Source organism: Bombyx mori, chromosome 2 (genome assembly GCF_030269925.1).
Source record: "Bombyx mori chromosome 2, ASM3026992v2".
In the NCBI taxonomy this organism is placed as follows: Eukaryota; Metazoa; Arthropoda; class Insecta; order Lepidoptera; family Bombycidae; genus Bombyx; species Bombyx mori.
This window is the reverse complement of record NC_085108.1, coordinates 7463954-7608132: the sequence shown is the minus strand read 5'-3', so window position 1 is coordinate 7608132 and position 144179 is coordinate 7463954. Positions and strand designations below refer to the sequence as shown.

The following is a 144179-nucleotide window of genomic DNA, read 5'->3' as shown; positions in this document are numbered from 1 at the left end:
GATCGATTCATGATTCGGGGCTGTTTTACTGCAAGTTTTGCTATCATTGTTCGCAATTCGGCACAGTAGATATCTGCCGTTATTGCTTGACCAGATCGGAGAAAGCTATAGTGAATAACACCATGCTGAGACTACCAAACAGTTACCGTTACCTTTTTATTTGTAAGCTTTGCTTTAGGACACTGTTGCGGCGTTTGACCCGGGGTCAGCCATTGCATTTTCGCTTACGGTTATCGTAAAGAATCCACTTTTCATCACATGTCACAATTCGATCTAATATTCCTTCATTTCTGTATCGATTCAACAAAGCAACACATGTTTCAACACGCGTTTCTTTCTGCAGATCAGTCAAATCATGAGGCACCCATTTTTCATATTTGTTTTTATTTTATTGATTTGACGCGAATGAGTCAATATTGTTGGTAAGGTAACGTTGAACCATGCCGCTAATTCCTGGGTAGTTTGGCTCGGATCGGCTTCCACCATCTCTTTCAATTCATTTTGTTATTCACATGTGTGGGCGGTCTTCCACGTGGTTCGTTCTTCAAATCAAAATTTCCATCACGAAAGTGTTTAAACCAAAATCGCACGGTGCGTTCATTAGCAGTCCCCTCTCCAAGCGCAACATTGATATCGCGAGCAGATTCTGCAGCGTTAGTTCCGCGTCGTATTCAAAAATCACCCGAATTTTCCAAGTATCCATCTTTCTTGTCTAAGCTGAATAAAAAAACAACTGAAAGTCTATAATCGAATGTTGCACATTTTTTAAAAGAAGAACCTTATAGAAACAATTTGAAAAAAGTTTCGCTCAAAAATCTCAAATCATGAAGGTCCTATGTCAATTCGAAGCATCTATTACAATAAAACGGTAGGTAATTTCATACTTTAACCCCTATTATTTCGATAAATTGACATATGTTTTCAAGTACGAGGGCGGCACTGAAAATTTCGGGAATTAACGAAGTGACACAACATTACTATTTAAAAATGTACTTATTTCTTTTCGAAGTATTCTCCGCGAAATTTGACACATTTTTCCATACGATGGAACCAATCATTGAAGCAACCATTCCATTCGGAAGTTGGGGTCTCCAAAATGGCCGTTTTGTAGGCGTCCACAGCTTCTTCAGGTGATGAAAATCTCTGTCCACGCAATTTATTCTTTATTTTAGGGAAAGTATAGAAATCATTAGGGCTTAGGTCGGGGCTGTACGGCGGATGGTCTAATAATTCTATGTTTTCTTGCTCTAAAAACTCTTTTGTTCTGTGCGCGGTGTGAGAACTCGCATTGTCGTGATGGAGGATGATGCGGCGGTTGCAGTTCTCTTTACGGAGTTCAGAAACGACCTGTGGCAAACAAATGCTAGCATACCATTCTGCATTAACCGTTCTTTGTCCCTCAAGAGGAATAGTCGTAGCATGGCCGGTTTTGGAGACAAACGTGGCCACCATTTTTTTTGCAACACTCCGTGAACGAACAATTTTTGTTGGCTTTAACTCATTTTCGAACACCCAAACTTGTGACTGGTTTTTTGTTTCGGGTTCGTACGCGTATATCCAGGATTCGTCACCTGATACAATGTTGTATACAGCATTTGAGGATCCTGCGTGGAATCTTTCGAGAGTTCTGACGCACCAAGTAACGCGAGCCGCTTTTTGCTCTTCACAGAGCGAATGCGGTATCCATCGGGAAAACAACTTTTTTACACCTAATTGTTCATGCAAGATTATTTGTATTTGACTCATGCCAATGTTTAAAGTTGCCTGAATTTCGCGATATGTCACATGTCGATCTTCCTCAATCAGCTTACGCACAGCATCAACGTTTTCTTGGGTGACTGCAGTTTTTGGACGACCTTGACGGGGATCATCACTGAGCTTGACACGTCCACGTTGAAACTCAGCAAACCAGCGATAAATTGTGGTTTTGGATGGGGCTTCATCACCAAATGCAGAAATCATCCGGTCAACACACTGTTTTTGTGTTAAACCACTTCGAAAGTCATAATAAATCATCGCTCTTGAATTTTCTCGAGTCAATTCCATTTTCTCAACGACTAAACAAGTTTGACAAAACCTCGTGACAAGACCGAGAATCTTTTTTTAAATAAATAAATGGTATTCGATTTTTAAAACCAAGGAGTTTTCAATTAAAAAGATTTTAATATGACAGGAACAGTGGAAATATTCCATTCCCGATACTTTTAGTGCAGCCTAGTAACAAAAGAGCACGAAAAATCTACATTGTTTAAGATACCTAAATAAGCCAGATATCGTGATAGGACTGCAGGTCGTAGTGTTTGTTAGTTGATATCATCGTTTCTCGTGACGAGAAACCCATAGATGCAGAAAATGATAAAGCATTTAATTTTAGACTACCGCCTTGTGGCGTGTGGATTCAATTATCATTGTTCCAATACTTAATAAATAATAAATAAATAATAAGTCCAATAAATAAAAATAGTTGTATCGGTTTGATGGTGAAAAGTTTCGACCAACAGCTTATTAAGCTTATGAAAGCTTTTAAGGTGCGTTTAGGCCTCTCAAGTAACGGTCTATGTCCTCGTCGACTACGACAAAGAGTTCGACGAGCCAACTAACCCATAGACACAGCCCGCTGAGTTTCGCGCCGAATCTTCTCAGTGGGTCGCGATTCCGATCCGGTGGTAGAATCTGCGAAGCACTGCTCTTGCTAGGGCTAGTGTTGGCAAATTCTCTCAAGTCGAGCCCGTGAGCTCACCTACGCGTTCGGAAGGTAGGAAGTTGGAATAGCCTTTTAGGCCACCAGCGAATAGGTAGGGATTTTTTTTTTTTTTTGCTTCAATGGGTTTGTTGGGCCTGACGCAGGAAATATTCATTCTTAACACGTCACCTATCGGGAGGCCTCTTACTCAAGAACCCTAACCACTAACAATCTATTTAAATTACTTTTGAATAAGTAAACAATAGTTTTATTTACTGGTGGTAGGACCTCTTGTGAGTCCGCATGGGTAGGTACCACCACCCCTGCCTATTTCTGCCGTGAAGCAGTAATGCGTTTCGGTTTGAAGAGTGGGGCAGCCGTGTTAACTATACTTGAGACCTTAGAACTAATATCTCAAGGTGGGTGGCGCATTTACGTTGTGGATGTCTATGGGCTCCAGTAACCATTTAAGACCGGGTGGGCTGTGAGCTCGTCCACCCGTCAAAACAATTAAAAAAAAACCTAGATTTTTTCAAGACAAGGTAACGACCGCTAGCAAAATAATATAAACAAGCTAAATTTCAACATATTTAAAAATGTAGTTTGGAAGTAGTGTAAGGCCCATTGTATTCATATTATGTTCAATATTATCAATATTGACGGTCCTATATACATAAATTTAAATGTCTATTTACGTCGTTATTAAACTCGAATATTTATTTAATCAAAATATCTACCATTATTATCTATATATTGCTGCCATCTAATAGTAAGGTCATTTATGCCCAATGGCGGATCCGGGGGGCGGTCATGGGGGTCATGACCACCCCCTGAGCTGGTTCCAGGACTTAGGTGGACCACTAATTGAATATAATGATTTTATTTATATATTTTGTCACCATACAGATTTTATGTAACTACATACCTTCAATATTTAATTCATTTAATATAATATATTAACTTTGTATAATGGCAAACGTTTGGGAACGAACGCATCTAAATTTGACTATGTGACCCCCTCCTGGCGCCAAAGCTGGATCCGCCCTTGTTTATGCCTTTGCGATAGAACTCTGGTGATCTAGATTCTACAAACTGTGTGAAAGCATTTTGTACTGCCTCCTGGGAAGAAAGCTTTTTATTACGTAGAAAATTGTCCAAATTCACGATAAAAATGGTAGTCCGTTGGAGCAAGGTCTCGCGAATACGGAGGGAGACGAATGGTTTCTAATTGCAGTTCCTGTAGAGTTAAAACGGTTTCTCGTGCTGTATGAGGTCTCGCGTTATCATGGAACAATAATGGTGAAGATCGATTCATGATTCGGGGCTGTTTTACTGCAAGTTTTGCTATCATTGTTCGCAATTCGGCACAGTAGATATCTGCCGTTATTGCTTGACCAGATCGGAGAAAGCTATAGTGAATAACACCATGCTGAGACTACCAAACAGTTACCGTTACCTTTTTATTTGTAAGCTTTGCTTTAGGACACTGTTGCGGCGTTTGACCCGGGGTCAGCCATTGCATTTTCGCTTACGGTTATCGTAAAGAATCCACTTTTCATCACATGTCACAATTCGATCTAATATTCCTTCATTTCTGTATCGATTCAACAAAGCAACACATGTTTCAACACGCGTTTCTTTCTGCAGATCAGTCAAATCATGAGGCACCCATTTTTCATATTTGTTTTTATTTTATTGATTTGACGCGAATGAGTCAATATTGTTGGTAAGGTAACGTTGAACCATGCCGCTAATTCCTGGGTAGTTTGGCTCGGATCGGCTTCCACCATCTCTTTCAATTCATTTTGTTATTCACATGTGTGGGCGGTCTTCCACGTGGTTCGTTCTTCAAATCAAAATTTCCATCACGAAAGTGTTTAAACCAAAATCGCACGGTGCGTTCATTAGCAGTCCCCTCTCCAAGCGCAACATTGATATCGCGAGCAGATTCTGCAGCGTTAGTTCCGCGTCGTATTCAAAAATCACCCGAATTTTCCAAGTATCCATCTTTCTTGTCTAAGCTGAATAAAAAAACAACTGAAAGTCTATAATCGAATGTTGCACATTTTTTAAAAGAAGAACCTTATAGAAACAATTTGAAAAAAGTTTCGCTCAAAAATCTCAAATCATGAAGGTCCTATGTCAATTCGAAGCATCTATTACAATAAAACGGTAGGTAATTTCATACTTTAACCCCTATTATTTCGATAAATTGACATATGTTTTCAAGTACGAGGGCGGCACTGAAAATTTCGGGAATTAACGAAGTGACACAACATTACTATTTAAAAATGTACTTATTTCTTTTCGAAGTATTCTCCGCGAAATTTGACACATTTTTCCATACGATGGAACCAATCATTGAAGCAACCATTCCATTCGGAAGTTGGGGTCTCCAAAATGGCCGTTTTGTAGGCGTCCACAGCTTCTTCAGGTGATGAAAATCTCTGTCCACGCAATTTATTCTTTATTTTAGGGAAAGTATAGAAATCATTAGGGCTTAGGTCGGGGCTGTACGGCGGATGGTCTAATAATTCTATGTTTTCTTGCTCTAAAAACTCTTTTGTTCTGTGCGCGGTGTGAGAACTCGCATTGTCGTGATGGAGGATGATGCGGCGGTTGCAGTTCTCTTTACGGAGTTCAGAAACGACCTGTGGCAAACAAATGCTAGCATACCATTCTGCATTAACCGTTCTTTGTCCCTCAAGAGGAATAGTCGTAGCATGGCCGGTTTTGGAGACAAACGTGGCCACCATTTTTTTTGCAACACTCCGTGAACGAACAATTTTTGTTGGCTTTAACTCATTTTCGAACACCCAAACTTGTGACTGGTTTTTTGTTTCGGGTTCGTACGCGTATATCCAGGATTCGTCACCTGATACAATGTTGTATACAGCATTTGAGGATCCTGCGTGGAATCTTTCGAGAGTTCTGACGCACCAAGTAACGCGAGCCGCTTTTTGCTCTTCACAGAGCGAATGCGGTATCCATCGGGAAAACAACTTTTTTACACCTAATTGTTCATGCAAGATTATTTGTATTTGACTCATGCCAATGTTTAAAGTTGCCTGAATTTCGCGATATGTCACATGTCGATCTTCCTCAATCAGCTTACGCACAGCATCAACGTTTTCTTGGGTGACTGCAGTTTTTGGACGACCTTGACGGGGATCATCACTGAGCTTGACACGTCCACGTTGAAACTCAGCAAACCAGCGATAAATTGTGGTTTTGGATGGGGCTTCATCACCAAATGCAGAAATCATCCGGTCAACACACTGTTTTTGTGTTAAACCACTTCGAAAGTCATAATAAATCATCGCTCTTGAATTTTCTCGAGTCAATTCCATTTTCTCAACGACTAAACAAGTTTGACAAAACCTCGTGACAAGACCGAGAATCTTTTTTTAAATAAATAAATGGTATTCGATTTTTAAAACCAAGGAGTTTTCAATTAAAAAGATTTTAATATGACAGGAACAGTGGAAATATTCCATTCCCGATACTTTTAGTGCAGCCTAGTAACAAAAGAGCACGAAAAATCTACATTGTTTAAGATACCTAAATAAGCCAGATATCGTGATAGGACTGCAGGTCGTAGTGTTTGTTAGTTGATATCATCGTTTCTCGTGACGAGAAACCCATAGATGCAGAAAATGATAAAGCATTTAATTTTAGACTACCGCCTTGTGGCGTGTGGATTCAATTATCATTGTTCCAATACTTAATAAATAATAAATAAATAATAAGTCCAATAAATAAAAATAGTTGTATCGGTTTGATGGTGAAAAGTTTCGACCAACAGCTTATTAAGCTTATGAAAGCTTTTAAGGTGCGTTTAGGCCTCTCAAGTAACGGTCTATGTCCTCGTCGACTACGACAAAGAGTTCGACGAGCCAACTAACCCATAGACACAGCCCGCTGAGTTTCGCGCCGAATCTTCTCAGTGGGTCGCGATTCCGATCCGGTGGTAGAATCTGCGAAGCACTGCTCTTGCTAGGGCTAGTGTTGGCAAATTCTCTCAAGTCGAGCCCGTGAGCTCACCTACGCGTTCGGAAGGTAGGAAGTTGGAATAGCCTTTTAGGCCACCAGCGAATAGGTAGGGATTTTTTTTTTTTTTTGCTTCAATGGGTTTGTTGGGCCTGACGCAGGAAATATTCATTCTTAACACGTCACCTATCGGGAGGCCTCTTACTCAAGAACCCTAACCACTAACAATCTATTTAAATTACTTTTGAATAAGTAAACAATAGTTTTATTTACTGGTGGTAGGACCTCTTGTGAGTCCGCATGGGTAGGTACCACCACCCCTGCCTATTTCTGCCGTGAAGCAGTAATGCGTTTCGGTTTGAAGAGTGGGGCAGCCGTGTTAACTATACTTGAGACCTTAGAACTAATATCTCAAGGTGGGTGGCGCATTTACGTTGTGGATGTCTATGGGCTCCAGTAACCATTTAAGACCGGGTGGGCTGTGAGCTCGTCCACCCGTCAAAACAATTAAAAAAAAACCTAGATTTTTTCAAGACAAGGTAACGACCGCTAGCAAAATAATATAAACAAGCTAAATTTCAACATATTTAAAAATGTAGTTTGGAAGTAGTGTAAGGCCCATTGTATTCATATTATGTTCAATATTATCAATATTGACGGTCCTATATACATAAATTTAAATGTCTATTTACGTCGTTATTAAACTCGAATATTTATTTAATCAAAATATCTACCATTATTATCTATATATTGCTGCCATCTAATAGTAAGGTCATTTATGCCCAATGGCGGATCCGGGGGGCGGTCATGGGGGTCATGACCACCCCCTGAGCTGGTTCCAGGACTTAGGTGGACCACTAATTGAATATAATGATTTTATTTATATATTTTGTCACCATACAGATTTTATGTAACTACATACCTTCAATATTTAATTCATTTAATATAATATATTAACTTTGTATAATGGCAAACGTTTGGGAACGAACGCATCTAAATTTGACTATGTGACCCCCTCCTGGCGCCAAAGCTGGATCCGCCCTTGTTTATGCCTTTGCGATAGAACTCTGGTGATCTAGATTCTACAAACTGTGTGAAAGCATTTTGTACTGCCTCCTGGGAAGAAAGCTTTTTATTACGTAGAAAATTGTCCAAATTCACGATAAAAATGGTAGTCCGTTGGAGCAAGGTCTCGCGAATACGGAGGGAGACGAATGGTTTCTAATTGCAGTTCCTGTAGAGTTAAAACGGTTTCTCGTGCTGTATGAGGTCTCGCGTTATCATGGAACAATAATGGTGAAGATCGATTCATGATTCGGGGCTGTTTTACTGCAAGTTTTGCTATCATTGTTCGCAATTCGGCACAGTAGATATCTGCCGTTATTGCTTGACCAGATCGGAGAAAGCTATAGTGAATAACACCATGCTGAGACTACCAAACAGTTACCGTTACCTTTTTATTTGTAAGCTTTGCTTTAGGACACTGTTGCGGCGTTTGACCCGGGGTCAGCCATTGCATTTTCGCTTACGGTTATCGTAAAGAATCCACTTTTCATCACATGTCACAATTCGATCTAATATTCCTTCATTTCTGTATCGATTCAACAAAGCAACACATGTTTCAACACGCGTTTCTTTCTGCAGATCAGTCAAATCATGAGGCACCCATTTTTCATATTTGTTTTTATTTTATTGATTTGACGCGAATGAGTCAATATTGTTGGTAAGGTAACGTTGAACCATGCCGCTAATTCCTGGGTAGTTTGGCTCGGATCGGCTTCCACCATCTCTTTCAATTCATTTTGTTATTCACATGTGTGGGCGGTCTTCCACGTGGTTCGTTCTTCAAATCAAAATTTCCATCACGAAAGTGTTTAAACCAAAATCGCACGGTGCGTTCATTAGCAGTCCCCTCTCCAAGCGCAACATTGATATCGCGAGCAGATTCTGCAGCGTTAGTTCCGCGTCGTATTCAAAAATCACCCGAATTTTCCAAGTATCCATCTTTCTTGTCTAAGCTGAATAAAAAAACAACTGAAAGTCTATAATCGAATGTTGCACATTTTTTAAAAGAAGAACCTTATAGAAACAATTTGAAAAAAGTTTCGCTCAAAAATCTCAAATCATGAAGGTCCTATGTCAATTCGAAGCATCTATTACAATAAAACGGTAGGTAATTTCATACTTTAACCCCTATTATTTCGATAAATTGACATATGTTTTCAAGTACGAGGGCGGCACTGAAAATTTCGGGAATTAACGAAGTGACACAACATTACTATTTAAAAATGTACTTATTTCTTTTCGAAGTATTCTCCGCGAAATTTGACACATTTTTCCATACGATGGAACCAATCATTGAAGCAACCATTCCATTCGGAAGTTGGGGTCTCCAAAATGGCCGTTTTGTAGGCGTCCACAGCTTCTTCAGGTGATGAAAATCTCTGTCCACGCAATTTATTCTTTATTTTAGGGAAAGTATAGAAATCATTAGGGCTTAGGTCGGGGCTGTACGGCGGATGGTCTAATAATTCTATGTTTTCTTGCTCTAAAAACTCTTTTGTTCTGTGCGCGGTGTGAGAACTCGCATTGTCGTGATGGAGGATGATGCGGCGGTTGCAGTTCTCTTTACGGAGTTCAGAAACGACCTGTGGCAAACAAATGCTAGCATACCATTCTGCATTAACCGTTCTTTGTCCCTCAAGAGGAATAGTCGTAGCATGGCCGGTTTTGGAGACAAACGTGGCCACCATTTTTTTTGCAACACTCCGTGAACGAACAATTTTTGTTGGCTTTAACTCATTTTCGAACACCCAAACTTGTGACTGGTTTTTTGTTTCGGGTTCGTACGCGTATATCCAGGATTCGTCACCTGATACAATGTTGTATACAGCATTTGAGGATCCTGCGTGGAATCTTTCGAGAGTTCTGACGCACCAAGTAACGCGAGCCGCTTTTTGCTCTTCACAGAGCGAATGCGGTATCCATCGGGAAAACAACTTTTTTACACCTAATTGTTCATGCAAGATTATTTGTATTTGACTCATGCCAATGTTTAAAGTTGCCTGAATTTCGCGATATGTCACATGTCGATCTTCCTCAATCAGCTTACGCACAGCATCAACGTTTTCTTGGGTGACTGCAGTTTTTGGACGACCTTGACGGGGATCATCACTGAGCTTGACACGTCCACGTTGAAACTCAGCAAACCAGCGATAAATTGTGGTTTTGGATGGGGCTTCATCACCAAATGCAGAAATCATCCGGTCAACACACTGTTTTTGTGTTAAACCACTTCGAAAGTCATAATAAATCATCGCTCTTGAATTTTCTCGAGTCAATTCCATTTTCTCAACGACTAAACAAGTTTGACAAAACCTCGTGACAAGACCGAGAATCTTTTTTTAAATAAATAAATGGTATTCGATTTTTAAAACCAAGGAGTTTTCAATTAAAAAGATTTTAATATGACAGGAACAGTGGAAATATTCCATTCCCGATACTTTTAGTGCAGCCTAGTAACAAAAGAGCACGAAAAATCTACATTGTTTAAGATACCTAAATAAGCCAGATATCGTGATAGGACTGCAGGTCGTAGTGTTTGTTAGTTGATATCATCGTTTCTCGTGACGAGAAACCCATAGATGCAGAAAATGATAAAGCATTTAATTTTAGACTACCGCCTTGTGGCGTGTGGATTCAATTATCATTGTTCCAATACTTAATAAATAATAAATAAATAATAAGTCCAATAAATAAAAATAGTTGTATCGGTTTGATGGTGAAAAGTTTCGACCAACAGCTTATTAAGCTTATGAAAGCTTTTAAGGTGCGTTTAGGCCTCTCAAGTAACGGTCTATGTCCTCGTCGACTACGACAAAGAGTTCGACGAGCCAACTAACCCATAGACACAGCCCGCTGAGTTTCGCGCCGAATCTTCTCAGTGGGTCGCGATTCCGATCCGGTGGTAGAATCTGCGAAGCACTGCTCTTGCTAGGGCTAGTGTTGGCAAATTCTCTCAAGTCGAGCCCGTGAGCTCACCTACGCGTTCGGAAGGTAGGAAGTTGGAATAGCCTTTTAGGCCACCAGCGAATAGGTAGGGATTTTTTTTTTTTTTTGCTTCAATGGGTTTGTTGGGCCTGACGCAGGAAATATTCATTCTTAACACGTCACCTATCGGGAGGCCTCTTACTCAAGAACCCTAACCACTAACAATCTATTTAAATTACTTTTGAATAAGTAAACAATAGTTTTATTTACTGGTGGTAGGACCTCTTGTGAGTCCGCATGGGTAGGTACCACCACCCCGCCTATTTCTGCCGTGAAGCAGTAATGCGTTTCGGTTTGAAGGGCGGGGCAGCCGTTGTAACTATACTGAGACCTTAGAACTTATATTTCAAGGTGGGTGGCGCATTTACCTACGTTGTAGATGTCTATGGGCTCCAGTAACCACTTAACACCAGGTGGACGGTGAGCTCGTCCAGCAATCTAAGCAAGAAAAAAAAAATTACAATTTCTTGTTTACATTACAACTACTGCTCATGAGTTTAAAGTATGGTTTAAGTATTTAAATAATTGGGTTTCTTTCATGTAAATTACGGAATCCATTTTTTATTGCTCTTATAGGCATACGGCCCAGCTGATGGTGAGTGGTTACCGTCGCCCATGGACTTCAGCAATGCCAGGGGCAGAGCCAAACCGCTGCCTACTTTCTTAGCTAAAGGCCTCCATCATCTTCCTCTGTAGCTCCTTGTCCTAGTCGAAGTCAATTGAGTGGATTCCCGTCACCATCAACCACTGTCTTATTGGTCTACCCACATTCTTTAGTCGCCTCAGTCCTCCCCAGCGTTAGGGCTCTGTGGTTCGAACAATAAAACAATTTGGGGGGTAATTAGAAATTATTAAACTAAATTGAATAGGACTTTTTAGCGAGAACGCGAGGAGTGAAGTGTGATTTGTTTTATTTTGTCTATTTAGTGTTTCTTCGGGTTTAAATGTGTAATAATGGTGGTTTATTAACTGTTTAATATCTGTGAAAGTGCACAAAAGTGGAAATTTGAAACAAAGCCGCTGGACGTAACTTCTCAGGATCCTCCAAAAAGTCCACTGAAAAAATCTGAGTAAATGACCACCATTTTACTGAGATTATATTTCATCCCATTTCATTTCATTTCATTTTATCCCAGTTGATTAATGTCTCAAATTAATCATCTTCATTTCATTTCACTCCATAATATCATATTTCATAAAAATAAATATTATAAAAATTAAAATAAGACATGACTTAAAGGTCTCAGTTACCAGGTCATAAAATCCCTTAAAAAAAATTGAATAGAAACAAGAGAAAGTGCTATGGATTTTTAAGTGATTTTAGGACCTGGTACCTAAGACCTTTAGGTCAAGTCTTATTTTAATTTTAATGTTACGTAACTTTTTTATATGAAAATGATATTATGAAATGAAATGAAGTTGATTATTATGAAACATGGCATGAAGTGAAATGAAAACGAAATGAAATGACATGAGATGAAATGATATGGGATGAAGTATAATCGCAGTAAAATGGTGGTCATTTACTGAGACTTTTTTAATGGACTTTTTGGAAGATCCCCAGAAGTTACGTTCAGTGGCTTTGTTTCATTTTCCCACATTTGTGCACTTTCACAGATACTAAATAGTTAATAAACCACCGTTATTACATATTTAAGCCCGAAGAAACACTAAATAGACAAAATAAAACAAATCACACAACTTCACTCCTCGCGTTCCCGCCAAAAAGTGAATACTATGGAAGTATCCAAGATAACCTGCCTGTTAAACCATGATATGAGAAATTGAAAATTAGCGAAAGTCGAGATTTCATAACAACCTTAAACTGAGATTGAGATTTGGCCATAATACTGCGCCGTCACACCTAGCAGGACATGGCATTGTTTCAAACAACCAATGTATACACTCTCAAGCAGAAGAAGGGACGATCCATCACATTATTTTCTATTGTCAAAGTTTTTTAATTCAAAGACTTGTGTGCTGGCTAGTGAACTTAGTGATACTCAATCCCGATCCTGCGGACAGAATGGAAAGCAGTCGACGTTGCCCAAAACACGTCATCTCAGATCCTCCCGATCCACTAACGGTGCTTCTAGATACTTCAAGCACCGGTCACCGTTCTCGTCGAACCCGTCGCTTGCGACGAAGGGCTCGACGAGTAAATTAACTCTCAGACACAGCCCACTGAGTTTCTCGCCGGATCTTCTCAGTGGGTCGCGCTTCCGATCCGGTGGTGGATTCTGCGAAGCACGACTCTTGCTAGGGTTCGTGTTAGCATCGTCGTCAGGTTTGAGCCCCGTGAGCTCACCTACTAGTTAAGGTTCCGCTGGAATAGCCTCTCTAGGCTACCAGCTTAGGTAGGAAAAAAAAAAGTGATACCTATGCACTTAAGTGTGTTTCTTCCTACAGCCCTCCACTACTTACTAAAAGATCCAACATCCTATAAACCTATTTATAATTACTAGTGGTCCCACATAGTCGAATTTCGACTATAACTAATTGAAAATTTATTTATAAACATTATTATGTTTCTATTGTCAGACACTATTAGACTTCTTTAGTAAACGCAGAGTATATGTGTGCCTATATGTGTGTGCGTCAAATACATGATAGTGTGTGTAATGTTTTCTTTATTGATTTAAAGATTTTTTTATGCAAAATTAAAAAAAAATTTACATTCTACACTCCTCTATAAGTGTGGGAAATTTGATACTCCTCCGTCCGCGCTATTTTCGTAAAAAAGGGATACAAAGTTTTCGCTTCACGTATTAATATATAGATATAAAAAATACAATTCAAACAATTTAAATGACAAAATTAAGTGAAGTGTAGTGACGCCAAAGTAATGAACATTATCCAAATAAGATATGACCTAAAGGTCTCTGTTACCATAGGGCATAATAATAAAATAAAAAAAATTCAAAGTCATATTTTATTATCAATCATTCATCGTCATCATCATCATCATCATCGTCATCGCTGAGTCGCTTCTTCAGTTTGGCTTCCAGTTCCTTGGCAGGGTTGAACACGCCGCCGGTCTGCGCGTTGCAAATGAAACAACGGGTCGATTTCTTGTATTGCTCCAGAGCGCATTTCTCGCAGAAGTAGTGTTTGCACCTGCAGAGGAACTTGGCACGTGAGGGTACTGCACCCTGACTGTGAACCTAGCGACGATCGCATTAAAGTCTAATGTTCTTCAGCACGTAATGTAATCGCAACTAAAATCCATTGCGTCGTCCAAAGTCTCGTCTGTTGCAAGATACCTTGCTTTTTATGTTGTATTGTGTCACGTGGTTATGGAAGTCCACGGACATCAACAACATGCTTACCACCACCCACATTCAGACTTGAAATTAATGTCTTAATTGTGTGGGTTTGAATGTCATTCGTGAACATGAGTTAAGTACGTATTTCATTAGAAAAATTCGAACCCGTCAGCGGGATTCGAACACCGGCATTGTCGCATCGTATCCTTAAGGCCACCACAACTTAAAACTTTAATAAAACGATTCCTTTATCCTTGTAGAATAGTTGCTCTACACAAAAATCCGACCTACATCCAGCCTCTAGTCCTATACTGCACCACTATAGACCTAGTCCTCACGTCCTTACGGATCCATCAGATCCAATAACCTTTGCATTAGACGCCTTCAGCTCTAACACTAGGAGCAGGCTTAGGGACCCCGGTAACCGTACTCGTCGAACTCGGCAAAGAGTTCGCCGTGCAACCTAACCCCGCTGAGTTTCTCGCCGGATCTTCTCAGCGGGTCGCGATTCCGATCCGGTAGTAGATTCATTCGCGAAGCAGCTGCTCTTGAGCTGTTAGGTCTCCTTCGGAGGCGCTCGGGCAGCTGTTAGCAAATCCCACCCCTCCTGGCTGAGCCTTTGCTCGCCCACCTGTCCTGGTGAAACTGGAAAGGCATCCGGGCCACCAGTAATCCTTCAATCATAAAAAAAAAAACCTAGTCCTCTACAACTCTATTTTACCTCATCACCTCTACAGTTCCAACTTACACTTACTTGGTAACAACAGGATTTGTGAATCCCTCTCTGCATACAAAACATTTGAACGGTAGTTCCTCGTCGCTGTGGATCTCGTAATCTGAATCTCCATCTTGTCCCGGTGTCTCCAGCTCCTCGCGTTCCAGTTGCCAGCCATGTTTGTAGTCAGAGCGGTCGTGAAGGAATTTACATGAATCTGAAATATTTAGAAACTTCGAGGACAACGTGTTTATTAAACAACTTTACAATTGAATATGCAATTTAGAAAAGGGCACATCTCTGAAAATGTAAAATGTTCAGAAAATAAAAATAAAAAAAGGGTGCGTGTACTTATGTACGCGCGTAAGAAGTTATACTTTATTTTTATTAAATTTATTTCCTTCTTTTATTTAAATATTAAATAATTAATAATAAATATTTAACGTTAATAATTTAATAATATTTAGTATGAATTATATTAAATAATAATTTTGTCATTTATATTACTAAAAAATGAATGCTAATAACATTTTTTTTTACGAGTGTACATGCGCGAAAGTTCACCTGCGGCTATATTCAGACTCGTCAAGTTACGTCGGTCGTATTGTAATGAGCGATTTAGTGGGCAACTTCATTTCTGTTAATTTTGTGTCACGGTGCGCGCGCATCGAAAAATTTCACTCTCATCAATTTTTCAAAACGCGCCTAAAGAAGTAAGAAAATGAAAGAAAAGAAGGATAAAAGGCGATTGCATGCAGCAGAGATGCGAATGTTGCGATGGATGTGTGGAGTAACGAGAATGGATAGAATACGGAATGAATATGTTAGAGGAAGTCTGAAAGTGGCACCTGTGACAGATAAGCTGAGGAGTGCACGTTTGGGATGATATGGACGTGTGATGAGACGAAACGAAAATGAGGTTGGTAAGAGAGTGTTAATTATGAATATGGAAGGATATAGAGGAAGAGGTACACCTAAAAAGAAATGGATAGATTGTGTGAAAGACGATATGTGTAAGAGGGGAGTGAGCGAAGAAATGGTATATGATAGAAGAGTATGGAAGGAGAAAAAATGTTGCGCTGACCCCAGGTGACTGGGAGAAGGGCAGGATAATGAATGATGATGCCTAAAGAAATATAACTTCAAAAACTGATTATTTTCTAAAGCAGTATTTAAAATATTAACTTTTGAGCTATATTTTAGTGTTAATTAGTAATTGAAAATTACTGGAATTATTATAAAATGGGTATATGAAAAAGCGTATTTGACAAAATATGCGACATGTGCCCTTTTCGAAATTGCATATTCAATTGTACTAGCCGTACTCGCCCGCTTCGCTGCGCATTTAAAATGAACATTATTATTTATTGTCATTATTATTAGGGAGTCCAACACTCATATAAATATTAGCCTATCCATTAAGTACATGTATTTTCTACATGGATACCAAGTTTCAAGTCAATCGAATGCATGGTTCAGGAGTTATATCAATAAAAACCACTGTAGATTTATATATTGGTATAGATATAGATTTTATTTTTATTACCTGTCTCGAGACATGAGTTTAAAGTCTTAGTTTACTGCATTAAGCCTGTCCCATCATTCAAACCGAAAAGCATGTGTGTGATCCTCAGCATTGACATCTTGTCACATACACATATCCAGCATCAATCAATTTATCATTAGTGACCTCCACAGCCCACTGAGTTTCTCGCCGGATCTTCTCAGTGTGGTAGATTCTGCAAAGCACTGCTCTTGCTAGGGCCAGTGTTAGCAACACTCCCGGTTTGAGCCACGTGAGCTCACCTATACGTCAAGGAGAAGCTGAAATAGCCTCTCAAGGCAAGGCCAAAGTGAATAAATAAATCTTACCACCAAATCCACAAAAGCCAGTCTCCTTATAATCTTTGCATATATCAGGCTGATAATCCCATCTAATTGTAAGAAAAAAAGCATTTTATTATTCAATGAAAGCAATAATTCAATGTATACAAAGCCTAGTTCACTTTGTTATAATGTTGAATAAAGAAAAGGGTAGAAATATTTATTCTTGATGTGTTCTAGTAAGTACCTATTCAGAAACAATACATATTGTGGTTCTCGATAAAACACCTTTGGCTAATGATGGTTGCCATCGACGAAAGCGCCATCTACAAATTCAATAAACGTCATACGTCAAACCACATTGACAGCAAAAACGTCATTCTATGTATTTTGTGTCACTTATGTGCACATGCATATTATTCATAACTTTCGAACGTAACGAACTAACAGCCTTTTTTGTAAAATCGAAAATATACGAAATTATACAGTAAATCGAATTTCTCTTTTGGATATCCTCCGTTCCTGCGTCTACAGTACCAATGAGTAGATACCAGCTGCCGTCTTGCCTATTCCTGTATTGAAGCCAAACAGTGTTCTTATTTAAATGTTGAAAAAGCAAAATGAAGACTTTAAGCCTTATCGAACCAACGGTATTGAGTCAATGGTAGTGGCGTTCACATTTCCATGGGCTTCTGTGAAGCACTAATTACCGGCTGGGATGTGAGTCCCTTTATCTTTCTACACAATTCAAACTTGTTTCGAATTTAATGGTGGTAGGACCTCTTGTGAGTCCACACGGGTAGGTACCACCGCCCTTCCTATTTCTGCCGTGAAGTAGTAACGCGTTTCGGTTTGAAGGGTAGGGCAGCCGTTGTAACTATACTTGAGACCTTAGAATTTATATCTCAAGGTGGGTGGCGCATTTACGTTGTAGATGTCTATGGGCTCCAGTAAGCACTTAACACCAGGTAGGCTGTGAGCTCGTCCACCCATCTAAGACATAAAAAAAATATGGCTTATTAAACAATGCCATCATAAGAACCAAGTATTTTATGATGATTTCAAAATTGTTTTTTTCAGACCTGACTGTGGCCCTCAAGTTTGCTGGAGCTCTGATGGGCCCTTTCCTGACTAGACCAGAGCTGGCATTACCAGCTGCAGTGTCTTTCTTTTTATAATATTGGGCATAGTTGTTTATCCCACGATATATCTGGAATTTTATAATAAATATTAATGGACCTTCTACACTTTATTGTGTATGAGATAAGAAGTGAGTCTTAAGTTAATGATACTCTGACATATGCCTTCCTTAGGTTTTTTTATATACTAGATTTGCATACATCTACGAAACAGGACCAATAATTTATAACTTTATTAGTATTACTAAGTTCCAGTGTAGCATTACAGACATTTACACTTTGTTGACTAGCCAGGTTTGAGGAGGCACTCAATAAGAACCAACTTAATTACACACATATTTTATTATAATTTATTAAGATATGCAGAAGTTGGTATGGAAGTTAGTACGGTATGGTTGATAAGTATTAACCATATAAAAAATTATAAGCTAACTGTCACTAAAGTAACCACGAAGTGTGCGATTTCAATACTGTTAAATGGATACCTGTAGTTCTCACATTTGCGCGTGGAGCCTTTTTTATGGAGAGGAATTAACATTGATTCCGTCCAGTCTTCAGGCCACTGGCCAGTACGCCATATTTTCTGGCAAATGGAGTGTAAAATCTTGGTACCATCCGAGCCTAGGCTCTTTAACATTAGAGCGGTTACGCTGTCCCTCCCGCATTCTCCCTCAGGCAACATTGGAGGAAGCTGGTGCAAAAACTGGACCAAGGTGGTCACGATCCTCAGTAATGAGGAAACGACAAAGAAGAAGAAGAAGAAGAAGAAATGGATACCTTATCATCTGCTTGTCCGTGCAACTCTTCATTGATCTTCTGAGCCTTCTCAAAGATGGCTTGGGCATCTCTATCCTTTTCTGTGTCTAATTCATAGGTAGCTGTTGCATTCTCTCTCTGTTGTTGAACCGATAGTGTTGTCCTTTGAGAAGTCTGAAAGAATTGTAAGCTTATGTTGATCTAAATGGATCTTAAAACGGTTTTTTTTTATGTTCAATACAGAAGACAAGACTTCAACATAAAGATGACGTGTAAAAAGATTAAAGAGATAAAAAGATGTGTGCCAGATTTAAGTAAAGATAAACTGCTCTAATTGTTGATAATATTGATTTCAGTGGAGATATAACTGAGACACTAACAAATATCTCAAGATGCATGGCGGCATTTACTTTGTAGATGTCTATGGGCTCCTGTAACCACTTAAGAACTTAAGGAATAAAAAAAGACAACCCGAAAGGCTGAAATGGCAGCAAGCAGGCTGTTGGAACCAAAAGTTCTCAAGTGGCTATTATATATCTAAATATGTATGAAGTATGTGAAGATTTGAAGTGTGGGTAGGCCTTCTACAAGATGGACCAACAGCCTGTTTATGATATCTTATATCTGGTGCTTCAAAGGTGCAGATCTCATTATAGATCAGATTATCAAATCTGATGATATCCAAGTGAGTTGATGATGATGATGAGCTGTTAATGTTACTATACCTTTTCTTCATCATTACTATCATCATTATCTTCAATTACATCAATTTTGGATTTCTTCGGACCTCCTGTAGACTGTATGTTTGGATTTGGTTTGTTCACCCTTTTCGTTGGTAGAACTACTTGTTGCTCATCAGAGTCCGAGCTGTTTTTCTCTGAAACGTTACTATATTAAATTATATATTAAGCAGCCGTCTGGTGTAGTGGTAAGTGACATGGTCACTACACAAGGGGGTCGCAGGTTCGAATCCCGCCAAGGGAAGATATTTGTATGATAAATATAAATGTCTTTCCAGGGTTATGGGTGTATATTAAATATATATATATATATATATATATATGTGTATAATAAAAATATTATATTTATTTCCGTTATCTGGTACTTGTAACACAAGTTCTTTACGAACTTAGCACGGGACCAGTTAACGTGGAGTGATTGTTAGTAAATATTTATATTTATAAAAAAAAAAAATATCAAGTATATATGAGGCTGTCAGCGCAAAAGTGGCCTAACCCACAATTTTTCATGCTTATAATCATGTATATTGCAATTTATTTAATATATAATAAATTTTTATGCAAAACCGGCCTATCCATAGTTTCACCCATAGAAAGCAGATGGCTTTGTAATCATTATTTTAGCGCATATTGTTTTTTTTGCCAACTCAAATTCAAATTCATGAAAACTAAAGCCTCATTGCTCCATAATAACTATAGTACGCTTAGGCTGCTTTTGCGCTGACGGCCTCATATGATAAAATATATATCGACACTTGAAAGGCAAACGTGACTAAGCGACAATGCGTGAACTTTACGGTAGACTAATTTAAAGTTGAAATACATGAAAACAAAATTTATTTTAACGAATCCAGTTGTAGTAGAAACTAGCTAGTAGCTGTAGGATTGAAATAATTTTAATAGACCTAGAAATATATATTTTTTGCGGATCGAATATGGTTATTGCCTATCATTTATGTGCAAAGCAGTTATTGTCGCTTAGTCACTTTTGCCTTTCAAGCGTCGATATATTTTTTTTATAATGGTAATCTGCCGATAGTTTCTGCCAGCAATTTCTGCCAGTGTCGTGTTATGGCTACATATGGAACATTGTCGAGCTATTTAAACACACTTTATATTATAAAAAGTATCCAATTTTGGCTATATTAATGGTGCCTGGGACTAACACAAAATTAATGTTACTACAAACTTACATATTATAATAAAGATTATGTACAGAGAATAATGCGCTACATATAATTATAATTTTATAGTTAGTAGTTATACACTTAATAAAAGCACTTATAATACGGGGGTCTGGGAACAGTGAGAAAGAGGATATGAAGAAGCGATGAGATAGTTTTAATGTACTATTCTTAGATGTCTTTCGTTTGGAGAATAATTTAATAACTTAACGATCAATATTACCTTCTGAACTGGAAGTTTTACGTTTTCTGCCACCCCTATTCTTAATATTACGTTTTTTAAAAGTACTGAGTACTTCCACTTCGGCGTCTGACATTTTGAACGATTGTTTATTCAACCTAGTGTGTGCTTACTACGATATTAGAGTAATATCTACATAATCATTAATGAGGACACAATAATACTAAATAAAAGTACTGTATTTCACTTTAGGACCTTCAAGTATTGTCGGTATTTATAGGGTTTTTAATTAATTTTTGCATTTCACAACATGATAATATTGGCAATGATCAAAATAATGCTCATTTTTAACATTGACATGTGATTGATTTTGACGGATAGTTGTTTTTTTAAACTATGATTTGTCTATTGAATGGAGGGAATACTGCCCATACAACATAGCTTAAACATTTATAGCAATGCCTGAAGTTAAATCAAAACTTAAATTAGCATATGGAATAATAAGGTTAAATAAGAGAAAGCCGTACATGTTGTATAAGATGAAATAAAATAGCCTGTCAGTAAATTAGCGGAGACTTATTGAGGCTTCTAGGCAATTTGGAAGGGACCCGAGCAGCCACACAGCCACATTGAGGAATTCTTTTTTTTTTCACACTTAAGCCCTTTCTACTACTACTGTTAAAAGTTGAAACCAGAGTTAAAACTCAAACATTGTAATGGACATAATAAACACTATTCTTATCACGATGTTCATGTCTCTTTTATAGTAATAATAAATAGATAAATTAATAAAGTCATTAGCTGCCTTGAAATAAAGTGGAAGTGGAATCATAATTTACCATACAAACTGGAAATATTGAATGCTAAAAGGTTTAGGGTGTAATTTTTTTTTTATTGCTTAGATGGATGGACGAGCTCACAGCGCACCTGATGTTCAGTGGTTACTGGAGCCCATAGACATCTACAACGTAAATGCGCCACCCATCTTGAGATATAAGTTCTAAGGTCTCAGTATAGTTACAACGGCTACCCCACGCTTCGAACCGAAACGCATTACTGCTTCACGGCGGAAATAGGCAGGGTGGTGGTATCTGCCCTTGCGGACTCACGAGAGGTTCTACCACCAGTGATTACGCAAATTATAATTTTGTGGGTTTGATTTTTAATACACGATGTTATTCCTTCCCCGTGGAAGACAATCGTGAACATTTGTTGAGTACGTATTTCATTAGAAAAATTGGTACCCGCCTGCGGGATTCGAACACCGGTGCATCGCTCAACACGAATGCACCGGACGATTTATCCTTTAGGGCACGACGACTTGATATTTTAAGGAATGCACAAAAAACTCAGTCTAGTTTTATCGATCCTTGTATTAAAACGTCACAGGTTACAGCGCTCACTGATTGCTTGTCACTTGTCAGGCTTAATATTGCCGTATTCTGCAACGCGGCCCCGTTTTGTATTTCTTAGATGACCGTTATGAGAAGTGCACATTTATGAAACACAATAAAAGAATGACATCGTGTAATAAAATGCAAACTGTAAAAATAATAATTGTGTATAGGTATTGTGTGCTCGCATAGATAAATTATTTTGTATACACCATTAATGGCTGCCACAAAAAACATTTAAGAATGATCACTAATTATGTAGTATGATAAGAGATAATTTTTCTGAAGAGCCCAGAATACTTTTCATACTCGCCTTTCGTGATTTGTAAAAATGTGATTAATTTTGATGAGTAGGTAGTATTGTCCAAAATTTGTATGTATGTCTGTATGTAGTGAAGTCTCTGAACGTCATTTTCGCCGACTTCAAGACTTTTAATCAACTCGAAAATTTCAACACGCATCAAGGACCGACACCGATGCCATAATTTTATAAATAAGCTAGCTCTAATATTCTGAAAACTATCAACAGGATAAAAAAATAAATGAAATTAATTGTCAGTTAGGTTTGAACATATTTTGTTAAATTTAGCTTGTTTCTTTGTAAAAAATTCAAGTACAGAATATATTTTAAATACCTGGTAATTAAATACCTTTTTACTGGTGGTAGGACTTCTTGTGAGTCCGCACGGATAGGTGCCACCACCCTGCCTATTTCTGCCGTGAAGCAGTAATGCGTTTCGGTTTGAAGGGTGGGGCAGCCGTTGTAACTAAACTTGAGACCTTAGAACTTATATCTTAAGGTGGGTGGCGCATTTACGTTGTAGATGTCTATTGTCTCCAGTAACCACTTAACACCAGGTGGGCTGTCAGCTCGTCCATCCATCTAAGCAATAAAAAAATAAAAAAATCCTAAATACAACAATTTGACGTAAACATTCGTTGCAGTGGTAAAACCCGGTGACTTCATAATTGCGCTGCATTGCGATAAATTATTCATATTTTGGGGCATTCTTAAATAACACACTTATTTGGCCTTAGATTTTAATATAAGCCTGCAAAAAGTAATGTACGTCTAAGCCATGATGAACCAGATTAACCTAAAAGAACTACGCGACTACTGCTTGATGTTAAGCTATCTATAGGTAGGCTATATTACCAATATTGTTGGTGGCATTATTTCCAGACCGCATTGAAACGAATCTCGAAGACGTACCTACCCATTTTCTGTGTCGAACGAATTAATTCCAACGTACTTATGATCAACAACAGCTGTTTTAATCTCATAAACACAAAACAGCCACTCATAACTTATGGTGTTAACGTAAATGTAACGTTAACCCGTATTGGAATACAAGATTTGAATATTAAATAGCGTTTCGTTCTGAAACACACCGACGAAACATCTCATAGTATGTTCTAGCTGTTTGGTCATACAACCTTTTGCTTTTCGTTTAAAAAAAATAGTATACCACTTTTGCGAATTTGATATTTGAAACTAAAACGGCTTAACTTACATGCGTATTCTGCTGTTGTTAATGCTTTCTGTAGAATCATCGATATCTTGAACTGGTTCGAAAAAAATCGAAAATGGTATACCACTTTTACGAAGTGCTCATAGATTTATTTAAAAAGGTATTAAGTCCACGCCAGACCCTCAGAAAATACGTTGTTTTAAAAAGGAGAAAGATAAAAAAATCGACATTTTTGCTGGAAAGTGTGTGTGTAAGAATTTCGCGGTAACTGACGCGAATAATAAAATTAATGCCTTATTTTTTTTTTATTGTTTAAAACTATTTTGTATTCTTGTTTTTTTGGGACGCTAGAGCATTGAAAGCTATACGAATGCGGGATGTATCATTCATAATCAACACATTTCTTTCTACGACAAGTTGTACATACTTTTAGTTACAGAAAAAACATCCCTTCGGATTTAATCGCGGATTTTTTCGCTTAATACGCCTTATTATTGTAATTAAACGTGCGTTTTATTTGGTATTATCATCAACCGCTCGACATTTTTAATTGAACTTCAATTATGTTTACTCCATTCAAATATCTAAATAAGTTTTTTGTTAAGATATTTTTTCAAAATTTTAAACTAAATGGCTCTCCTGTGAAGCTGCAGAAATGTCGCTTATACCAAATGGCTGTTCAACCCTCGATATCCTTCCACTCATGATGACTGATAACATAATGCAGTCAAATTTTTTTTTTTCCTACCTAAGCTGGTAGCCTAGAGAGGCTACTCCAGCGGAACCTTAACTAGTAGGTGAGCTCACGGGGCTCAAACCTGACGACGTTGCTAACACGAACCCTGGCAAGAGTCATGCTTCGCAGAATCTACCACCGGATCGGAAACGCGACCCACTGAGAAGATCCGGCGAGAAACTCAGTGGGCTATGTCTGAGAGTTAATTTACTCGTCGAGCCCTTCGTCGCAAGCGACGGGTTCGACGAGAACGGTGACCGGTGCTTGAAGTACCTAGAAGCACCGTTAGTGGATCGGTTTCCATTCTGTCCGCAGGATCGGGAATGTAGTTACCGGCGGTCACGATGAGAGGGTTCTCGTGTCGTGCCGCTTTATCGAAGTGGGCAGTAAAATAAAGCAATGCATTGTACTTATTGGATTTTTGGGACATAGGTATATCCGTCACACTCGGAGTGACGCCGCGAGCTGGTTGTAATATAGAGATGACCACGGGAACCCCTTTACTTCGACCAGATTCTGACCCCAGGCGAAGATCAGACGTCGGTTGTGGGTGTGCAAGGCGAATCATTTGATGTGGAAGAGCCAATTCACGAAAAAAAAAATTAAAAAAAAGAGCGTCACCATCAAACCTATTTCTGCAACTAAGCTGCACGATTTGAACGCTGAGCCAAACATGAATTATAATTAACTAGAGGTCCCGCAGTAGTCGAAATTCGACTATAATTAATTGGAATTGTAAGTTTTTACACTATTATGATTGTATTTTATACTTCTATAATCACAAATTTCGCCAAGACTACACTATAAAAAATATAAACAAAGACAAACAATATTTAATCTCAATTTGACAACAGACGTCAAGAACAAAAGTTTGACAATAAATAGTATGCATGCGTGTGTGTGTGTCAAATACACGGTATGTAGTGTGTAATGTTTTCTTTATTGATTTAATGTATCTTTTATGCATTATATTAAAAAAATATTTGCATTAAGCACTTCTTCTCTATATTCTCTATAAGTGTGGAAAATTTCATACTCCTCCGTCCGCGCAATTTTCGTAAAAAGGGATACAAAGTTTTTGCTTCACGTATTAATATATAGATATGTATAATATTTAGATATTTCAATGTTGGTAGCCGCCATTAATAATGTTGTTGTAAAAACTCCGGTAACCGTTTCAAATCAGGTGGGCTATGGCTAGTTCATCTATTTAAGAATAAAAAAAAAGACATTTTTACATTTCACACGTGGTAGAAGTTAAATCTTCAAAAAGGTTGGCTTCGAAATAATGAGATGAATGTAAAATTTCGGGAAGAAGATAATTGTAGTTTTTAAAAGGTAATGATCATAGTGTTTTTTTTCTTCTTTTTTATTTTTCTCTTCAAAGTGAAACTTCTTTAGAATCATTGTGATTTGAAACTCGATGAAACGAAAAAATAAGTCCATAGAGACACAAACACATAAATGTATAGATAGGATTCAGCCGGCGAGAGAACGAGATAGAACACATTAGACGTTCTCGGTCTCCTCTTTGTGGGACTCTTCGTAGCATCTCCACTATCGTCTACAAAACATTGTCCATATGTGAGTCGTCTATTATCAAAGGTGGCCAATTATTATCAAATCTGTGCATTTGGACAAAAAAAATGTTATTGATATGGCAATATAGATTGATTTGAATATCAATCGTCTCCTTCAAAGAATACGGTTCAAAACCTGCATTAAATAAAGTATTAACTTAACCTGATATTTATCTAAGATGTCGTTCAGAAGAGTTTTGTGACTGCCAATGGAATACAAAGTCAATAATTCGTTTTTCTGATTTACCAATAGTTGTCCAAAAGTCACATTGCCGGCTTTGATAATAGTCGACTCATGTATGCTCCTGTGTAGCGGGATAGTCAGTATATCTACATCTTATTTATAAGTTTCACTTCTACCGTGTGTGACTTGCACACACACTTTTTTTATTGCTTAGATAGATGGACGAGCTCACAGCCCACCTGGTGTTAAGTGGTTACTGGAGCACATAGACATCTACAACGTAAATCCCGCCACCCACCTTGAGATATCAGTTCTAAGGTCTCAGTATAATTACAACGAGCGCCCCACTCTTCAAACCGAAACGCATTACTGCTTATCGTCATGATAATCGCCTTATCGTTGCCGCCGCTGACTACTCCCCGAATCCTGATCACGCAGGAGCCAGTCACCGTCGACGCCCTAGACACGTCCTTACGAATCCATCAGATCCAATAACCTTTGCATTAGACGCCTTCAGCTCTAACACTAGGAGCAGGCTTAGGGACCCCGGTAACCGTACTCGTCGAACTCGACAAAGAGTTCGCCGTGCAACCTAACCCATGAATCAGCTCGCTGAGTTTCTCGCCGGATCTTCTCAGCGGGTCGCGATTCCGATCCGGTAGTAGATTCATTCGCGAAGCAGCTGCTCTTGAGCTGTTAGGTCTCCTTCGGAGGTGCTCGGGTAGCTGTTAGCAAATCCCACCCCTCCTGGCTGAGCCTTTGCTCGCCCACCTGTCCTGGTGAAACCGGAAAGGCCTGCGGGCCACCAGTAATTCTTCAATCAAAAAAAAAAAATACTGCTTATTTACGCATTACGACAGAAATAGGCGGGGTGGTGCTACCTACCCGTGCGGACTTACGCGCGGTCCTAGCAACAGTGATTATGTAAATTATAATTTTGCGGGTTTGATTTTTATTACACGATGTTATTCCTTCACCGTGGAAATCCCTTAAAAATTATATAATTATATTTATCATCCGTGAACAAGATGATTGGCGGAGAATGAAAAAAAATAATACTACACTAGATCGGCCAAATATTCGCTTCGGAGATCATGATCTTTGTGCCCTTATCAGTTACTAGTCATGTTGCTAAGAGTGAATGTAAACATAGCTACTTTTGGTACACCCATCACGTGTTAGACAAATCAGTTTCTATGTACTTAAGTATAATAGGTACATATGAGGCCGTCAGCGCGAAGCTAAGCTTACCTTAGTTATTATGAAGCAATGAGTTTTAAATTTTCATGAATTTGAATTCGTGTAGACAAAAAAACAATACGCGCAAAAATAATGTGTAAAAGCCATCTGTTATCACGGCGTGAAACTATGGATAGACGGGTTTTGTATTAAAATTTATTTATCTTAAATAAATTGTAATATAAATATAAGCATGATTATGATAAATTTTGGTTTAGGCCATTTTTGCGTAGGCCACATATTATATCGTTTGTATTTACCGATCATAGCTTTGTTATCAACAGAGTTACTTCTTTTTTTTATTGCTTAGATGGGTGGACGATATGGCTAGTAGTCATCTATCTAAGAATTAAAAAAAAAAAACATTTGTGCATTTCACACGTGGGAGAAGTTAAATCTTCAAAAATGTTAGCTTCATGATAATGAGACGAATGTAAAATTTCGGGAAAAGGATAATTGTGTCTTTTAGTGATGATCATAGTGATTTTTTTTCTTCTTCTTTTTCATTGCTTAGATAGGTGGAGGAGCTCACAGCCTGGTGTTAAGTGGTTACTAGAGCCCATAGACATCCACAACGTAAATGCGCCACCCATCTTGAGATATAAGTTCTAAGGTCTCAAGTACAGTTACAACGGCTGCCCCACCCTTCAAACCGAAACGCATTACTGCTTCACGGCAGAAACAGGCAGGGTGGTGGTACCCACCCGCGCGGACTCACAAGAGGTCCTACCAGCAGTTCATTTATAACACGCTCTTATAACGAAAACTTTGAACATGATTTTGACCTACTTCAAAACGTCGGATTAACTCGAAATTTGGTATCCGAATCAAGCATCGATGACAATTTAATATTTTAAACCAGCCTTTCCCAAAGTAGGCGATGGACACCCCCTTGTGGGCGCTGTAGACCTAAAGGGGGGCGATAAGAGATCCAGAAAAAAATGGGGGCGTTGTGAAGAGGCTTGGGAGGCGATTTGTAATTTCATCTAGGAGGACACTGAGATACCGCACTGAGCTCTCGCTATAGTGGTTATTTAAATAAGTGAAAAAATGGGGGCTCTAAAAATGAATTATTCTCAAAGTGGGCAGTAGGCAAAATAAGTTTGGGAACCCCTGTTTTAAACAGTTAGACCCGTTATCCTTATTAGGATAAGCAGGATTAGCGACATTTTTATGAGACTAGCTCACAATTTTATTTTTTTTGTTTTTGCTTATAATTCTGAAAATATGTAAAGGTTTTTTTATTTTTTTTATTCTTTTTTATTGCCCTTGTAGGCAGACGAGCATACGGCCCACCTGATGGTGAAAACGAGATGCCGGTATCATCTCGAATAATTCCTTAGAGCACTTCCCATGGAACATACGGTAATTTGTAGGTAGTTATTAAATTAATAAAATTAGGGTTCGGTGATTGTTCAGTCGACAGCTCTGAAGTTCGTGAAAATTTCGTCACATAAACACAAGGCGAGCTGATGTTAAAAAAAAAATACAAAAACATTTCAGATCTAAATACTTAATGATATCTATATATTAATACGTGAAGCAAAAACTTTGTATCCCTTTTTACGAAAATTGCGCGGACGGAGGAGTATGAAATTTCCCTACACTTATAGAGAATATAGAGAAGGAGTGCAGAATGTTAATATTTTTTTAAATTATGCCAAAAAAATACATTAAATCAATAATAAAATTATTACACACACCACCATGTATTTGACGCACACACGCATGCATACCATTTATTTTTCTCAAACTTTTGTTCTTGACGTCTGTCGTCAAATTGAGAATAGATTAAATATTGTTTGTCTTTATTAATATTTTTCTATAGCGTATTCTTGGCTTAATTTGTGATTATAGAAGTATAATAGTCTTTGAAAATACAATCATAATAGTGTACAAACTTACAATTTCAATTGATTATAGTCGAATTTCGACTACTGCGCGACCAATAGTCCTAAATAATATTATGAATGACTCTTTTGATAAGTTATAATGACGTTTTTAGATAAAACAAAATTAAAAACAAGCCTCATTAAATGCGTCATCTCAGTTATAGTTATAAGAATTCTCAGTTGGATGGGTATGTGCGGTAATAAGCCAATCAGATTTGAACAACGGAGGTCAATAGTATGCAATAATAAACAGAGATCTTAAATAAAGAGCACCTTTTTTATCGCGTAGTCGGGTGAATAAGATCAGGGCTCCGTCGATTTTATCTGGTTATCGGAGCTCGTGGGCATCATCACGTGATTGCCGCTACTGATATTGAGACATGAGGTCTAGGTCTCAATTATACAGTACAGCAGTCCCCGTTCTTCAAATAAGAAGGGATTACTTCTTCGCGGCAGAAATAGGGCAGCGCTGGATTTTATTCTTTCTTTTTTGGATGGAAGATCGAGTTTGTACCCAAAATAATATTATATTCACTTGAGAGCAATGAATATAAATCTCGCAAACTAAGAATGCATAACTTAAAAGAAGCCCCGCAAAGTTATAATTTGCATAACTACTGGTGGTTGAACCTCTTATGAGTCCGCACGGGTAGATTGCACCATCCTGCCTATTTCTGCTGTGAAGCAGTAATGCGTTTCGGCTTAAAGGGTGGGGCAGCCATTGTAAGTATACTGAAACCTGAGAACTTATATCTCAAGGTGTGTGGGGCGTTTACTTTGTAGATGTCTATTGGCTCCAGTAACCACGTAACACCAGGTGAGCTGTGAGCTCGTCCATCCATCTAAGCAATGAAGAAAAATAATTAAAAAAAAAATCTTCCGAGCAACGACATTCGGACCGTCGGTCTACCGAGCAATATCACCCGCTCGGTGGAAGATCTTCCCTTCGACGTTACTTCTTACAGTCTAATACAATTTACCCGATTCCGATCGGGTAGTAGATTCATTCGCGAAGCAGCTACTCTTGTGTTGTTAAGTCGCCTGCGGAGGCGCTCGGCCAGCTGTTAGCAGAATAGCAAATCCCACCCCTCCTGGCTGAGCCTGTGCTCGTCCACCTGTCCTGGTGAAACTGGAAAGGTCTCCGGGCCACCAGTAATCCTTCAGATCTAAAAAAAAAACTATTTACCAAAGTTACTAAGCGATAAGAAGTACCTAACTATAGTAAATTCGAAAACAAAAAATCATGCTCGCAGAGTAGCAACTAGAGGTCCCGCAGTAGCCGAAATCCGACTATAATTAATTGGAATTATATAATAAGTTTGTAAACTATTATGATTGTATTTTATACTTCTATAATCACAAATTTCGCTAAGACTGCACTATAAAAAAATATTAATAAAGACAAACAATATTTAATCTCAATTTGACGTCAAAAACAAAAATTTGACAATAAATAGTATGCATGCGTGTATGCGTCAAATACATGGTATGTAGTGTGTGTAATGTTTTTTTTTGTTGATTTAATGTATCTTTTATGCATTATTTTAAAATAATATTAGCACTGTGCACTTCTCTATATTCTCTATAAGTGTGGAAAATTTCATACTCCTCCGTCCGCGCAATTTTCGTAAAAAGGGATACAAAGTTCTTGCTTCACGTATTAATATATAGATTTTTCCCGATTTAATCTAGCGTTTTTCGCTTGATGAAGGCTATACGTGATGATAAGGCTGGCTGGCACTTTGCACATGGAGTGAGTTTGGCTGTCCAACGAGGTGATGCAGCCAGTAACTTGGGAACTGTGCCTCCTTCAAGCGCTTTGGAAGATTTGTTCTACTGTATGAATTGAATGAATTTAAATAAAAATGTATTGCTGTTCGTTAGTCTCGCTAAAACTCGAAAACGGCTGGACCGATTTGGCTAATTTTGGTCTTGAATTATTCGTGGAAGTCCAGAGAAGGTTTAAAAGGTAGATAAATATGAATTTTTTTAATTTTTTTTATTGCCCTTGTAGGCAGACGAGCATACGGCCCACCTGATGGTGAGTGGTTACCGTCGCCCATGGACTTCAGCAATGCCAGGGGCAGAGCCAAGCCGCTGCCTACCGCTAAAATGCTCGGAATCAAATAAGAATAACAATTTTGTTTTCCCCTTAATGTGTCCCCCGTCGGACGGACTCCTTTTGTTTGTTTTAAGCTTATTTTACACAAAAGTTTAGGTCTTTTATTTATCGATTGAGGCACTACGAAGTCTGCCGGGTCAGCTAGTTTATTAATAAAGATTAACCTATCATCTAGCGTTTATTGTCTTAATTTATAATTTCGGATGTTTCAAATACATTATAAGTTTCGCAGATGATTTGATTTTTAATGTTCTATTGATGGTCTATTTCGATATAACTATTGCGATAAAGGATTAGCAAGCTGAAATGGCAGTGGGCAGGCCATATTAGACGTTGGAGACCACGTATTGGCAACTACTATAGTGGTGGTAGGACCTCTTGTGAGTCCGCACGGGTAGGTACCACCGCCCTGCCTATTTCTGCCGTGAAGCAGTAATACGTTTCGGTTTGAAGGGTGGGCAGCCGTTGTAACTATACTGAAACCTTAGAACTTATATCTCAAGGTGGGTGGCGCATTCACCTTGTAGATGTCTATGGGCTCCAGTAACCACTTAACACCAGGAGCGCTGTGAGCTCGTCCACCCATCTAAGCAATAAAAACTAAAAAAAGAATGCCTAAACAGAAAACATAGTTTACATTGAAATTTAATGAATATAATAATAATAAGTCTTTTATTTCCAACAACAGATTACAAACAGGTTTTTATAAAAAATAAAAACTTATTCTGTTGTTGTTGTTGTTGTGTTATTCCAGGTATAGACTTCACGGCAGAAATAGGTAGAGTGGTGGTGCGGACTCCCAAGAGGTCCTACCACCAGTGATTACGCAAATTATAATTTTGCGTGTTTGATTTTTATTACACGATGTTATTCCTTCACCGTGGAAGTCAACCGTGAACATTTGTTGAGTACGTATTTCATTAGAAAAATTGGTACCCGCCTGCGGGATTCGAACACCGGTGCATCGCTACATAAGAATGCACCGGACGTCTTATCCTTTAGGCCACGACGACTATAAACAAAATGCCTTGCTCAGAAGCGGCTTCTAATATCTGAGCGCTTCTGTTCATATCTTTCATCATAGCTCTCATTTTACGTAAACTATTATTTGTTCACGATTTTCGGGAAATCCTCTTGAACTGAATAAATGCGCACTGGTTTTTAATAAATATTTTAAGAACACAAAAAAAAAACCACAACAATATCGATAAACTACATATCACCGTCTCATTCCTACGTCAGTTCTGATAACTAACTTAACCGCATCTCATAGTTATTACGGCAACAAAAACAAAGAGTAATAACTGACGCGAAATAATTTACAGGATTTTGATCTTTAATTCAATAACGTTAAAAGATGAGTTTCTGATGATACTGTGAAGTACAAGTAAAGCTATGTTGCGTTACTATTGATAGTGTGGGGCTGTATAAGCTTTTGAGAGATATCGATTTTAAATTTTAATTTCAATTCTCACTAACAGATTCAGAGGTAACTTACTGGTGGTAGGACCTCTTGTGAGTCGGCGCGGGTGGGTACCACCACCCCGCCTATTTCTGCCGTGAAGCAGTAACGCGTTTCGGTTTGAAGGGTGGGGCAGCCGTTGCAACTATACTTGAGACCTTAGAACTTATATCTCAAGGTGTGTGGCGCGTTTACGTTGTAGATGTCTATTGGCTCCAGTAACCACTTAACACCAGATGGGCTGTGAGCTCGTCCACACATCTGGGCAATAAAAATATAAAAGGTAAATTTAATGAGATAAAAAATGAAATTTGATTTCTGTGAGGTTGTAGAGGTCATACTGCAATTGCATCTCCATAATTTGAGGGTGGGACGACCTTCTTATCCGATTGTTATGATTAAGCCGATTTTTAATTAAATTGCAAGCGTCTTAATTCTGTCCTGCAGGTATTAGTAACAAGGTATTGATTTTGCTAAAAATATACGTATTTAGGACGTGCTTAGAGAAATATATCGCGGTGAAAGGATAACATGGCGTGATTAAAATTAAAACAATAAGAAAAAAGTGTGTGTGTGTGCAAGTCACACACGGTAGAAGTGAAACTTATGAAAAATAAGAATAATGGCAGGGGTCAACCACCAACCACTCCGCAGTGCAATGGAGCGGCCACGCCCTGAGGGAACCGCCTGCATGATTACGGTATCACTACGCCAGATAAGTATAAATTAACAAGAGAAATACGAGAACGTCTATCAAGTGTGTATCATCTCGTCATCGCGATTCAGGAATTGTTGAATTTACGTGCAGCGCCATCTGTTGATAGCATACTAAATAGAAATAATTGTAAATCATCTTTTATAGTATGAGGTAGCGCCCTCTGTGAATTGATATTTTAACTTCACGTTTCATTTTTTCGTTTCATCGAGTTTGAAATCACACCACAACGATTCTAAAGAAGTTTCACTTCAAAAACCTTTGCGTTATAACCTATTACTCTAACACTTCAGGTTTCGGGACTCTGGTAATCTTACTCGTCGAACTCGGCAAAGAGTTCGACGTGTAACCTAACCTTTACATCAGCCCGCTGAGTTTCTCGCCAGATCTTCTCAGCGGATCGCGATTCCGATCCGGTAGTAAATTCATTCGCGAAGCAGCTGCATTTGAGTTGTTAGATCTCCTCCGGAGGCGCTCGGACGACTGATAGAAATTCCTTTCTCACTTGGCTGAGCCTTTGCTCGTCCACCTGTTTTTGTGAAACTGGAAAGGCCTCTGGGTTATAAGTAAAAAATTTTTTTATTGCCCTTGTAGGCAGACAAGCATACGGCCCACCTGATGGTGAGTGGTAACCGTCGCCTATGGACTTCAGCAACGCCAGGGGCAGAGCCAAGCCGCTGCCTATCGCTTAATACTCTCCACAAGCCTCGTTTGAAGAAGGACATGTCATAGCGCTCGAGAAACACCGTGGAGGGGAGCTCATTCCATAGCCGGATGGTACGTGGCAAACAAGACCTCTGGAAACGCACTGTGGATAACCGCAGTGGCTCCAGGTAGTATGGACGAACTCTACTCCGGTGGCGGGCGGTGCGATGGTAAAAACGAGATGCCGGTATCATCTCGAACAATTCCTCTATAACATCTCACAAAAAAAGACGGCTATCGCATCTTTTAAGCTCGATTGCGTCACGAAAATAGATTCTCCTAAAATCGATTAAACCTAACGACATAATTAATCCGATGTCGATAAAACTGTTTCACAACCCAACACTTATTACGCGTAAACTAAGACACATCACAGATTAAAAAAAACTTTCTTTCTGGCAAATAAAAGTTAAAGCGCGGGAAAAGTTCAAGTCATTTTGAGTCTGTGGTCGTTAAGAGACGGTTGTGTTTCAAATTTCGATTTTACGGTTTTTTGTGTGTTTTGGGTGTCTGTGCCCCTGGTTTGATATTATTGTAAGTATTGTCTATGGATTTTTTTAGTGTATTTATTCTTTTTTATTTAACGAAACATGACGAGAAACTTCTTCGAAGAAAATGTAATTGAATAAAAAATATAGTTGAATGGAATTATATTAAATATTTAGATTTTTTTAATATCATTTAAAACTCCAAATGTCACATACTACGAAAAAAGTTTTTAAGAAAATTGCGTATTACCTATTAAAGTATCTGAAATGTTTAATATTCCAGAAAGATTCTGATAAATTCTAAATCGTCATAGCAAACATTGATAATTAATTATAATATGTGTGCTAATATATTTTTTAACTTATAGATCTATTTATTACGGTCTTTTAATTTTGAAATAATAACAACAACTTAATCAAAAGTTCTTATATTATTTTTATGATTTTTGTCTTGTATTTTTCTTGAGACATGAGGTCGATATCTCAAACACATTCCATAACGGCGGTTCTATCCTTTAAAGCGGAAAGGAGCTCTACCACATAAATTGTTCCGAACAAGGGGTAAAAAAAACTGCATCACATGATGTGATGTTCATGGGCTTCGGAAACCACTTACTACCAAGCTCGCTCGATCTATCTAGTACAATAAAATGAAAAAAAAAAGAAAATTGTTTTGACAGCTATTGTGGATCGAACTTTAGCAAAACCGCTTGCTAACGAATAAATCGGGCCGTCTTATCTATTAGGCCACGGATCTCGATTATCGACAGATGTGGCGCCTATTTACAATCGAAGCTTCTCGTGAACTACGCAAAATAGCTTTTTCCAGATAGTTCGATTGATCGCAAAAACAATTCGTCTTTCGAAATTAGTTTTATGACTTACAATTATTATTGTGTTAATGTTTTTTGTTGTAAAATGATCGATGGTTTCAATTTTAATTATTACTTGGCGGACGTCCGGCCTCTTCCAGGCGATAGCATGGCTACTTACTTGAAGTCGTCGTGGCCTAAAGGATAAGATGTCCGGGGGATACGTGTAGCGATGCACCGGTGTTCGAATCTCAGGCGGGTACCAATTTTATTAATGAAATACGTACTCAACAATTGTTCACGATTGACTTCCACGGTGAAGGAATAACATCGTGTAATAAAAATCAAACCCGCAAAATTATAATTTGCGTAATTTCTGGTGGTAAGACCTTTTGTGAGTCCGTACGGGTAGGCACCACCACCCTGCCTATTTCTGCCGTGAAGCAGTAATGCGTTTCAGTTTAAAGGGTGGGGCAGCCGTTGTAACTATACTTGAGACCTTAGAACTTATATCTCAAGGTGGGTGGCGCATTTAAGTTGTAGATGTCTATGGGCTCCAGTAACCACTTAATACCAGGTGGGTTGTCAGCTCGTCCACCCATCTAAGCAATAAAAAAAATCTAATTGCGGCAGCAGCAGGAATATAGAAGCCCTTAAAGGCGAGTTGATAATGCCCCTATACACATTTTAGAAACTAGGGAGAGGCAATTTAGAATCATAACGACACTCTAAGAATCGGTGATGGGAACATTCGAGAATTTACAAGATTTTCAAACCAACGGTATACAAAAAAAACAGTAATTGATTAGCAAGCTTACACACACCCGATATAGCGGGTTATTCAGTTGTTCATCTACTCCCACTAACGGTGCTTTTAGGTACCTCAAGCACCGGTCATCGTTCTCGTCGAACCCGTCGCTTGCGACGAAGGGCTCGGCGAGTAAATTAACCCTCAGACACAGCCCACTGAGTTTCTCGCCGGATCTTCTCAGTGGGTCGCGTTTCCGATCCGGTGGTAAATTCTGCGAAGCACGGCTCTAGCTAGGGTTCGTGTTAGCAACGTCGTCAGGTTTGAGCCCCGTGATAAGGTAACGCTGAAAGAGCCCATCAAGGCTATCAGCTTAGGTAGGAACAAAAAATCATCTACTGAAATGGCAGCTCAATTGAACTATGCCCGCGGGTATTTGCTTACACCACAACTGGTTCGGCAAAGATGATAACCAAGCATGGCAGAGTAGATTTTAGCCTCATTTAGAAGTTTTTGAAACTTATTCAATCACTCATTCTTTTCCTAACTTAACTTACCGAACTTACTTAGCTTGCCGGAAACCTAAGTTACCGAAAGTATGCGTTGAATTAAGAATGTGATTTTTCCACATAAACTGTACTTATCCAGAATCAACGTAACTGCTTGCATTCAGTCAGATCAGGGTCTTAATATGCTCATGGCCCACCTGGTGTTCAGTGGTTACCGGAGCCCATGGACATCTACAAAGTAAATGGCGCCACCCACCTCGTGACACGAGTGTAAGGTCTCAATTTTTACAACACAACGGCTGCCTTGCCCTTTAATCCGAAACGCATTACTGCTTCACAGCAAAAACAGACAGGGTGGTGGTACCTACCCGCACGGACTCACAAGTCGTCCTACCACCAGTAATTATGTTTTGTGTTCTCCTATTTATTCAAATATTTAATTGGTGGACTGATCAAAGTAAAACCGGGATCGGGAGGTCCTCTAGACCAGTGCAGTAGGTTGGCGTCGAGCAGGGAGAGGTGGTGGGACGTCGTTAGACACGTCAAGTCTGCTCCCTCCAACTCTACAAGACGATCACGACCAGTCTGTCAAGAGAGACGCGATTGAGAAGGTTGATTGGTACAATATTCAAAAGTTGAAAGCCGGAATTTTGCTTTTAGTTTTGAAAGTGTACGACCATACTGCAATCATTCGACACCACTTACTGGTGGTAGGACCTCTAATGAGTCCGCGCGGGTAGGTACCACCACCCTGCCTATTTCTGCCGTGAGGCAGTAATGCGTTTCGGTTTGAAGGGTGAGGTAGCCGTTGTAACTATACTTGATACCTTAGAACTTATATCATTACTTGGGTGGCGCATTTACGTCCTAGATGTCTATGCTCCAGTAACAACTTAACACCAGGTGGGCTGTGAGCTCGTCCACCGATCTAAGCAATAAAAAAAAAGAACACCAGAGCCATGAATTCACCTCCCATTATTGTATTATGAAAGTCAAACATTCTTTGTTGCAGATGGATGTGGAAAACGCGAACTGCAAACTCAAAGTGTCACAATGCACGGACATGGAGATACTACCCATAGAAAAACCATTGAAAGTTAATCGGTAAGTCGAATTGCTTTATGGTGGTCTTACGGCCCGCCTGATGGTCGACGGTAGCCGTTGTCCATGGACATTTGCGCAGTCTTTGGCGCAGAATTCTTTTAAAGGAGTTTCAATGTGTCCGAGCGCCATCGTTATTTTCAAAATTGCCCCGTAATTTAACTCGCCTGAGCTCAATTTTATTTCGCGTGACGTCATATGGGGCCAAAATATCCGAAGAAGTAACAGAGCTATGTTTGTTATCAAATGTTGTCAATAGTGTTTAGTTCTACGTGAGTAACGTAAGGATTATTTGATTTTATTTAGTGATGATTTAAAAAATATGAATTATATAAAAGAAATATCTAATCTCATGTACTACATACGTAACTAATTGGATCGAAAACTCTTTATATTAACTACGAAATGACTGGACCGGTTTTGATGAGATTTTCGGGAAATAATCACATCGAGCCAGCGGGTGATTCTGTGAAGTAAAGTTCGAATTAAAGTCAAAAGAGTCGTTAGCTAGCCGATTCCGCAAAAAGTTTCACATACAAAACAAATTATTAATAGTGTGTTCGGTAACTTTTCAATCCACCGAGTTTCACGCCGGATCTTCTCAGTGGGTCGCGATATCGACCCGGTAGCAGATTCTGCGAAGCACTGCTCTTGCTAGGGCTGATGTTAGCAACCTCTTTCAGGCTTGACGCCGTGTGTCTCCCAATACGAATGTAGCTGGAATAGTGCCTTAGACCACCAGCGGTTAGGTAGAGAGAAAAAAGCAAATTTTCCGTCATTAAATCGAAGACAAACTCAAGGGCCATGTGATTTTCAGTGAGATTGCCGGCTTGGAAAGACTAATTGAAGAACTACACGGAATATTCTCGAGGAGCCACGTCAACGTTCAGGACGTTCAGAAACTCATGGCGGGCTACAAATCCGATCCTAAGGATTGGAGGAAATACGCGAAGTTTGATCGTTTCAGGTAAGTTTTTAAGTTAGGCAGCGGCTTGGCTCTGCCCCTGGCATTGCTGAAGTCCACGGGCGACGGTAACCACTGACCATCAGGTGGGCCGTATGCTCGTCTGCCTACAAGGGCAATAAAAAATAAATAAATAAAAGTGTCACCCCAGCAGCTCAAACATGCCACATTTTGCTGCGAGACAACAGTGCACAAAACGCGATTTCGATTCGGGCTTGAGACAAAGTAGCTTTTTAATTTTTCAATCTTCACAGCGCCACGAATTGACATTGTTCAGCCATAAATTTGAAACATTCGAATTTTACTGTGCTCTGTCTCTTTCACATGCACATAAAAAAGCGAGTAAAAAAACCCACCCCTTGGAAATTCGATTTTGGAATTCGACCTCAAAGAAAACACGTTTGAAAACGCGTAATACCCTAAAATTTAAAGTAATCTTCTACGTTCTATCTTCTATTAAGTATATATAAATGAATTGCTGTTCGTTAGTCTCGCTAAAACTCGAGCACGCCTGGACCGATTTGGCTAATTTTGGTCTTGAATTATTTGTGGAAGTCCAGAGAAGGCTTAAAAGGTAGATAAATATGAAAATGCTCGGAATTAATAAAAATAACAATTTTGTTTTCCATTTGATGTGTCCCCATTCGGACGAATTCCTTTTGTTTGTTTTAAGTGTATTTTCTACAAAAGTTTAGGTCTTTTATTTATCGATTGAGGCACTACGAAGTCTGCCGGGTCAGCTAATTTGTAATAAAGAAATTACGTTTTTTTTAATAGTTATTTCAATCTATTCCTGTTCATTTCTATTTCTCGTAAGTAATATGTTCTCACTGCTGAGGTGAATAGTTAAGTGTGTAATAATAAACAACTTTGCTCTCTTGTCGCACATATAACTATTTCCATCATCACAAGGGTATAGAGGAAACACGTTTAAAATATTGTATAATATACTATCCTGATCACGCAGGAGTCAGTCACCGCCCTTACGAATCCATCAGATTCAATAATACTTGTATTAGACGCCTTTAGCTCTTACACTAGAAGTAGGGACCCCGGTAACAGTACTCGTCGAACTCGACAAAGAGTTCGCCGTGCAACCTAACCCATGAATCAGCTCGCTGAGTTTCTCGCCGGATCTTCTCAGCGGTAGATTCTGCGAAGCGCTGCTCTTGCTAGGGCTAGTGTTAGCAAATTCACTCAGGTTCAGCCCGTGAGCTCCGTCCGGGCGTAGCTGGCCTCTTAAGTTACCAGCGAATATGTAAGGAAAAAACAAAAAAATACGACATCAAAATTTTTTTTTTCTTAGATGGGTGGGCGATCTCACAGCCCACCTGGTGTTAAGTGGTTACTAGAGCCCATACACATCCACAATGTAAATGCGCCACCCACCTTGAGATATAAGTTCTAAGGGGTTTCAGTATAGTTACAACGGCTGCCCCACCCTTCAAACCGAAACGCATTACTGCTTCACGGCAGAAATAGGCAGGGTGGTGGTACCTACCCGCACGGACTCACAAGAGGTCCTACCACTAGTAATTACGCAAATTATAATTTTGCGGGTTTCATTTTTATTACACGATGTTATTCCTTCACCGTGGAAGTCAATCGTGAACATTTGTTGAGTACGTATTTCATTAGAAAAATTGGTACCCGCCTGCGGGATTCGAACACCGGCGCATCGCTTCAACACGAATGCACCGGACGTCTTATCCGTTTCTTTTCTTTTTCTAGGGCTAGTGTTAGCAAATTCTCTCAGGTTGAGCCCGTGAGCTCACCTACCTTTAGCGCGTAGCTGGCCTCTTAGGTTACCAGCGAATAGTTAAGGCAAAAACAAAAAAAATACGACATCAAAGATAGTAAAATGGACTGTGATTAATCTAGTCTTAGTCAATAGAACATGCTGTAATACTCTCTACAACTATGTAGAATGAAAAAACAACTGGTCAGATCTTAATAAAACTTAAATGGGATCTGATCAGAAGCAACAGTTTTTTAAAGAATCATAAAAATAATATTTTATTTCAAAATAATTTTTACTGGTGGTAAGATCTCTTGTGAGTCCGTACGGGTAGGTACCACCACCCTGCCTATTTATGTCGTGAAGCAGTAATGCGTTTCGGTTTTAAGGGTGGGGCAGTCGTTTTAACTGTACTGAGACCTTAGAACTCATATCTCAAGGTGGGTGGCGGCATTTAGATGTCTATAGATGTCTATGGATGTCTATGGGCTGCAGTAACCGCCTCACACTAGGTGGGCTGTGAGTTCGTCCACCCATGTAAGCAATAAAAATAAAAAACTTAGAGAACAGTTCTTCAATTTTACACACACATTTAAAAAAAAAACAATTATATTGATAACCTCCTTTTTTTTGAGGTTGGTTAAAATTTCCAAAAAGCTATAAAATTTGCAATAGACATTTTCCTGCCACAAGGAAAATTGAGGGAAAATTTAGTTGACACACTGTCAAATTAGGTTCTTATTGGGTAAACTAACAAGTTACTTATAAGTAAGTAACAAGTAAGAGTATGGCAACAAGTGAAAGTCACCCTTAACGCAGCAGAGACATAAAGTATATTTTTCCGCGTAAAATTAACTTAGACTCCTTGTTTCTTATGACCAAACACGGTCTGTGGAAATTCGATGAATTGCGCTAATCAAGTGCTTATGGTTTAGGTTTGCGAGTCAACATTTTGAATTCCTATTTGCTGTAATTCGATAATTGTCAAAACAGCGTATGTCGTGTAGGGTGTCCATGAAATACAAACGGAGCTCCAAGGAACAAGATGCCAAAACAAATCTAATAAATAATAGTTTTAAAAAAAACCAACAAAATACGTTAAATATTAAAATTTATTTTCTATTTTTTAGTTTGATTTTCTGTAAAAGCGTATTTTGTTAGTTTTTTTTTAAACTATTATTTATTTTTCATTTTTTAGTTGAATTTAAATTTTTTCAATATTGATTGTCATCGGTCCTTAATAAGTATACCAAATTTCGAGTTAATCCGACGTTTTGAAGAGGGTCAAAATCATGTTCAAAGATTCCGTTACAAACATACATACGTCTGAAGCTAATAAAAGCGTATTAAAAACAAGTGCTTCTGGACACAATGGTAGTTTTCCAATTACAGAGCATAATGCGACTCAGTGACGCACAATGCCGAATAATGCTGAAGCTTAATTGGAACGTGAATTAGTTTTCAAATGCATCAGCAGAGTGCGCTAAGTTAGCACAGTTTTAATTAACATTGATTATCTCTAAGAAACTTCGGTTCCCTCTGTATTTTGTACCGAATGTTCCATGGGGAGTGCTCTGAGGAATTGTTCGAGATGATGCCGGCATCCCGTTTTTACCATCGCACCGCCCGCCACCGGAGTAGAGTTCATCCATACTACCTGGAGCCACTGCGGTCATCGACAGTGCGTTTCCAGAGATCTTTTTTGCCACGTACCATCCGGCTATGGAATGAGCTCCCCTCCACGGTGTTTCTCGAGCGCTATGACATGTCCTTCTTCAAACGAGGCTTGTGGAGAGTATTAAGCGGTAGGCAGCGGCTTGGCTCTGCCCCTGGCATTGCTAAAGTCCATGGGCGACGGTAACCACTCACCATCAGGTAGGCCGTATGCTCGTCTGCCTAAAAGGGCAATAAAAAAAAAACGAAAGCCTTGCAATTTTTTTCAATACTAAATATTATTACTAACGACAACATAAAAAAAAATTCGATCAATGCCAACTTAAAGAAAAAACACTTGTCCATTTTCTGTCACTGAGTCGGTATCGATTGCGAGTATCACGCGAGAGCAGTACTCTTGAGAGTGCTCGATTGTGCTTCGAGTTGCTGTAGTTGGAACATTCAACGTTGAGCATTATGCCGCACAATGTGCTCTTGTGCTGTCATTGGAAAACTACCAAAATACACACTAATTAAGATCCAAGAATGCTTTATTTGAAATTGGGTATCGGTATTTACATTGTATATTTATAACCCAAATAACAACATTAATATGCAATTAAAAAAAACCAAAGTGTAGTTATTACCCTCGTGCCACCGTCACCTTGAGATATAAGATCAAAGTCATCTAGCTTCTCACCTATTAGAACGCTAGACATACTTTTGATAGGACCTCACATGCGAGCTAGTAGCTAGCACATTTAACAAGACTAATAAAAACTAGATAGTATTTTACAATTAAAACAATAATGTCCTAAACAATTGAATACAATTTTGATGATAACGCCAAAACGACAAGAAAATACTCCATCTTATTGAAACCTAAATGATTCTTGGACCACTATTCATTTGAAGATGATAAGGCCTTAAAGATAATAGAGCAATTCTTTCTAGAACTTTATATTAGAGTGTGAAAGCTTTTCTAATGGCCGCCCACGATGCTGACTATCATGGATATCGAGCCTTTTTTTTATTGCTTAGATATATGGACGAGCTCACAGTCCACCTGGTGTTAAGTGGTTACTGGAGCCCATAGACATCTACAATGTAAATGCGCCACCCATCTGGAGATATAAGTTCTAAGGTCTCAAGCTTAGTTACAACGGCTGCCCCACCCTTCAAACTGAAACCCATTATTGCTTCACGGCAGAAATAGGCAGGGTGGTGGTACCTACCCGCGCGGACTCACAAGTGGCGAAAATGGCCATCAGAAAAACGTTGTGGCCATAGCAGTTTCAAGATATAGGGACCCTGTGTGTAGTCGAAAAAGCGTTGACGGGATCCTAAATGTATTTCGAATGACTATATATTTTATCTTTCAAAAGCCATCAAGTGTGGTCCCACTAATTATATCAGTTCGCAACAACGCTTAGCTTCAGACGAACCGATTTCGTCTTGTTTATTTTCCCTGTAATATTTTCCATTGATAATGGATCTGTGATGCTGTTTGCAAAATATTTTAGTAAGATAAGAATGTTATTACGTGTTATCAATTAAATATGTTATTGTGGTTCGTAAGTTTGCTTAATATCTTATCAGCCCCCCGAAGAGCTGTGTACGTAGATATTGCGTGAGAAGATTCCAGATTTTGCTAATTATAACAACAGGCACATCTGTTGCCAAGTAACTATACTGTGAAACTTAAGTATAAACAAAATCTTTTATATCGAGACGTCAAAATCTAATAGTGAGTTAGTATTACAAATAACTTAAAGAAACTATGTTAGTAAATACGTTTTTTTTAAGTTGAAGTAAATCTAAGTATACTAAATCAGTTCTTGGCAGCCTCATCAAGCATCACGTAGAGCAGGGGTTCCCAAACTTATTTTATTTTGCCCACTTTACTGGTGGTAGGACCTCTTGTGAGTCCGCGCGGGTAGGTACGACCGCCCTGTCTTTTTCTGCCGTGAAGCAGTAATGCTTTTCGGTTTGAAGGGTGGAGCAGCCGTTGTAACTATACTTGAGATCTTAGAACTTATATCTCAAGGTGGGTGGCGCATTTACGTTGTAGATGTCCATGGGCTCCAGTAACCACTTAACACCCGGTGGACTGTGAGCTCGTCCACCCACCCAAGCAATAAAAAGCAATAAAAAAAAAGAACTTTGAGAATAAATTATTTTTTAAAGCCCCCATTTTTTTACATCTACTTACAAACCACTATAGCTCAGCTCAGTCGGTGTCTAAGGGTCCTTCTAGATGAAATTACAAATCGTCTCCCAAGCCTCTACACAACGCCCCCATTTTTTTTTCTGGGTCTCTTACCGCCCCTCTTAAGGCCTGCAGCGCCCACGAGGGGGCGTTATCGCTCACTTTGGGAAAGGGTGATTTAGAGCATGCAATTTAATGAATCTAGAGTCGGTCCATCCAGCTTTTCTGGTAATACCCTCAAGACATTCTTGGTGTTTCCACGCATCATCAAAACCACCTTTTTGTGCATGATATAGATAGAAATCATTTGTTTTTATTGCCCTTATCCATGCTTAATAAGTATGTAAAGCCATTATAAAAATAGAATAACAGAGCAACAGCATCGAATTGAAGTATTATTTAATTTTAACATGATTTTGTTAGCTTTTTTATTAACGCACACTTTAATACGCGTTTTTTTAGCTAATTTTTTTTAACGAAAATTTTAACACGCTTTTAATTAGCTTATTTTTTTTGCAATTTTTAACACATTTTTATTGGCTCGTCTTGTATCTATAAATCTATTGAACGGAATCTTTGAACGTAAGTAGCGGTAGGCAGCGGCTCGGCTCTGCCCCTGGCATTGCTGAAGTCCATGGGCGACGATTACCACTCACCATCAGGTGGGCCGTGTGCTCGTCTACCTACAAGGGCAATAAAAAAGTTTCCATCATTTTATAGACTTGAAAACTTACACGCGTATCAGGATCGCCATGTTTATTTCAATTTTTGCACCGATTAAAATAAAATGTTTAAGCATGTTTTTTTTTTACTGTTCTAGTTTTTTTTTAGTTCCGAACGAACTTTGATCTGTCGAAATCGGTGTGATAGTTAAAAATATAAAACATTCGTTTTACTAATCAAAATTAAATGTTAAACAAACCATCACAGTACGCGAAAATGTTTACAGCTAAATAATTCAATTTTTTGACTTTTAATCTCTATATTCAAATACTTCCACAGTGCGTTTCCAGATATCTTTTTTGCCACGTACCATCCGGCTATGGAATGAGCTCCCCTCCACGGTGTTTCTCGAGCGCTATGACATGTCCTTCTTCAAACGAGGCTTGTGGAGAGTATTAAGAGTATTAACTGACTGATGGTTTGTGAACTAAGGAGACTAAACAATCAACTGTATACCGGGATAATAGAGTTCTTACAGGAGAACTCACGGAGCATGCCTAAACTCTGACGGCTGAAATAAGTTTCCTTCAATGAATGAAATTTAGCGGTAGGCAGCGGCTTGGCTCTGCCCCTGGCATTGCTGAAGTCCATGGGCGACGGTAACCACTCACCATCAGGTGGGCCGTATGCCCGTCTGCCTACAAAGGCAATAAAAAAAAATAAAAAAAACTATATCTATATTCTTCTTTCCCTCTGCGGGCCTACTGGAAGAGATTTCAACATGAAATAAGTAGAGCCCTTGTACTCCCTTATGGTCGTATTTCTTCTAACGGCTGTGTGTAAAAAATATATTAAATAAATAAATACGATTTGGCATTAAGGACAACGATTTCTCGTTTGCCTTCTGATATTTAACTTTACTAACCACTCAACACAAGGAGGCATATGAGATCGGCTATCCAGTGCAATAAATAATATAAAAGCATCAATATGGTCGCAGTGGAGTTAAATATTTTGGAATGGTAGCTTGACTCTGCCCCTGGCGTTTCTGAAGTCCATGGGCGACGGTAACCACTCACCATCAGGTGGACCGTATGCTCGCCTGGCTACACGGGCTATAACAAAAAAAGTCTGTATTTTCAAAGATAACTCATAAACTAACTGGTCCGTCCCATCTTGATAAAATTTAAACGGGACCACATGAGAGACACCTGGTTTTCAAACAAAAATCACCACACCTAGAAAATATTTCTGAGGAAACAAACACTTAAAAAGCACGATCGAATTAAGAAGCTCTTCTTTTTTATGTTCCACTAGCTTTTGCCCGCGACTTCGTCCGCGTGGAATAGTTCACAAATAATGCTTTATTTTAGAACAAATTTGGTTAGCATAAGAAACGTTATAGTGAGCCAACCTTAACATATAGACATATGCTGCGGCGGACTTTTTTTTAGATATTTTAAAGGGGAACAATTCTGTGATACATTATTTTAGCAAAACTTTAACCGTTTCTGCAGCGCACGCAGCGGAAGCTATCAAAATGAAAAAAAAAAAACGATTTTGAAACATTCTTTATTGGTGCTCTCCACTTACCCTGACCGGTCTTATAGGTATATATAGCCTATAGCCTTTCTCAATAAACGGGCTATCTAACATTGAAATAATTTTTCAAATCGGACCAATAGTTCCTGAGATTAGCGCGTTCAAACAAACAAACTCTTCAGCTTTATATTATTAACTAGCGGACAGCTCCTGCTCCGCTCGGGTCTTTAACAAAAACTTCAACGATATTTTTGACATTGTTTTATTTTTTAAAATAAAAGAGCACTTATTGCGGCATAACTATAATAGTTAGACATATGCTGTCGCGACACTTTTTGTAAATAATAATGTGTTCTACAAAGTCTTACTACATTATTTTATTTTATCGTCAATACTTTTCGCAGGGCACGCGATATAAAGAATATTTTAGGTAATTTTTTACACCTTGGGTTACATTATTGGAGTTTTAGTAAGGATCCCTAAATTTTTTCAAAAAAGATTATGACCTATGTCACTCGGGAAAAGTGTAGCTTTCAAACAGTGAAATAATTTTTCAAATCGATTTAGTACTTTCGGAGCCTATTCAATACAAACAAACAAACAAATCTTTCCTTTTTATAATATTTTATTTATTATGTATTGTAATTATTGTAAAAAAGCGTGGGGTGCTTTTCAGGATATTATAAAAATAACCCTTCTATTCATTTTTTTTTCCTATGCTGATAGCCTTGAGAGGTTATTTCAGCTTACCCTAGCGTGTGTAGGTGAGCTCTCGGTGCTCAAACCGGAGAGTTGCTAACACTGACCCTAGCAAGAGCAGTGCTTCGCAGAATCTACCACCGGATCGGAAACGCGACCCACTGAGAAGATCCGACGAGAAACTCAGTGGGCTGTGTCTATGGGTCTTCTACTCATATCTGTTCATAAAATATTTATAACAACTGATACCATGCACCCCACTCTTTTTTTACAATAAAATCATTTTTTCTTAATCTACATACTTTAATTTAAATTTATTAAAATTTATTTTCAATTTTTTAGTTGGATTTTCTATAAAAGCGTAGTTTGTTAGTTTTTTTAAACTATAAGTTATTTTTTCATTTTTTAGATGAATTTCATTTTTTTAATATTTTTTTTAAAATCAATTTGTCATCGGTCCTTAATAAGTATACCAAATTTCGAGTTAATCCGACGTTTTGAAGGGGGTCAAAATCATGTTCAAAGATTCCGTTACATACTAACATACATACGTCTGAAGCTAATAAAAGCGTATTAAAAATCACCTTACCTAGAAAATATTTCTGAGGGAACAAACATATAAAAAGCACAATCGAATTAAGACCCTCATCTTTTTTTATGATCCATTAAAATATTCATCGCGTTAATTCACATTAAATTCCTATAATCGATTTAGGTACACAAGGAACTTGGTCGACGTTGGGAACGGGGCGTTCAACATCATGATCCTCTGCTGGGGGCCAGGACACGCCTCAGCGATCCACGACCACGCCGACTCGCACTGCTTCATGAAGCTACTGAGTGGAAGTCTTGAGGAGATCAGGTTGGTTCACGGCTACTTCTTCATCAACGAAAATATTTTTCCAAGTTTCATCTGGAACAAGAACACATTGGACTGGTGGTAGGACCTCTTGTGAGTCCGCACGGGTAGGTATCACCGCCCTACCTATTTCAGCCGTGAAGCAGTAACGCGTTTTGGTTCGAAGGGTGGGGCAACCGTTGGCTCTGTAAAAACTGAGATGTCAAAACTCATATCTCAAGGTGTAGTCTAGTCAACAAGTTCAAAAACGTGTTAAATAGACATAAAGCTCCTAAAAATATGTACGATAGCTCATTGGATGCGGAATGATGTCTACAAAAATGTTTTTTAAGGGCTTATTAGCACATAAAAAATTGCGATTGTTATAAACAAAATAAGATTTAAAAAAAAAGAATTTGGTTTTTCCTTAATAATTTCTAAAATAATTATATTTAAGGAATTTTGAAAAAAGATCCTGAAAGAGGAGGAAATTTCCAATAAAAAAGTCCCAACTCTCGGAATTCTATCTCTATTATTTATAAATTTTTTTTAACGCTGAAAATAGCGCTCCGCGAGGTCGTTACGGCATAGGCGCGCCGTCTAAAAAGCCGGTACCTATATCACCTAAAATAATTTTTTTATAGTATTAAATAACAATTTGAAAATTTGAATAAATTATGGTGTAATCTAAACACTAGAACGAAAAAAACCTCGGTGAAAAAAATTTTTTATAACGATTTTAAAAAAATTTACACCATTGTTAATTAACTAACTTTTTTCCAATCTCTGTTTTTATAAATTACGGTATAAAAGTTTCAATAATTCATCTATAAATTTTTCCCTTCGTGGAGCTCTTATCATTTAAGTTCTTAATAAAGTAATGCAAAAAAAATTTTTTTATCTTTATTATTTTGATAATTATAATTTTTTTTAATTAACAAAAAATTAAATTTCTAAAAAATGTTATGAAAAATAGTTTTTTTTCGTAATATCTTAATATTGCTGTTTTTGCATCTACCATAGGTATTAATTAACATTAAAAAAAAATTTTTTACGCTATTTGTTAATAAATTGTTTATAAACAAATAGACTATTATGGGATTTTTAAAAAAAAAAATTTACTGTCTTATTGTATAGGTGAAATAATGATTTTTAAAAAAAAAATTTTTCTTAAGTAAATGTTTTAATTGTTTAAAATCGTTTTTTTAATATTTCAATTGTTTAAATAATTAGTTAAGAAATTATTTTTTTCTTAAAAATCATCATTCTCTTTTCAGCGGATTAACAAAGAAATACATTTTTTTATAAATAATTTCATTGTTTATTAACTTAACAATTTGTTATAAAAAATTTATATTAATCGTTATATTTTTTTTCGAAAACTACAAAAAATTACAAAAACAATCAAACATAACAAAATATAGAAAAAAAAAAATTGTATTTTTTACAGCATTTTTAGATATTATATGATAATGAAATTACAGCCGTTACATAATTTGTCAAGTTATAAATTGTTATAACTTTTAAACTATAAGAGATACGGTAAAGGACACTCAGGTCATTTTTATAAAGGATTTATTTATCTTTAAAATAAATTCAAAATCGATCCTGTAACTATTGTTTATCAGTTATAAGCATTTGTTTATAAAAATTTAAGATTTTTTTGATATTTTTTGAAATTTCATAGCTTATAATTTGTTAAATAATATAGGATTATAATAATATAAATAATATAGGAAATAATATAGGATCGATTTTGAATTTATTTTAAAGATAAATAAATCCTTTATAAAAATGACCTGAGTGTCCTTTACCGTATCTCTTATAGTTTAAAAGTTATAACAATTTATAACTTGACAAATTATGTAACGGCTGTAATTTAATTATCATATAATATCTAAAAATGCTGTAAAAAATACAATTTTTTTTTTTCTATATTTTGTTATGTATGATTGTTTTTGTAATTTTTTGTAGTTTTCGAAAAAAAATATAACGATTAATATAAATTTTTTATAACAAATTGTTAAGTTAATAAACAATGAAATTATTTATAAAAAAATGTATTTCTTTGTTAATCCGCTGAAAAGAGACAATGATGATTTTTAAGAAAAAAATAATTTCTTAACTAATTATTTAAACAATTGAAATATGAAAAAAACGATTTTAAACAATTAAAACATTTATTTAAGAAAAAATTTTTTTTTAAAAATCATTATTTCACCTATACAACAAGAAAGTAATTTTTTTTTTTTAAAATATCCCAAAGTAGTCTATTTGTTTATAAACAATTTATTAACAAATAGCGTAAAAAAATTTTTTTAAATGTTAATTAATACCTATGGTAGATGCAAAAACAGCAATATTAAGATATTACGGAAAAAAACTATTTTTCATAACATTTTTTAGACATTTAATTTTTTGTTAATTAACAAAAATTATAATTATCAAAATAATAAAGATTAATTTTTTTTTTTTGCATTACTTTATTAAGAACTTAAATGATAAGAGCTCCACGAAGGGAAAAATTTATAGATGAATTATTGAAACTTTTATACCGTAATTTATAAAAACAGAGATAGGAAAAAAGTTAGTTAATTAACAATGGTGTAATTTTTTTTAAAATCGATATAAAATATTTTTTTCACCGAGGTTTTTTTCGTTCTAGTGTTTAGATTACACCATAATTTATTCAAATTTTTAAATTGTTATTTAATACTATAAAAAAATTATTTTAGGTGATATAGGTACCGGCTTTTTAGACGGCGCGCCTATGCCGTAACGACCTCGCGGAGCGCTATTTTCAGCGTTAAAAAAAATTTATAAATAATAGAGATAGAATTCCGAGAGTTGGGTCTTTTTTATTGGAAATTTCCTCCTCTTTCAGGATCTTTTTTCAAAATTCCTTAAATATCATTATTTTAGAAATTATTAAGGAAAAACCAAATTCCTTTTTTTTTAAATCTTATTTTGTTTATAAGAATCGCAATTTTTTATGTGCTAATAAGCCCTTAAAAACATTTTTGTAGACATCATTCCGCATCCAATGAGCTATCGTACATATTTTTAGGAGCTTAATGTCTATTTAACACGTTTTTGAACTTGTTGACTAGACTAGTGTGTGGCGGCATGTCTTCTTCGGTAGGCAGCGGCTTGGCTCTGGCCCTGGCATTGAAGTCCATGGGCGACGGTAACCACTCACCATCAGGTGGGCCGTATTCTCGTCTGTCCACAAGGGAAATAAAAAAATCTACCACCGGATCGAAACTACGATCCGTTGAGGAGATTCGGCGAGGAGCTCAGTGGGCTGTGTCTATGGAATGGCAGTTTCTAACAAGTATAATCTATAGTTTCTAACTCCGCCCAGAGGTTTGCGGACTTTTTGGCGAGAACGCGAGGAGTGAAGTTGTGTAATTTGTTTTATTTTGTCTATTTAGTGTTTTTTCGGGTTTAAATGTGTAATAATGGTGGTTTATTAACTGCTTAATATCTGTGAAAGTGCACAAATGTGGAAAACGAAACAAAGCCGCTGGACGTAACTTTTCGGGATCCTCCAAAAACTCAACTGAAAAAATCTCAGTAAATGACCACCATTTTACTGAGATTATATGTCATCCCATATCATCTCATCTCATTTCATTTAATTTCATCCCAGTTGATTCATGTCTCAAATTAATCATCTTCATTTCATTTCATACATTATTCATAAAATTAAGAACATTAATTAAAATAAGACATGACTTAAAGGTCTTAGTTACCAGGTCATAAAACCCTTTAAAAAAAGCCAGATGTTTGCTCTAGTCGCAGTTCTATGACCGACAGATGACACTGACAGCTGTTGACACCTTTCAATGACATGGTCCTTTTTTGTGACATTTATAAAGAATAGTCGCATTGCAAAAACATAATTATTATTGATAACGTCACAGATCACCAGCAAGTACTAAATGTGAGTCGCCTATTATCAAAGGTGGCAATCGGTGCATTTGGACAAAAAAATTTTATTGATATGTCAATACAGATTGATTTGAATATAATCGTCTCCTTCAAAGAATACGGTTCAAAACCTGCATTAAATAAAGGTTAATAGTTAACCTGTTATTTATCTAAGATGTCGTTCCGAAGAGTTTTGTGACTGCCAATGGAATACAAAGTCAATAATTCGTTTTTCTGATTTACCAATAGTTGTCCAAAAGTCAGATTGCCGGCTTTGATAATAGTCGACTCATGTATAAAGAAAATCGACTTGAACAATACAAAATGAGTCATACATCATCAATTAGGCATTGTCCTACTAATATTATAAATGCGAAAGGTTTTTTTATTTTTTTATTTATTTATTGCTTAGATGGGTGGACGAGCTCACAGCCCACCTGGTGTTAAGTGGTTACCGGAGCCCATAGACATCCACAACGTAAATGCGCCACCCACCTTGAGATATAAGTTCTAAGGTCTCGAGTATAGTTACAGTTACAGTTTACAGTTACAGTTTGTAAGAATGTATGGATGTATGTTTGTAACTCTCACGCAAAAACTACTGACTGAATGGATTTTGATGAAACTTTACAATAATATAGCTTACACACCAGAATAACACATAGGCTACAATTCATAAAGATATTGTGTGAATTACCCAAAATATAAGAATAAGTGTTGAGTAAGTAGGAAAAAAATGATCTACCATCTGCGAGCTATCCGACGGATTTATAATATATAGGTACTTAAAGGTTTATTACCAGTACTCGGAACGCCCTTATTCTAGAACTTTCCCTTGAATTAGACCATCGATATATAACGATTTGCGGTATTTCATAATGCTACTAGCTGACCCGGCAGACTTCGTAGTGCCTCGAAATATAAAACCTTAAAACAAACAAAAGGAATCCGTCCGACGAGGACACATCAAAAGAAAAACAAAATTGTAATTTTTATTTAATTCCGAGCATTTTCATATTTATCTACCTTTTAAACCTTCTCTGGACTTCCACAAATAATTCAAGACCAAAATTAGCCAAATCGGTCCAGCCGTTCTCGAGTTTTAGCGAGACTAACGAACAGCAATTGATTTTAATATAAATAGATAGATAGATAATAATAATTTAATTCAATGAACAATTATACTTATCGGAAGTACATTTACGGTTTAAATTCGCTATTAATTATTCATTATCTCTTACGTTTCGTAAAGGTTTATACTTTCCGTGGTGACGCGCACACACAGACGACCGTGAACCGATCATACCGTAAGATTAGCTTTTTTATTTTTTTTATTGCCCTTTTAAGCAGACGAGCATACGGCCCACCTGATGGTGAGTGGTTACCGTCGCCCATGGACTTCAGCAATGCCAGGGGCAGAGCCAAGCCGCTGCCTACCGCTTAATACTCTCCACAAGCCTCGTTTGAAGAAGGACATGTCATAGCGCTCGGGAAACACCGTGGAGGGGAGCTCATTCCATAGCCGGATGGTACGTGGCAAAAAAGACCTCTGGAAACGCACTGTGGATGACCGCAGTGGCTCCAGGTAGTATGGATGAACTCTACTCCGGTGGCGGGCGGTGCGATGGTAAAAACGAGATGCCGGTATCATCTCGAACAATTCCTCAGAGCACTCCCCATGGAACATACGGTACAAAATACAGAGGGAACCGAAGTCCCTCTGCAGACCCAGAGGTTCCAAACGATCCGTGAGAATGGGATTAAAAGCTTAATTAGCTTAAATTATATCAACGACACGTGGAAATTGAGTCAAAAAAAAGGGTGCGTGTACTTATGTACGCGCGTAAGAAGTAATACTTTATTTTTATTAAATTTATTTCTTTTTTTTTTTTTTTTAATTTTAGTCAATTTGAAAAAAAAATTTATTAAACAAAATCCTCAAACACGCATATTGGACATCCCTTTTCTTGACATCGCATAAATTAGATAATTCGCGGTACGGTTCGGAAAGTTCACCTGCGGCTATATTCAGACTCGCCAAGTTACGTCGGTCGTATTGTAATGAGCGATTTAGTGGGCAACTTCATTTCTGTTAATTTTGCGTCACGGTGCGTGCGCATCGTGAAATTTCACTCTCATAAATTTTTCAAAACGCGCCTAATGAAGTATAACTTAAAAAAAAACTTTTCGTACACACAAACTCGATCAAACTACAACTGTGTGTCCCTCAGACACAGCCCACTGAGTTTCTCGCCGGACCTTCTCAGTGGGACGCTATTCCCATCCGATGGTACATTCAGCAAAGCACTGCTCTTGCTACCTTGAAGGGCTAGTGTTTTTTTTTTATTGCTTATGTGGGTGGATGAGCTCACAGCCCTCCTGGTGTTAAATTGTTACTGAAGCCCATAGACATCTACTACGTAAATGCGCCACCCACCTTGAGATATAAGTTTTGAGATATAACTGGTGGTAGGACCTCTTGTGAGTCCGCGCGGGTAGGTACCACCACCCTGCCTATTTCTGCCGTGAAGCAGTAATGCGTTTCGGTTTGAAGGGTGGGGCAGCCGTTGTAAGTATACTGAGATCTTAGAACTTATATCTCAAGGTGGGTGGTATATATATATAAATTCCACTAGCGGCCAGTTCTCAGAAAAAGAAAACAAAAAACCCTGTAAAAAAAATCATTCAGCCAACACGTAATATTTACATTAAAATCTTCACCCGCTATCGCCGTGCCGATGTTTCTAGCAATCTGTGTGAAAACAACAGAGCACCCTGAGATAACAGAGGTTAACATTAAAATACCGTATTACATGATAACACACGTCTATTATCGCGCATACCTGTCGTCTCACACGCGGCTGACTAATTTCGATATTTGATAAAAAAAAAGAATTATTGATTGCTCATATGGTCATGATCTTTTTTATTCTGAAGCACTCACTTAATGTTAAGCGGTTACAACAACAGCTGATAGATATAAAATCGCAAGGTCGCCGCACCTGCCTATATCTGCCGTGAAGCAATATTGCGTTTCGGTTTGAAGGGTGGAGCAGCCGTTGTAACTATACTGAGACCTTAGAACTTATATCTCAAGCCGGGTGGCGCATTAACGTTGTAGATGTCTATGGGCTCCAGTAACCAGGTGGGCTGTGAGCTCGTCCACCCATCTCAGCAATAAAAACATAAAAGCTGGGATATTGGGCGAAACCTCAATTGTGATAAGCGAGCCAACACACCAGAAGCCTGCTTCGTCGTGGAACCAGGCTGTTTCTGAACGTCAAAATGTCAACGAGCGACGTTCACCATTACACCAATCCTCTTTCAAATCCACCCACCAAGAGCAACGCATCAATTCTATATTTCTCATCAAGTCGTTAAATTCTGATATAAAGGTACTAGAAAATAAAAAATAAGCATGCAAATTGAAAATGGCTAATGACTAACACATGGATAAAGGTTGTCCCATAATAAAAAGGGACAGATAACCAGGAGGGAGGTTTTAGTCCGTAGGTCATTGAGACACTTTCTCAGTGGAGTCGGGCATACCCTTTGGCCCCGACCCTTGGGTATCCATGAGAATTTCCTTTCGCCCACGAGAAAAAAAAAGGTACAATTAATATCTCAAAACAATAAATACATTCAATTACCACAACGCAACGCAAACGGTTTTTTTTTTCTCCTACCTATTCTAGTAGCACCCCTCGAGGGGTTATTCTAGATTCACCGAACTAGTAGGTGAGCTCACGGGGCTCAAACCGGGAGTGCTGCTAACACTGGCCCTAGCAAGAGCAGTGCTTCGCAGAATCTACCACCGGATCGGAAACGCGACCCACTGAGAAGATCCGGCGAGAAACTCAGTGGGCTGTGTCTAAGAGTTAATTTACTCGTCGGGCCCTTCGTCGCAAGCGACGGGTTCGGCGAGGACGGTGACCGGTGCTTGAGATACCTAAAAGTACCGTTAGTGGATCGGGAGGATCCGTAATGACGTGCTTAGGGCGACGTCGCGTCGACTGTTTACCATTCGGTCCACAGGATCGGGTATCTAAGTCGTGTCGCCTTCTCAAAGTGGCGCAATAATGCGATAGAGTAACATGTAGATCCTACCACCAGTCATCACGCAAAGCAGAGTGGTAAAACAGCAAAAAATCTAATAGTATTACAGTCAAGTCACAGCAAGTTTTAAAAGTCGTCGTGGCCTAAAGGATAAGACGTCCGGTGCATTCGTATGTAGCGATGCACCGGTGTTCGAATCCCGCAGGCGGGTACCATTTTTTCTAATGAAATACGTACTCAACAAATGTTCACGATTGACTTCCACGGTGAAGGAATAACATCGTGTAATAAAAACCAAACCCGCAAAATTGTAATTTGCGTAATCACTGGTGGTAGGATCTCTTGTGAGTCCGCACGGGTAGGTACCACCACCCCGCCTATTTCCGCCGTGAAGCAGTAATGCGTTTCGGTTCGAAGGGTGGGGTAGCCGTTGTAACTATACTGAGATCTTAGAACTTATATCTCGAGGTGGGTGGCGCATTTACGTTGTAGATGTCTATGGGCTCCAGTAACCACTTAACACCAGGTGGGCTGTGAGCTCGTCCATCCATCTAAGCAATAAAAAAAAATAAAAAGTCTAGATTTACAGAATTTGTAGGTCAAAATTCGATTGAGACTTAACACAGAAACCTCTTTACAGCTAACTCGTTGATGGGTCAGACGAATACCCTCCATTTTTCGATCCAAAACATCCAGACATTATCCATTAATAATGGCTTTTCGCTATCGACAATACCAAAATCATTCCTGCAGTGACGCGCCCATTCAAAGTCAGTATTGGGCACGTAGCTAGTGGGAACATCTAGTTGTCTCTTTCGCTCATCCACCCAATAGTCGTAACGTTACGAAACATAATGCAGATATTTTTTTGTACTGCTACCCAGTACACTTGCGCTAAAGTAAAATAATCTTAGTCATAGAAAAAAACATTCCTTTCTATTTTAGAATCCGTTTATCAATTTAATATTTACACATTCCTTCAAAGCGGTTGTCATATTTAATTAGTAGTTCACTGAGAATTATGTAGATGCGAATTTTTGTAGGCTCGTCAATAGCTATCTTCTTGCGTCAAGGGAAGAATTCAGAGATTGATATCGCAATGCTTTTTTTTTGAATGAGTGATTAATTGTGGCCCTTAGGCCTTTCCAGTTTCACCAGGACAGGAGGGCGAGCAAATGCTCAGCCAGGAGGGGTGGGATTTGCTAAAAACTCAAGAGCACCTGCTTCGCGAATGAATTTACTACCGGATCGGTATCGCGACCCGTTAAGAATGTCCGGCGAGAAACTCAGCGGGCTGATGCATGGGTTAGGTTATCACAATACTCTGGTATCATCTCTGGTTGGCATAGTAAAAAATAACTCAACAGAATCTTATTTAATCAATTAATTACGCAAATATGAAAACAAGTGATGCAATCTTATTTGTATAGTTATTCGTTATCACAATATTAATTGCTTTAATAATTACAATAATAAATCTATTTTAATCAATGTAATTATTTGCATATTAAACGTCATTATGTCGACTATTGTTTTCGTTTCGGTTTTCTCGGCTACACCATTGTTTATTGGTTGAATAAGTTTTTTTATTACTGGTGGTAGGACCTCTTGTGAGTCCGCGCGGGTGGGTACCACCACCCTGCCTATTTCTGCCGTGAAGCAGTAATGCGTTTCGGTTTGAAGGGTAGGGCAGCCGTTGTAACTATACTGAGATCTTAGATCGCAAGGTGGGTGACGCATTTACGTTGTGGATGTCTATGGGCTCCAGTAACCACTTAACACCAGGTGGGCTGTGAGCTGGCCTGCCCATCTAAGCAAGAAAAAAAAAGTCGGAATGTGTAGGCGAAGCTCAATCGCAACGGAAATGAGCATTTCACTAATGTCATTAAATTAACATCAACAGTTATCACGGTCAATATATTCATAACATGTTGTTTTAATATCTGTGATTAATAATTTTATTATAATTTAATTAATATCATCTTCATAAAACACCTTCTCAAATAATTCTGTAATTTTAGAACAAATTTGGTTACCATAAAAAACGTTATAGTGAGCCAACCTTAAAATATAGACATATGCTATCGCGGACTTTTTTTAGAATTTTTTAAAGGGGAACAATTCTTTTCCGTACAGTTTCCGTAGCGCACGCAGCGGAAGCTCTTAAAAGGGAAAAGTACCCCGTTTTTGTAACAGTCTTAATTGGTGCTCCTTTTATCTTAGCGTGATGTTAGATAACCTATAGCCTTCTTCAATAAATGAGCTATCAAATTGGACCAGTACTTCCTGAGATTAGCGCGTTCAACCAAACAAACTCTGCAGCTTTATAATAATCTATATATATATAAAAATGAATTGTTGTTCGTTAGTCTCGCTAAAACTCAAGAACGGCTGGACCGATTTGGCTAATTTTGGTCTTGAATTATTTGTGGAAGTCCAGAGAAGGTAGGTTAAAAGGTAGATAAATATGAAAATGCTCTAAATTAAATAAAAATAACAATTTTGTTTTTCCTTTGATGTGTCCCCCGTCGGATGGATTCCTTTTGTTTGTTTTAAGTTTATTTTATACAAAAGTTTAGGTCTTTTATTTATTGATTGAGGCACTGCGAAGTCTGCCGGGTCAGCTAGTATTAGTATAGATTTGATTCCCGAGTACCGGTTATTTGATAAAACATTAATCTCCTTCTTCTTATCAGCCCACAGACGTCCACTGTTGGACATGGGCCTCCCCCAAGCCTCGCCACAAGACCGTGTCTAGCTCGATAGAACATCAATCGAATTCAATTCTCGAAACTTTTGTTGGCACATAATTTGATATCATCCGATGTGTTTTTACGTCAAAAATATTTGTACACAAAACATGGCTATAAAACTAATTGATAGGGCAAGTTCAGTGAATCATTTAGCGATCGGATGTCACGATTCAACCTAATTATAACTCGATTGGAGGGTCGTAAGGTTATTGTTTGCTTTTATTGATATTAGGTACTGCTGATAGAGCATGGCGCAAACACATTTTGGTGAAATTTACTATATATATATACTCTCCACCAGCCTCGTTTGAAGAAGGACATGTCATAGCGCTCGGGAAAAACCGTGGAAGGGAGCTCATTCCATAGCCTCTGGGAAGCACTGCTCTTGCTAGGGCTAGTGTTAGTAAATTCTCTCAGGTTGAGCCCGTGAACTTACCTGCCCGTCCGGGCGTAGCTAGAATAACCCCAGAATAGGTAGGGAAAAGTATACCATCACGAAACCATCGAAGCAGACTTCTTTCCACTGCGTAGAGCGGCTGAGCAGGAACCTCAGTGTGCTTCCCTAAGTTCCAGTCGAGGTTTTGTAAGCAGTCCTCCGTGGTATGGTGGTGGTATTGCTGACATGGAGGAACTCTTGTGAGTCCGCGCGGGTAGGTACCACCACCCTGCCTATTTCTGCCGTGAAGCAGTAATTCGTTTCGGTTTGAAGGGTGGGGCTGCCGTTGTAACTATAATGAGATCTTAGAACTTATATCTCAAGGTGGGTGGCGCATATACGTTGTAGATGTCCGTGGGCTCCAGTAACCACTTTACACCAGGTGGGCTGTGAGCTCGTCCACCGACCTAAGCAATAAAAAAAAAATAATACAGTGCGTTCCGGTTCGGAATAGAAGCTTTGCAATACATTGATGCTTTGAACTCACGGCTGCGGGTATTCTTAATTTTGGAATTATATAATATGTATATATTATGTTTTTTTTTATTCAAGCCTCTTAAAATACAAACACGTACAAGAATTCTTAACACTAGTATGATAATGTACATGGCTTTTTTATGAGGTATACAATAACGATATTCCCTGACTTTTATGCTAGGAAAACCTGTGTTACGAAAGTCAGTGGTTCAGTGCTAGGTCACCAGGTAAGTAAGTTAACCAGGAAGAGTGATCTGTAAGAATATTGTACGTACGTGTGTGTGCGTGTGTGTGCGTGCGTGGAGTGTGTGTGTGTTTGTCAGACACAATTAAAACTACTAGAGGTCCCGCAGTAGTCGAAATTCGACTATAATTAATTGGAATTGTATAATAAATTGGTACACTATTATGATTGTATTTTATACTTCTATAATCACATATTTCGCCAAGACTACACTATAAAAAATATTAACAATGACAAACAATAAAAATCTATTCTCAATTTGACAACAGACGTCAAAAACAAAAGTTTGACAATAAATAGTATGCATGCGTGTGTGCGTCAAATACATGGTATGCAGTGTGTGTAATGTTTTCTTTATTGATTTAATGTATCTTTTATGCATTATTTAAAAAAAATATTAGCATTGTGCACTTCTTCTCGATATTCTCTATAAGTGTGGAAAATTTCATACTCCTCCATCCGCGCAATTTTCGTAAAAAGGGATACAAAGTTTTTGCTTCACGTATTAATATATAGATTATAACGGCTGAATCACGCAATTTTTTGTTGTCATTATATCGAGGGATGAAAGGTTGGTTTTAAGTGACATTTCGCTCGACATTTATCTTTGTAATCAAAGGCGCGTTTTACTTGGTACAAGAAGAATCGAGTATTTTCATTCAGGCCACGGGGTTCACCGGTGAACCTTATCTTAAAATAAAGTCCTAAAAATATAGACATATGCTGTCGCAGCCTTTTTTTGAACCTTTTAAACTTTTTAAAGTGGGAACAATTCTGTCATACATTATTTCAGCGAAACTTTAAGCGTTTCCGCAGCGCACGCAGCGGAAGCTCTCAAAAGGAAAAAATACGATTTTGATACATTTTTATTAGTACTCCGCTCGTAATGGTCTTAGCGTGATGCTATATAGTTTCCTCAATTCGAGCTTTAGGAGGTCTTTTAAGGTTTTACTCACGATCAATAAAGCAACCAGGCGATTTATTACATTCTCCTTGCACAGATACGACTGGCCTGATGATGTCCAGCCCGAAGTGCTAAGAACCATCAAAGAGAATGCAAATACGGGCGACCAAAACTGCGACAACCAGACCGTGATGAGCACAGACTATAATGACAGCTGTCAACGTCACAATGACAGCTGTCAGGGAGATAGTCACATGAATAGCGGCGAAGAAGACGAAGATTATTACGATTTGAAAGAAATAGGGAGAACGAGATTAGAAGTGAATGATGTGTGTTACATAAATGGTAAGTCGATAATATGTAATTGCCGAATTTGTTGAAGCTTTATTTTTCTGAACGAATAAATAATAGTTTAAAAAAAAACTAACAAAATACGCTTTTATAGATAATCCAACTAAAAAATAGAAAAACAAATTTTAATAAATTTGAATTAAAAATAGTGTAAGAAAAAATGATTTTACTGTAAAAAAGCGTGGGGTGCTTTTCAGGATATTATCAAAATGACCCTTCTACTCATATCTGTTCATAAAATATTTATAACTACTGATGCCATGCACCCCACGGTTTTTTTACAATAAAATCATTTTTTCTTACACTATTTTTAATTCAAATTTATTAAAATTTATTTTCTATTTTTTAGATGGCTTTTCTACAAAAGCGTATTTTTTTACTTTTTTTAAATTATGCTTTATTTTTCATTTTTTAGTTGAATGTAAATTTTCTCAATATTTATCATATATTTTTTTTAATATTGAATTGTCAACGGTCCTTAATAAGTATACCAAATTTCGAGTTAATCCGACGTTTTGAAGGGGTCAAAATCATGTTCAAAGATTCCGTTACATACTAACATACGTCTGAAGCTAATGAAAGCGTGTTAAAAAGTTTCAATGTTCGACATACGACCTCGCTCGTGCCCTCAGACGCTCTTGGTCTGCACCGCATGGAGAACCCCTCGCACGTGGACGGCGCTGTCTCCTTGCACCTCTACTGTCCCCCGTTCGACAGCTGCCGGGTCTTCGACGCCAGGACCGGTAGACCCACTCAAGTTAAAGTCACCTTCTGGAGCATGTACGGGAAGAAGATTAAAAGGGTGCGTAGGACATTTGTTTTTTTGAAGTGAAACTTCCTTATCGGCGTTGGAAAAAAATTTACCGTCACATTTTTCGGTTACGCGTCACATTTTTCCGTTACGCGCCATCTTTTAATTAACGGCTGTATGTTCTGAAGTATGGATGCGCATTTGAGAAACCGACCTCATGTCTCAAGGTGGGTCACGGAATACATTTTGTAATTGCAATAATCCCAGGTAACCCACTTAATATCACGTGGACCGTGCTATTATTGTTATTACGTAAAATAATAGGAAGAAAAGTACCAGGGTATTATGATATCAAAGAGATGTATTATTATAACTTTACTCTGACGTACAGCCTTCTTTATTAATTAACGGCTGTATGTTCTGAAGTATGGATTCCGATTTGAGAAATTGACCTCATGTCTCCAGGTGGATTACGGAAATCATTTTGTAATTCCAATAATCTCAGGGAGCCCACTTAATAATATCACGTGGACCGTGCTATTTATTACTGTTATTACGTAAAATAATAGGAAGAAAAGTACCAGGGTATTATGATAGCAAAGAGATTTATTAATAATTAACGGCGGTATGTTCTGAAGCATGGTTTCGGATTTGAGAAATCGACCTCATGTCTCAAGGTGGGTCAAACTTCACGAACCTCAGGAACCCCATTTAACACCACGTGGACCGTGCTATTATTATTAATTTATAGGAAGAAAAGTACCAGGGTATTATGATATCAAAGAGATGTATTATTAAAATGCTGTAATAATCTTAGTAGCAAAAAGGTAAAGTGAAATAATTGTATTATTTGTATTCATGTCTATGATAATAAAATCCTTTTGTTTAAACTTTATCTAATTTAACTTTATTTAACCAATTTCTAGAAAGTTGCATGTAGATCATTTTTCGAAAAATAAGGCCATAAACAAGTTTCACTTCTTACGTGTGTACACTAGTACACGCACACATTTTTTTATTTTTATTGCTTAGTTGGGTGGACGAGCTCACTGCCCACCTGATGTTAAGTGGTTACTGGAGCCCATAGAGATCTACAACGAAAATGCGCCACCCACCTTGAGATATAAGTTCTAAGGTATAGTTACAACGGCTGCCGCACCCTTAAAACCGAAACGCATTACTGCTTCACGGCAGAAATAGGCGGGGCGGTGGTACCTACCCGTCCGGATTCACAAGAGATCCTACCACCAGTAATTACGCAAATTATAATTTTGCGAGTTTCATTTTCAAGGGGATGTTCAAGGGGGGTAGCTTTGGTGTTGTCCAAGCGCTGGGAGGCCTCGGTTGTGATGCTATTGGAAACGCAACGGGCCGTGAGCTGCAAGCTGCTTACAGTCGTTGAAGTCGTCGTGGCCTAAAGGATAAGACGTCCGGTGCATTCGTGTTGAGCGATGCACCGGTGTTCGAATCCCGCAGGCGGGTACCAATTTTTCTAATGAAATACGTACTCAACAAATGTTCACGATTGACTTCCACGGTGAAGGAATAACATCGTGTAATAAAAATCAAACCCGCAAAATTATAATTTGCGTAATTACTGGTGGTAGGATCTCTTGTGAATTCGCGCCGTTAGGTACCACCATCCTGCCTATTTCTGCCGTGAAGCAGTAATGCGTTTCGGTTTGAAGGGTGGGGCAGCCGTTGTAACTATACTGAGACCTTAGAACTTATATCTCAAGGTGGGTGGCGCATTTACGTTGTAGATGTCTATGGGCTCCAGTAACCGCTTAACACCAGATGGGCTGTGAGCTCGTCTACCCATGTAAGCAATAAAAAAAACTTTTCTTTTTAAATAAGGCTTAATTTTAAATCTTATTTCTCTATTATTACATCTATTGCTATAAATATTATTATTGTTTTGCTATTATAATTTAGTAAGGAGTTTACTTTATTGCTTCGATGGGTGGACGAACTCACGATCCACCTATTGTTAAGTGGTTACCGGAGCCCATAGACATCTACAACGTAAATACCGCCACCCAACTTAAGACATGAGTTCTAAGGTCTTAGTGCAGTACAACAGTGGTGGTACCTAACCATAACAAGATGTCTTGCCACCAGTATTGGTTATTTTTTTATTGCCCTTGTAGGCAGACGGGCATACGGCCGACCTGATGGTGAGTGGTTACCGTCGCCCATGGACGTCAGCAATGCCAGGGGCAGAGCCAAGCCGCTGCCTGCCGGCTGGATTGGCTCTAGTTGATTATCATTCGACGAACACGTCTTGATAATCTCTGGCTTTGTTGTTTGCTAGAGGTACGGAATAAAAAATAAAAAAAAAGTGTGTGTGTCCGCTCCGACGCACGACTGGAGTTTACTGGATATAAAAAATTAAACGAAACAATACGAGAAATAGTTCTATATTACGACAACACGATACACTACAGATTATTAACAAATTAACGAGACACAAAACAAACGACTAACAAATATATGAAAATACAATAATGAGAGAAACGCGCGATCAGTACGAGGCTTTGTGGCGGACTGCCGGCGCAGCAGCCCGGCGTCACCTGCGATAACGCGGCCGCGCGTTGGCTCCTGATTGGCGCGCGCACGCATCACGCAATCAGGAGCCAATCAGGCGCATAACGCATTTCGTGTGACATGCTAGTACGATTTTGATTGGCGCGCGCACGCATCACGCAATCAGGAGCATAACGCATTTCGTGTGACATGCTAGTACGATTTTGGTCCCCATAATTTTCATACCCCGGGCCTATATATGTAAATCGATTCTAAAGGAGTAAACTCCAAAAAAAAAAAAAAAACACGTCTTGATACACACAGAGTACGCCACTTCCAGAAGTAACCTTTCACTTCTATGTCCCACTTGAAACCTTAACATATTATTGCTTCGCAGCAGAAATAGCACGTTCGTAAATAAGTAACCTGGTGGACTCTTAATCGTACTGCGCCATCATAAATAAATAATCTCTATATATAAAAATGAATTGCTGTTCGTTAGTCTCGCTAAAACTCGAGAACGGCTAGACCGATTTGGCTAATTTTGGTCTTGAATTATTTGTGGAAGTTCAGAGAAGGTTTAGAAGGTAGATAAATATGAAAATGGTGGGAATCAAATAAAAATAACAAATTTTGTTTTTCCATTGATGTGTACCCCGTCGGACGGATTTCTTTTGTTTGTTTTAAGTTTATTTTATACAAAAATTTAGGTTTTTTATTTATCGATTGAGGCACTGCGAAGTCTGCCGGGTCAGCTAGTAAATAAATAAGTATAAAGAGGATAGATTTGTTTGTTTGTATTGAATAGGCTCCGAAACTACTGAACCGATTTGAAAAATTCTTTCACTGTTTAGAAGCTACACTATTCCCGAGTGACATAGGCTATAATCTGTTTTGAAAAAAAATTAGGGATCCTTACTAAAACCCCAATAATGTAACCCAAGATGGAAAAAAAATACCTAAAGTATTCTTTCGCGTGCCCTGCGCAAAACTATTGATGATAGAATAAACTGATGTACTACGACTTTGTAGAACACATTATTATTGAAGTGAAACTTCCTTATCGGCGTTGGAAAAAAATTTACCGTCACATTTTTCGGTTACGCGTCACATTTTTCCGTTACGCGCCATCTTTTAATTAACGGCTGTATGTTCTGAAGTATGGATGCGCATTTGAGAAACCGACCTCATGTCTCAAGGTGGGTCACGGAATACATTTTGTAATTGCAATAATCCCAGGTAACCCACTTAATATCACGTGGACCGTGCTATTATTGTTATTACGTAAAATAATAGGAAGAAAAGTACCAGGGTATTATGATATCAAAGAGATGTATTATTATAACTTTACTCTGACGTACAGCCTTCTTTATTAATTAACGGCTGTATGTTCTGAAGTATGGATTCCGATTTGAGAAATTGACCTCATGTCTCCAGGTGGATTACGGAAATCATTTTGTAATTCCAATAATCTCAGGGAGCCCACTTAATAATATCACGTGGACCGTGCTATTTATTACTGTTATTACGTAAAATAATAGGAAGAAAAGTACCAGGGTATTATGATAGCAAAGAGATTTATTAATAATTAACGGCGGTATGTTCTGAAGCATGGTTTCGGATTTGAGAAATCGACCTCATGTCTCAAGGTGGGTCAAACTTCACGAACCTCAGGAACCCCATTTAACACCACGTGGACCGTGCTATTATTATTAATTTATAGGAAGAAAAGTACCAGGGTATTATGATATCAAAGAGATGTATTATTAAAATGCTGTAATAATCTTAGTAGCAAAAAGGTAAAGTGAAATAATTGTATTATTTGTATTCATGTCTATGATAATAAAATCCTTTTGTTTAAACTTTATCTAATTTAACTTTATTTAACCAATTTCTAGAAAGTTGCATGTAGATCATTTTTCGAAAAATAAGGCCATAAACAAGTTTCACTTCTTACGTGTGTACACTAGTACACGCACACATTTTTTTTTTTTTATTGCTTAGTTGGGTGGACGAGCTCACTGCCCACCTGATGTTAAGTGGTTACTGGAGCCCATAGAGATCTACAACGAAAATGCGCCACCCACCTTGAGATATAAGTTCTAAGGTATAGTTACAACGGCTGCCGCACCCTTAAAACCGAAACGCATTACTGCTTCACGGCAGAAATAGGCGGGGCGGTGGTACCTACCCGTCCGGATTCACAAGAGATCCTACCACCAGTAATTACGCAAATTATAATTTTGCGAGTTTCATTTTCAAGGGGATGTTCAAGGGGGGTAGCTTTGGTGTTGTCCAAGCGCTGGGAGGCCTCGGTTGTGATGCTATTGGAAACGCAACGGGCCGTGAGCTGCAAGCTGCTTACAGTCGTTGAAGTCGTCGTGGCCTAAAGGATAAGACGTCCGGTGCATTCGTGTTGAGCGATGCACCGGTGTTCGAATCCCGCAGGCGGGTACCAATTTTTCTAATGAAATACGTACTCAACAAATGTTCACGATTGACTTCCACGGTGAAGGAATAACATCGTGTAATAAAAATCAAACCCGCAAAATTATAATTTGCGTAATTACTGGTGGTAGGATCTCTTGTGAATTCGCGCCGTTAGGTACCACCATCCTGCCTATTTCTGCCGTGAAGCAGTAATGCGTTTCGGTTTGAAGGGTGGGGCAGCCGTTGTAACTATACTGAGACCTTAGAACTTATATCTCAAGGTGGGTGGCGCATTTACGTTGTAGATGTCTATGGGCTCCAGTAACCGCTTAACACCAGATGGGCTGTGAGCTCGTCTACCCATGTAAGCAATAAAAAAAACTTTTCTTTTTAAATAAGGCTTAATTTTAAATCTTATTTCTCTATTATTACATCTATTGCTATAAATATTATTATTGTTTTGCTATTATAATTTAGTAAGGAGTTTACTTTATTGCTTCGATGGGTGGACGAACTCACGATCCACCTATTGTTAAGTGGTTACCGGAGCCCATAGACATCTACAACGTAAATACCGCCACCCAACTTGAGACATGAGTTATAAGATCTTAGTGCAGTACAACAGTGGTGGTACCTAACCATCACAAGACGTCCTGCCACCAGTAATAGTTGTTTTTATTGCTCTTGTAGGCAGACGGGCGTACGGCCCACCTGATGGTGAGTGGTTACCGTCGCCCATGGACTTCAGGAATGCCAGGGGCAGAGCCAAGCCGCTGCCTACCGGCTGGAGTGGCCCTAGTTGATCATTATTCGACGAACACGTTTTGGCCTGTTGTCTTGGCCTAAAGGATAGGACGTCCGGTGCATTCGTGTTGAGCGATGTATCGGTGTTCGAATCCCGCAGGCGCGTACCAATTTTTCTAATGAAATCGTACTCAACAAATTTAATGTTCACGATTGACTTCCACGGTGAAGGAATAACATCGTGTAATAAAAATTAAACCCGCAAAATTATAATTTGCGTAATTACTGGTGGTAGGACCTCATGTGAGTCCGCACGGGTAGGTAACACCACGCCGCCTATTTCTGCCGTGAAGCAGTAATGCGTTTCGGTTTGAAGGGTGGGGCAGCCGTTGTAACTGTACTTGAGACCTTAGAACTTATATCTCAAGGTGGGTGGCGCATTTACGTTGTAGATGTATATGGGCTCCTGTAACCACTTAACACCAGGTGGGCTGTGAGCTCGTCCACCCATCTAAGCAATAAAAAAAAATACACACAGAGTACGCCACTTACAGAAGTAACCTTTCACTTCTATGTCCCACTTGAAACCTTAACACATTATTACTTCGCAGCAGAAATAGCACGTTCGTAAATAAGTAACCTGGCGGACTCTTAATCGTACTGCGCCATCATAAATAAATAATCTCTATATATAAATATGAATTGCTGTTCGTTAGTCTCGCTAAAACTCGAGAACGGCTAGACAGATTTGGTTAATTTTGGTCTTGAATTATTTGTGGAAGTCCAGAGAAGGTTTAAAAGGTAGATAAATATGAAAATGGTCGGAATCAAATAAAAATAACAATTTTGTTTTTCCATTGATGTGTCCCCCGTCGAACGGATTTCTTTTGTTTGTTTTAACTTTATTTTATACAAAAGTTTAGGTTTTTTATTTATCGATTGAGGCACTACGAAGTCTGCCAGGTCAGCTAGTAAATAATAAATAATAAATAAATAATTATAAAGAGGAAAGATTTGTTTGTTTGTTTGTATTGAATAAGCTCCGAAACTACTGAACCGATTTGAAAACTTCTTTCACTGTTTAGAAGCTACACTATTCCCGAGTTACATAGGCTATAATCTGTTTTGAAAAAAAAATAGTGATCCTTACTAAAACCCCAATAATGTAACCCAAGGTGTAATAAAATTACCTAAAATATTCTTTCGCGTGCCCTGCGAAAACTATTGATGATAGAATAAAATAATGTACTACGACTTTGTAGAACACATTATTATTTACAAAAAGTGTCGCCACAGCATATTGCTAACTATTATAGTTATGCCGCAATAAGTGTTCTTTTATTTAAAAAAATAAAACAACGTCAAAGATTGTTGAAATTTTTGTTAAGAACCCGAGCGGAGCCGGAGCGGGCCGCTTGTCATAAATAAAAACACCAATATAAATTTGCTTTCTCTTAATTTCAGGTAATCGAAGCCAATGACGCTGTCGATAGTCAGTAGTACACGAAAATTGCGTTTAAAATAACGTTTGTTATTTCGTAACTTAAAAAAACAAAATGTGTGCAATTCACACGTGGTAGAAGTGAAACTTTCCAAAATTAAAATACAATTATCCTAAACGTCTTAAGTATATGTAAAATTTTGTCATTAGTAAATAATTGTAAGGTAGCGCCCTCTGTGAATTGATATTTTAATTTCACGTATAATCCTAAATTAAAATTCACTACAAGAGCTTTCATACACACGTTAGTATTAAAAAATCTCACAGATGGCGCTGTATTAAATAGTATGTATATTTCTGTCTCATTCTTCGCTGGCTTCATCCTACACATTTTTGTATTTGTGTCTCTTACCTGTCGTTTTTTCCGTTGCATCCGGTTTGAAATCACAACGATTCTAAAGAAGTTTTCACTTCAAAAACATTTTTAAACAGCCAACAGTTTTATGTTTGTTTTTTAAGCCCCAGTTAGGACGTCAGAGCGGAGTTATTGTTATTATTGGCACACCCTGATGCGTGTGCGAGTTCGTGTGAGTATTTTAACGTCCTCGATAGCGTTAAAGTTAACTCGTATGCAGTTGGAACAGCGCCCCTAGCGGCAAACGTAGGCAAATGTTCCAACTCCATACAAAGGACAATGCCCATTTTCTATGGGCGTTTGGGCCCCTAAAAAAAGTTGTCGGGTGATGATGATTTTAACTTAATTTGATAGACAAAGAAATATCGTTTCATATTCAGAAAACGATTTTTATATTCTCACACTGGTTTAAGAGAAATCTGTTTTTTTCTGCAGCTAAAATTAAGTTGTTAATTGTTTTCTTCGAAATCAATAATCGCTCTCATCATTAATTACAGTATTAAATAAGTTAATTGTGGTTAATGTTTCTAGAAATAAGCCCTTACGTACATTTTATTATTATTATATCCTCATAATAATAATAAAATGAAATGAAATCCGGAAGCCGGCAACGATATTGTTGTTGTTGTTTTCAAATTCGCCAACAAGCAGGCGAAGAGCGTAGCCTATACAGCCTAGTCTGTCATAGTTATATTTTTAAAACAATGCCAGGGCGAAAGAAATGTTGATACATAAACCAAACAACATGAAAAAGTAAGGCATAGTTTTTCAAGTACAAATAGTTTTGTCATGAAGTTGGCCCACTTTTGGGCATTGTCCTTTGAGTTAACTTTAACGATGTCGCGAACGTTAAAAAACTCGCGCTAAGCACACAGACGTCTTGAAGTCTGTAGTAAGGAGGTTCAAAAATTCTTATCTACTTGCATGCACAGTTGGGTGTGTCCAAGCTAATAACGGTGTGCTAATTTAGGAACATGACCTATGGTCTATGTCGAAACATCAAGAATTGATGCTCAAACACTAACGCTGTCTGTCTCAAAAGGCTAGGTGGCGAAGTCGCCGATTGGTTTTTTTTATTGCTTAGATGGGTGGACGAGCTCACAGCCCACCCGGTGTTAAGTGGTTACTGGAACCCATAGACCCATAGACAACTACAACGTAAATCTGCCATACACATTGAGATATAAGTTCTAAGATCTCAGTATAGTTACAACGGCTGCCCCACCCTTCAAACCGAAACGCATTACTGCTTCACGGCAGATATAGGCAGGGTGGTTGTACCTACCCGCGCGGTAGAGGTCCCACCACCAGTTGCGGGTTGGATTCTCGCATCGGGCAAACGTCAGTGTGGCGCACAGGTTCGTTCGCCTTGTTTTGGAATATTCAATATTTATTATATATGTAACCTATATATCATTTATCACATAAGTCTTAGAAGAGGTTAATATTTTATAAAGGTGACATAAATGGTAATTTGAATATTGAAACATTAGAAGAAGGAACCCGTCCACTTCGCTGGTCATTTAAAATTAACATTATTATTTCTCACCCCCACAAAGATTCTCATCATTAACGCCCCCGCAACTGGTGTAGGGAGTCCAACACTCATATAAATATTAGCTTATCCATTAAGTACATGTATTTTCTACATGGATACCAAGTTTCAAGTCAATCGGATGCACGGTTCAGTAGTTATTACGGAACATCCGTAAAATACATAATAGATTTATACATTAGATATAGATTTGTTGAATATAGAAATATAAAGAAAAACATAAAAACTGGTGAAGCAATAGCTTTAAATGTTGTTTCTCTTTATAGAGCAACTCGGTTTGTGCTATAGTTTTACTGGGCTAAACTTTATTTTGATGTGATTAAAGAATCTAATATATAAAATTCTCGTGTCACAATGTTCGTTCCCATACTCCTCCGAAACCGCTTGACCGATTCTCATGAAAATTTTTATGCATATTCAGTAAGCCTGAGAATCGGCTACTATCTATTTTTCTAACCTTTAAGTGATAAGGGGTGTTCACACCAAAATTTATTTTTTATTTTTTTATAATTTTTTTTTTTAATGTTTGATGTTTTGTTATTTTTAAACAAAATTCCCTCATCATTCACAGCGCTCCAGGCCTTTTTCACTCATATTCCACATCCTTATACACTTCCAATAAGTTAGTATTTTTTTTTCTATACTAGAAATTCTCTAGAAATCTTATATATGGCAAGACAACGTTTGCCGGGTCAGCTAGTACATTAAAAAAAAACATTTCTACAGCTTGTTACCAGGAATATAAATACATTAATAATAATATATTATATATACCTAAACATATATGATTATATATGATATATGATAGAGTTTTGGCTGTCTTGTTTTACGAGTACATATGTACACGTGCTTAGAAAGTTTTAAGCTCGGCATCGTTAGAATCTATATATTAATACGTGAAGCAAAAACTTTGTACCCCTTTTTACGAAAATTGCGCGGACGGAGGAGTATGAAATTTCCCACACTTATAGAGAATATAGAGAAGAAGTGCACAATGCTAATATTTTTTTAAAATAATGCATAAAAGATACATTAAATCAATAAAGAAAACATTACACACACTACGTACCATGTATTTGACGTTTTGTTCTTGACGTCTGTTGTCAAATTGAGAATAGATTAAATATTGTTTGTCTTTGTTAATATTTTTTATAGTGTAGTCTTGGCGAAATTTGCGATTAAAGAAATATAAAATACAATCATAATAGTGTACAAACTTACAATTCCAATTAATTATAGTCGAATTTCGACTACTGGGGGACCACTAGTTTTTATTAATTTGAAAAAACAAAAGTCACTTATACATATTATATTTTTTTAATACAATTTATATGACTTCTACAATGTATATCCGAATTTACCTTAAAACCAGTGACTAGAAATAAATACATTAAGTCGGTATTGTTTTGTGTATAATTTATTTTATTAAATTAAAATAAAATAAAAAAACGAAATGAAATGCGTTTTTATTTATTTATTTTTATCCGAAGGCTATTTTCGTATCGCTTCTTGATATTTACAAATAAGAGTTTTTAAAGACCAATAAAATTATTAGTTAATTAAAAATTATTACTGTAATAAAAGAAAAATTTTGCGGCCTATACGACATGAGGGTCATATTTGAGAGCTATTTGTTATAAAAGAATTGTTGATGAGATGAAATAGCCATTGGAAAAATAAAAAAATCGAATATAAATATCCTTATATAAATCACTTATTTAGTTGAATTCGTAATCAAGGTCATTTGTTCGCTCTGACTGGCGTTGTCCAAGGGCACGAAAATGCTGATGCCGTTAGGTCGAGTCGTGACCTGGACGGTTTTCCTCACGCAGCCGGCGTAGCAGATGAAGTCGCAGCTGCCTTTCTTGGGGTTAAAGTGTAAGCCTTCCGAGCAAGTGACTAAGACGGCTTCTTTGCCTTCACAGCGCCAAAATTTATCGCAGTCGGTGTCGTGAGCCCAGGGGAGGATGTTACATTCTGTTTTGCATTTGTCAGACGGGTTGTTACCACCGCCTCCTCCTCCTCCTCCGCCCCCGCCCCCGCCCCCGCCTCCACCTCCGCCTCCACCTCCGCCTCCACCTCCACCTCCGCCTCCGCCTCCGCCTCCGCCTCCGCCTCCGCCTCCGCCTCCGCCTCCGCCTCCGCCTCCGCCTCCGCCTCCGCCTTCTCCTTCTCCACCGCCTTCTCCACCGCCTCCGCCTTCACCTCCACCACCGCCTCCGCCTTCTCCTCCACCGCCGCCTCCGCCTTCTCCTCCACCGCCACCTCCGCCTTCTCCACCGCCTCCGCCTCCGCCTCCGCCTCCGCCTCCGCCTCCGCCTCCGCCTCCGCCTCCGCCTCCGCCTCCGCCTCCGCCTTCACCTCCACCACCGCCTCCGCCTTCTCCTCCACCGCCGCCTCCGCCTTCTCCTCCACCGCCGCCTCCGCCTTCTCCTCCACCGCCGCCTCCGCCTTCTCCTCCACCGCCGCCTCCGCCTTCTCCTCCACCGCCGCCTCCGCCTTCTCCTCCGCCGCCACCTCCACCTTCACCACCACCCCCGCCTCCGCCTTCTCCTCCACCGCCGCCTCCGCCTTCTCCTCCACCGCCGCCTCCGCCTTCTCCTCCGCCTCCGCCTTCTCCTTCACCTTCGCCTCCGCCGTCGCCTGTTTCGCAGCCTGCATTCCATGGCCAATCACAAACCTGTAAATCGAAAAAAAACTCTGCTAGTTCGATTCATTAGTTCAAACTTTTACTGAAAATGTTCCCGTTTCTCTCAAAGACGAAGATACAACCCACGGGATATCAGTGGTCATTGATGCTAATGGGTAGATATGAGCAATTGTAAGAGCGCGAGTAAGACGAAATCTGCCGCTGAGAGTTCTCCTAAAAAGCAGTAAACTGATGCACTCAACAAACCGACACCTAATACAGTTTTAGTTAGTAGGTACTCACTTGGAGGACGGGGTTGAAGTGAAGGTCGCCGGGGCATCGACGTTCTACTTTCTGTCCGTGGACGCAGTAGTAGAAGCGGTTACAGTCGTACTCGTGAGGGAGCAGTTGGTGAATGTGGAAATCTGCGGGACAGCCGTTGGGGAGAGTTTGTCCTCCACCACCACCTTCGCCTCCGCCTCCACCGTCATCTCCACTTCCGCCCCCTCCACCTCCTCCACCGCCTTCACCTCCGCCTCCACCACCACCACCATCTTCGCCCCCTCCGCCTCCACCTCCACCATCTGATTCGCAGCCAGCGTTCCATGGCCAATCACAAACCTGAAAAGTAGTTTCAGGTATTTCAGATGTCGTCAACTACAAAACAAAATAAAATTTTTTGTTAATATCAATGAACTATTATTCCTAGCCTGGCTCATGGAGTCTTAAGTCGGTACCGATACGTATAAGCTTCAGGCAATGAATGCTGTCGCCCCGGACACTTGAGGTCAATGTGTCAATTGTTGGCCGTCGAGCAGCAATGCGGTTCGGCTCTAAGGGTGAGGCATCCGTTTTATTGTAAAAACTTAAATTTAGAACTCTCGTCTCAAGGTGGGTGACGATATTTAATTGTCCGATTTCTATGAGTTCCGATGACTATTTAATACCAGGTAGGCCGTGAAATGGTCCATCGATCCATCGCCTATCTATTTTAGCAAAAAAATTAAAACTCCGCACATAGGTCCACAATAGCGCCTATCACTGATCGCTACGCACAGTTTTCATTTTGTTACACCAAAAGCCTTGTTATGCGGAGGAAAATCGACTCCTTCATCGCTAGCTTAGCTAGCTCTTAGAATCCATTAGGTCACGAACGTATTAATATTAAAGTTGTTTGCCGTTTTTGTCTAGTGAATGTTCAGAAAACTCTGAATGGCTGTGGACAACGCTCTGTTGACAATCTGTGGTAATTAACCTAATAGAATACGAATAGAATATAGCATAGATGAACTCACTTGGAGGACGGGGTTGAAGTGCAGATCACCGGAGCATCGGCGTTCTACTTTCTCTCCGTGGACGCAGTAGTAGAAGCGGTTACAGTCGTACTCGTGAGGGAGCAGTTGGTGAATGTCGAAGTCTGCGGGACAGCCGTTGGGGAGAGTTCCTCCTCCACCACCACCTCCATCTTCTCCACCTCCACCACCGCCTCCACCTCCGCCGTCTCCGCCTTCTCCTTCTCCACCACCACCGCCTCCGCCTCCGCCGCCACCACCTCCACCTCCACCACCGCCATCGCCTGCTTCGCAACCGGCATTCCATGGCCAATCACAGACCTGCAAACTCAAAGCAACTTGCATTAACACCAGATCTACCACTTAAAACAAGATGGCCGTGAGTTCAATCAGATATCCATGGAGTAAAAAGTGAATTCTAATGAAAAATTTTTTTGTTCCTGTAGGGACCACAAATGACCCCATAACAACTAACAATTATATGTATGTGTTAGCGGTAATTATATTGCAATGATGCTACGTCAGTCTCGGGATTGTCGGGCTGTCGATAGCGCCTTATAGTTGTAATCCCAATATACGTTAGTCACTTAACTGAACACGTGTCATAATAATCCTTGCCCGATATAGAGACTCAACATTCTTATGCACAGGTTCCGTTCAACCGTTACATAGTGACGATGCTGCAGTCCGGCTCTCTCTGAAGCCGTACTGCTCCGCCAATAGATCAGGACCCGTCTCAGTCAGGTGCCGGACGTTGCTGGCGGCTACAACTTGCTCCAACAATTTTCCCGCCTCGTCCAGCACCACGATGGGGCAGTAGCCCACGGGTGAGTCCGCCGGGCGCCCCACCTTCCTCAAAAGGACGAGTCTGCTCGTCTTCCACTGGGTCGGAAACCGTCCCGACTCGAGGCAAGTTTCAAAAAGTCGCACAAGCCGGTCCCCCAGAGCACCGAAGACCAAATCCCAGACCCGGCCGTGAATACCATCCGGGCTGGGTGCCGCGTCTTTCCTACTCATCTTGGACACGGCCGCACGGATCTCTGCCCCCAAAATCTTCGGAGGGGGTACGTCGACAGGGGCATCACCACGACCGTGACATGGTGGCGGGCCCATGGAAAGGGGCTGGAAAGTCCACTCTCCCTGCGGGAACAGCACAGAAACAATTTCCCGCAGCTGCCGAGGCTGGAGTCGCTCGGTCCAGTCAGGAACCAGTCAGCCTCCGACTCCACGTCCACAGGGCTCGCGGGCATGGGTGCCCACGCAGCCACTGCAACCGCCTCCACCAGGAGCTCCTTATTCAGGCGCTTCAGCGCCCGCCTGGGAAATGATCGAGGTGTACTACGCGGGAGCTCCTCCTCACCACGGGTGACCATAGCTGACGCAGAGCAAGAGGAGGCAGAGAGCTCAAATCGGACGCATCGATGGTCCGAGAGCGTCTGCGCCCCCTCAAGAACGCACCAGCCACGGGTGCGGCGTGCGATAGACGGAGATGCAAAAGTCACATCCACGTGAGATTCGCTGTTCCATCGCACGCAAGTCGCAACTAAACCCCTGTTCAAGAAACAGAGATCGGCCGCGATCGCCCACTCCTGCCGCGCGAGACCGAGCGGTGGGAACCCCAAGCTACCCATTTGGCATTGAGGTCTCCCGCTTAAATCAGTGGGCGAGATCTCGAGGCGGCGAACTAACACCTCGAGCCCGCCCAAGAACCCCTCTAACTCGGCGAGATGTCTGTTCGGAGAGAAGTACACCCCGAACACGACAGTTTCATCGACCCTGGCCGTGACGTGACCGGATCCCCTGGCCACTATCACCAGGGGGGGGGGGGGGGGGGGTAACGCCACAGCCTGTCTGATAATGATTGCCACGGAGCCGTCGACGTCCCCGATCCAGGAATCCTGCTCAGTAGGGACGAAGTACGGCTCCGCGGCGACAGCGACATCAATTGACCACTCCGCCATGGTGTGGACGAGGAGATCCTGCGCCCTGGCGGAGTGGGGTCGGAACCTAAGTGCTAAGTCGCGACGCTACACACCTCTAGGTTCACTCCTTTACTTGCTGTATAATATTGCCGAGTAAAAGGATTCGGATAGCGCTCTCATGGAGTTTTTGGTATTAAGCTTATTATAAAAAGACTAAAACTTAGGGTCTGAAAGGCCCCCCCCGGTGAAGGTCAAGGGGCGACCTGAGGGGGTGAGGCCGCGCGGCGCGCTACCAGCACTCTAGCGCGCTGCCGTGGAGTGAATAGAGCGACCGGTCGACGGTGTATCGCGTCCCGACCCGGCAGGCTGGTTCTGGTCCAGCGGGGTATTCCGGGACACCAGCGGCACCGTCTGGGCGGCCCGACGGGCTGCCGTACCGAGACGGCCGACGTTTCAGAGCCTTCGATTCGCCTCGAAGGCTCCGTCGGCTGGGCGTCCTTGGGGTGAGCCGCGCCGTCTGGTTGTAGTGTTGACCGCGGTAGCCCCCCTACCTCATCCGGGTTCTGACCTCGGAGGGGATCGGACGTCGGGTGTAAGAGTGCAGGGGAGTCGTTTAGTGGGTGGGTCCTAAAATCCTTGGGCCAGCGGTCTGCTCACAGCACCATGCAGATCGTTGAGTCTCACATACCCCGCGCGCCTCTTTTGCGTGGGGACCTCGTAGGAGGTTCGGCAATCTAACCGAAAAAAAAAAAAAGGGTATAACGTATACTCACTTGGAGGACGGGATTGAAGTGCAGGTCACCGGAGCATCGGCGTTCTACTTTCTCTCCGTGGACGCAGTAGTAGAAGCGGTTACAGTCGTACTCGTGAGGGAGTAGTTGGTGAATGTTGAAGTCTGCGGGACAGCCGTTGGGGAGAGTTCCTCCTCCACCTCCGCCTCCGCCTCCGCCTCCGCCTCCGCCTCCGCCTCCGCCTCCACCACCTCCTCCGCCTCCGCCTCCGCCTCCTCCTCCGCCTCCGCCTCCGCCTCCGCCTCCGCCTCCACCTCCGCCTCCGCCTCCGCCTCCGCCTCCACCTCCGCCTCCGCCTCCGCCTCCGCCTCCACCTCCGCCTCCGCCTCCGCCTCCTTCTCCACCTCCACTGCCTTCTCCTTCTCCACTACCTTCTCCACCACCTTCGCCTCCGCCTCCACCGCCACCACCTCCACCACCACCACCGCCATCGCCTGCTTCGCAGCCGGCATTCCATGGCCAATCACAGACCTGCAAACACAAAGAAACATCCATAAGCACCAGATCTACCACTTAAAACAAGATGACCGTGAGCTCAATCAGATATCCATGGAGTAAAAAGTGAAATTTAATCAATAAGTTTTTTTTTGTTCCTGTGCACTGGTTTCTGTTAACCGTATCTTAAAAATTACATAGTGAGGATGCTGTAGTCCACTTTGAAACACAGTCGAAGCTGTAATTAAATGAAGGGCATTCAATAGGAAACACATTATAATAAACCTCCATGAAGGTAGTAAAGGAGAGACTCAAGCATTACTACCCTGGTTAGGGCATCGTGCTATACGCAAGTAGGATAGCGGATTGATAGTTCAGATCGACAATTGATTATTGGGCATATTTTTCGGGCGTTTTTTTCATTTTTTTGAAATGAGATCCGAACCTCCTACGAGATGCCAGCACCTAGGGACATGTTAGGGTATGTGCGACTTGATGGTCCCCTGATATTGGGAGTGGACAGCGAACCCGAGGGAACGAATTTAGGACCCTATCTACTAATGACTGCATTCTCGCCCAAGCGTCCAATCCCCCCGAGATAAGAACTCGGGCGGGGTAAGGGATTATCGCAGTCAAAACCCCAAAAATCTTCGACTGACGTCGTAGCCTTTGAAGCGAAACGAAGGTTCTGGACGTCGACCGACCAGGCAGTGTTGCTGGTATCCCGAGAGATCCCGCTTAGTCGTAACCAGCTGTATAATACTACCGAATAAAAAGATGCGAATAGCGCTCTCATGGAAACTTGGCATCCATGTAGAAACTATATGTATTTAATGGATAGGCTAATATTTATATGAGTGTTGGACTCCCTACACCAGTTGCGGGGGCGTTAATGATGAGAATCCTTGTTGGGGTGAGAAATAATAATGCTAATTTTAAATGCCCAGCGAAGGGGACGGGTACAGCTAGTCTATTATAATAAGAACAAAATTTAGGGTATAACGTATACTCACTTGGAGGACAGGGTTGAAGTGCAGGTCACCGGAGCATCGGCGTTCTACTTTCTCTCCGTGGACGCAGTAGTAGAAGCGGTTACAGTCGTACTCGTGAGGGAGTAGTTGGTGAATGTTGAAGTCTGCGGGACAGCCGTTGGGGAGAGTTCCTCCTCCACCTCCGCCTCCGCCTCCGCCTCCGCCTCCGCCTCCGCCTCCGCCTCCACCACCTCCTCCGCCTCCGCCTCCGCCTCCTCCTCCGCCTCCGCCTCCGCCTCCGCCTCCGCCTCCACCTCCGCCTCCGCCTCCGCCTCCGCCTCCACCTCCGCCTCCGCCTCCGCCTCCGCCTCCACCTCCGCCTCCGCCTCCGCCTCCTTCTCCACCTCCACTGCCTTCTCCTTCTCCACTACCTTCTCCACCACCTTCGCCTCCGCCTCCACCGCCACCACCTCCACCACCACCACCGCCATCGCCTGCTTCGCAGCCGGCATTCCATGGCCAATCACAGACCTGCAAACACAAAGAAACATCCATAAGCACCAGATCTACCACTTAAAACAAGATGACCGTGAGCTCAATCAGATATCCATGGAGTAAAAAGTGAAATTTAATCAATAAGTTTTTTTTTGTTCCTGTGCACTGGTTTCTGTTAACCGTATCTTAAAAATTACATAGTGAGGATGCTGTAGTCCACTTTGAAACACAGTCGAAGCTGTAATTAAATGAAGGGCATTCAATAGGAAACACATTATAATAAACCTCCATGAAGGTAGTAAAGGAGAGACTCAAGCATTACTACCCTGGTTAGGGCATCGTGCTATACGCAAGTAGGATAGCGGATTGATAGTTCAGATCGACAATTGATTATTGGGCATATTTTTCGGGCGTTTTTTTCATTTTTTTGAAATGAGATCCGAACCTCCTACGAGATGCCAGCACCTAGGGACATGTTAGGGTATGTGCGACTTGATGGTCCCCTGATATTGGGAGTGGACAGCGAACCCGAGGGAACGAATTTAGGACCCTATCTACTAATGACTGCATTCTCGCCCAAGCGTCCAATCCCCCCGAGATAAGAACTCGGGCGGGGTAAGGGATTATCGCAGTCAAAACCCCAAAAATCTTCGACTGACGTCGTAGCCTTTGAAGCGAAACGAAGGTTCTGGACGTCGACCGACCAGGCAGTGTTGCTGGTATCCCGAGAGATCCCGCTTAGTCGTAACCAGCTGTATAATACTACCGAATAAAAAGATGCGAATAGCGCTCTCATGGAGTTTTTTGGTATTAAATCTGTACTACTATATAAATCTACAGTGGTTTTCACGGATGTTCCGTTATAACTACTGAACCGTGCATCCGATTGACTTGAAACTTGGCATCCATGTAGAAACTATATGTATTTAATGGATAGGCTAATATTTATATGAGTGTTGGACTCCCTACACCAGTTGCGGGGGCGTTAATGATGAGAATCCTTGTTGGGGTGAGAAATAATAATGCTAATTTTAAATGCCCAGCGAAGGGGACGGGTACAGCTAGTCTATTATAATAAGAACAAAATTTAGGGTATAACGTATACTCACTTGGAGGACAGGGTTGAAGTGCAGGTCGCCGGAGCAGCGGCGTTCTACTTTCTCTCCGTGGACGCAGTAGTAGAAGCGGTTACAGTCGTACTCGTGAGGGAGCAGTTGGTGAATGTTGAAGTCTGCGGGACAGCCGTTGGGGAGAGTTCCTCCTCCACCTCCGCCGCCGCCGCCGCCTCCACCTCCACCATCTCCGCCACAGTCTCCTCCGCCATTTTCATTGTCCTCGCAGTCGCACCCATCACCACTGCCTCCACCGCCGCCTCCATCGCCACCTTCACCGCCACCGCCACCGCCGCCGCCACCTCCCTCGCAGCCAGCATTCCATGGCCAATCACAAACCTGCAAGTGAAAAGTAGCTTTTTTGTAATATTTCGTATAACAGTATCGGTTTTCCTTTCTTTAGCTCTTAGTATTCGTTACAAATGCATTTCTAGTAGTTAAGGTATTCTTCGTTGCCAACTAAAGGTGGGGTTGAGAAGTACCGCGGCAGGCGTGTTGTAAAAATCTAGACCACAAACTTTTATAAACCAGTAATATTGCTTTTTTTTTTTTTTTTTTTTCCGGGCCGGGGGCCGAACCTCCTACGAGGTCCCCGCGCCTAGGGGGCGCGCGGGGTATGTGAGACTCAACGATCTGCAGGTGTTGAGAGCAGATCGCGGGCCCAAGGATTTTAGGGCCCACCCACTAAACGACTCCCCTGCACTCTTACACCCGACGTCCGATCTCCGTCCGGGGTCAGAACCCGTTCAGAGTAGGGGGGTTCCCGCGGTCAACACTACAACCAGACACGCGGCGCCACCCCGAGGACGCCCGACCGACGGGTCGTCGAGGCGATAGTCGACGACCAACAACGCCAGTCTCCGCGGTACGACGGCTCTACCAGGCCACCCGGGCGATGCCGCTGGTGTTCCGGGATACCCCGCTGGAGGGGACAAGCTACGTCAACCCCACATAACATGGGATAAGGGCATGAAGAAGAATAACTGATTTTAAGGTGCTGCTAGACACAGCAACGCAACAGCCAGCACCTACCTCGTGACGGGAGGCGATATTGCCAATTGTATTTCATAATAGATGTCTCTTCAGCTTGAGATGACTAGTTGCGTCCCCACAGAAATATAAAATTTAAAATGTCTTGATTGATTAACTTGAATATTAGATTGGACATCCTTTCTCTCCAAGATATTCAGTGGGTAACACACTTAGACTGCCCAGTAAGCAGTTCAAGACGACGCGCTATTGACGATCTGTGGTAGTTAATCTAATAGGACACGAAGCATAGCATAGGTGAACTCACTTGGAGGACGGGGTTGAAGTGCAGGTCGCCGGAGCATTGACGTTCTACTTTCTCTCCGTGGACGCAGTAGTAGAAGCGGTTACAGTCGTACTCGTGAGGGAGCAGTTGGTGAATGTGGAAGTCTGCGGGACAGCCGTTGGGGAGGGTTCCTCCTCCACCCCCGCCTCCACCTCCGCCGCCGCCTCCGTCTTCTCCACTTTCGCCACCGTCTCCACCATCGTTTCCGCCGTCACCAGCGCAATCAACGTTCCATGGGTGATCGCAAACCTGAACATGTTCGTAAGACGTTATGAAACGGTAGCTTGGAATAATTATGTCATCCAAATAGACAACACCAAATACTCGTAATCCCTAAAGAGTATGTTTTGTTCGTTTTTTTTTTTTTTTTATTGCTTAGATGGATTGACAAGCTCACAGCCCTCCTGGTGTTAGGTGGTTACTGGAGCCCATAGACATCTACAACGTAAATGCGCCACCCACCTCGAGATATAAGTTCTAAGGTCTCAGTATAGTTACAACGGCTACCCCACCCTTCGAACCGAAACGCATTACTGCTTCACGGCGGAAATAGGCAGGATGGTGGTACCTAACGGCGCGGATTCACAAGAGGTCCTACCACCAGTATTTACGCAAATTATAATTTTGCGGGTTTGGATTTTATTACACGATGTTATTCCTTCACCGTGGAAGTCAATCGTGAACATTTGTTGAGTACGTATTTCATTAGAAAAATTGGTACCCGCCTGCGGGATTCGAACGCCGGTGCATCGCTACATACGAATGCACCGGACGTCTTATCCTTTAGGCCACGACGACTTCAAATTCGTGTAATATTATTATCAAATTGGAGTCGAAAGCGATTTTTAGGAGCACAATCAGTTAAGCACTTAAACAAGACACAAAAGTTGTGTTGACACGTTAATTGCCATGGCGCTAACAATGATTCCGGTCCCAGACGCCATTTTATTATAAAGTTATGTATACCATGGTCACGACCCTCAGTAATGAGGAAGCGACGAAGAAGAAGAAGAAGAATACCATACTATTAAAAACGTTAATTATAGCACACATTGATCAACAATTTACTGGTGGTAGGACCTTATGTGAGTCCGCGCGGGTAGGTACCAATACCCTGCCTGTTTCTGCCGTGAAGCAATAATGCGTTTCGGTTTGAAGGGTGGGGCAGCCGTTGTAACTATACGTGAGACCTTAGAACTTATATCTCAAGGTGGGTGGCGCATTTACGTTGTAGATGTCTATGGGCTCCAGTAACCACTTAACACCAGGTGGGCTGTGAGGTCGTTCACCCATGTAAGCAAAAAAAAAATAAAAAAATTGTTCATGATTTAAGAAATTTTTTGTTAATTTAGTACTGTGAATTTTTTTCTCACTTCTCACTCCAGAGACCACTTGTTCATATTTACAATGTTTTGACGACAACCACGAGGCCAGAAGAGATATCTATGAAGAATTGACCAGATTATTTGTTGCCGTTCTGGGTAGGTTAGCCTACGAGATACCTTTTAGTCAGAAGTCAACGTGGTGACGTCGCCTCCGTTCCGGTTTTAAGAGGGATAGAGCCAATACAGTTGAGACTTCGATTTCACGCCCAGCTGGCGTCATGTTCCTACGTCAGTTGTAGACTGTCAGCTTAGATCGCACGCCACGACTAGACCTTCATAATAAACTTGGATTAAATCTCTTGCATACCTGAATTTTATAGTTGAAGTAAGTCCCCGGGGCGCACTTCCTTTCCACCTTGTCCCCGAAAACGCAGTAGTAGAATTTATTGCATTCCTCGTGGGGCAAAAGTTTGTGGATGTGGAAATCAGCTGGGCAGCCATTAGGTAAGGTTTCGCCTGGATTAACAGGGGGCTGGATGGGGGGCGCTGGTGGGGCTGGTATGGGGGACTCGGTTGGAGGTTCCACTGGAGCTTGAGTAGGTGCTGCTGTGGGAGCAGCCGTCGGGAGCTCTGTTTGAGGCTCCGTTGGGGTCTCCGCTGGAGCTTGAGTAGGCGGCGCTGTGGGAGCGACCGTTGGGGGCTGTGTTGGGGGCTCCGTTTGAGGCTCTGTTGGGGTCTCCGCTGGAGCTTGAGTAGGCGGCGCTGTGGGAGCGACCGTTGGGGGCTGTGTTGGGGGCTCCGTTTGGGGCTCCGTTGGGGTCTCCGTTGGAGCTTGAGTGGGAGCCTGCGTTGGAGCCTCCGCAGGTGGACTGTCTGTCGGTCGTCCCGGCAGATTGCAGTCAGCTTGCGCCGGATGCACACAAACCTATTGAGGAAAGTAATGTCAAAAATGAGAGTTGTTAAATGAAGATTTAAAAACAAAATTTGTAATAAACTAAAGAGTTGAAAGAGACTGTTGTGCTGTAATCCTGAGCATATTTAATGATTAAAAAAACGTACTGTCTATATTTTTTTATTACGCACTGTCTATCTGATCGCATTACGTGCTATTTAAGATTTGTACGACAATTCCATCTATGTTTTCAGTTTTCTATTTATTTCATTACTCATTCACTCCATGCATTACAGCAAAATCGAATTGTGATAACTGCATAATCTTATATAAAGGATCAATGATATATCGTATCGTTTAATTGTCCGTTCAAAGTGGTTTAATGTTGATAAAAACATCCGTTATTAATTAGTGTTTTCGCAGATCGAATATGATACAACTGACACAAAGAGATTTTGCGGTCGATAGAATAATTAAAATTTTTAATGATAAGTTATGATATCGCTCTTACATCATTTGCAACTGCACACATTAAGAGCGTTTTTAAATAAACTAGAGGTCCCGCAGTAGTCGAAATTCGACTATAATTAATTGCAATTGTAAGTTTGTACACTATTATGATTGTATTTTATACTTCTATAATCACAAATTTCGCCAAGACTACACTATAAAAAATATTAACAAAGACAAACATTATTTAATCTATTCTCAATTTGACCACAGACGCCAAGAACAAAATTTTGACAATAAATAGTATGCATGCGTGTGTGCGTCAAATAAATGATAATAATATGTAGTGTGTGTAATGTTTTCTTTATTGATTTAATGTATCTTTTATGCATTATTTTAAAAAAATATTAGCATTGTGTACTTCTTCTCTATAAGTGTGCAAAATTTCATACTCCTCCGTCCGCGCAATTTTTGTAAAAAGGGATACAAAGTTTTTGCTTCACGTATTAATATATAGATGAAAATTCATCTAAATCGGATAGATTTTCGTAATGGCTTTAATAGACTTAAATATACACACGAAGTCGTCGTGGCGTAAAGGATAAGACGTCCGGTGCATTCGTGTTGAGCGATGCACCGGTGTTCGAATCCCGCAGGCGGGTACCAATTTTTCTAATGAAATACGTACTTAACAAATGTTCACGATTGACTTCCACAGTGAAGGAATAACATCGTGTAATAAAAATCAAACCCGCAAAATTATAACTTGCGTAATTACTGGTGGTAGGACCTGTTGTGAGTCCGCACGGGTAGGTACCGCCGCCCTGCCTATTTCTGCCGTGAAGCAGTAATGCGTTTCGGTTTGAAGGGTGGGGCAGCCGTTGTAACTAGGTATACTGAGACCTTAGAATCTCAAGGTAGTTGGCGGCATTTACTTTGTAGATGTCTATGGCCTCCAGTAACCATTTAACACCAGGTGAGCTATGAGCTCGTCCAACCAACTATGCAATAAAAAAAAACGATAGAAAATAGAGTCAATATCTACAACGTACAGACACACCCCCTTTCGCGTAATAGTGTTAGGGAAGATAAAATGATTGTAAAATGCTAAGTTTGACTGGACTATCATAATCACAATGGGATGTATTGATAATGGCTTCGCAAAAAATCTTAACGATAACTGTGGCTTGAATTCGGTAACCTAGTCGAATCTTTGACGGAAAAACTTAAGGACAAAACATAGCTATTTCGTTTTTTTTTTTTTTTATTGCTTAGATGTGTGGACGAGCTCACAGCCCACCTGGTGTTAAGTGGCCCATAGACATCTACAGCGTAAATGTGCCACACACCTTGAGATATAAGTTCTATGATCTCAGTATAGTTACAACGGCTGTCCCACCCTTCAAACCGAAACGCATTATTGCTTCACGGCAGAAATAGGCGGGGCGGTGGTACCTACCCGTGCGGACTCACAAGAGGTCCATAAGTAATTACGCAAATTATAATTTTGCGGGTTTTGATTTTTATTACACGATGTTATTCCTTCACCGTGGAAGACAATCGTGAACATTTTGTTAAGTACGTATTTCATTAGAAAAATTCAGTAGAAAAATAGGTACGAATGCACCGGACGTCTTATCCTTTAGGCCACGATGACGATTTGTATTGATATATCGGGTAGTTTTCTAGCTATGGCAGAGATTTAAAGGATGCCTCCTGGCCGAGCCTTTGCTCGCCCACCTGTCCTCCTGGTGAAACTGGAAAGGCCTCCGGGCCACCAGTAATCATTCAATCATAAAAAAAAATATTTAAAGGAAGCCCCTATTCCGAGTGCCGTGACAAACATACTAGGCTGCACTAAAAGTATCGGGAACGGAATATTTCCACTGTTCCTGTCATATTAAAATCTTTTTAATTGAAAACTCCTTGGTTTTAAAAATCGAATACCATTTATTTATTTAAAAAAAGATTCTCGGTCTTGTCACGAGGTTTTGTCAAACTTGTTTAGTCGTTGAGAAAATGGAATCGACTCGAGAAAATTCAAGAGCGATGATTTATTATGACTTTCGAAGTGGTTTAACACAAAAACAGTGTGTTGACCGGATGATTTCTGCATTTGGTGATGAAGCCCCATCCAAAACCACAATTTATCGCTGGTTTGCTGAGTTTCAACGTGGACGTGTCAAACTCAGTGATGATCCCCGTCAAGGTCGTCCAAAAACTGCAGTCACCCAAGAAAACGTTGATGCTGTGCGTAAGCTGATTGAGGAAGATCGACATGTGACATACCGCGAAATTCAGGCAACTTTAGACATTGGCATGAGTCAAATACAAATAATCTTGCATGAACAATTAGGTGTAAAAAAGTTGTTTTCCCGATGGATACCGCATTCGCTCTGTGAAGAGCAAAAAGCGGCTCGCGTTACTTGGTGCGTCAGAACTCTCGAAAGATTCCACGCAGGATCCTCAAATGCTGTATACAACATTGTATCAGGTGACGAATCCTGGATATACGCGTACGAACCCGAAACAAAAAACCAGTCACGAGTTTGGGTGTTCGAAAATGAGTTAAAGCCAACAAAAATTGTTCGTTCACGGAGTGTTGCAAAAAAAAATGGTGGCCACATTTGTCTCCAAAACCGGCCATGTTACGACTATTCCTCTTGAGGGACAAAGAACGGTTAATGCAGAATGATATGCTAGCATTTGTTTGCCACAGGTCGTTTCTGAACTCCGTAAAGAGAACTGCAACCGCCGCATCATCCTCCATCACGACAATGCGAGTTCTCACACCGCGCACAGAACAAAAGAGTTTTAGAGCAAGAAAACATAGAATTATTAGACCATCCGCCGTACAACCCCGACCTAAGCCCTAATTATTTCTATACTTTCCCTAAAATAAAGAATAAATTGCGTGGACAGAGATTTTCATCACCTGAAGAAGCTGTGGACGCCTACAAAACGGCCATTTTGGAGACCCCAACTTCCGAATGGAATGGTTGCTTCAATGATCGGTTCCATCGTATGGAAAAATGTGTCAAATTTCGCGGAGAATACTTCGAAAAGCAATAAATACATTTTTAAATAGTAATGTTGTGTCACTTCGTTAATTCCCGAAATTTTCAGTGCCGCCCTCGTATAAGACGTAAACACATTCGGAAGTCGCGGCCTAGACGATAAGATAAGACTGGTCTGACTGCCCGTGTCGAAATCCGGCAGGCGAGCAGCAATTGCTCTAATGAAATACGCATTCAATACACGTATATACAAATGACGATACTTCGATAAGGCTATGCGTCATGATAATCGCCTTATCGTTGCCGCCGCTGACTACTCCCCGAATCCTGATCACGCAGGAGCCAGTCACCGTCGACGCCCTAGACACGTCCTTACGGATCCATCAGATCCAATAACCTTTGCATTAGACGCCTTCAGCTCTAACACTAGGAGCAGGCTTAGGGACCTCGGTAACCGTACTCGTCGAACTCGACAAAGAGTTCGCCGTGCAACCTAACCCATGAATCAGCTCGCTGAGTTTCTCGCCGGATCTTCTCAGCGGGTCGCGATTCCGATCCGGTAGTAGATTCATTCGCGAAGCAGCTACTCTTGAGCTGTTAGGTCTCCTTCAGAGGCGCTCGGGTAGCTGTTAGCAAATCCCACCCCTCCTAGCTGAGCCTTTGCTCGCCCACCTGTCCTGGTGAAACTGGACAGGCCTCCGGGCTACCAGTAATCCTTCAATCATAAAAAAAAAACTAACTAATAGCATACCTGCAAAGCAGCTGAGAATTCCGTTCCCGGGGCACAACTTCTGGGCGTCGACCATTTCTGGCCGTATTCGCAGTAGTAAAACAACGTGCAGTCGTATTCGTGGGGTAGAAGCTTGTGGCCTTTCTCAGGACAAAGGTCTGAGGGCTCGTGCCTTCTGGTTAGCTCATCTTGAGGCCGGCCCTGGACAATCACCAGGGCGGTCAAGACAAGGAATTTTTCTGGAAGAAGAGAAACGGAATAATTCTACTTTTGAATCTCACGAGTGAATTTATGGAGTTGTGTTGATCGGGGACCAGTTCCGATGCACTAAAAGGCTTTATCTTCACGTCTCAAGGTAAGAGGCGGCATTCGGTCTGTGACGTCCATTGTCTTCTGTATACACTTTACAGTTAGCGTGGTATGGACATGTGATGCGTAGAGAGAAGATGCATGTGACTAGGAGATGTATGGAAATGGTAGTGCAAGGTAGAGAGGTCGACCGAAGAAGACATGGATGGAGTGGGTGAATGACGATATGAGAGAGAGAGAGAGGAGTGAGTGTTGAGATGACAGCTCATAGAAGAGAAAAATTAGCTGTGCCGACCCCACCTAGTGGGATAAGGTGGGACGCAGCTTACGATTCGTCCACTATCATTGGCTGCCGGAGTCTTTAGGCACGATAACTAAGTTGCTGTCGCCCACTTGCAGATGTAAGTCTGTCACAAGTGCTTAACGGCCGTCTGGTGTAGTGGTAAGCGACATGGTCACTACAAAAGGGGGTCGCGGGTTCGAATCCCGCCAAGGGAGGATATTTGTATGATAAATATAAAATGTATTTTCCAGGGCTATGGATGTATATTAAATATATGTATGTGTGTAATAAAAATCTTACATTTATTTCCGTTATCCGGTACCTGTAACACAAGTTCTTTACGAACTTATCACGGGACCAGTTAACGTGGCGTGATTGTTAGTAAATATTTATTATTAAAAAAAAAGTATACCGGTTGTCCCCTTCAAAACAGAAATAATGGGTGCCCTACAGCAGATACGATCAGGTTGCTTGTACCTACCCAGATAGGTACTTGGGATACGCCATACAACACACCAGGTGGACCGTTTTTATTATTTTTATTGCCCATTTTAGGAACGAGCATATGGCCCACTTGATGGTGAGTGGTTACCATCACTCATCGACGTCAGCAATGCCAGGGGCAGAGCCAAGCTGCCTATGGCAACGGTAGTCCTTTCTCCATTACAGCAAAAAGGAAGCTATATTTAAAAAGAAAAAAGGCGTAGAAAATGTTGTAAAAAAAACCGATACGACCTTCAAACAAATAGAGCCGTGATAACAGAGCATTCTTGTTTATGGATATTGCGGTTCGGATTAAAATATTCAAGATACGCAATCTTTCAATTATCACAGATTACCGTGAAGGAAGCTACCTGTATTAACACGTAAAAAAAGTCGATAGCGATAATCTTTAGTTTGAAAAAGACACTTATATTGACCAAATGCGAATCGTTGAAGACAAAATTAACCTAAATCTGATGTTCGAATCGTTTCAAAACTTCTTCTTCTTCTTATCAGCCTACAGACGTCCACTGCTGGACATAGGCCTCCCAAAAGCCTCGCCACAAAGACCGGTCCTGCGCTGTCTGCATCCAGCGGATCCCCGCGAACCTCGATAGATCGTCGGTCCATCTTGTGGGAGGCCTACCAACGCTACGTCTTCCGGTACGTGGTCGCCACTAAAGAACTTTCTGGCCCCAACGGCCATCCGTTCTACGAGCAATGTGTCCTGCCCACTGCCACTTCAACGTCGCAATCCTTTGGGCCATGTCGGTTACCATGGTTTTCCTGCGTATCTTCTCATTTCTCATTTGATCTCGCAGGGAAACTCCGAGCAAAACCCTCCCCATTGCTCTTTGGGTGACCTTGAGCCTTCTCACAAGGCCCATTGTGAGCGACCACGTCTCAGTGCCATATGTCATCACTGGCAACACACACTGGTCAAAGACTTTCGTCTTGAGACACTGTGGTATTTGTGATGAGAAGATTTTACGTAGTTTTCCGAACGCTGCCCATCCGGGCTGGATTCTACCGTTGACCTGCTTTTTTCAAAACTGCCGCAGTCTAATTTAAGCCTTACGTAGTACTGATTGAAGTATGCGTTTTCAATAACCGATTATATATTTGTCTTTTTTTCAGTTTAGACTTATTTTCGTTTTGCGAATGTCCGCAATCGAGTAGATAAACTTGTAATGAAAACTTTCAGTTATTACAGGCGCATTAATTTAATTTTTAAAGTGAAGCTTCTTTAGGCGCATGAGGGTAAAATTTTTACAGAACGTCACGCAGGTTTTTTTTTTTTATGATTGAAAGTTTACTGGTGGCCCGAAGGCCTTTCCAGTTTCACCAGGACAGGTGGGCGAGCAAAGGCTCAGCCAAGAGGGGCGGGATTTGCTAACAACTGCCCGAGCGCCTCCGAAGGAGACCTAACAACTCAAGAGCAATTGTTTCGCGAATGAGTCTACTACCGGATCGGAATCGCGACCCGCTGAGAAGATCCGGCGAGAAACTCAGCGGGCTGATGCATGGGTTAGGTTGCACGTCGACCTCTTTGTCGAGTTCGACGAGTACGGTTACCGGGGTCCCTAAGCCTGCTCCTAGTATTAGAGCTGAAGGCATCTAATGCAAAGGTTATTGGATCTGATGGATCCGTAAGGACGTGTCTAGGGCGTCGACGGTGACTGGCTCCTGCGTGATCAGGATTCGGGGAGTAGTCAGCGGCGGCAACGATAAGGCGAATCACGCAGGTATGCATCGGAAGTGACGTCAAACTACTATTGAAATTAAGTACTTGTCAAATGTCAGTAGTAGTAGTTGTTGTATTTTTCCAACTGGAAAGGCAAATGTATCATACCATACAGCCTAATATTTTATAATTTTTTTTTTTAAAATGTTAATAGGAATTGAAATGAAATGAAAAGAATTTGGAACATTAATCAAATAGCACGAAATTAAATTAGTCAATTCAATTGGCAAAATATTAGTCATTTACAATTTAGAAATCTAAACAGAGATCTAATCTAGAAATGTGACTGTCAACACTGAGGTTTGAGATTGACATTTGACAGACTTTTGACGGGAGCATATCTTCTTTTTTCTCTTCGTCTAAGTCTCGGAAATCTAAAGTTTTAGATTTGTATAAATATAAGCAAGACTCATAAATTAGTTCGCCAAAAAAGTTTCACTTCTGACATGTGTACTTTGTACGCACGCACTTTTTTATTGAAAACAAACACGTAGGTAGTTCATTTTGTCTACACAAAACGGAAGCACCCTGTGAGCGTTCTAAAACGTTCCAAAAGTTCCATGTACGTCACAACCGGCTAAAACGGTAGGCTTCTAGAAGAATCTTTGAAATTCGAAAGAAAAATTATTTGAAACTTTTTTATTTTTTTTTATTGCCCTTGTAGGCAGACGAGCATATGGTCCACCTGATGGTGAGTGGTTACCGTCGCCCATGGACTTCAGCAATGCCAGGGGCAGAGCCAAGCCGCTGCCTACCGTAAACGTGTTATAAATACCATATCGTTTGGGTGATTTAATTGAATAACAATTTATGGCCGTTGCTTAGTAGTGAATGATTTATTCGGATATAGATAAAAATGAGAAAATAAGGTTACATGAATCACAGCATGGACGTCTTGTGAGTCCGCACGGGTAGGTACCACCGCCTTGCCTATTTCGGCCGTGAAGCAGTAACGCGTTTACTGTAAAAACGGAGACTTAGAACTCATGTCTCAAGATAGACGGCGGCATTGACATTGTTGATATCTATCGGCTCCGGAAACCACTTAACACCAGGTGAGCCGTGACCACGTCCACTCATAAAAGCAATATATATATAAAAATTAACTAAGAGCATTATCGATACGGACTCGTGAAAGCTGTATTTGTGAAAGCTTCTCGGTTAGTTTATATAGAAAGCACTCTAGCGTTGCTTATCAATTGAGTCGTCTATTATCAAAGGTGGCAATCTGTGCATTTGGACAAAAAAATGTTATTAATATGTCAATACAGACTGATTTGAATATAATCGTCTCCTTCAAAGAATACGGTTCAAAACCTGCATTAAATAAAGGTTAATACTTAACCTGTTATTTATCTAAGATGTCGTTCAGAAGAGTTTTGTGACTGCCAATGGAATACAAGGTCAATAATTCGTTTTTCTGATTTACCAATAATTGTCCAAAAGTCACATTGCCGGCTTTGATAATAGTCGACTCAATTATTCAAACTTTTGATACGTACTCAACATGGCAGCGCCAAAGGACGCGTGATTTCTGTATTTACAAAAAAAAAAACCGGCACTTGATGTAATTACACTTCCAACAACCTAAGACTTAATGTCGTAACTAATTCGCATATTACATTTTTATACGCGCGGTAATTTAATTAGGTGGTCGACGATAATCTTTTATCGTATGAATACTGAATACAGATAAAGGATAAGCTTTGTATTACATGTAAACAAGTCAGTTGATTGTTTGTTTATCTCGAAGTGTCCTTAAACAGGAAGACTGTTAGGAGCAGCCTCTATTTCAGATCTTTAATAAGACTAGAGGTCCCGCAGTTGTCGAAATTCGACTATAACTAATTAGAATTGTAAGTTTGTACACTATTATGATTGTATTTTATACTTCTGTAATCACAAATTTCGCCAAGACTACACTATAAAAGATATTAACAAAGACAAATTATATTCTCAATTTAACAACAGACGTCAAGAACAAAAGCTTGACAGTAAATAGTATGCATGCGTGTGTGCGTCAAATACATGGTATGTAGTGTGTGTAATGTTTTCTTTATTGATTTAATGTATCTTCTATGCAATATTTAAAAAAAAAATTTGCATTGTGCACTTCTTCTCTATATTCTCTATAAGTGTGGAAAATTTCATACTCCTCCGTCCGCGCAATTTTCGTAAAAAGGGATACAAAGTTTTTGCTTCACGTATTAATATATAGATTGATAATGAAAATTAGACGATGACATTTTGTTTTAATTCTTTCATATAAATTCAAGAGCTGTATCTCTTAGCACGGTTTATCATATTCCACGAATTCCTAAAGAGCGCGATAACTAGCTGATTAGGAAATGATTGGTGAAAAAATCATTATTACGATGCAAATGTTTCAATCAATAGTTCTTTTTTTATTATTGCTTAGATGGGCGGACGAGCTCACAGCCCACCTGATGTTAAGTGGTTTTAGGAGCCCATATACATCTACGACGTAAATGCGCTACCTACCTTGAGATATAAGTTCTGAGGTCACAAGTATAGTTTTTTTTTTTTTTTTTTCGTACCTCTATCAAACAACAAAACCAGAGATTCTTATTTAAATTTCTTGTTTTAATTTTAATTATAGTTGATACTCCTGCCCATAAGGGGCTTAAAAACAAGGTCACGCATTCATTCCGAGCCTCTTTATCATACCAGTTCTCGCATTTATTCCTCTCTCAAGTATAGTTACAACGGCAGCCCCACCCTTCAAACCGAAACGCATTACTGCTTCACGGCAGAAATAGGCAGCGTGGTGGTACCTAACCGCGCGGACTCACAAAAGGTCCTACCACCAGTAATAATAGTGTTTTTACTATATATTTTTTAATAACGCGATTTAGGTTCCGTACATTAAGATATCATTGTTTTTACCATCGCACCGCCCCCCCACTGGAACTGAGTTCATCATGCTCATGTTCAGTTCATCACCAGAAGCGAAGCGGAAGAAGTGAAATTGAGAGTTTTGCAGTATCTGTTGAGTTTTTTAAGTGCTTTACAAAGCTTTAAGTTTTTTAAGTGCCTACATATACATAGGTTTAAGAAAACTGTTAAAGAACATCTGTGCAATAAAGCTTACTATAAAGTCAATGATTATCTAGAAGATTGCACAAAGTGGGAATGAGTTGTTCGCTCCGGGCATTTCAATATTGTAGTAATTGTTACGTTATAATACTCATTGTAAAAAACTCATATAAAAAAAAAATGTAATATTAAAAAATTAATAAATAATAATTTCTTATTAAAAAAAAAAAAAAAAAAAACATGCCCGCTGAGTTTCTTGCCAATTCTTCTCAGGACGGAGGCTAATTCTTGTGAATTGGCGGTAGTTCTTTTGACGTTCAACAAGTATGTACTTTCATTTATGTTGAATAAAAAATTTTTGATTTGATCTGATTTGATTTAAGTGTTGAATACAGTTTTTTAGTTGTACTTTGGTGAAATTTTATATATATCCCGAACCCCAGCGCGTAACAAAAGCAAAACTTGCAATCAAACAGCCCCGACTCATGAATCGATCTTCACCATTATTGCTCCATGATAACGCGAGAACTCATACAGCACGTGAAACCGTTTTAACTCTACAGGCAATTAGAAACAATTCGTCACGCTCCGTATTCACCAGACCTTGCTCCAACGGACTACTATTATTATCGTAATTTGGACAATTTTCTACGTAATAAAAAGCTTTCTTCCCAGGATGCAGTACAAAATTCTCTCACACAGTTTGTAGAATCTAGATCACCAGAGTTCTATCGCAAAGGCATAAATGACCTTCCTATGAGATGGCAGCAATGCATACATAATAATGGTAGATATTTTGATTAGATAAATATGTTAAATGAAATAAAAAATCAATTTCAATTTTTTAGTACAAATCGGTATTTTCATACGTTAACCCCTGAAAATATAGTATAGTATAGTTACTCATTTATGTTTTAATGTGTCGATGTGACGTTTATTGGGCCGATGACCACTTGTTACCAGTTGAGCAGTGAGCTTGATGACCCATGCGCGAAACCAATGCCAATATAAAATTTCTTTACTGATGGTAGGACCTCTTGGGAGTCCGCACGGGTAGGTACCACCGCCCCGCCTATTTCTGCAGTGAAGCAGTAATGCGTTTCGGTTTGAAGGATGGGGCAGCCGTTGTACTTGAGACCTAAGAGCTTATATCTCTAGGTGGGTAGCGCATTTACGTCGTAGATGTCTATGAGCTCCAGTAACCACTTAACAGCAGGTGGGCTGTGAGCGATCCACTCATCTAAGCAATAAAAAAAAACGCTGAAGAGTTTGTTGGTTTGGTTGAACGCGCTCAGGAACTTACTTACTTAGAATATACTTACTTATACATAAGAAAAATTATTTCAGTGTCAGATAGCCCATTTATTGAGGAAGGCTAAAGGCTATATAACGTCACGCTAAGACTAATACGAGCTGAATAAAAAATGCTGCGCTTGAGAGCTTCCGCTGCATGCGTTGCGGAAGCGTTTCTAAAGTTTCGCTAAAATAATGTGTGACCGAATTGTTCCCCCTTAAAAATAGTCTAAGTCTAAAAAAAAGTCCGCGACGGCATATGTCTGTATAACAAAATTGGCTTACTATAACCTTTTTTATGCTTTAAAGGCGTCGTTACCTAAAGGATAAGACGTCCGGTGCATTCGTGTGCAGCGATGCACCGGTGTTCGAATCCCGCAGGCGGGTACCGATTTTTCTAATGAAATACGTACTCAACAAATATTCACGATTGACTTCCACGGTGAAGGAATAACATCGTGTAATAAAAACCAAACCCGCAAAATTATAATTTGCAGAATTACTGTTGGTAGAACCTCTTGCGAGTCCGCACGGGTAGGTACCACCGCCCCGCCTATTTCTGCCGTGAAGCAGTAAAGCGTTTCGGTTTGAAGGGTAGGACAGCCGTTGTAACTATACTTGAGACCTTTAGAACTTATATCTCAAGGTGGGTGGCGCATTTACGTCTAACATGTCTATGGGTCCTAGTAACCACTTAACACCAGGTGGGCTGTGAGCTCGCCCACACAAGATATAAAAAAAAAAAAAAAAAAAAATACGTCATAAATAAACTTTTGGAACAATGTTAATTGACAGCATCAATTACACAAAATTTCTTTAAATATAAAGGAAAATAAAATTTGAATTTTTTTTCATAATTTTCACAACGAAGTTTTTTATTTATCTTTTTTCTCCCTATCTGCATCCCAACGTTAATTCTAAGAAAAGATTTAGAATTGAATTAATTATATCATATCGATGTTTTCACGTAATCCGATCGATTCCGAGGAAAGATTTAATGAAATTTCCCTTTCATTGATATAAACGGATAATTATGTGTATTTCGATAATACGTAATATCGGGGTTCCGTGCGGTTGGAATGTTATAAAAAGCATAGAAATTTTTGTATCATCATCATTATCCTGCCCTTTTCCCAGTCACCTGGGGTCGGCGCAACATGTTTTCTCCTTCCATACTCTTCTATCATATACCATTTCTTCGCTCACTCCCCTCCTACCCATATCGTCTTTCACACAATCCATCCATTTCTTCTTAGGTCTACCTCTTCCTTTAAATCCTTCCACATTCATAGTTAACACTCTCTTAACAACCTCATTTTCATTTCGTAATTTAAGAAATTTTTGTATGTATTTAAAAAAAAAAAGAAGTTTTACTTCAACAAAAAAAAACTCCATTTCCATTTTCAAATTTTTATTTTATCGCTTAGATGGATGGACGAGCTCACGGCCCACCTGATGTTAAGTGGTCACTAAAGACCATAGACATCTACAACGTAAATGCCGCCACCCAACTTGAGACATGAGTTGTAAGATCTCACTTTTAACAGTACAACGGCTGCCCCGTCCTTCGAACCGAAACGCATTACTGCTTCACGGCAGAAATAGGCAGGGTGGTGGTACCTACCCGTGCGACTCAGAAGACGTTCTACCACCAGTAAGTATGTGTGCATACGTTATGAAGTATGTATTGATTCTAGGTGTTCCTACTATATTTATGTATATGTGATATAGCCTTGAGAGGCTATATCAGCGTAACCTTAACTAGTAGATGAGCTCACGGGGCTTAAACCTGATGACGTTGCTAACACGAACCCTAGCAAGAACCGTGCTTCGCAGAATCTACCACCGGATCGGAAACGCGACCCACTGAGAAGATCCGGCGAGAAACTCAGTGGGCTGTGTCTGTGGGTTAATTTACTCGTCGAGCCCTTCGTCGCAAGCGACGGGTTCGACGAGAACGATGACCGGTGCTTGAGGTACCTAAAAGCATCGTTAGTGGATCGGGAGGATCCGAAATGACGTGTTTGGGCGACGTCGACGGTTTACCATTCGGTCTACTGGGTCGGGTATGAAGTTTCCAGCGGCTACGATGAGAGGGTTCTCATGTCGTGCCGCCTTCTCAAAATGGCGCAGAAGCTGTCTACCCTATTATGGACTCATTATTGTGCCGCCCGGTACTGGTGACCCTATAATCTACAATCACCACCAACGACTTCCAAACTGGTTTACAATTGAAGAGTGTATATGCAAAGTCGTGACATTCACAAAACATAAGGAACTCACATCGGCAAGTCACGAACGCGAACCACAAATCGCTTCAATATCGATAATGGGTATTTTTTCAAGATAAGATAATTAACAAACAAAAAAAAAAAACTATTATAATTTTTCGCCATCACCATTTCAGATTTTGTACGGACATTTAATATCTAAATGACCTCAACGGTAGCTTGCTTGTAATCTCTTGAACATGCCATTGTTTTATCACATTAGTAATCTCTATATTCATTTTTTTTTTGCCTTCTGTTTGTACGGATTTGAGAGACGATCTTTTTAAAAAAGATTTTAATAATAAAATCTTAATATATATAGTATACTTAAATTATAATAATAATAAATAATAATAAATTTTATTTCAGAATTAAATTCCATATGAAGTGTTAGTAATACAAAACCGTAAAAAAGCAGTGGATTTTATTTATTTTAAACTAGCGACTCGCCCTCGCTTCGCTTTTTTTTATTGCCATTGTAGGCAGACGAGCATACGACCCACCTGATGGTGAGTGGTTACCGTCGCTCATGGACGTCAGCAATGCTAGGGGCAGAGCCGCTGCCTACTGCAAAACGGAAACTGTAATTTATTATTGATTTCTCCACTATTTAATAGATGTTATTATACATATAAACCTACCTCTTCAATCACTCTATCTATTAAAAAAAGTCGCATCAAAATCCGTTGCGTAGTTTTAAAGATTTAAGCATACATAGGGATATAGGGACAGAGAAAGCGACTTCGTTTTATACTATGTAGTGATTGCATGGCTGGTCTTGAGCCAACATGGACTTCATTCCAGTGCCTCAGTATAGGGCAGCAATAGCGACTCCCTATCGCGGCCAGGAGGCTGTTCGGATTGTCTTGGAGCCGGCACCACGCGGAGGCCACGCGCTTACGAATGATCGCGTGAAAGCCATCTATGTGAGCCTCGAACATCGTCGACACGCTACAGCACCGAAACAGCCCCATCAGTGCCCTGAAGCCGTTGTTGTATTGGACGCGCAGGGCTCCAAGCGTTGCAGAATAGCCGTCGGAGCCCCGTGGTTCGTCAGGAACGTCGACCTCCATGATGACCTGGACTTAGAGTCCATCAGTAAGTATCTGCAGTCGGCGTCGATGCGCCACTTCGAAAAAGCGGCACGACACGAGAACCCTCTCATCGTGGCCGCCGGTAACTACATTCGCGATCCTGCGGAAAGAATGGAAAGCAGTCGACGTCGCCCAGAACACGTCATCTCGGATCCTCCCGATCCATTAACGGTGCTTTTAGGTATCTCAAGCACCGGTCATCGTTCTCGTCGAACCCGTCGCTTGCGACAAAGGGCTCGACGAGTAAATTAACCCTCAGACACAGCCCACTGAGTTTCTCGCCGGATCTTCTCAGTGGGTCGCGTTTCCGATCCGGTGGTAGATTCTGCGAAGCATTGCTCTTGCTAGGGTCGATGTTAGCATCACTCCGGTTTGAGCCCCGTGAACTCACCTACTAGTTAAGGCTACGCTGAAATAGTCTCTCAAGGCTTAGGTAGGAAAAAAAAAAGAGAAAACGTGATACCCTTTTAAAGAGTGTGATTTTTTATTTTATCACAACACCTGCTCGCATTATTTAAAATACACATTAACGATTACACTATCGGTAATAAAACATTACCACGACGCAGACGAAGCGAGAATCGTAAAAGGATTTTGAGGACTTTCATTGTCTATATAATGTATTTTTTCAGTAGAAGGCACCAGATGGCGTGGAAGGTTGTCCAAGCGATGGACCGACCAAGTCAATATTTTTATTATTTTTTATTATTGCTTAGATGATTGGACGAGCTCACAGCCCACCTGGTGTTAAGTGGCTACTGAAGCCCATAGACATCTATAGCGTAAATGCGCCACCCACCTTGAGATATAAGTTCTAAGGTCTCAGTATAGTTACAACGGCTGCCCCGCCCTTCAAACCGAAACGCATTACTGCTTCACGGGAGAAATAGGCAGGGTGGTGGTACCTACCCGTGCGGACTCACAAGAGGTCCTACCACCAGTAATCGGCAGTTGGCGGCTGCTTGCATGAGTGTACCAGGCTCACCGAAAACCGGGAGAAATATCGATAGCTAGTGAGCCACAGAGCATCTGCCCACAGCAATCTGAATGACGAACACACAATCGCTCTGACAAGAGTGACACGACAAAGAAACAAAAATGTTTTATTTAAAACCGCTTCCTTAAACAAATCGATTAAAATTTATAATATGCGTAATCGCTTCCTTCTAAGCTGAGATTTATTCTACAGATTACATGTATAGAGATATTAAAAACAAACAAAAAGAAACAAACAAAATAGAGCTGCCCTTTTTGACGTCATAGTTTGTCAACAAGAATATTTATTAAGCAACCTATAACAATTTTGAAGACAGTAGATTTACAAGATCTTAAGAAAAAATTGCAATTATTTTTATTAGATAAGATTCAACGTCTATCCACAATCTGCCTACAGAGAATATTGCGGTATTTTGGTCATGTTGCACGTAGGGATACCAGCAATTTGGAACGCCTTGTGGTGACCGGTAAAATAGAGGGAAAAAGGCCTAGGGGTAGAGGTCCCAAACGATGGTCGGACCAAATAGCGGAGGAACTGGGGATACCTATCAGCGACGCACTCCACCGGGCTGCAGGGCGGGATCGATGGAGACAGTTGGTTGACGAAATCGGACGGAGTCACGATCCTCAGCAGTGAGGGACCGATCGAAGAGAGAGAGAGAAAGCTTACTATAACTATGTCAGAATATTTAGACGATAACATTAGATTTTTTTTTTTTAATATTGTGTAATAATAATCTAATTATATCTAAGCTGGATAGCAATGCTAATTCGTTGTGCAAAATACGTACCGGCCTTCTGGTCTCCCGAGGCCTCAAATAGTTTTTTTTTTACGGTCCTTAAAAAAGCATTTAGCAGATGGGCCCCAGGGGTCCAAAGTTTCTTCCCCAAACGGAACAAAAATTAAATCTTTAGAGAGATTTTCATATTTCCGCCGTTTGAGGCCTTCAGCCGTTAAAGCAGCGCTGCCAGCGTTAGAATTAGTCCCAGGAAGATGTGTCGGTGCCATGGTATCTACACAAGTCGCATCCCAAACGAGCGACCGACCCATCTTCCAGGGAATAATCGACATACGTCTGGTCTCTTACCATCGCCTCGCACCAAACTATTCGGTTCTAGAATGGCTGGCACGCCGGCGCTGACAAGGGCCCGACGGGTGATGTCATTTATGCTGGCAAGGCGGGATATTCTGCCAGCGTTTTTCACGCATAAGAGCCCGTGGTAACCAAAGCGGTCGACAATGTTGCCACACTGGCAGTGATGCTGAACACAGGCGAAGACAGGTTGCTAAACGAAAGCTATTGTCGGACAATAGAGTGCCGATGAGAAGTGATGGATGGGCCTGCAACCATAGCCCCGATTCCCATTCTGCAACTGCGAGGAGGCGAGCACGCTCTGTTGAATCTCTACATGAGTCAAGTATTTTTTTTTTTTATTGCTTAGATGGGTGGACGAGCTCACAGCCCACCTGGTGTTAAGTGGTTACTGGAGCCCATAGACATCTACAACGTAAATGCGCCACCTACCTTGAGATATAAGTTCTAAGGTCTCAGTATAGTTACAACGGCTACCCCACCCTTCAAACCGAAACGCATTACTGCTTCACGACAGAAATAGGCAGGGCGGTGGTACCTACCCGTGCGGACTCACAAGAGGTCCTACCACCAGTGATTACGCAAATTATAATTTTGCGGGTTTGATTTTTATTACACGATGTTATTCCTTCACCGTGGAAGTCAATCGTGAACATCTGTTAAGTACGTATTTCATTCGAAAAATTGGTACCCGCCTGCGGGATTCGAACACCGGTGCATCGCAACAACGAATGCACCGGACGTCTTATCCTTTAGGCCACGACGACTTCTAAAAAGTAGATTTTTACGTATTAATTCACAGAGCGGCTCATCCCACAATCGCTGAGAAGTCGGGACCGTGGGCAGATCGGTATTAGGGCAGGCTAGTAACCACTCATTTCTTGCTTCAGTCATATAAGTGATTTTTGGATCCAATAAAGGCGAAGACAAAATTTTAGAAAGAAATTCGTAAGTACTGTGGACTGAATCAAGAAATGCTGGTAATGCTAGACATGAAATTTTGCGGAATATACAGATAATTATACTATTTTATTATCATATAAAGTTAGATAATTTAGATGATAAAGTAGAATAGAGTTAAATAATTATAATTTAAGATTAATGTCTTTTTATGTAGATTTTACTTGAACCTAATATTTGTTCGCTTTACCAGCAGGACATAGTGATACACTTATTAATAATAAGCACCACATCTTTGTTAACCTATGACCAGGTCTCCTTCGGAGGCGCTCGGGTAGCTGTTAGCAAATCCCACCCCTCCTGGCTGAGCCTTTGCTCGCCCACCTGTCCTGGTGAAATTGGAAAGGCCTCCGGCCCATCAGTAATCCTTCAATCATAAAAAAAAAAATACCTGTGACCATAAATAAGAATAAAATAAATAAATAAAAAATATTATATTATAAACTTGTAGGATTCGTTTTACTCATAAAAAGCTTAAATTGCCTGAAAGCTGCTGACAGCTGTGCAGATTTCGAGGCGAGCTTTTTTTTCCTACCTATGCTGATAGTCTGGAGATGCTATTTCAGCTTCACCCTAACGTGTAGGTGAGCTCACGGGGCTCAAACCGGAGTGTTGCTAACATTGGCCCTAGTAAGAGCAGTGCTTCGTAGAATCTACCACCGGATCGGAAACGCGACCCACTGAGAAGATGCGGCGAGAAACTCAGTGGGCTGTGTCTATGGGAAAACAGCGAGCGAACAGTCCTCCGTGACCACAACGAACGTGGAAGCATTCGGAGTATTAGATTCAATAAAATTGATAGTAAAAAATGCGACATTAAAAGTGCTCTAAAATAGGTCTCGCTAAAGGCTTAGGTACTAACTAGGCTTATATTAATTAGTTTCCGATACAACCAATAATTAGCCTACGATTTTTTTGTTGTTTTTTATTGCTTAGATGTGTGGGCGAGTTCACAGCCCACCTGGTGTTAAGTGGTTACCGGAGTCCATAGGCATCTACAACGTAAATTCCGCCACCTGTCTTGAGATATGAGTTCTAAGATCTCAGTATAGTTACGACGGCTGCCCCACCCTTCAAGCCGAAACTCATTACTGCTTCAAGGCAGAAATAGGCAGGGCCCGTGCGGACTCACAAGAGGTCCTGCCACCAGCAATTACGCAAATTATATTTTTTTCGTGTTTCATTTTTATTACACGATGTTATTCCTTCACCGTGGAAGTCAATCGTGAACATTTGTTAAGTACGTATTTCATTAGAAAAATTAGTACCCGCCTGCGGGATTCGAACACCGGTGCATCGCTTCAACACGAATGCACCAGACGTCTTATCCTTTAGGCCACGACGACTTCGAACGAGGGCCGCTGTTTTCCTTTGGAAATTTACAGGACCAGCCGGCCCCTGCTGTATGTAGCCTGGAAGTCATATTAGATCGCAATCTACATCACCTAATCTAAATCTTTAGATCGAAATCTTTTGATTCGATATCGCGAAAAATTAATCTAGATTTTAATTAATTATCGGAGGCTCGTTTGTATTTTGTTTTCCGTTCTCTTCAAAATCTATATCGTGTTACTAACACGAATTATATTCTTTTTTTAGAACTAAATTAACGAAAGAGCTCGCTGTCAGAGAAGTAATTACGCGTATGCCGCCAATCACTTCGAAATATGACTTATAAGGTCTTAGTTTTTACAGTACAACGGCTACCCCGCCTTTCACGCCGAAACTCATTACTGTTTCACGATAAAAATACCGGTCATCGTTCTCGAAGGGCTCGACGAGTAAATTAACCCATAGACACAGCCCACTGAGTTTCTCGCCGGGTCTTCTCAGTGGGTCGCGTTTCCGATCCGGTGGTAGATTCTGCGAAGCACGGCTCTTGCTAGGGTTCGTGTTAGCAACATCGTCAGGTTTGAACCCCGTGAGCTCACCTACTAGTTAAGGCTACGCTGAAATAGCCTCTCAAGGCTATCAATTTAGGTAGGAAATAAAAAAGGCTGAAATAGGCAGGCCAGTGGTACCTACCCGTGCGGACTCACAAGTAGCCCTACTACCAGCTTAGGTTGGTTCAAAAGTTACCCATCTTCACTTTTTATTTTTTTATTTTTTTATTGCTTAGATTGGTGGACGAGCTCACAGCCCACCTGGTGTTAAGTGGTTACTGGAGCCCATAGACATCTACAACATAAAGGCGCCACCCACCTCGAGATATGTTCTAAGGTCTCAGTATAGTTACAACGGCTACCTCACCCTTCGAACCGAAACGTATTACTGCTTCACGGCGGAAATAGGCGAGGTGGTGGTACCTACCCGTGCGGGCTCCCAAGAGGTCCTACCACCAGTATTTAATAAGTCATTAGCTTTTCGTTCAGTTAGCAGACATTTGTTAAAACTAGTAGTCGCGCAGTAGTCGAAATTCGACTATAATTAATTGGAATTGTAAGTTTGTACACTATTATGATCGTATTTTATACTTTTATTATCACAAATGTCGCCAAAACTACACTATAAAAAATATTAACAAAGACAAACAATATTTAATCTCAATTTGACCACAGACGTCAAGAACAAAAGTTTGACAATAAATAGTATGCATGCGTGTGTGCGTCAAATACATGGTACGTAGTGTGTGTAATGTTTTCTTTATTAATAATAATATAATAAAACATTTATTTCAGAAAAAATCCATAAAATAATAATAATACAATAGTCAGCACACAAACAGTTCAACAATACAAATAGAAAATGAACAATATACTAATTCAATTAATTAAATATACAAAGGAAATGAATTAGAAACACATAATTATATCAATACAGTAGTAACCACTCTATGTCAATATTAGCTATCATTATGTCAATCAGTCAATTAATTTGGAGAAAAAATAAAATAAAAAAGAATTTATTTATTTAATGTATCTTTTATGCATTATTTAAAAAAAAAAATTAGCATTGTGCACTTCTTCTCTATATTCTCTATAAGTGTGGAAAATTTCATACTCCTCCGTCCGCGCAATTTTCGTAAAAAGGGATACAAAGTTTTTGCTTCACGTATTAATATATAGATGATGCATTTGTCAATCTGTTATTTGTTAAATGATAGCAAAATGTATTTTTCTTTCCAATACATTTATTTTTATAAGGAAACTTTATTTTCTTTGATAACGTCCACCACAAAGAGTTTAATCCAAGCATACTTCAGTGAGTACAATAAATAGATTATAACACATATATATACATAGATAAGACGTAGATTATAGAAATTGGTCAATGTTAAAAAGGCACCGCGATCTTTATCTCCGTATTTTCTTTGAACCTATCTCGCTCTCAAACGCGAATAAAAGGGACATCGGTGTGCTTAGTGTGAGTTTGTTAACTTTCTCGATAGCGTAAAAGTTAACTCAAATTTGTATGCAGTTGGAACAGCGCCCCTAGCGGCAAACGTAGGAAACGTTCCGATTCCATACAAATCTCAGTTAACTTTTAAGCCTTCGTCAAACAGAACGCGTATTTAGCGCCGCGTACTTAACGTCGCGCTCTTTTCATGTCACGCCAATTGACTAGATGAGTCTAACGCTCCTTGACGCAACGCATTCGCCAAATCATAGTGCCTTTCGATAGCAGTGTAAACATTTGAACATGAACAGAACATTCCGATAGAGGCACCCGTCACGTGCGGACGTGCCCATCGACCACTCGATCGCCCGGCCTTTGTTCGCCCGGCTTTTGTTAGCCCGGCCATTGTTCGCGCGGCCTGTGTTCGTGGTACATCTGCCGACCAAGTGTTTTTTTTTTCCTGGAAGTTTTTATTTGTTTTGTTTCCTTTCGTTATTTCTGTGTTCGTGGTACATCTGCCGACAAACTGCTTTCCTGGAAGTGTTTAATTGTTTTGTTTCTTTTTGTTATTTCCGTTTTGTTGTGTTTTTTCTTTGTCCTGTAGTAATCGTGCCGCATCGCCACCTGTGTTCAATAGAACCGCTCAGGTCCGAGAAGTTGGGGCCTCGCCGCAAGGCGAGTGTCTTCAAGACCCGGGGCCGCCCCACCTGGGCACTCAGCGATCATGGACGCTGTGTTCACGGAATTCCTCCGACTTCGTCATCCACAGCTCGCCTCAGAGTTTCTGGCTTTCAAGGCCAATCACACTGCGAGCTCTCTCGAAGACTCCGCCGTGCTCGCTGCTCCTGCGTCGCCTGTACCTGCGTGCAAAGCTTCTACATCGAGCACCGCAACCTCCGTCGTGCCTGCCGTTCCCGCGTCGCCTATACTGGCGAGTAAAACTGCTGCGTCGTCCGCCGTGGTCACCGTTCCAGCTGTGCGATCATCCGCGGCCTCCGTCGCGCCCTCCAAAACACCTGCTCGTAGGTCACCGGCGCCCGCCTCCTCGTCCTCCGACTCTGACTCGGAGATGGAGGTCGACCTCGCCCCCGCCTCATCGACGGATGGATTTACCCTGGTACAAAAGGGTAAGAAGCGTGCCGCGGAGTCTCGAGCTCCCGCGGCCGCTAAAATTAGCAAAGCCGCGAACGCGTCGCGCCCCCACCCCCAGACTCCCGTTGCGCCTCCAGCCCGTGCCAGTCCGTCGCCGCGTCCGGTGGCACAAAATAAAACCCAGTCCCCTCCTCCGGTAATCCTTCAAGAGAAGGCAGCTTGGGATCGAGTTTCCCTGGCCCTTAAGGCCAAAAATATCAATTTCACGAATGCCCGTAACCTCGCGAACGGCATCCAAATAAAGGTGCATTCATCTGATGACCATAGGGCCCTCACCTCTTACCTCCGTAAGGAGCGTATAAGCTTCCACACTTATACGCTTCAGGAGGAGCGCGAACTCCGCGTTGTAATACGCGGAATCCCTAAAGAGTTAGATGTAGAGCTCGTAAAAGCCGACCTGTTAGAACAAGGCCTACCAGTTAATTCTGTGCACCGTATGCACACCGGTCGCGGTAGGGAGCCATATAATATGGTTCTAGTCGCTCTCCAGCCTACCCCCGAGGGTAAGAAAATCTTTAACACACAGACCGTCTGTAGGCTCTCTGGTATCGCTGTCGAAGCCCCCCATAAAAAAGGCACTCCTAGCCAGTGCCATAACTGTCAATTGTATGGGCACTCTTCCCGTAACTGTCACGCGCGCCCCCGATGCGTCAAATGTTTAGGCCATCACGCCACGGCCCTATGCACTCGCGATCAAAAAACCGCGACGGAACCGCCTAGCTGCGTCCTGTGTCGAACACAGGGTCACCCCGCAAATTACCGCGGATGCCCCCGAGCCCCGAAAATAAATCGCCGCGTCGCCCGCCAAAACCGCCTCCGAGCTTCCGGCTCAGACATCAAAGCCTCGGCACCCTCTGCGTCGCAGGCTAAGCCAGCGTTTGTTCCGGCGGCGGTGCCCAGTGTCTCGGCCTGGGCGAAACCGCTGCCGTACACGAACACGGCTACAACTCCCTCCTCCGCGATTCGTCCTGCCCCCGCGACTCGTCCCTCTCCCGCGACTTGCCCTCCGACCGCGTCCGAAAATCTCGCTTTAGCGATCGACTTCTTTCAGTCGATCAACTTTGAGCGCGTTAACGCTTTGGGCGACGCCATTCGCGCTGCCTCCACTGCACAACACTTTATCGCCGTTGTGCAGGAATACGCCGACGTATACGCGTCATTAAATACGTACGTCCTCCCCTCACTCCGCCGGTAATCAATGGCGTATATAAGTAGAATAAAGCCCCTATCCGTGACGATAGGATTTTTTAACGCTTACGGTCTCGCAAATCAACGTGATCAGGTTTCTGACTTTTTGCGTGACCATCAAATTGATATCTTTTTAGTGCAGGAGACCCTACTTAAGCCCGCGCGCCGTGACCCTAAAATCGCGAACTATAACATGGTCAGGAACGACAGGCTCTCTGCCCGTGGTGGTGGTACCGTCATTTACTTTAGAAGAGCCTTGCATTGCGTCCCGCTCGATCCTCCCGCGCTCGCTAATATCGAAGCATCAGTGTGCCGAATCTCACTGACGGGACACGCGCCGATCGTTATCGCGTCCGTTTATCTTCCACCGGATAAGATCGTTCTAAGCAGTGATATCGAGGCGCTGCTCGGTATGGGGAGCTCTGTCATTCTGGCGGGCGACCTAAATTGTAAACACATCAGGTGGAACTCACACACCACAACCCCGAATGGCAGGCGGCTTGACGCGTTAGTCGATGATCTCGCCTTCGATATCGTCGCTCCGTTAACCCCGACTCACTACCCGCTAAATATCGCGCATCGCCCGGATATACTCGACATAGCGTTATTAAAAAACGTAACTCTGCGCTTACACTCGATCGAAGTAGTTTCAGAGTTAGATTCAGACCACCGTCCCGTCGTTATGAAGCTCGGTCGCGCTCCCGATTCCGTTCCCGTCACGAGGACTGTGGTGGATTGGCACACGCTGGGCATCAGCCTGGCTGAATCTGATCCACCATCGCTCCCGTTTAACCCGGACTCTACCCCGTCTCCTCAGGATACCGCTGAAGCCATAGACATCTTAACATCACACATCACCTCGACATTAGATAGGTCATCGAAACAAGTTGTAGCGGAGGACTTCCTTCACCGCTTCAAATTGTCCGACGATATTAGGGAACTCCTTAGAGCTAAGAACGCCTCGATACGCGCCTACGACAGGTATCCTACCGCGGAAAATCGTATTCGAATGCGTGCCCTACAACGCGACGTCTCGCATCGCCGAAGTCCGAGATGCCAGATGGTCTGATTTCTTAGAAGGACTCGCGCCCTCCCAAAGGTCTTACTACCGCTTAGCTCGTACTCTCAAATCGGATACGGTAGTAACTATGCCCCCCCTCGTAGGCCCCTCAGGCCGACTCGCGGCCTTTGATGATGACGAAAAAGCAGAGCTGCTGGCCAATACATTGCAAACCCAGTGCACGCCCAGCACTCAATCCGTGGACCCTGTTCATGTAGAATTAGTAGACAGTGAGGTAGAACGCAGAGCCTCCTTGCCACCCTCGGATGCGTTACCACCCGTCACCCCGATGGAAGTTAAAGACTTGATCAAAGACCTACGTCCTCGCAAGGCTCCCGGTTCCGACGGTATATCTAACCGCGTTATTAAACTTCTACCCGTCCAACTCATCGTGATGTTGGCATCTATTTTCAATGCCGCTATGGCGAACTGTATCTTTCCCGCGGTGTGGAAAGAAGCGGACGTTATCGGCATACATAAACCCGGTAAACCAAAAAATCATCCGACGAGTTACCGCCCGATTAGCCTCCTCATGTCTCTAGGCAAGCTGTATGAGCGTCTGCTCTACAAGCGCCTCAGAGATTTCGTCTCATCCAAGGGCATTCTCATCGATGAACAATTCGGATTCCGTACAAATCACTCATGCGTTCAACAGGTGCACCGCCTCACGGAGCACATTCTTGTGGGGCTTAATCGACCAAAACCGTTATACACGGGAGCTCTCTTCTTCGACGTCGCAAAAGCGTTCGACAAAGTCTGGCACAACGGTTTGATTTTCAAACTATTCAACATGGGCGTGCCGGATAGTCTCGTGCTCATCATACGGGACTTCTTGTCGAACCGCTCTTTTCGATATCGAGTCGAGGGAACCCGCTCCTCCCCACGACCTCTCACAGCTGGAGTCCCGCAAGGCTCTGTCCTCTCACCCCTCCTATTTAGTTTATTCGTCAACGATATTCCCCGGTCGCCGCCGACCCATTTAGCTTTATTCGCCGACGACACGACTGTTTACTATTCTAGCAGAAATAAGTCCCTAATCGCGAAGAAGCTTCAGAGCGCAGCCCTAGCCCTAGGACAGTGGTTCCGAAAATGGCGCATAGACATCAACCCAGCGAAAAGTACTGCGGTGCTATTTCAGAGGGGAAGCTCCACACGGATTTCCTCCCGGATTAGGAGGAGGAATCTCACACCCCCGATTACTCTCTTTAGACAACCCATACCCTGGGCCAGGAAGGTCAAGTACCTGGGCGTTACCCTGGATGCATCGATGACATTCCGCCCGCATATAAAATCAGTCCGTGACCGTGCCGCGTTTATTCTCGGTAGACTCTACCCCATGATCTGTAAGCGGAGTAAAATGTCCCTTCGGAACAAGGTGACACTTTACAAAACTTGCATAAGGCCCGTCATGACTTACGCGAGTGTAGTGTTCGCTCACGCGGCCCGCACACACATAGACACCCTCCAATCCCTACAATCCCGCTTTTGCAGGTTAGCTGTCGGGGCTCCGTGGTTCGTGAGGAACGTTGACCTACACGACGACCTGGGCCTCGAATCAATTCGGAAATACATGAAGTCAGCGTCGGAACGATACTTCGATAAGGCTATGCGTCATGATAATCGCCTTATCGTTGCCGCCGCTGACTACTCCCCGAATCCTGATCATGCAGGAGCCAGTCACCGTCGACGCCCTAGACACGTCCTTACGGATCCATCAGATCCAATAACCTTTGCATTAGATGCCTTCAGCTCTAATACTAGGGGCAGGCTTAGGGACCCCGGTAACCGTACTCGTCGAACTCGACAAAGAGGTCGACGTGCAACCTAATCCATGCATCAGCCCGCTGAGTTTCTCGCCGGATCTTCTCAGTGGGTCGCGATTCCGATCCGGTAGTAGATTCATTCGCGAAACAATTGCTCTTGAGTTGTTAGGTCTCCTTCGGAGGCGCTCGGGCAGTTGTTAGCAAATCCCACCCCTCTTGGCTGAGCCTTTGCTCGCCCACCTGTCCTGGTGAAACTGGAAAGGCCTTCGGGCCACCAGTAAACTTTCAATCATAAAAAAAAAAAAATAAAAAAAAAAAAAAAAAAAACATGAACAGAAATCGAGTGATTCAGATGTGGCATTGTATAAGCATGGGTATTTTCTATTTATATAATTTTTTCGGGCATTATCTATTATTTTAATACACATTCACTCGGACGCTAAAATAAAATTTGTAAAAAATTTCAACGCCTGACGTCAAAGCGTCCTAACGCCGCGACAGAGCGCTGCGTACTTATAGCGCTGGGTCTCTGATTGACGGTCATCACGGCGTCATAGCGCGGCGTCAGCTTAGCGCTCTGACACGCGCTAATTACGCGTTCTGTTTGACGAAGGCTTTACGCTAACGAGAACGTTAAAAAACTCTCACACTAAGCACGCAGTTCAAAACACCATTATAAAATAAATAAATAAAAATAAAAAATAAAAAAGCCCTTTATTCCATGCAATAACATTTTTTTTTGTATATTTAGTTTATATAAAATATGTATGGACCCCTCTCAGGTAAAGGCCTCCTCCAAAGATTTCCACTCTGCTTTGTCTGTGGCGACATAAATCCAGTTTGGTCCAGCAACCTTTCTAATATCATCCTCCCAACGCGTGTATGGTCTACCGACGCGCCGCTTGCCCTGTGGACCGTCCCATGCAGTTACTTTGGATATCCATCTCCCATCCCCGAGTCGTGCTACGTGGCCAACCCAGGAAAACACCATTACGTATCATTATTTCCTGGCACATCAAACGAAATAAGCGATTGAGACCCAATAATTACTGGTGGTAGGACATCTTGAGAGTCCGCGCGGGTAGGTACCACCACCCTGCTTATTTCTGCCGTGAAGCAGTAATGCGTTTCGGTTTGATGGGTGGGGCAGCCGTTGTAACTATACTCGAGACCTTCGAACTTATATCTCAAGGTGTGTGGCGCACTTACGTTGTAGATGGCTATGGGCTCCAGTAACCACTTAACACCAAGTGGGCTGTGACCTCGTCCACCCATCTAAGCAATAAAAAAATTATAATAATAATATTGCTGATAAAATAACATTTAACTGATTTACCAGAAATATAAATATACATAAACAGCTCACTAATCATGGCTACGATTGTCCAATATTGTGATCTAGATCTTGTCTTTATCGAAAATCTAAATTGGCCGTTATTAGATTAAGTTTACGTAGTAAATAGGTAAGTATTTGTTAGGGTTGCAGGCGGGTAAATGCTTCAACGAGGGATGATTGCACAGAGACGACCTCATGTCTCAAGGTTGCGTCGTCCGCGCTGTGAGGTACTCTGATATCCATCAGGAATAATAGGAACACTACTAATAATTTATTTAATTATTTATTTATTTATTAAGTTGCACCAACAAAGTGATCATCAATACAAAACATTGACAAATTGACAAAAGTTCATGGCAGATGTCACCTCAATTATAGGTGCAATCGACAGTGCATTAACATCAAAAATTAAAAAAATATACAGCTAAGATTTGAATACATTTCATTCATTGCTTAAGATTAATTTAATTGGGAGATGATCCGCGACAGATTTTTCCTGTAAGTAGTGAGACAATCAGAAAAAACATCTATTTCACTTAAAATAAGTTCAGCGCAATCGGACAACTCCGAAGGAACATTGACATTAATAGTTATAATGTTTTAAGGACGCGTCAGACCACGAGAATTGTATTTAAATTGAAACTTCTTTAGGCGCATTGGGAGTAAAATTTAACTCGCGACAGATTCGTTACGGCTAGAGAGAAAAGATACTATTTAGGAAGGGAGAGAGTGAGAGAATAGACAGAGCGTCTCGCGAACCACTCGACCGTGGAGAGAAGGAAAGGACAAAGCAAGCTATATCGTTTCTCTTATACACAGCATTCCCTATTACAAGATAAATTTGATTTAGGGATGAACAGTAAAGAAAACCACAATACACCGTAAAAGAGAGAAGAAAACAATTACTAACTTAAAACTAAATTGCCGTAAAACTTTTCATAAAGGAAAATTTCCAATGCGTGATGCGCGTGATACGTGGGGGTGATGCGTATATATATAATATATATTTTTATAGACTGCTTTGTTTCTATACCGTCAAATAGAATTGTAAAATATCTAGGTTATAATATGTAACAAATATATAAAATGTTGTGTACCAATAAAAAATTTTTTATTGCTTAGGTGTGTGGATGAGCTCACAGCTAACCTGGTGTTAAGGAGCCCATAGACATCCACAACGTAAATGCGCCACCCACCTTAAGATATAAGTTCTAAGGTCTCAAGTATAGCTACAACGGCTGCCCCACCCTTCAAACCGAAACGCATTACTGCTTCACGGCAGAAATAGGCAGGGCGGTGGTACCCACCCGTGCGGATTCACAAGAGGTCCTACCACCAGTAATTACGCAAATTATAATTTTGCGGGTTTCATTTTTATTACACGATGTTATGATAATATGATTAATATCGAATGGTAACACTGAGATAGTTATCGCGATTTTGATAGCATCCCGCGATAACTACGCCTTAATTTTTATGGTACATAATTCATATTATTGCATACTTGGTTTTAAAAATATTTAAAAGTATTACAACAATGTTCACAGGTTGCAAAAAAAAAATTCACAACATAAATAACTAATCTTAATTTTTTTTTCCTACGCAAGCTGATGGTCTAGAGCGTTCATCATATCAGCGTAACCTTAACTAGTAGGTGAGCTCACGGGGCTCAAACCTGACGATCTTGCTAAGGCGAACCCTAGGAAGGGCCGTGCTTCGCAGAATCTACCACCGGATCGGAAACGCGACCCACTGAGAAGATCCGGCGAGAAACTCAGTGGGCTGTGTCTGAGGGTTAATTTACTCGCCGAGCCCCTCGTCGCAAGCGACGGGTTCGACGAGAACGATGACCGGTGCTTGAGGTACCTAAAAGCACCGTTAGTGAATCGGGAGGATCCGAAATGACGTGTTTTGGGCGACGTCGACTGTTTACCATTTGGTCCGCAGGATCGGCCATGTAGTTTCTCATGTTGTGCCGCTTTATCGAAGTGGAATCTTAATAAGAATAGGTATTTGACGGCCATTTCCGTTGCCTTAAGATCGCGTATTGCTCGCAGATTTCAAATCTGTTGCCCAATCAAACTACCGCCATCTGAATGATAAAGAAAATAGTCTATGGAGTTATCTTTGGGATCGATTCCGCGCTGCTATTTCCAGCTTAATTGATTATAGATAGTTAGATTAGATCGTTATCATAGTTTTGAAGTAGATAACTTCGAATCAACAACATAATGCTCTATCAGCGGTGGCGTGACCAACAGTAGCCACAATAGAAGACAAACAAATCTAGCTATCGCCTGAATTGAAGCAAGATTTTTTATTTATTTCTTAGATGGGTGCACGAGCTCACAGCCCACGGTGTTAAGTGGTTACTGGAGCCCATAGACATCTACAACGTAAATGCCCCACCCCCCTTGAGGTATAAGTTCTAAGGTATAGTTACAACGGCTGCCCCACCCTTCAAACCGAAACGCGTTACTGCTTCACGGCAGAAATAGGCCGGGTGGTACTTACCCGCGCGAACTCACAAGAGGTCCTAACACCAGTAATTACGCAAATTATAATTTTGCGGGTTTGATTTTTATTACACGATGTTATTCCTTCACCGTGGAAGTCAATCGTGAACATTTGTTAAGTGCGTATTTCATTAGAAAAATTGGTACCCGCCTGCGGGATTCGAACACCGGCGCATCGCTCAACACGAATGCACCGGACGTCTTATCCGTTAGGCCATGACGACTTCAAACATTTTCGTATTTGTCTGCTTCCTTCGCGGCAAGAATCGATTTCTTGTGGAAAAACCACTTTGTACACGGAAATATGATCAGTTTTATTATTGAAATTTCTTTATAAATCTTATCGTGCAGAGAGATACGGTGATAGTAAAAATTGACTGTACAAAACAAAAACTATTTGTTATTTATTTCCCTACCTATTCTAAGAACTACACTGTACTGCCAATCTTTAACAGCGCACGTGACATCCAAAGAATTTTTTACCCTACCTATTCACTGAAAGAAGAAGAAAGAAATCATTTATTCGCTAAGCATAGTGAAAATGAGTTATTACATAAGTTAAAAGCAGATTGTATGCTTTATCATTATTAGACATGCGAATTTTAGTTATTAAGACGCTTTTATTAGCTTCAGATGTATACAATGTATGTTTGTAACGGAATCTTTGAACATGATTTTGACCCCCTTCAAAACGTCGGATTAACTCGAAATTTGGTATACCTATTAAGGACCGATAACAATTTAATATTAAAAAAAATGGTTTAAAAAAACTAACAAAATACGCTTTTATAGAAAATCTAACTAAAAAATAGAAAATAAATTTTAATAAATTTAAATTAAAAATAGTGTAAGAAAAAATGATTTTATTGTAAAAAAAAAGCGTGGGGTACTTTTCAGGATATTATCAAAATAACCTTTCTACTCATATATGTTCATAAAATATTTATAACTACTGATACCATGCACCCCACGGCTTTTTTTACAATAAAATCATTTTTTCTTACACTATTTTTAATTCAAATTTATTAAAATTATTTTCAATTTTTTTGTTGGATTTTCTATAAAAGCGTATTTTGTTAGTTTTTTTAAACTACTATTTACTATTATTATATTATTATAAATGGATATTATGATACTATATAATTTACCATTCATTCATCCATAATTCAGCTAATAATAAAAAAATACATTTATTTTCAATGTAGACCTTAAAAAAATCATTTATGTGATAATAATTTTCACTAATAAGATTATCTTTTAGTTATTTTCTTAAAATGAAAATAGTCTAGGTCTCTTAATCGCTTTGGTAATTTATTAAATATCCTAACGCTTATACCTAGTGTACTATTAGTCTTTAATGTAGTTTTGGATTTTGGAAAACATAGTTAGTAGTATGGGGTAGCCTAAGAGTCTATTCCAGCTACGCGCGGACGGATAGGTGAGCTCGCGGGCTCAACCTGAGAGAATTTGTTAACATTGACCCTAGCAAGAGCAGTGCTTCACTGAATTCACTGGTGGTAGTACCTCTTGTGAGTCCGCGCGGGTAGGTACCCCCACCCTGCCTATTTCTGCCGTGAAGCAGTAATGCGTTTCGGTTTGAAGGGTGAGAGGTGGGGCAGCCGTTGTTTTTTTTTTTTTTTTTTATTGCTTAGATGGGTGGACGAGCTCACAACCCACCTGGTGTTAAGTGGTTACTGGAGCCCATAGACATCTACAACGTAAATGCGCCACCCATCTCGAGATATAAGTTCTTAGGTCTCAGTATAGTTACAACGGCTACCCCACTCTTCGAACCGAAACGCATTACTGCTTCAAGGCAGAAATAGGCAGGGCCCGTGCGGACTCACAAGAGGTCCTGCCACAAGTGAAAAGTGTAATACTTGAGACATACCTCAAGATGGGTGGCGAATTTACGTTGTAAATGCCTATGGGCAGTAACCACTTAACACCAGGTGGGATGTGAGCTCGTCCATCCATCTAAGCAATAAAAAAAGTTTGAAAGTAGCCCCGGTAATTTACAAATTAAAGAGTGGACGGTTAGCGTGGTATGGACATATGATGCGTAGAGAGAAGATGCATGTGACTAGCAGATGTATGGAAATGATAATGCAAAGTAGAGGGGGAAGAGGTCGACCGAAGGAGACATGGATGGAGTGTGTGAATGACGATATGAGAGAGAGAGGAGTGAGGGTCGAGATGACGGCTGATAGAAGAGAATGGAAGAGAAAAATTAGCTGTGTCGACCCCGCCTAGTGGGATAAGGTGGAGAAAAAGAAGAAGAAGATGATAAAGGTTTTTTCTTTATATACCATTTTTATTTACCTGTAATAATCTAAGACTGTGTGTCAATAAATCTGATATAATATTAATTATTTTTATTTTAATGAAGTCAACCGATTTAAAATTACGTTAAGTATGATTAATTGGTTTTTTTTTTTAGAGTAAAATAGATGGTATCGCTTCTGCATTCAAAGATTCAATCGGAGTTTCATTGGCGCCATTTATCATTGAAATCTAGTGATGTGAATACGAGATTAGAGCGTCTCCGTACTTGGACTGTCTTCACGCTTAGTCAGGTGTTCTTATAATAATAATAAGTTGCCAATAAGCCTGATATTGTGATTATTACTGGTGGTAGGACCATCGCACCGCTAGCCACCGGAGTAGAGTTCATCCATACTACCTGGAGCCACTGCGGTCATCCATAGTGCGTTTCCAGAGGTCTATTTTGCCACGTACGATCCGGCTATGGAATGAGCTCCCCTCCACGGTGTTTCCCGAGCGCTATGACATTTCCTTCTTCAAACGAGGCTTGTGGAGAGTATTAAGCGGTAGGCAGCGGCTTGGCTCTGCCCCTGGCATTGCTGAAGTTCAGACGGTAACCACTCACCATCAAGTGGGCCGTATGCTCGTCTGCATACAAAGGCAATAAAAAAAAAAGACCTCTTGTGAGTCCGCGCGGGTAGGTACCACCGCCCTGCCTATTTCTACCGTGAAGCAGTAATGCGTTTAGGTTTGAAGGGTGAGGCAGCCGTTGTAACTATACTGAGATCTTAGAACTTATATCTCAAGGTGGGTGGCGTATTTACATTGTAGATGTCTATGGGCTCCAGTAACCACTTAACACCAGATGGGCTGTGAGCACGTCCACCCATCTAAGCAATAAAAAAATGCTACGATTTATTTTCAGAAAATTTTGTTTTATTCGTGTTTTCAATAATCAACTTTATCGATAATTTTGATTTTTTTCTTTAAATGACCAGTTCATATTTTTTTATTATTCTGTCGGTAAGATCGAAAAATATTATTCATATTTCATCATTTTATCAATATGTAATTCTTATTTAAATATTATTTCTAAAAACACAATTTATCAAAAAAAACCGAGCAAAGCTTAGTCATCCAGGTGCTAATAATAAGTCGCCAATAAGCCTGATATTGTGATAATAGATCGGCCTGCGCGTCGAGCAGTGTTGATTGATGTCACCATTCCTCATGACGAGAACCTTGTGAAGGCAGAAAAGGACAAATTAATAAAATATTTAAACCTTCCCCACGAGACTACCGCCATGTGGCACCATTCAATCATCATTGCTCCAATAGTTGTGTCGGTACACGGTTTGATAGGGAAAAGTTTCTATCAACACCTTAATAAACTTTCGTTATCCAGCTGGGTTATGGGCCTGATACAGGAGGCAGTTATCCTCGATACTGCGCGTATTGTGAGGAGGTTCCTCACTCTGGAGTCCTAACCACTGGTGGCTTGTGTCGTAGACACCCCCATCAGCGGCAATCTATTTATTTATTAAATATATTTTGTACACACCGCTCTTAGAAGAAACATGCCATTAAGGATACAGAGTATTTTTATATAGTGTTTTTATAAATTGTATTTTTAATGTATTTTTAAAAAAAAAAATTGTAAGTAATAGGATTTTAAATAAATATAGACTATAATAATAACTAGGAGCTTTGCTCGTTTTTTTTTTGATAACGCCATCTTGTTGTGTCTTTAAAGCGGTTAGTTGCCCTCAATTAAGGAAAATAGTACTATTATTCGCCAACAGATGTCAGGAAGAGTTGATTATTGAAAACACGAATAAAACAACATTTTCTGAAAATAAATCGTAGCTAGATCGATTTATCGCCCCCGAAATCCCCTGTATACTAAATTTTATGAAAATCGTCAAAGCCGTTTCCGAGATTGATGTCTATGGGCTATGTCTATGGGCTCCAGTAACCACTTAACACCATGTGGGCTGTGAGCTCGTCCACCCATATAAGCAACAAAAAAATAAAAAAACATAAAAATTTCAGTAATAACCTAAGCTTTTCCCAAATTAAACAATTTCAATTTCAATATTAACAATGACAAACAATATTTAATCTATTCTCAATTTGACAACAGACGTCAAGAACAAAAGTTTGACAATAAATAGTATGCATGCGTGTGTGCGTCAAATACATGGTACGTAGTGTGTGTAATATTTTCTTTATTGATTTAATGTATCTTTTATGCATTCTTTGAAAAAAAATATTAGCATTGTGCACTTCTTCTCTATATTCTCTATAAGTGTGGAAAATTTCATACTCCTCCGTCCGCGCAATTTTCGTAAAAAGGGATACAAAGTTTTTGCTTCACGTATTAATATATAGATTTCCAGTCGAGATTGTGTGATAACTTCAATGTACTTACTACGTACGTCACTCATTTTTCTTTCATAAAATAATGACGATGAACACGCAGGATTATAGCATTCCCGATAAGGATTTTTTTTTGTTTATTTTAATCTGATGAAATAAGATTAGATTAGAATGTTTTCTATAAAGCGATCCGAATCAGTAGATGAAAGGTAGGTAGGTATATTTATTGATTTGTCTTCGATTAAAATCGTGAATTTTTGATTGCATTATTCAATTTGCATTTAAGACAAGAGGCAAATCGAGGACCCAGTTAGCCTTATTCGCCGACAACACGACTGCTTACTACTCGAGTAGAAACAAGTTCCTAATCGCGAGGAAACTTCAGAGCGCAGCCGTAGCCTTAGGACAGTGGTTCCGAAAATGGCGCATAGACATCAACCCAGCGAAAAGCACCGCGGTGCTATTTCAAAGGGGAAACTCAATGCGGATTTCCTCCCGGATTAGGAGAAGGAATCTCACACCCCCGATCACTCTCTTCGGCTAACTCATACTCTGGGCCAGGAAGGTCCACTACCTGGGAGTCACCCTGCGACCGTGCCGCGTTTATTCTCGGTAGACTCTACCCCATGATCTGTAAGCGGAGTAAAATGTCCCTTCGGAACAAGGTGGCCCTTTTCAAAACTTGCATAAGGCCCGTCATGACTTACGCGAGTGTGGTGTTCGCTCACGCGGCCCGCACACATATAGACACCCTCCAATCTCTACAATCCCGCTTTTGCAGGTTAGCTGTCAGAGCTCCATGGTTCGTGAGGAACGTCGACTTCCATGACGACCTGGACCTCGAATCGATCCAAAAACACATGAAGTCAGCGTCGGAACGGTACTTCGATTAGGCTACGCGTCATGATAATCGCCTCATCGTTGCCGCCGCTGACTACTGAATCCTGATCACGCAGGAGCCAGTCACCGTCGACGCTCTAGACACGTCCTTACGGATCCATCAAATCCAATAACCCTAGCTTTAGATGCCTTCAGCTCTAGCACTAGGAGCAGGCTTAGAGACCCCGGTAACCGTAGGTACTCGTCGAACTCGGCAAAGAGTTTGACGTGCAACCTAACCCATGTATCAGCCCGCTGAGTTTCTCGCCGGATCTTCTCAGCGGGTCGCGATTCCGATCCGGTAGTAGATTCATTCGCGACGCAGCTGCTCTTGAGTTGTTAGGTCTCCTTCGGAGGCGCTCGGGCAGCTGTTAGCTAATCCCACCTCTCCTGGCTGAGCCTTTGCTCGCCCACCTGTCTTGGTGAAACTGGATAATCCCTGACTAGTAATCCTTCAATCATAAAATAATCTTTGAACTACAGGAGGACCGAGCGACTGGCGAGTTGGAACCTAGCCAAAAACGGTTAACTAACAAATGCAGCGGACAGATGGTATGGCCTCAGTGTCACGTGGTACGAGGACCTGTGTTTTGGTGGCTGCTAGCCCTACTGGTAGAAGCCTCGGACAGCGCTGAGGTTGGATTAGGTGGAATTATGAAGTGAAGTACCAGTAGGCAGCGGCTTGGCTCTGCTCCTGGCATTGCTGAAGTCCATGGGCGACGATAACCACTTACCATCAGGTGGGCCATACGCTCGTCTGCCTACAAAGGCAATAAAAAAAAAACGTAACTAGCCGTACTCGCCCGCTTCGCTGGTCATTTAAAATTAACATTATTATTTATTGTCATTATTATTAGGGAGTCCAACGCTCATATAAATATTAGCCTATCCATTAAGTGCATGTATTTTCTATGTGGATCGAAGTTTCAAGTCAATCGGATGCATGGTTCAGTAGTTATAACGGAACATCCGTAAAAACTACTGTAGATTTATATATTAATATAGATTCATCATAAATGTTCAATCGACGGTTCTTGGTAAAAAAATATAAAATAGCGCCATCTGTCGTAGCGTAAAAGAACTCAAACGTGATATAATCCGATATGTTTCGCTATCTGGAAAGCTTATAAATTTTTCATTAAATTAAAATAAATGTGAACGTTGGTTGTAAAAGTATCTTATAAATCATTTCGAGTTGATAATTTTGACCAGAAACTTGAGGTTACGCTTTTTATATTTATTTGATTTTTATTACTACTCGTCAATAGATGGCAGTACTATAATAGCTGCAACTGTTTCATCACAATTTAACAATTTTTTTCTTTCATAAAAACATGCTAATAAAAATACATTCCTGTAGCGTATGTATTATATTTTAATACCAACCGAAACCAATCATTACTAAAAACTAATTACTAAAACAAAATTTGTGAAAAGGTTTCCTGAATTTTACGATTTTTTTTTTCTAATGAAACATGAAAATTTTCTTTTCTGAAGCAGTTATTTCCATTTATGTACAGTAAAAAAAATTGGTCATCGCGTCGTCATTTTTAATTGTATTATAAACAAAATTGTTGATCTCTACACTATTTCTTCTCTTGGTTTTTCTTAACACATTTTATTTCAATAAGCGTTTTATGATATTCATAATTTTAAAAAAGTAACTAAGTAAGTAGGTCGAAATGAAACAATCCTAACGTCTGATGACCAAAAGCGGTAGCAGGCGTTAATTTTAACGGCATTTTCTAATTAAGTCTGGGATATAGGAGTAACATTTCTATTCTACATTCACATACAGAGCTATTCAACAAAATCAAATAACCGACCAGTGTTTTATGCTACTCGTTCATAGATGGCGCTCAAATGCACATATTTTAATTAAATCAAACCGTTATTATTGCATGCTTACTTATTCTAATTTCAGTTGCTATGGTTCCTAAGGAACGTGGATCTCCATGATGACCTGGAGCTTGACTCAGTCAGTAAGTATCTACAGTCGGCATCATGGCGCCACTTCGAGAAGGCGGCACGACATGAAAACCCTCTTGTCGTGGCCCCCGGTAATTACATACCCGATCCTGTGGACCGAATGGTAAACAGTCGACGTCGCCCTAAGCACGTCAATACGGAGGGAGCTCACAGCCCACCTGGTGTTAAGTGGTTACTGGAGCCCATAGACATCTACAACGACCCACTGAGAAGATCCGGCGAGAAACTCAGCGAGCTGATTCATGGGTTAGGTTGCACGTCGACCTCTTTGTCGAGTTCGACGAGTACGGTTACCGAGGTCCCTAAGCCTGCTCCTAGTGTTAGAGCTGAAGGCGTCTAATGCAAAGGTTATTGGATCTGATGGATCCGTAAGGACGTGTCTAGGGCGTCGACGGTGACTGGCTCCTACGCGATCAGGATTCGGGGATACCGTGGAAGTCAACCGTGAGCATTTGTTTGTTTGAGATTGGAGCAATATTTCTATTATAACCACGTACCCTAGCATTTGTATACAGACAAACAGACTTGACACACTTCGTCTATTCGTAATGCGATTTCGCAGCTTAATTTTTCATTATTCCCGCGTAATCTTGTTAAGCTCGTTAAGCTTTTGTGTACATTGTGAATCCAAAGTTGTTTTATCTATTAGGTATCGGAGTAATGTATAAAGCTTACGCTATTGTAGAGCTGTGGAGTGTTTAATACGCTTTTATTAGCTTCAGACGATAAAAAGTATCCTATGTCCTTCTCCTGGTTCTAAGATACTTCTTCACCAATTTTCAGCCAAATCTGTTCAGCCATTCATGAGTTATAAATAGTATAACTAACACGACTTTCTTTTATATATAACTAGTCAGGTCATAAGTATTGTCACACAGTAAAAACTTTTCTTTTAGAATGCTTGCCACAAAACAGTTTATTGAATTCGAATTTCGAATTGTTCATGAAAATAAAAATGTATACTTTTAGAATTTTACGCATTTTTAAATATGGAGTGGACGCTTAAAGAAGACCGTGTTGCAGTTATTGCGTTGCATCGTTGCGGTTACGCGCCAATTCAAATTTTTAACATACTGAAAAATTTGAATATAACCAAAAGATTCGTTTATCGTACCATCAAACGATATAATGAAGACTCTAGTGTAGATGACAGGTCAAGAAGTGGTCGCCCTCGGTCTGTTAGGACTCCAGCAGTGATAAAAGCTGTGAAGGCGCGAATTCAAAGAAATCCCAAACGCAAGCAGAAACTGTTGGCCCTTCCGATGGGGTTAAGCAGAACCACGGTGAAAAGGGTGTTAAATGAAGACTTAGGGCTTCGGGCATATCGAAAAAAAACAGGACATCGTTTGAATGCTCGTCTAATGGATCTGAGACTGAAGAGATGCCGCGCTTTGTTGAAGCGGTACGCGGGAAAAAAATATCGGGAAATTCTTTTTTCGGATGAAAAAATTTTTACCGTAGAAGAGAGCTACAACAAACAAAATGATAAGGTGTACGCACACAGTAGTGAAGAAGCGAGCAACCGTATCCCGCGTGTCCAACGAGGTCATTTTCCATCCTCGCTCATGGTATGGTTGGGAGTTTCTTATTGGGGCTTAACAGAGGTACATTTTTGTGAGAAAGGTGTAAAAACGAATGCAGTTGTGTATCAAAATACAGTCCTGACGAACCTTGTGGAACCTGTTTCTCATACCATGTTCAATAACAGGCACTGGATATTCCAACAAGATTCGGCGCCAGCTCATAGAGCGAAGAGCACACAAGACTGGCTGGCGGCGCGTGAAATCGACTTCATCCGGCACGAAGACTGGCCCTCCTCCAGTCCAGATTTGAATCCGTTAGATTACAAGATATGGCAACACTTGGAGGAAAAGGCGTGCTCAAAGCCTCATCCCAATTCGGAGTCACTCAAGACATCCTTGATTAAGGCAGCCGACGATATTGACATGGACCTCGTTCGTGCTGCGATAGACGACTGGCCGCGCAGATTGAAGGCCTATATTCAAAATCACGGAGGTCATTTTGAATAAACTTTAGTGTCATTAGAATCTATGTTTTGTTAAATTCATTTTGGTATATGAATGGTTACATAATGAATAAACTTGTTTCAATTATTTTACATTAAACATGTGACAGAATTTATGACCTGACTAGGTATATAGATATGCAATAGACGAATAAAAAAAAGTAATTAATTTACCGGAGTCTTGTAGCTAACTAAACGTACATTTGGAGAAAAACTTAAGAAACAACTTATAAAATACAGTAAAGAAAATCAAAAAGGTTATTAAATGAAGGGAAAAAAATCATAGTGTCAAATAAACAATAAAAATTAAATTAAACTTATTGTCAGTGGGGACAGTTGAATTATATACAAATATGGTGTTTTTTAACTGGACCTCTTTATTTTGGGTTTTTTCTTTAAAATAATTACAATAAATTTTTATGTAAGGTTATTTTTTACATCTTAAAATTCAATCCGCGATCCACAACCAAAAAATCCGGCACAAGAAGAGCAGATTATATAATTTTACTCAGAGCGCTCACTCATGAATATGACAATGACATTTGCCACAACGTTGACAGTGACATCTTTCACTGGTGGTAGGACCTCTTGTGAGTCCGCGCGGGTAGGTACCACCGCCCCACCTATTTCTGCCGTGAAGCAGTAATGCGTTTCAGTTTGAAGGGTGGAGCAGACGTTGTAACTATACTGAGACCTTAGAACTTATATCTCAAGGTGGGTGGCGCATTTACATTATAGATGTCTATGGGCTCCAGTAGCCACTTAACACCAGGTGGGCTGTGAGCTCGTCCACCCATCTTAGCAATATAAAAAAAAATCTCATGCGATGTTTGATTGTCATTTCTTAACAATCCTAATCGATGATACGACTATTCGCAAGCCATCCCCACCAGCGTAAAGTTCATACCATTTAAAAGCGCTACCTTCATCCACAGTGCGTTAGCCCACTGAGTTTCTCGCCGGATCTTCTCAGTGGGTCGCGTTTCCGATCCGTGGTAGATTCTGCGAAGCACGGCTCTTGCTAGGGCCAGTGTTAGCAGCACCCCGGTTTGAGCCCCGTGAGCTCACCTACACGTCAAGGAGAAGCTGGTATAGCCTCTCAAGGCTATCAGCATAGGTAGGAAATAAAAATATGTGTGGTGTCGTGGGACACCGGATAGGAACGAAGTTCCTTATTATAAAAATATTAATTTTAAGTTCTATTCGAGGCATAAAGATAATAAAACTGGAGGTTTCGCAACAACCCGCGGTCATTCGGTAAAGTGAGGACTTATTGTGGTACACTAATGGTATTTGAAAGGCGGAGCAGCCGTTGTAACTATACTGAGCCCTTAGAACTTGTATCTCGAGGTGGGTGGCGCATTTACGTTGTAGATGTCTATGGGCTCCAGTAACCACTTAACACCAGGTGGGATGTGAGCTCGTCCATCCATCTAAGCAAAAAAAAAATATTAAGACCATTTATACTTACAATATTATCACTTAAGATTATTCAAATTATCATTGAAAATACTTGATGAATCATCTTTGATTTTCAAAGGACGATGTTTTGTATTATTACTCAATGGAATTGATTTAATGACGTTGTTTAAGTAAATAATAGAATTGGATTCCCAAAAGAAAATTACGAATTCTCGTCTCCTGCTATTCGACAACAGATGGCGCCACCGCCCCGCTTTGTTTCTTTGTAACAAAGAAAGATTAGCGCACAATATTAAATACATAGATTAGTGCTGTGTTGTAATTCCTCCGCCGTAGGGAGAGTGGTCGCCGAGCGGAAATAATATGATAATCCGGTCTCCAGCAGATGTCTTCAACGGAATCTTATTAAAATATAGGGCGACCGATACGTTTTTTGACACTACGAATCATTCTAGAAGTGATTTGTAATCAAAGAGAGTGCTATTTTAATATTTTTTTTAGAATTTCTTTTCTCGAGGAGCTAAACGTCAAGACCCGTCTATCTACAATCTGTATGCAGCGTCTCCTCAAGTACTTCGGACACGTGGCCCGACAAAATCCTGACAACTTGGAAAAATTAATAGTTGTAGGTCACGTGGAAGGAAAGAGAAGTCGAGGAAGATTGCCAACCAGGTGGACGGACATTGTCAAGGAGGCCACAAGCACCAGCGTCCCGGGAGCCATTAAGCAGGCCGAATGCAGGCAACATTGGAGGAAGCTGGTGCAAAAACTGGACCAAGGTGGTCACGACACTCAGTAATGAGGAAACGATAAAGAAGAAGAAGAAGAAGGTTTTCTTTCTTATTGAAGATAGACAAACGTACAGGTGACGTTATAATATTAATCAATATCTCCTTTATTCATATGTGTTTAGATATAATGGTATAATAGGTTTGTACAGTTGATTAGTGACAATTTTTAATCTAGGAAGAACGTAACCCGTTGGATCTTACGAATATAAAATATTGCTTGTAACGCTCTATGGTTCATGAACTATACATTTTAATGATCTTTTAAATCCGTTGGTATTATCATCACATTGAGATCCTCTCGAACCCGTTGTTTGCGACGAAAAATGTTCACGATTGACTTCCACGGTGAAGGAATAACATCGTGTAATAAAAATCAAACCCGCAAAATTATAATTTGCGTAATCACTGGTGGTAGAACCTCTTGTGAGTCCGCACGGGTAGGTACCACCACCCCGCCTATTTCTGCCGTGAAGCAGCAATGCGTTTCGGTTCGAAGGGCGGAGCAGCCTTTGTAACTATACTGAGACCTTAGAACTTATATCTCGAGGTGGGTGGTGCATTTACGTTGTAGATGTCTACGGGGTCCGGTAACCACTTAACACCAGGTAGGCTATGCAATAAAATAATAAATAAATAAACTTGCAGAGATTTATGCCTATGAAAGTATTTATCAGTAAAAAAATTAGATATTTCTGAATCGTGCATTGTGGATAGAGTAGAAATCAACTCGAGAATAAAGCTAGGCCTTTGTTATCGCGGGCGACGGATCCTGTCTAGACCAGATGAGAACAACTGTCCAAGTCGGAACGCACGATAGCTTCACCGTGAAAGGAAAAATCGTGGTACCCACCCATGCAGACTTAAAAACTCACCCTAACTAATATTACAAACAATTAGCAATAGTTAGCGTCAATAATAGTACGGTTCGCCCTAATAGAAACGAAATTCTGAAGAATGTACAATCTTTTCCGCCCTTTGCAATTTGTAATAAGACAACAATAATGTTGTTTAGATCGTTTTTGTAAAGATTAGAATCGGTTAAATAATTTGCTTGTCTCTTATGCCTTTATTGCCACAAAATTCAATCCACAAAACATTGACGCACATCGCGTCCTTCTGTCTTTAGGCTTGCAGCTTTGGAAAGGGTAATAGGAAGCTGCATCGTTGTTTATTGGAACGAAGTTCCTTATCGCGCGCTGTGAAAGGGGGCTAGACGGAAAAAATTCTTACGAAAAGTTGTCACGACACTTTTTAGATCCGTCATTCTGACCAATCAACGTGTAGGCGCTTATCGCGTGACATTGCTCGTATCCGATTGGTCCGCGTAATGAGTACAGTTTCTCGAGATAGCGTTTCAACAATAGTAATTTAGTTCATAGTATTGTTTTTTTCTTCTTCATAATGCCGTAATTTATTATTATAACTTTAAAAAAAAAATACAATTCCTTCACTAATTAATCGAAAGGAACTTCGTTCCATCCGGGTGTCCCTTGACACCTCTGAAGTTTTTTTATGAGTTTTGATAGAACAGAAAGGCAACAGTTTATTGACATATCGACGCTTGAAAGGCAAACGTGACTAAGCGACAATGCGTGAACTTTACAGTAGACTATACTGTAACTATACTGAGATCTTAGAACTTATATATCAAGGTGGGTGGCGCATTTACGTTGTAGATGTCCATGGGCTCCAGTAACCACTTTACACCAGGTGGGCTGTGAGCTCGTCCACCCATGTAAGCAATAAAAAAAAAAGACTAATTTAAAGTTGAAATACCTGAAAAAAATATTTTAACAAATCTAGCTGTAGGATTGAAACGATTTTAATAGACCTAGACATATATTTTTTTTTTGCGCATCGAATATGGTTATTGCCTATCATTTATGTACAAAGCAGTTATTGTCGCTTAGTTTGCCTTTCGTCGATATTGTCTTCTCGCATTAAAACTGTATAATCTCAAAACTTACTAATCTTACATGAGAGTGTTTTAAAGGTTTAACATGTCATTGTAATATTTTTAATATTAATCATATTTGCAACATTTATTTTTAAAATTTTTACCAGTTACATTATCCGTCTTTTAAAGTAAGATAAAATTATGTATTAAATTTGTTAAAGTAGAAACAAAATATAGATAAACTAAAAAAAATAATCTAAACTACGCTCTTTTGACAGTATTTATGAGAAAAATACTGGTGATACCAAATATTTAGGCATACTAACTCAATTTCGGATATATTTGGAAATTGTACACTTTTCATGCTAAATGACGATATCTGAAAGCATGAACATGGGCTTCTCTGCCAGTCTGTAACGGAAAAACTAACGGAATACCTTTTTTTTTATTGCTTAGATGGGTGGACGAGCTCACAGTCCACCTGGTGTTAGGTGGTTACTAGAAACCATAGACATTTATAATGTAAATGCGCCACCCACCTTGAGATATAAGTTCTAAGGTCTCAGTATAGTTACAACGGCTACCCCACCCTTCAAACCGAAACGCATTACTACTTCACGGCAGAAATAGGCGGGGTGGTGGTACCTACCCGTGCGAACTCACAAAAGGTCCTACTACCAGTAAAACCTCTCTAGAGATCTCTGTCACATTCCCAGAAAAAAGGAAATAAAGATATCTCTGAAGTAATTTCTTTGGTTAAGCCTAGATTACTGATGGTCAAGAGGCGTTTAAAGCTTTTCCAGAACTAATTAGTAAGCTCCAAGGTTCAGCCGGGAGGGAAGAGGTTTGCCAACCACCAGCCAAGCCATGGTTGAATAAATGGATCAACCATCGGATGATAATCGCGAAATGGGAAGATAAGGTGATAGATTCAGCGGATTGATGCTCTCGTCTGTGTAAGGAGTACAGAGAACTGTGCTTTCACTTATCACTAGTATTACTATACTAAACTGTGTTTTACTGGTGGTAGGACCTCTTGTGAGTCCGCACGGGTAGGTACAACCGCCCTGCCTATTTCTGTCGTGAAGCAGTAATGCGTTTCGCTTCGAAGGGCGAGGCAGCCGTTGTAACTATACTGAGACCTTAGAACTTATATCTCAAGGTGGGTGGCGGCATTTACGTTGTAGATGTCTATGGGCACCAGTAACCACTTAACACCATAAAAAAATAAAATAAAATAAAAACTATTTATTTTAGAAAGAATTTTTCTGTAAAAATTTAGACATTTTCAAATCGTGCATTGTGGATAGAGTAGAAATCAACTCGAGAATAAAGCTAGGCCTTTGTTATCCGTCGCCGACGGATCCTGTCTAGACCAGAACAACTGGGGTGTGAAGATATATCAATATTTACGTTTGTATTCACGTCTCATAGTAAACGTTAACCGGAATTTAAAAGCATTCGGCGTTACGCGGCGATATTTTGCGGATCGCTTTGTGCAATATCGAACCAATAATTCAAGCCATTAGAAGCCTATAGAAACGGTTTGTTAATTTTATTAAAAAAAAAAAACAAAATGTGTGCAATTCACACGTGGTAGAAGTGAAATCTTCCAAAATTAAAATACAATTATCCTAAACGTCTTAAGTATATGTAAAATTTTGTCATTAGTAAATAATTGTAAGGTAGCGCCTTCTGTGAATTGATATTTTAATTTCACGTATAATCCTAAATTAAAATTCACTACAAGAGCTTTCATACACACGTTAGTATTAAAAAATCTCACAGATGGCGCTGTATTAAATAGTATGTATATTTCTGTCTCATTCTTTGCTGGCTTCATCCTACACATTTTTGTATTTGTGTCTCTTACCTGTCGTTTTTTCCGTTGCATCCGGTTTGAAATCACAACGATTCTAAAGAAGTTTTCACTTCAAAAAAACGTGTGGCACTCGGGAACTGTCGCGGTAAAGCTATTGCATAGCATTTTTTATCAACTTATGCAATTATAATTAGACAATGATAATTTAATATTAAAACAATAATAAAACAAGTTCACGCTATATTAAACATTAATAAAAGCAAAACCTTAACTGTCCCCTTCACACTCATAAGCTAGACCGTGCGAGAGAGGGATGAGCAGACTTTTCATGATGCGCATGGAGTGTGACGTCACGCCACGCGCTTATTCACAAACACTACACAAGCGCAACGTGTGAATGTGTTGAGCGCGAGCTACATGGTAGGCGGAGTGAGGGGGTGTTAGGTTTTTTTCGTTACGGAATTTCATGATTCGGTCGCCACACTCAAGGACCGCGATAAAAGCTATGCAATAGGTTAAAAAAATTTTTTTTAATGGTTCGTTTTGGTTTTATATCTGTTATTTAGATACTATCTTTGTTAGTTTAGAGTCTACATATGCGACATTATGTCTATAGAGTTTTTTCGGCATTCGCATGTCCTAGTCCAGCGAATTCCAAACTTTTTTACAGAGCGACGCATTAACATTAACATCACAAGCAAAATTTTTGTTAGTTGAATTAAATGTAGGTAACATTCATTAAATCTAGTAACTATTGTACGTTTACACTAAATGTTCCCCCTTTTTTTTTTTTTCGGGTAGAGGGCCGAACCTCCTACGAGGTCCCCGCGCAAAAGGGGCGCGCAAAAGGGGTATGTGAGACTCAACGGTCTGCATGGTGTTGTGAGCAGACCGCGGGCCCAAGAATTTTAGGACTCACCCACTAAACGACTCCCCTGCACTCTTACACCCGACGTCCGATCCCCTCCGAGGTCAAAACCCGGATGAGGTAGGAGGTAGGGGGGCTACCGCGGTCAACACTACAACCAGACGGCGCGGCTCACCCCAAGGACGCCCAACTAAATGTTCCCCTGAAGAAGAAAAATGAGGAACTTTTTTATAAAAAAATATCATATTTGTGAATCTTGTCACACATTTGAGAATATGTCGCGACGCAGTGGTTGAGTGCCGCTGTCTAAGTAAGTCAGTCCTAATAAGGCTCATATAATTTTCGTTCTAAGCATGAGAGGTGATGAGAATGGGTTCCGTTAGCCGCCAATTCGTCCGTTAACTATAGAAATAAGTTTAAGTTACTGACGACATCTTGGATGCGCACTTCCCGCGCGATGGTAGATCTGCACAATTAGACCACGTCTGCTCAGGGGAGGTGATTTTAGCGTTACTTCACGCCGAACCCCGCGGGGACCGTCAGGGATATTACAAAGAATTACACTGTGATTTTTTGAAGTGAAACTTCTTTATCGACGTAGGGAGGCAAAAAACGTATGTAACGTTTTTCGGTTACGCGCCATCTTAATTTCTTCCGTTACGGGCCATGTTTATTTTATTTCTATTCAGTTTGTTATCAACAGATGTCGCTGCACGTAAATTCAACCATTCCTGAATCGCGGTGACGAGATGTTACACAATTGATAGACGTTCTCGTATTTCTCTTGCTAGATCATACTTACCTAGTATGGGGATCCCGTGATCATGCAGGCGGTTCCCCGGGGTGCGGCTGCTCCATTGCACTGCGGAGTTGTTGACCCTTGCGATTATTTTTATATTTTACAAGTTTCACTTCTAGTACTTCTACCGCGTGTGACTTGCACACACACACACACACATTTTTTTCTTTCATATCTCGATATTTCGAAAGTTTCCCCAGGCTCAATTCTAGTTGATGATACCGGTGGCAGCTTCAGACGGGCAGATTGATTTTAAAGATATTTGATTACAGAAAAAGCTCCTTAACACGTGCTCTGAGGAATTGTTAAAACGTTCGCGTGGGCAACCTCATTTCTGAACATTGCTACTGTGGCGCATCTTTTTAATACGCTTCTATTAGCTTCAGACGTATGTATGTATGTAACGGAATCTTTGAACATGATTTTGACCCCCTTCAAAACGTCGGATTAACTCGAAATTTGGTACACTTATTAAAGACCGATGACAATTCAATATTTAAAAAAATAATAGAAAAAAATATTGAAAAAATTGAAATTCAACTAAAAAATGAAAAATAAATAATACTTTAAAAAAACTAACAAAATATGCTTTTATAGAAAATACAACTGAAAAATAGAAAATAAATTTTAATAAATTTGAATTCTGTGTGCTTTTCAGAATATTATCAAAATAATCCTTCTACTCATATATGTTCATAAAATATTTATAACTACTGATACCATGCACCCCACGCTTCTTTTACAATAAAATATTTTTTCTTAAACTACATATTTTTAAATCAAATTTATTAAAAAAAAAATTCTATTTTTAGTTAAATTTTCTATAATAGTGTATTTGGTTAGTTTTTTTAAACTATTATTTATTCCCATACAAAGTTTAGCAGCGTTCAAAAACGTTCCACTGTAATACGTACATCCTATGATGATTTTTTTAGGGAACGCGGCGGTGTGGGCTATGAAAATCGAATGTGTTGCGGCGCTAAGTATATGCGCCATAGGAATTTGCCCATAATATAGACGTCCAAAGAAGTTCCGACAAAATAAATATGATAATCTAGAGGCCGTCATATGACGTTGCGCCATTTCATAGTTTTAAAAACACGATGTGAGGTTTGCTGATGTTGAGATTTTACTGTGCGCTCTCCTCCGGTAACCTCATCAGAGTGGTCAATGAAACACTGACTATAATTGAATGTTTATTCGCCTCAGCGATGTGGATCAGTGGATCGCTGCACGATAACCACTGACTGACTAACGTATGTTGCTCATTACTATAACTGCATAGTAAGCTAAGCGGGGCGGGGTATCATTCCCCTACAACGACTTTGTAAGACGTTGCTCACGTGAACGTGGATGATTCCACCGTCTCGTTTCTACCATCACACCGCCCGCCACCGGAGTAGAGTTCATCCATACTACCTGGACCCACTGCTTTCATCACAGTACGCTTCCAGAGATCTTTTTTCCCACGTACCATCCGGCTTTGGAATGAGCTCCCCTCCACGGTGTTTCCCGAGCGCTATGACATGCCCTTCTTCAAACGAGGCTTGTGGAGAGTACTTAATGGTAGGCAGCGGCTTGGCTCTGCCCCTGGCATTGCTGAAGTCCATGGGCGACAGTAACCACTCACCATCAGCTGGGCCGTGTTTACTAGAGCAATAAAAAAAAACTTGTATGCTGGATTCAAGCCGGTGTCGTCTGATAAGGATACACCGGACGTCTTATCAATAAGCCTTTTTTCCTTTCCATTTAAATAATCACATGTCAAGCCCTATGGTCTCGCAGTGACCTTATATCTCTGATGCAGTCTTTGGGAAAGGCTTTCTCTAAAGCAAAGACATAAAGAGGGGTGAGTCGGGGAGAATTTTATTGATTTCTCTTTCTATATTTGATGTGCAGTCAGTTTGGTTAAGATTGGCGTATTTTTTATATTAAATTTCTAAGAATAGTTTGAATGTTGTTTCAGATTAAGTGGGCGTTCTTTTCTGAAACTTATCTGAAGGCATAAAGTCGAATATTAATAATATTTTAGTATTTAACACTAAACATTATAATCAAAATGATTTGTCTACAATACTCCCTACCACCAGTGTGTGATACTATACATCGCAGCATAACACAGGTAACCCTTCTATAACACGGTAGATATATTCCTACCAAGTGCCGTGTTGTATGAAACCGTTGTATGTATACGACGAAGGGAAGATCTTCCAACGAGCGGGTGATATTGCTCGGTAGACCGACATTCCGAATGTTGTTGCTCGGAACTTGTATATATGTAAGCTTATCTTGAAAATGTCGTAAGCGAGATTCAGATATCTGACAAAGATGATTGTGTTCTGTGATGGCTACCACATCAGCGATTTAAATGAGAATAGAAGCCAGTACATAAAGAAGAGTAATTTTTCTGTGTGAAACATCTCAACAACTATGCCTGTATGTATTTTTTAGCTTTTATACATAAATAATAAGCAGTGACATTTCGGTTGTTCCCATTTATATTGTGTATTCATAGTGCATAATTTAATTTTAAACAAAAATATCGTTATCGTGTTGTAGAAGTTTCGTGCTGTAAGAGGGTTTTGGGGAATTTTTTTTTTTTTTTTTTTTTTTTTTTTTTTTTATTGCCTTTGTAGGCAGACGGGCATACGGCCCACCTGATGGTGAGTGGTTACCGTCGCCCATGGACTTCAGCAATGCCAGGGGCAGAGCCAAGCCGCTGCCTACCGCTTAATACTCTCCACAAGCCTCGTTTGAAGAAGGACATGTCATAGCGCTCGGGAAACACCGTGGAGGGGAGCTCATTCCATAGCCGGATGGTACGTGGCAAAAAAGACCTCTGGAAACGCACTGTGGATGATCGCAGTGGCTCCAGGTAGTATGGATGAACTCTACTCCGGTGGCGGGCGGTGCGATGGTAAAAACGAGATGCTGGTATCATCTCGAACAATTCCTCAGAGCACTCCCCATGGAACATACGGTACAAAATACAGAGGGAACCGAAGTCCCTCCGCAGACCCAGAGGCTCCAAACGATCCGAGAGAATGGGATTATCGACAATCCGAACGGCCCTCCTCTGTATGGAGTCAAATGGAAGAAGCTGGTATTTGGGAGCCCCAGCCCAGAGATGGGAGCAGTACTCCATGCGAGGCCGGACTTGTGCTTTATAAAGCAAAAGTCTTTGACCAGGCGTGAAGTACCGCTTCGCTCTGTTGAGGACTCCCAGCATTTTGGACGCCAACTTGGCTTTGCCTTCCAAATGACTCCGAAACTGGACATCGCTCGAAATGTCGACCCCAAGTATCCCGATACTCTCGGAAGGTTGCAGGGATACTCCTTGGAATTGCGGCGCCATGACAAAGGGGTCCTTCTTCGCAGTGAACGCGCAAACTTGTGTCTTTATCGGGTTGAATTGAACCAAGTTCAATTCACCCCATTCGGAGACTCGCCCCAGAGAGTTCTCCACTTCAGACACAAGTTTTGATCGTCTCTCTTGCACCACGCTCCGAGAGAGACTCTGATGGCCGATATATCGCGCATCCCCCGTGCTGTCATCCGCATAGCAATGCATGCCATCAATAGACAGCATGTCATTGATATACAGGATGAAAAGCGTGGGGGAGAGCACCGAACCTTGTGGAACGCCAGCGTTAATGGTCATGGTATCAGAACAGTCACCGTCTACAACGACCGTGATGCTCCGCCCATCCAAAAAGCTAGCGATCCACTTGCAGAGACCCTCGGGGATTCCGTAAGATGGTAGCTTCGACAGAAGTGCCCTATGCCAGACCCTGTCGAAGGCCTTCGCGATATCAAGGCTCACAGCAAGAGCCTCGCCCTTGCTCTCCAAGGCTTCAGCCCACCTGTGAGTAAGGTATACAAGAAGATCGCCAGCTGAGCGACCGTGACGGAAACCGTACTGTCGGTCACTGATCAGCTGGCGATCCTCCAGATACTTCAGGAGTTGTATATTAATTATTCGCTCCATCACCTTGGAAAGCAAGGAAGTTATCGCGATAGGCCTATAGCTCGATGGGTCCGACCGGTCACCCTTCTTGGGGATAGGGTGGACGTGGGCAGTCTTCCATGAAGACGGAACCCTGTTAGCGCAATAAGAGATACGATACAAACGCGTTAGCGCAGGCGTCAGCTCAGGGGCGCACTTTTTCAGAACCACTGCAGGGATGCCGTCTGGCCCGCTCGACTTATGGACGTCCAGGAGTCGGAGTTCCCGCCTGACTGCACACTGTGTAAAGCAGATCTCCGGCAGGGAACTATCACACCGGAGGATGTTCGGTGGTGTGGCACCCCCGTCGTCCACAGTCGAGTTCGAGGCGAAGAGTTTGACCAGAAGGTCAGCCTTCTCTTTCGCACTATGGGCCAGACTGTCATCGGACTTGCGTAGTGGTGGGAGACTAGACCTGCAAAAGTTACCTTCTGCAGCTTTGGCGAGCGACCAAAAAGCACGGCTCCCAGAGGGATAGCTCTTCAGTCGCTCGCCAATTCTAGCAACGTGCTCCGATTTCGCCCTGGCAATAACCTTCTTGTAGGACCTGGAAGCGGCGTTATATTTCCGCCTTTCCTCTGAGATGTTAGGATCCCGACGTCTCCTAGCATCATCCCATGCCACGTATGCGGACCGCCTGAGGTGTGCAGCATCCCTGCTGGCATTGTTATACCAGGGTCTGCTGCAACCCCCAACGGGCACTTCAGAGGAGGGAACAAACAATTCCATCCCCTGGAGCACCACGTCTTTAAGACGGTCCGCACAGACGTCAGGATCAGCAGAGGAAAAGCAGAACCGCCCCCATGGGTAGGATGCGTAAAACTCACGCAATCCATCCCAATCTGCTGACAAATACTGCCAAACTCTTCGATACCTGGTCGTCGTTCGACGACTAGGACGAGAGAGTGGTGTGGCAGCACGGATAAGGCAGTGATCAGACGATCCAAGTGGAGCGTCGACCACCACACTGTATCCGGCTGGATCGGTGGTCAGCAGAAGGTCCAACAGAGAAGGCTCGTGCCCCTCAATATCTGGGACACGGGTGGGCTGTGTCACCAGCTGGGAGAGGCCGTAGGCCAAGGCGAAATCGTAGGCAGCCCGACCCGGGAGGTCAGTGGTTCTGGACCCCAACCACTCTTGGTGATGAGCGTTAAAGTCTCCAAGAACCACCACCTCCGCAGATGGGTACTGCTCAAGCACGCGGTTAGTCCCCTCTTGCACATGCTCTATCAGAGCTGAACCTGCATCACTGCTGTGGGACCTGTACAGGCACGCGTAGACTCGGGTACAGCCCCCGTGATCTACGCGCAGCCACAAGAGGGACAGGTCCCGTTGTTCGAGGCTTCGTAGACGGCGACAACAGACATCAGCCCGGACGAATACACACACCCCGGCTTTACGCAGGAAGTTGTGCTCCAATACGTAGCCGGGGTATTCAAGGTACGAAGTATCATCCGGAGCAGATATCTGCGTCTCCGTCAGAAAAAGAAGGGCAGGCTGCGCCGTCTCAAGATGGTGGTGTACGGCGTCGAGGTTACTATGTAGACCCCTTACATTGCTGAAATCCACATTAAATGTGGAATGGGGAGTCGCCGACAAAACCCTTTTCCTTTTTCGAACTTTCATTTTTTTTATTTGGAGAGTGGGATTGGGCGGGGTAGGATGTTCGAGGCGAAATCGTGACAATACCTGAATAAAGCGCGGAGCACAGTACGTGCTCGACCACGGGTTGCGTGAGCGACTGACGCAGGGCATGGAAGGGCCCCCAGTCCACCCTGCGTGCGATCGCCGGGATCCACTCCGGTCTCCGACTCCGGCACGACGACCGCACGACAGGATTTTACACCGGTTGGCGGGACAGCTTCCCGGGGCGGAGTTTAGTAGTGACACCCGGGTTCAGGTCCCCAACTGACCGGCGGGCGGCGGCGAACACCGTTTCACTGGGTCTCCCTATACCCCCGTCAAACAATCACGTCCCGCGAGCTCACACGCACGTCTGCTCCGCATGTTCCAGGTATCGCCAAGATTCACCCCCAACAAGGAAGAGGAAAGGGAAGGAATAACACTGGCTCTCCAACCCACACGCCGGAACACAGCTAGGCTATTTGGCGGCGGACTCTAGTTGGAGGGTGGTCGCCAGCCAGTCGGACAAGTCCTACCACCGATTATGTATTCGGCTCCCGTTTTGTCCCGAATTTTTCTTTACGTGTTAGATTGTAATCGTGTTGTAAAATACCGCGTTATAAGAAGGTTACTTGTATTCAGAGAATACTGCAGCCTCTTTCCCGGGGAATCCCTGCGTCGCCTCTTAAAACACTCACGGAAATAGTCGGGATAGTGTGACTCTAAGCTAGATTTTTTTAAATCCATGGCCAATCTAGCTTTTGGGCACGGATGCAAAAGAGCAGTAAAGTTGTTGTTAAAGAAAAATCGAAATACACAAAAGTGCCAATTCGTTTCAATCCTACTACCGATAAGGCATAAAAGTGTAAATCGTAAAAACGTTGACACAACGTGCGGTTTACCTACAGACACTAAAAGTCGGGGCCGTAAACATAAGCTGAAGCGATTTGTGATTCAATTCGAAATCGTTTTTTACACACTTTTTTTCTTCTATAATAAAATTATAAATTCAAAATTGAGCTTTTATGTTTTTTTACGCTATCACGTCAACCAATCAGAAACAATAATTATATGTATATTATGTATTATTTTATGACTATCTGCCAAATCGATGGACCATAAAGAAAAGTTTCACCAGTAAAACTATAAGGCAAATTGAGTTGCTCTGTAAAGAGAAACAACATTTAAGGTTATTGCTTCATCAGTTCTTATGTTTCATATGTTTTAATATTAACACATACAAGTCATCGTGTCCTAAAGGGTAGGTAAGCCGTCCGGTCTATTCGTATCGAGCGATGCACCGGTGTTCGAATCCCGCAGGCGGGTACCAATTTTTCTAATGAAATACGTACTCAACAAATTTTCACGATTGACTTCAACGGTGAAGGAAAACATCGTGTAATAAAAATCGAACCCGCAAAATTACAATTTGCGTAATTACTGGTGGTAGGACCTCTTGTGAGTCCACACGGGTAGGTACTACCACCCCGCCTATTTCAGCCGTGAAGTAGTAATGCGTTTCGGTTTGAAGGGTGAGACAGCCGTTGTAACTATTTTGAGACCTTAGAACTTATATCTCAAGGTGGGTGGCGCATTTACGTTGTAGATGTTTATGGGTAACCACTTAACACCAGGTGGGCTGTGAGCTCGTCCACCCATCTAAGCAATAAAAAAAAGCGCATAATTTCGGGTCGCATAAAGGGCAGGCGGATTGGGCCAGTAGCGATTTGAAAAAATATCTTAGTGTTAGATAGCCCATTTATCGAGGAAGATTATAGACTATATAACATCACGCTAAGACCAATACAAGCGGAGCACCAATAAAGAATGTTTCAAAATCGGGGTTATTTTTACCTTTTGAGAGCTTCCGCTGCGTGCGCTGCAGAAACGGTTAAAGTTTCGCTAAAATAATGTATGACAGAATTGTTCCCCTTTAAAAGATCTAAAAAAAAGTCCGCGACAGCATATGTCTATATGTTAAGGTTGGCTCACTATTACGTTATTTATGCTAACCACCTTGGTCCTAAAATAAAGCATTATTTGTGAACTATTCCACGCGGACGAAGTCGCAGGCAAAAGCTAGTTGTAAAGTGTCATTACGAAAATACATTATTGAATTTTCAATGAAAGATATCTAGATATTTTTTCTCCGGCTCAATCCTACGCTCTCATTAATAAAACCACTATCTCGAACCAAAAGTTACCCTGTGTCCTTCATTATCTAAATCTGACAGCTACCGCTCATGAGTGCCCGCTAAGCGCTTGTAGAACGACTCGCACCTAAAACCGGCTGTACCTGGTTGTATGATAGAAATCCATGTTATTTGTAATAAGGATTCCGTTGTAATAATGCTATTTGGATAGGAAGATCTGGCTTAAGGCCACGTACCTACGTTGCGCATTGAACCACGCATTTAATCTGATTTTAAAGTATGTTTTTTGTTATGTATGGGTTGCGAATTGAGTAAGCTAAGTAAATAATACGACATAGCCACACGATAAGGCTTTACAATTCACTGGGTTCTTACAAACTAAGCTTGCGTGAAAAATATGTTTGAACCAGCGAACACGGATCACATTCCGCTGTGATTCTCGACAAGTATCGACACATCCATTTGATTCATCTTTTTTTTTTATTGCTTAGATGGGTGGACGAGCTCACAGCCCACCTGCTGTTAAGTGGTTACTGGAGCCCATAGACATCTACAACGTAAATGCGTCACCCACCTTGAGATATAAGTTGTAAGGTCTCAAGTATAGTTACAACGGCTGCCCCACCCTTCAAACCGAAACGCATTGCTGCTTCACGGCAGAAATAGGCGGGGTGGGTGGGTGGCGCATTTTACGTTGTCGATGTCTATGGGCTCCAGTAACCACTTAACAGCAGGTGGGCTGTAAGCTCGTCCACCAATCTAAGCAATAAAAAAAAACAATAAAAAATTGAAATCTTTGGGCTAAAATTAGTTTATTTATTTGTGTTTGAGGAAATGCTTTGTCTCGTGAACTATGACGTAATTGTTCAGTATTGTGCGATCTCTATTAAGATCGCTTAATTGAGACGCTAACTTCGGAACACGTCTTGATTTAGCTCTATAACGAAGCGGAATCAACATACGACCAATGTGATTGTGGTCGTCGGTCATTGACGTCAACAATACCACAGCCATACCACGGAGGACTGCTTACACGACTGGAACTTACGGAAGCACACGGAGGTACCTGCTCAGCCGCTCTACGCAGTGAAAAGAAGTCTGCTTCGATGGTTTGTGATGGTATATTTTTCCCTACCTATTCACTGGTAGCCTAAGAGGCTATTTCAGCTACACGCAGACGAGTAGGTGAGCTCACGGGCTCAGCGTGAGATAATTTACTAACACTAGCCCTAACAAGAGCAATGCTTCCCAGAGGCTATGGAATGAGCTCCCCTCCACGGTTTTTCGCGAGCGCTATGACATGTCCTTCTTCAAACGAGGCTGGTGGAGAGTATTCAGCGGTTTGGCAGTGGCTTGGCTCTACCCCTGGTATTGCTGAAGTCCATGGGCGACGGTAACCACCGACCATCAGGTTGGCCGTATGCTCGTGTGCCTACAAGGGGAATAAAAACGTCTACCACCGGATCGGAATCGCGACCCACTGAGAAGATCCGGCGAGAAACTCAGGGGGATGTGTCTATGAGTTAGTTTACTCGTCGAACTCGGCAAGCGACGGGTTCGACGAGGACGTTCACCGGTGCTTGAGGTCCTAAAAGGATCGAGAGTTGTGATGGTATAAAGCAGACGAAGGGAGTATCACGGTACATTAGTGTGCATGCCTCCGTGAATATTATCAGAGATATTCATGGATATAATTTATTCCGTTTTTCTTTTTTTCTTTTTCTTCTGCTTATCCCCATGTTGCTTGGAAACGTGATGGCCCAACCGAACTACGCCGGATGTAAAATTCGTACTGATAAATAAAGGAAGAGGTTAAACTGCCGAGGTGAGCTCCACAAACATCATATACGTAGGGCTGCCACCGAGCTTGTTGGTTTTATGATTATTTTTTTTGACTACCTACCTATTAAAATTTTGATTGCATCCCTGTCTACCGTGAAGACGGAGTTTTATGCCCAATAGTGGTGACGTAAATCGGAGCTATGATAGTGACTGTAAACCTGATGGGAAACAATGAAGGGCATCAGAATAGAGGGATAGGTTTAATCCAAGGTTCAAATTCTGCAAACGGTAAACAACGGTCGAAGACGGCTTCCGCAATGGAAAATCAATATACAGGTTTTTCATTATAAGTTTACCTACACACTGACATATAATGTAAACAAATAAATGCAAAAGAAATAAAAATAAAAAAACTTTTACGTGCCATCCCTGGCGGCTAATATGTGAGTGACGGGAGGTCATAAATTGCAGACGTCACACGCGTCGGTCCCGCGACCTATCGTGGGCCACGGCGATATTAAAACTGTTACCAAAACTTGAGTGGTTCAGTATATTTATTTTTTTATAGTTGCTAAAACATAGATATATGCCCTTTTCGCTCTAAATAAACACGTTCGAAGAGATTGGTGTATTTTATTTTTGTTTTGATAGGTGAACGAGCTCACGGATGAATGTTGTTAAGTGGTTAATAAGCCCATACACATCTACAACGTAAGCACCACCTTGAAATATGAGTTTTAAGATCTCAGATTATCCTTACTCATGCCTTATAATGTGTCGCATGCTTCGTCAAAATACTTAAATATATTTCGCATTCTCTCTCTCTCCCTCTCTCTCTCTTCGATCGGTTCCTCACTGCTGAGGATCGTGACTTCGTCCGATTTCGTCAACCAAGATTTAAGATCTCAGATTATCCTTACTCATGTCTTATAATGTGTCGCATGCTTCGTCAAAATACTTAAATATATTTCGCATTCTCTCTCTCTCCCTCTCTCTCTCTTCGATCGGTTCCTCACTGCTGAGGATCGTGACTTCGTCCGATTTCGTCAACCAACTGTCTCCATCGATCCCGCCCTGCAGCCCGGTGGAGTGCGTTGCTGATAGGTATCCCCAGTTCCTCCGCTATTTGGTCCGACCATCGTTTGGGACCTCTACCCCTAGGCCTTTTTCCCTCTATTTTACCGGTCACCACAAGGCGTTCCAAATTGCTGGTATCCCTACGTGCAACATGACCAAAATACCGCAATATTCTTTTTTTCAATATTTCGCATTAGTTAAAATTAAAATAACAAAACTTTTATATTGTACACTTTTCTCCTCTTATACATCGTATTTCTCTCTGCTAATGGTTTGCTGGAAGAAAACTCATGAATGAGTTAGACTCGCCTTTGTACATAGTATTTACACATTATTTTAAATCTGTTTTTATTGTATTTTGTTTTTTGTGTACAATAAGTATAAATAAAAATAAAACAGTTCATAAGGGTAATGTTGTCAGCCCACTGAGTTTCGTTTGAGATCTTCTGAGTGGATCGCGATTCTGATCCGGGGGTAGATTCTGCGAAGCACTGCTCTTGCTAGGGCTAGTGTTAGCAAACTCTGTCAGCTTGAGCCCGTGAGCTTACCCACCCGTCAGGGCGTAGCTGGAATCAGCGAATAAGCAGGTTTTTTTTTTGATAAAGTTATTGTCGTTAAAAACACCCACCCTGTATAATGATTGTTAATGGTTTTTTTTATTGCTTAGATAGGTGGACGAGCTCACAGACCACCTGGGATTAACTGGTTTCTGGAGCCCATAGACATCTACACCGTAAATGCGCCACCCACCTTGAGATCCACCTTCTTCAAACGAGGCTTGCGGAGAGTACTTTATGGTAAGCAGCGGCTTGGCTCTGCCCCTGGCATTGCTGACGTCCATGAGTGACGATGACCACTTACCATCAGGTGGGCCGTATGCTCGTCTGCCTACAAAGGCAATAAAAAAAAAATAAAAAAAAGATATAACTTCTAAGTTCTCACTATAGTTACAACGGCTGCCCCACCCTTCTATCCGAAACGCATTACTGCTTCACGGCAGAAATACGCGGGGTGGTGGCACCTATCCGTGCGGACTCACGCGAGGTCCTACCACCAGTAAATAATAATACTGCCAATCAATCCACGATTCGGCTCCTTGTACACCACGTTTTTTTTATTTAATACCAAAAAAAGCCCAAGGAACCCTAAATTTATCGGTTTAACCTCAAGTAAAGTCAGACAAAGTCGAGTAAACAGGTTTATGAGTTCGGTCCGTCCCGGGGGCGTCGTTCCTACGTCCGGGGTGCTTCGCCCCACCACGCACGTAATTGCGACGTATCGGATCTTAGCAAGGTGTCGATGTTACGGCGTAAAATTGTTTTTCGATGGTCGTTTCTGACCGGGAACATCGCTCTTGTGATTGTAAGTTGAGCTTAACAGAAATAAATATACGTAGTTTTAATTGCCGCGCCGGGACAGAGGCCAAGACCCACTTCGGGGTCATAGCGCCAGCGCAGTAGTAGTAATGGTAAGCAGTAGTGGTTGTAGTAGTAAATAATAGTGATAATAAGCCTCTTTATTTCTGGTTATATTATTTTAGGTGGATTATATGAGGGGCTTAAAGTATGAAATTGCCGATTTATACTGAAAATTGGAAATTAGTTTTTGGAACGAAGTTCCTTAAGGGACGATGTGGAGGGGTACCCTAACCGGGAAAAAACGTCCGTAACGTAAGATTTTTATTATTTATGTATAGTCTTAGTATGATGGCTATACAATGTCTAATGTATAGTCTACGTGATGACGGTTATTTTTATTATTCATATAAATAGTTGTTTCTTTGTATATTATTATTATATATTCTTTATAAATCATTGTGAATAAAGTAAAGTTGATAACTTTGTAAAGTAGTTTTTTTTTATCAATAAAAAAATATTAATAAAAAATGTATACCCGAACAATTATTTTCTTTATACCTCGAATAGAACTTAAAATTAATATTTTTATAATAAGGAACTTCGTTCCTATCCGGTGTCCCACGACACCACACATCTTTTTTTTTTCATTTAATATATTTACTTAATCAAAATATCTACCATTATTATATATACATTGCTGCCATTAGGAAGGTAATTTATGTCT

At 40.8% G+C, this 144179-nt stretch overlaps 3 protein-coding genes and 1 long non-coding RNA gene across 5 annotated transcripts; 1 reads left to right on the top strand and 3 right to left on the bottom strand.

The window, feature by feature from the left end:
* Nucleotides 1-13641: 13641 nt before the first annotated feature.
* LOC101746764 (E3 ubiquitin-protein ligase RNF113A) lies at nt 13642-20914 on the bottom strand. Of its 2 annotated transcripts, none has more exons than XR_009975572.1 (7): nt 20571-20896; nt 19149-19300; nt 18445-18597; nt 17611-17738; nt 16577-16638; nt 14686-14921; nt 13642-14316 (listed from the first exon to the last, which is right to left on the bottom strand). XR_009975572.1 is itself a non-coding variant. In XM_004927532.4 (7 exons), exons 1-7 carry the CDS (start codon nt 20662-20664, stop codon nt 13666-13668), a joined length of 942 nt encoding a protein of 313 aa, XP_004927589.1. In that variant the 5' UTR covers nt 20665-20914; the 3' UTR covers nt 13642-13665. The 2 variants fall into 2 exon arrangements, 1 of the variants encoding a protein (XP_004927589.1); XM_004927532.4 differs by having other exon boundaries at nt 13642-13840; nt 14744-14921; nt 20571-20914.
* Nucleotides 20915-34431: 13517 nt separating this feature from the next.
* On the top strand, nt 34432-72468 carry LOC101747037 (cysteine dioxygenase type 1). Its single transcript, XM_012691550.4, has 7 exons — nt 34432-34563; nt 37599-37690; nt 38505-38654; nt 47871-48017; nt 60894-61141; nt 61780-61949; nt 69063-72468. The coding sequence occupies exons 2-7, from the start codon at nt 37599-37601 to the stop codon at nt 69096-69098; spliced, it is 843 nt and encodes a 280-aa protein (XP_012547004.1). The 5' UTR covers nt 34432-34563; the 3' UTR covers nt 69099-72468.
* Nucleotides 46705-61900, bottom strand: LOC110385472 (uncharacterized). Its single transcript, XR_002430731.3, has 2 exons — nt 61760-61900; nt 46705-48068 (listed from the first exon to the last, which is right to left on the bottom strand). It is a non-coding gene; the product is annotated as an uncharacterized LOC110385472 (long non-coding RNA).
* On the bottom strand, nt 72464-92887 carry LOC101746904 (uncharacterized PE-PGRS family protein PE_PGRS54). The gene is made up of 10 exons (XM_062673594.1): nt 92707-92887; nt 88407-88624; nt 83664-84221; nt 81954-82220; nt 80654-80995; nt 79092-79580; nt 77626-78114; nt 74934-75251; nt 73942-74259; nt 72464-73689 (listed from the first exon to the last, which is right to left on the bottom strand). Exons 1-10 carry the CDS (start codon nt 92711-92713, stop codon nt 72724-72726), a joined length of 3972 nt encoding a protein of 1323 aa, XP_062529578.1. The 5' UTR covers nt 92714-92887; the 3' UTR covers nt 72464-72723.
* Nucleotides 92888-144179: the final 51292 nt, after the last annotated feature.

Coding starts and splice junctions, on each gene's coding strand:
- LOC101746764 (XM_004927532.4), bottom strand. CDS start 20,664: ATGTCAGACGCCGAAGTGGAAGTACTCAGTACTTTTAAAAAACGTAAT. Junction 18,598..19,148: donor ATAGTAATGATGAAGAAAAG/GTATAGTAACAT, acceptor CAATTCTTTCAG/ACTTCTCAAAGGACAACACT. Junction 13,841..14,743: donor ACAAATCCTGTTGTTACCAA/GTAAGTGTAAGT, acceptor GTTCCTCTGCAG/GTGCAAACACTACTTCTGCG.
- LOC101747037 (XM_012691550.4), top strand. CDS start 37,599: ATGGATGTGGAAAACGCGAACTGCAAACTCAAAGTGTCACAATGCACG. Junction 37,691..38,504: donor AAACCATTGAAAGTTAATCG/GTAAGTCGAATT, acceptor TGTGATTTTCAG/TGAGATTGCCGGCTTGGAAA. Junction 38,655..47,870: donor GCGAAGTTTGATCGTTTCAG/GTAAGTTTTTAA, acceptor TAATCGATTTAG/GTACACAAGGAACTTGGTCG.
- LOC101746904 (XM_062673594.1), bottom strand. Junction 78,115..79,091: donor ACTTCAACCCTGTCCTCCAA/GTGAGTATACGT, acceptor TTGTGTTTGCAG/GTCTGTGATTGGCCATGGAA. Junction 74,260..74,933: donor ACTTCAACCCCGTCCTCCAA/GTGAGTTCATCT, acceptor ACTACTTTTCAG/GTTTGTGATTGGCCATGGAA.